Source organism: Lissotriton helveticus, chromosome 9, assembly GCF_964261635.1.
Source record: "Lissotriton helveticus chromosome 9, aLisHel1.1, whole genome shotgun sequence".
NCBI classification, from domain to species: Eukaryota; Metazoa; Chordata; class Amphibia; order Caudata; family Salamandridae; genus Lissotriton; species Lissotriton helveticus.
The window spans coordinates 189,038,442-189,157,883 of NC_136070.1; the positions used below are offsets into that span (position 1 = coordinate 189,038,442).

Sequence of the window (119,442 nt, forward strand, 5' to 3'; positions counted from 1 at the left end):
CACACAGGCCCTGCGCTGGCAGACCTGAGTCACCATTTTAGGGCTACTCATGTGGGTGGCGCAATCTGCGCTGCAGGCCCACTAGTAGCATCTGTCATCACCAGCCCTGGCACACACAGTGCACTTTACTAGGGACTTCATGGTGATACAAATATGCCAATTAGGTATACCCAATCAATATGACAATTTACAGAGGGAGCACTTACACTCTGGCACTGATCAGCAGTGGCAGAGTGCCCAAAACATCTAAACCAGCCATAACGAAATCCAGCACAGCGTAAAAAAATACATGAGTCAGAGGCAAAAAGATGGGGGAAAAACCACGCCAAAGGTGTCAGGTCTAACACGTGTCCCCTCCAGCTGAAAGTGGGGAGAACTACCCAACCTCTTGGGAGTCCTCATCACTAAGGCGGAAGAATCTGGACAGACCATCAGCATTGGTGTGTTCTGAACCCAGGGCGGTGCTCCACCGTAAAGTCCATCCCCTGTAGGGAAATGGACCACCTCAACAGTTTTGAATTCTCACCCCTCATCCGCATTAACCATCTGAGGGGCCTGTGGTCGGTCTGAACACGGAAGTGAGTCCCAAACAGGTAGGGCCTCAGCTTCTTCAGAGCCCAGACCACAGCGAAAGCTTCTCTTTCAATTGCACTCCATTTCTGTTCCCTGGGGATTAGTCTCCTGCTAATGAAAGCCACTGGTTGGTCTCCGCCCTCATCATTGATCTGTGAGAGTACTGCTCCCACGCCTTGCTCTGAAGCGTCAGTTTGCACAATGAACTCACTGGAAAAGTCAGGCGCCTTAAGCACCGGTGCTGTGCACATGGCAGCTTTGAGGGTGTCAAAAGCAGTTTGACAGGCCTCAGTCCAATTCACTTTCCTGGGCTGATTTCTAGATGTCAGCTCTGTCAAAGGGGCCACAATGGTGCCATAACCTTTGACAAACCGTCTGTAATACCCGGTGAGACCTAGAAAGGCTCTCACCTCCGTCTGGGTCTTGGGGGCTCCCAAGCCAGAATGGTATCAATCTTTGCCTGTAGGGGCGCCACCTGGCCGCTCCCCACCTGGTGTCCCAAGTACACCACCGATCCCTGCCCTATCTGGCATTTACTGGCCTTGATAGTGAGGCCTGCCTTCTGCAGAGCCTTCAACACTTCAGAGAGGTGTTGCAGGTGCTCCTCCCAAGTGGAACTGAACACAGCAATGTCATCCAGGTAGGCTGCGCTGAATTGCTCCAGCCCTGCCAGTACCTGGTTGACCAATCTCTGAAATGTGGCAGGGGCATTTTTCAACCCAAAGGGCATGACACGGAACTGGAAGTGCCCCTCTGGCGTTGAAAATGCCGACCTCTCCTTGGCCCCCTCAGTTAAGGCAATCTGCCAGTACCCTGAAGTCAAATCAAAAGTGCTCAGGTACTGGGCAGCTCCCAACCGATCCACCAGCTCATCAGCTCTGGGGATGGGGTGCGCGTCAGTCTTGGTGACCGCATTGAGCCCACGGTAGTCCACGCAGAACCGAAGTTCTGGGGTGCCACCGGGGGTAGCAGCTTTCTTAGGCACTAAGACCACTGGGCTAGCCCAGGGGCTGCTGGAAGACTCAATAACCCCTAGTGCCAACATCTTGGAAACTTCTTCCTTGATGCTAGCTCTGACCTTGTCAGCCACTCTGTAAAACTTCTGTTTCACAGGCAGACTGTCTCCAGTGTCCACATCGTGGACGCACCACGTGGTGACACCTGGGGTCAGGGAGAACAGGGGGGCGAACTGACCCAAGACTTGGCGACAGTCCTTCTGCTGCTCTGGGGTCAGGGTGGGGGAGAGGACCACACCATCCACCGACCCATCTTGCTCCTTGACTGCCAGGAGGTCAGGGAGAGGATCACTATCCTCCTCCCCTCCAGCATCTGTAGCCATGAGCATAGTCACTTCAGACCTCTCAAAGTGGGGCTTGAGGCGGTTCACATGTAGCACTCTCAGGGGCTGCCTGGGAGTCTTCAGGTTAACCAAATAGGTAACCTCGCTCTTGCGCTCCACCACCTCATATGGCCCATACCACTTGTCACGGAGCGCACAATGCTCCACTGGCGCCATCACCCACACTTTCTGACCAGGGTGGAACTCAACCAGAGAAGTGTTCTGGTCATACCACCTCTTCATTTCCTCCTGGCTAGCCTCCAGGTTCTCTTGAGCGAGCTTCCTGAAGCGCTTGGTCTGGTTGCGAATGGCCAGCACATAGCTGAACACATCCTGAGGGGTTTTCCCACGGGATTTCTCCCACCCCTCCTTCACCAGAGTGAGAGGCCCTCTGACAGGGTGGCCATACAGCAACTCAAAGGGACTGAACCCTAAGGATTTCTGAGGCACCTCCCTGTAGGCAAACAACAGGCATGGTAACAAACGTCCCATTTCCGCCTCATGGGCTCTTCCAGGCCCATAATCATGCCCTTCAATGTGCGGTTGAATCTTTCAACCAACCCATTTCCTTGAGGGTGGTAAGGAGTGGTGAATTTGTATGTCACCCCACACTCATCCCACAGGGACTTCATATACCTAGAAATGAAGTTTGTCCCCCTGTCTGAGACCACCTCTCTGGGGAACCCCACACAGGAAAAGATCCCCATCAGGGCACAGCCCACCACTGGGGCTGTGACTGTCCTGAGCGGGATGGCTTCCGGGTACCGAGTGGCATGGTCCACCAAGACCAGGATAAACCTGTTGCCTAGGGCTGTCTTGGGGTCCAGGGGCCCCACGATGTCAATGCCCACCCGCTCAAAAGGGGTGCTCACCACAGGAAAGGGTTGGAGGGGTGCCACGCACTTCCCTCCGCTCTTGCCACTGGCCTGACAAGTTTGGCAAGATTTACAAAAGGCAGAGACGTGCTTCTTCATCTGGGGCCAGTAGAAATGGGTGACAAGCCTGCGATAGGTCTTGTCTTGCCCCAGATGGCCTGCAAGAGGCACGTCATGAGCCAGACCCAGTAGGAAGTTCCTGAAGCGCTCGGGTACTACCAACACACAGGCTGCACCAGGCTCAGCGAACTTAGGCTCACTATAAAGTAAGTCCTCCTCCCAGTAAATCAAATGCTCCCTGGACCCCAGGCCTGCTGCCTGGTCTGCAGCCTGCTGCCGCACACCAATGAGAGAAGGGCACTCCTTCTGAGCCTGGCAGAATTCCTCCCTGGAGAGACCACCCTCTTGCTGCCACTGGGACAGCTCAGGCAATTCCCCAAGTTCGGCCACCTGCTCCCTTGGAGGTTGCAGGGCATCCCCCTCAGGGTCTGCGTCCTCCTGGGCCGTGGGAACAGTGGGGGCTGGTTTCCCGCATCCTCTACCCCTTCCTCTCTTGGCAGGTTCTTGGGCCATTGTTCCAGGCTCCAGTTCTGCTAGACCGCCCTCTCTGGCTGTCATTGCACGGGTGGACACACAGATCCACGCAGGCAAACCCAACATCTCCAAGTGAGTCCTGTGCTCCACCTCTTTCCATGAGAGCTCTCCAGGTCATTACCTAATAGACAATCTACAGGCAAGGCATCACTTACAACAACATCCAAAATACCGGAGACTCCTCCCCATTCAAATGAAACATTTGCCAACTTGTAGTAGCGCACTGAACTGTCAGATGCCACTACCGGCCGGAGTACCTTGGGAACAATTTGCTCTTCAGACACCCACTGACACCTGACAGATGTCACGCTGGCCCCTGTGTCTCTCAGAGCTTCTATCTCTTTTCCATTGATGGTCACCTTCTGCCCGTATTTCTTAGTGTTTTGGGGCAGCAAGGTTTCCTGGGCCATCTTTTGGTCTCCTAAAGAGACAAGGGTCATCACTGCTAACCCTTCCTCCCCACTGGAAATCAAATCCCCTCCCAAAACTACACTGGCTAACGCCGGAGCGGGAGCACCAGTGGGTGCTGAGTTCTTCTTTGGACATTTGGGGGCAATGTGCCCCACCTCCCTACATGCGTAGCAAGTAGGCGGGGACCTGTTGTCCTGCTTGCCCTTATGGGGCCAGGACTTCTTAGGCTTGGGGGGTTGAGACACCTTCTCCTGGGAACCATTTTGGGGCCCTTTAGAAGACTCCTTTTGATTACCCGTGTCCCCCCCACTCTTCTGCTGGGGACCCTGTCCACCTTTGGCTGGGGTACTTACCACCCCCTTGTGGACCCTGGTGCTAGACCAGCGGTCCGCCTCTTTAGCAAGCTCACTGGGATCAGTTAACTTGCTATCTAAAAGATGCTGGCGCAGCTCTGGAACACATAAACTACTTAAGTGCACCCAACTAATCAAGTGACACAACCCCACATAATCAGTAACTTTGCTGCCCTTTATCCAACCTTCCAGTGCACGCGTGTACATACTCACACACTCCAACCAAGTACTTGAATCAAGCTTCTTGAAGTTCCTAAACTTCTGGCGGTACTGTTCTGAAGTGAGCCCATACCTGAGGCACAAAGCCTCCTTCATAGCGGGTAAGGATAAAGTACCTGCTGCTTCTAAGGGTGCCAAAACATCCCTCCCAGAGGCCTCAAAATGCTTCCACAATCCTGCCCCCCAATTCTTCTCAGGCACTTCATTCATCTTTAAGGCAAGTTCATACGCTCTGAACCAGGCATAAATATCCTCACCCCTCTGATAATTCTGTACCAGATCTTTTGGTATGTATACTTTACCCGCCTGTACTGGTTGTGCGCTGCCACCATTAGAACTGGACTCCACCTTTTTGAATTTAATGTCCAGCTCCCTCATGCTCAACTCATGAGCCAATTGGAGGTTCTTCTCCTCCAAAGCGAGAGCATTTCTTCTCTCCTCCGCCTCTTTCTCAGTTTCAAGGCGCAGTCTCCTCTCTTCTGCTTGGGATTTGAGTTTAAAAAGCTCAATCTCATGGGCCCTAGCTCTCTGATTATCCTCCAGCTCCTCTGGAGAAATAATCCTACTGGAGTGGTTGCTGCCAGCCTTAGACGCTGGCTTTCTCACTGGCAACTCACTGGACAAAAAAGCATTCTCCTGTGTGCCTCCCTCTCCAATAACAGCTTCTGGATCACCATGTTTGGCCTCCCACCAGGCCCTCAGAGCTTTCTGTAGCTCTTCCTTGTTTGCACTGCACTTCGCTGGGCATCCAAGCTGTTTGCAGAATTTTTTCAGTTGCTCCTTGCTATAGATGAACAACTCCTGGATTTCAAATTCCACTTCCACTTCTACACTCATGCTTGGCGCTTTCTGAGACATGCTGCTTCCTAACCTTTTCCACTAAAAAGGTTTCACCAAAAAGAAAAATCTTGCCAAACCTGAGCTGCTAAACTAGACTAGTGATGTACAAGAAATCACTGCAGGTCAAGTGCAATTATTAGTTCAGAATCCGCACCGCTGTCCAACAATGTTAGATCTGGGGGTCTCTAGTGGGCAGAGGTAAGTACCTTAGACCAAGTAGGGACCCTTGCTTCTAGTCAGGGTGAAGGAACAACCCTCCGAGATAACCCCTGCTCACCCTCTAGGTAGCTTGGCACGAGCAGTCTAGGCTAACCAGAGGCAATGTGTATAATAATTGCAAGGTATGTATATTTTATAAAAACATATATCTTTATCTAGTTTCAGCAAGGTAAATAAAGCAGTTGCACGATAATCGCTTCTTTAATAACAGGTGGTACTTAATCTTGATGGTTGCAGATAATTTTAGGAAGTTCTTGTTAAATAACGATAGTCTCAGGTCTCTTGTGGGTCAGTACTAAAAACGAATAATACTGACTGTTCTTAAAGTGGGCTCTCAAAACGAGCAGTCAAAGCAATGCCAAACGATAACATTATTCAAGTGGATCAACCCCTGAAGCCAGGGGCCCTTCGCGCTACTAGCGCGCCTCACCGGAATACTTGGGGACCCCTTTCCTGCCGATCGGCACTGCCTTCGTCACTGATGGCCTCAGGTGCCCCGCGCCTACCAGAACGCACTCGCTCCTTGTCCCGCCGGTCCCTTCTGCTCCCCCGCCTGCTCTCGACAATCCAACGAACGGCGGGGAGCTGACCGTGCACTCAGATGCTGGGACGGCAGGCCGGGGACGGAAGACACCCGGGAGACTCCCTCGGCGAGGACAGGTCACTTCTCCGCCTCAAGCGCGGCTTCGGCGTCGCCCAGCGAGGCTTATGGGGGTTAGACCAATGAGGTCGCGGCTCCTCAGACGAGCCCCTACCCTCACCCAGGAGTCAGCCAATGACAGCGCGGCTCCCGGGATACGCCTCAGATGATGCGAAGGCCGGCAGCCAATCAGAGCGCGGCCGCTGCCGATGACGCGGCAGCGCTAGGCCAATCCCAGCGCGGCGTTTGCTGAGGGGGCTCGATCTCCTTAGCCAATGGGAGCGCGGCGGCTTCGATCTCCGTCGCCGCGGTCCCGGCAAGGAACGGCAAACTTCTTGGTGTATTGCTGGCCCCGGGCAGCGGCGATGACAAGGCGGCGAGCACTTTAGGGCAACAGGTCATGTCTAGACCTCCCACAAAGGCCACCAGTTCGCTGGGGATGATTTTCGCCACAGGGTGGTACCACGATCCTCCGGTCACCCTTAAACATGTGCCGATGAGCACATCGATCGTTTCCCCCGGCCAGCAGTTAAACAAACACGCGCTGAGAGTCAAACACAGCGCGATCTTCACGGCAAGTTGGCAAAGCTTTAGGAACCTTTAACCCTGGGTTCCAAACAGGAGGCCAGCTCTTCTCAGGCCCATGGAGATTCAAATTGCAGACACAGCACACAGCAAAGTATTAGCAGTTTCAAGCAGGCAGGGTCACAGCACACAGCAAAGTCCCTTTCTTCTCCTCTCCTTCAGTTGGATAGCAGGATAGGTCAGCCCTTAAAGCACACAGCAAGGCAATCTTCCATCAGCTCCTTCAGCAGTCCTTCTTCGGGCAGAGGTTCCTCTTGATTGTAGAATCTTAGAATCTAAACTTCTGTAGTCAGGGGTCCTTCTCTTATACCCCTAAAAGTCTTTGAAGTCCTTTGAAGTCCTTTGAAGTCTTTGTGCAAGTGGGCCCTGAGCCCGGTCTAAACCAGTTCTGGGGGTTGCTGGAGCACTGGATTGTTTCTGGTTTCCTTCTTCCTGTCAGCATCGGGTCAGTGGTGACAGTTGGCCAGCAGGAGGGGGAGCCAGCATGGTGGCCAGGCAGGCACAGCCCTTCACTATCAGGCGCTTTCTCCTCCCCCTTCCCTGGCAGCAGTTGCTGCCTTTCATCCACGGGCAGACTCCGACCCCCCCCCCCCTCCGGGGGCTCTGCAGCCCCTGTCCCACTCAGACCAGACAGGCAATCCACAAACAGGCCCAGGCACACAGAAAGGTTTAGACAAGAGAACAGCCACTTTCTAAAAGTACTATTCTCAAACACAGAATTTAAAATCAACCTTCACTAAAAGATGTGTTATTAAAGTCTGAGTTCATGGATATCATTCACTTATGTCCCAGCTTGTTCCTATGAGAAGATAGGCTGGTATCCATTGGGACCAGCCTCCCCATGTTATTCTATGGAGCAAGATAGCCTTACAGCAGTGAGCGCACAAAATGGCTGCTGCCCACTACCAGAGCATGTTACCTGCACTAGTACGTGCTCTACCTTATACATACACTGCACCCTGCCCAGGGGGGTACCTTGAGCCTTCCATAGGGGTGACTGATGTGCACAGACAGGGAAGGGTTAGGCCCAGCCAGTGGAGACACTGGCTAGGGGGACAGGGCAGTCCACTGACTACACACAGGCCCTGCGCTGGCAGGCCTGAGTCACCATTTTAGGGCTACTCATGTGGGTGGCGCAATCTGCGCTGCAGGCCCACTAGTAGCATCTGTCATCACCAGCCCTGGCACACACAGTGCACTTTACTAGGGACTTCATGGTGATACAAATATGCCAATTAGGTATACCCAATCAATATGACAATTTACAGAGGGAGCACTTACACGCTGGCACTGATCAGCAGTGGCAGTGCGCCCAAAACATCTAAACCAGCCAAAACGAAATCCAGCACAGCGTCAAAAAATACATGAGTCAGAGGCAAAAAGATGGGGGAAAAACCACGCCAAAGGTGTCAGGTCTAACAACTACTCTTCAAAAATTGATCCTTTTAGATGTCTTCTTAAAAAGAATGCTAGGTTTTGTTGGTCTAATGACATGTCTCATGCTGAACTTCATTGTTAATGCTCTATGTCTTAAAGCATTTGTCTCCGGGATAAGTTGTATTGCTATGGTTGATGCCAGCAACACAGGACTGGGGGGTGTTCTATTACAGAGAGATAATGGTAAGGAAAGGATTGTTGCATATGCATCCAGAGTGTTAAAAGACTCGGAAAATCACTACTCTGTTATAGAGAGAGAGCTTCTAGAGTGTGTATGGGGGCTGAACATTTTAGAACCTTTTTGTGGGGAACAAAATGTACTATCAAGACTGATCATAAACACCTTGTTTTCCTTATGGCTCCAGGAGGAGGACGCTCTATGTCAGCCCACCTGGATAGGTTAGCTTCAAGGTTGCAATCATTCCAGTACAAGATAGAGTACATAGAGGGAAACGCTAACATGCATGCTGATTGCATGTCTAGATTTTATGGCACGACACGGAGGCCATATTATGCAAATCTCCTTTATTACCACAGCTCAGTAGCAACAATAGAATGTAGAACATCAATGAACATTCTGAGTAAGAATAAAGTCCCTTAGAAACCATCTCCCATCCTTCTTTGTTGCTGCTGCTCAGAAAGATAAGTAACTCCTCCTTATTCTCTGACTTATTTTTATTAATTACCTCTTGTTTTATGCTATACTTACAGTATATGGTAACTATTACAACAGGAACTACTTTCCCTGCAATTCAGCACATATTCTATTGATAATTTTACATGTTTCGTGTTTTAAATTTCTTTCCCCGTTTGTGGTGTACCTGTAACCTTTAGCCCTTTCCCTTTGGTGATAGGTCTCATTATAATATTTATACCCCCCTCCGGTTCTATTTCGGACCGGTTTCGTTGCCTATTATCCTTTAAATACACGCGCGCTCGCAAGCGGAATCGCGCTTCAGCTGACTCACCCTTGCGAGTCTCCCCGCCCCGGAACACGCCTAATCCTCACCGGGACTGCACCGTGAAGACGGTGCGTCCCTAAATTTATCGCAATGTTCCGGCCCCCTCGCAGCAATCGCTCGAGAGGGGCCGGATTAGAAAAATTGCCCTTGGCAACGCCCGACGCACACCTAATGCGTGCGTGGCGGCCATTTTAGGCGATTGGGAACTCGGCATTCAAGGCCTACTTAACGGCCATTTTAGGAGGTTGGGATCGATCACTACTTCGATCCAGTGACAGTTTAACCCCACAGACAGCCTCGGCTTTCGAAGATCAACAGCGTTTTTTAATCTAGAGTGCCTCATATATTTTTTCAACAAGCCTTACCTTATTATACCTCGATTCTATACTAAATCGAGATGTAACCCTTAATATATCTTTACTCTACCCCAGATATGTCAGACCCTATCCCTAACATTGAGGGACAACTTGAAAAACTAGTCAACAAGGCCTTTGAAAAGGTCCTTGTCTCCATTGACGAAAATATTAATAAGAAACTTGAGGCATTACAATCCCCCCGCCCTTCTACCAGCGGAAATGAATCAGGAGCAACTAAGGCTCCCAGAAAGCGGGCAATTGGAGGTAAAGAACGCAAAGATTCTAAAAAACCTAAGATATCCTCCGCCCTCTCACGCCCACGGGGTGGTGACAAGAATGGTGCCTCGGGCACCCCATTCGGGCAAGATGAAGGCCCAGAGCCCCCTATTAACATTGATTCCGATGAAAATTCAGACCAAGAAATAGATCTATCCTATTCGTCTGATTTTAATACTGATGAAGATGAAACACAAAATAGGGGAACAGGGAGCTCTGATGGGACACCTAAGGTCCTAGATAAAGTCATAGCCCTAATAGACCCATTTGGAGACCCTATGTTCGACCCACTCTTAATTAAACACCCTCTGTCCCCCGAGTGGGCTCCCTCCCAACATGTGGGAGAATACCTCTCATTCTGGCTACGAAAAGAGATCCCACAGGAGGTCAGGACAAAACTTAGATCGGAATGTCCCAGACCTTCCCTACCTAACAAAATAACAACTACACCCGAACTTGATCCTAAGGTGGTAGCATTCATCTCAAAGACCTCTCGTGACCCTAGAAAAGGACTAGACAAAGGTCTTAGATCCTGCCAAGATCGCCTACTCGACTCAATTGGCCCAATAACAAAAATCTTTGAGATGGCAGAAACAGCATATCTACAGGACCGGCAGGTCGACCCTAAAGAATTGAGAGAGAGTGGGTCCAGAGGGCTATATGTCTAATTGGTAATGCCAATGCTGCTCTTGCCATTGAAAGAAGAAAAGGGATCTTGTTCAAGATCGACCCCAAACTAAATGAGTTAGCAAAAAACGAGGGGGGGCATAATACTCAAGGCTTCCTCTTTGGGGAAGATTTTATTAAAGAAATGGCAAGATATGTCGGAGCATTTAGCTCTATTCAAAAGTCACAAAAAGATATAAAATGAGTTTTCCAAGATTGTGTTTTTACACGGGCCGGGAGAATGCGGGGTCGTTTTCCCGGCCGAGGAAACTCAAATTCAAGACCCTTCATGTCTCGTGGAGGAGGCAGATTTAATACCAATAACTCCAGCAACTTTGGACAATTCTACCCTCAAAGGCAAAGACCCCGTGGCAGAAACTTCAGGGGCGAGAGAAGACAACGCTCCTTCTCTACAGGTAAGACTCTTGTCAGACCCTTCAGATACCCCTCCAAAGGTGGGAGGGAGACTACTCCAGTTTGCTGGGAATTGGAACCTAGTGACCAAAGACCCCTGGGTACTCAATACCGTAAAAGGTTACAAAATAGATTTTATAGACACTCCCTTTCAGACAAAGACACCAAGAGAGATTACCTTCTCTGGCAAAGACAAGGTATTAGTTTCTCAAGAAGTCCAAGAACTCTTGAAAAAAGGCGCAATAATAGAGAGTTTTTCTGTGGGTTTCCTGAGCAACATTTTCCTAGTAGAAAAGAAAAACAAAGAACAAAGACCTGTAATAAACTTGAAAGAACTAAACCAATGGGTGGTTTATCAACACTTCAAAATGGAGGGAATTCACCTCCTAAGAGATGTTCTAAGAAAAGGAGACTGGTTAACAAGACTCGATCTAAAAGACGCATACCTAACGATTCCTATCTGGAAACCCCATCAAAGGTTTCTCCAATTTACATGGGAAGGCCATCTCTATCAGTTTTGCAGCCTTCCTTTCGGCCTCTCCTCCTCCCCCTGGTGCTTCACCCGTCGCGACTTGGTTGAGACAAAGGGGAGTGAGGATTATTATTTATCTAGACGATATCCTCTTAATGGCCCAATCAAAAAAGACTGTCTCACTCCATACGGTTCTTGCAATACGCCTCTTACAACACCTGGGTTTTGTTATAAATCTAAAAAAGTCATGTATAATTCCTTCTTAACAAACCCAATTCCTAGGCTTTTTAGTAGACACTGTGAAAACAGAACTCCGTCTTCCCAGCGACAAAGTGAGGAAAGAATTGAGGAAAACACTTCATATGTAAGTCTTTCCCCTAAGATACCTGGCGAAAATCCTGGGCCTTCTTTCCTCCACAATTCAAGCAATATTTCCAGGATCCCTTCATTATCGGGCATTACAAAGACTCAAGTCAAGACACTTGAGATCCAACGGATCGTATTCCCAACTAATTTCCCTAGACCAAGAATCCAAAGCAGAACTACTTTGGTGGCTCAAAAATCTAGAGGCATGGAATGGAAGAGCCATTTTCGGAGAACTACCAGATTTAATAATAGAATCAGATGCGAGTTTAGAAGGCTGGGGTGCCAGATATGGAAACTCGTCAACAGGGGGCCGTTGGACCCAACAAGAAAAAGAATTGCATATCAACTGCTTAGAGTTACTAGCAGGCTCATTTGCGGTTCGTTGTTTCACTCAAGACTCAATGAAATGTTGTGTAACTCTACGAATGGACAATGTGTCAGCAGTTCGCTATGTCAGCAAACTGGGCGGTCCCCATTCCAAAGATTTGACAGACTTAGCGAAGGGCCTATGGTACTACTGTTTGAACAAAGGTATTTCAGTTGTTGCGGAACATATTCCCGGACTGAACAACGAAGTTGCAGATTGGTACTCCAGGAATTTCATGGACTCCAGCAATTGGAGACTCAACAGAGATGTATTCCTATCCATCCAATCGATCTGGGGCCCATTCACAACAGATCTGTTTGCAGACCGTATAAACACCCATCTGAAAGACTTCTTTAGTTGGAGACCAGACCCTCAGGCCACGAAAGTAGATGCCTTTTTACAAGACTGGACAAACCTAGCACCTTATGCTTTTCCTCCCTTTTCAATGCTCCCTCGACTTCTCCTCCATGCCCGACGTTACAATCAGAGCATGGTCGTGATAGCCCCTCTTTGGAGATCCCAAGCGTGGTTTCCAATTATTCTGGAAATGAGCATAGATTTCCCAATCTTAATTCCTTCTTTCAAGGAAATCCTTCTAGATCCAGAGGGTCATACACACCCCCTTGTAGAGCAGGGCCTTCTAACTCTGACGGCATGGAAGATTTCAGGAGACAGTGGAGAGTCACTTCACTTTCGTCAAATGCTTTCAGACTCATTTCTGAGTCGTGGGCACCTGGAACAAGAAAAGCATATAGACTGGCATGGAACAAATGAGTTCGCTGGTGCATTCAACGGTGTTACGATCCCGTTTCAACTGATCTAGTCAATGTTATCAATTATCTTTCAGACCTCTTTACTTCAGGTCTGTCTTACAGAACTGTTAATGTTTATAGATCGGCGATCTCAGCCGGTCATTCCTTAATTAATGGATTATCAGTTGGACAAAATCTTCTAACTACAAAGATGATGAGAAGCATGAGGGTTCTTAACCCTCCTGGCCCAAAATATACCACACTCTGGGACGTTACTCTTGTTCTTAGGACTTTATCTTCATGGGGAGATAATACTTCTCTTTCACTCAAATGCATCTCTTTTAAAATTACTGTTTTATTATGTCTGGTATCTTTTCGAAGAACTTCAGACGTTAAGGCTTTAGACATTTCAAGTAGGGCTTTTCAACCCGAAGGAGTTTGCTTTTACCTAAAGAAAAGAACTAAGACTCTGTCCTCTACTATTTTCTATCCATTTCTCTCTACGAATGATAGACTCTGCGTGGTTAATTGTTTAAAAGAGTATGAAAAAAGAACGAAACATTTAAGTATGAATGAATCACAACTCTTAATTTCTTATAGATCTCCTCATAAAGGGGTCTCTTCCCCAACCCTTGCTCGATGGGTTAAAAATGTTATGCATGAAAGTGGTATTGATATATCCATCTTTGGTGCTCATTCATGAAGAGGTGCCTCAGCCTCAAAAGCTTTCTGTTTAGGAGGAGGATTACAAGACATCCTTAGAGCTGCAGATTGGTCAAATGATAGTATGTTTAGAGCATGTTATTTCAAACCAATACCTAATGTGATTGATAATGTTCTTAATGCACTTTAAACTTGCATAATATGGCCTCCGTGTCGTGCCATAAAATTTAAATTTTTCACAGTCCGCTGGGCAGAAAATCTGGATTTTATTAAGGACACGGAGGCTAATATTATCCTACCTCTTTATTATACCCTCCCATTTAGAATAAATTTATGATGTTTACTTTTTTCTTTCAGAATAACGTGATTCTGGATTTTAACTGTGGAATTTGGATCTTCACGTTTTTGGATCCTCAAGTTTATCTCACGTTGATCTTTCTTCGCAGTTTTTGAACAAAGAAGGATGGGAGATGGTTTCTAAGGGACTTTATTCTTACTCAGAATGTTCATTGATGTTCTACATTCTATTGTTGCTACTGAGCTGTGGTAATAAAGGAGATTTGCATAATATTAGCCTCCGTGTCCTTAATAAAATCCAGATTTTCGGCCCAGCAGGCTGTGTAAAATCGAAATTGTCTATTGCAATTGAACTAGATATCAATGAGGAAGAATGTGAGGTTGCTTTCACCACGTATGATGTGAATTTACTGTATGGTGAACAAACTAATCTGAGTGAAGATGTTTGGCTTTAGAAATGGAAAAGGATGTAGAATTGAGAAAGATCAGGAGTTACATTATCCAAGGATGGCCAGGACAAAGAAAAGTATCAGGAGATATGATGAGTTATTTTAAGATTCAAGATGAATTGGCTATTGAGAATGGTCTCGTTATGAGAAGTGACAAAGTCATATCCCCCTTTGCTTTAAGAAACAAAATTGTGGGTATTGCACATGAAGGACATTTAGGTATATCAATCACCAAGAGATGCATCAGAGAAACTTTTTGGTGGCCTGGCATTGATTTGTCAGTGGAACATTTTGTGCGCACATGTGACAAATGTTCAAACAGTGACAAATCAGCTGTTGTGATGCGACCTGAATCCCATCCCGTTCCATGGATAAAATTAGGGTTAGACATTATTGGTCCTTTTCATGTTCTACCCAAACATGAAAGTTTCGGTATTGTTTTGATAGACTCGAGTAGTAGTCTATCTAAATGGCCAGAGGTCAAAATGGTCAAGGAAGTTACTTCACAAAGTGTCATAGAATTTCTTGACAATGTTTTTTGTAGGGAAGGCATTCCACAGGAAATTGTTATAGATAATGGACCCCAGTTTGTTAGCACAGAAATGAGCTTGTTTTTTAGAAGTGTGGTATTATCCATAGGAGGATAGCTGTTTTCCACCCTGAGACCAATGGCCAAGTGAAGCGCTTTAACTGTGTTGTCAAGGAGGCCATTCAGTTATCAGTAAAGGGTGGTTTAAATTGGCGTAACGCTCTACAATCTTTGCTATTAGCCTACAGGACTTCACCCAATTCTGTCACCTTAGTTAGTCCCTTTGAACTTTTAAGAGGACGCAGACCAAGCACCAAATTAGCTCCCTGGTGGTTAAAAAAAAACATGGGTGAAAGCCAAAATTTTTCTTGTGTAGATTATGAATTAGTTCGGGACAGAGTTGATGTTTACAAAAGGAGAATGAAAGAAGTCATGGAGAGAAAATTAGGCAGCGTGAGTAAACAAAGAGTAGCAATTGGTGACTTGATATGCATAAAAAAGAGGGAGTTTGTAAGGGCTCTCCCATTTGTTTGGTTCCTAAGAGATTTATTGAAACTTTTAGAAATGCTGTCAGATTTGAGAATGGGAGTGTTTGGAATCTCAACAGAATATCTCTGTTTAAGGGTGCAACAATTACACATGAAGATTCCAATAGCATGTGTTTCTTGATGTTGGGTCCAGTGATGATCTGAGAAACCACAAATCTCCCCTCTCTAACCATGAAATTATTACCACCAGAGTTACATAGCTGCCAAGGTTTCAGATTGCTATGTGTGACATTTTTCAAATGTCCGTGTAATTATGAGTGACAGTTCAATGACTATGAGTGACACTTTCTCCCGATCAAAATCAAGTAATGAAGATGAGGGAAACACATAAATATCAGAACTTACACCCATTTGAGCAACAAGGAACTCTAAGATCTTGAAACTGCTGCACTGCACTAGAAATGGAAGGGCACTAACATAGCATCCAGTAACTCAGAGAGATCCTCATAAACAGTTTTGCAATTTGTATTGTGGAGTGGCGTTCTCTGCTGCAGGGATATTAATCTTCTGCGATAGCACATGCAGGGTGAACTGCCAGTTGACACATTTCCGACCTTTGAACAGATATATTTAATTACAGCAGCCTTAGTTTTTGACTTGCTTACAGAAGTACTGAGCCACAACAATTCTACCTACTGATGCACCTAGCTTGGGAAAAAGTATTTCTGCCGATGTGTTGTTTCTAAAGTGCTTCTGTGAGTCACTGTCACACTGACTGGCTGCAGACTGAGGTGTTGTAGTGTAGATGAGATAATGAGATTAAAGTCTGACGGACACGACGGACAGTGAGAAGAGCTTTGAGAGCAGTTCCGTGTGCCTTTAAAAGACACTGTCAGCACCTGCTTTCGGACTCACTAACCGGACAGAACCTGAACCCACAGCAGCACTTGTCCAGGTCAAATAGTGTTGTCCAATTTAACTGTGCATTACTTGTAATGGGGTAACCCAGTAACCCTCAGAACCTGGGTAGACAATGGTAAACAAAAATTGGTTCTGTCGGAAAGTGAACAATTTCTTAGTTACACAACATATATTCCTATAACTTTTCTTACTTAGTTATACTTGGAAATATTTGAATAGGGAAATCACACACCACACATTTTATCAAAAAAGAGAAAGGTTCTTATTCATCAATCCCTTTACAGAAATTAATTTTCAACACTTAAAAATTGGTTGTCCATACAATAGATTTTCAAAACAAAGTGCACAAGTGAATACATTGTGATCAAGTGATTTACGTGTATAATACAGTGAAACAATTTTTACAGCTAAAATTAAAAGAAGTACAGGTCCAACAATGGTTTCAATTTCCACAGACAGTACAATTATTTCTATTTTTCTGCTGGGATATAGCAAGGACCAATTGGAGAGTTAACGTCTGGAAGCTGCAGATCAGTTAATGTCAATCCTTACTGTCGGCAGTAAGGATTGACTCGCGCGTGACAGACAGACGGCTGCTGTTACTGCTCCTTAAGTGATCGCGGCTGCGGCACTACAGACTCGAAACTTTCACCCGAAGGTGGCGTTTCATATAATAAGATCCAACGTCCTGAAAAACCTCCAAAAGACATTAACTGATCTGCAGCTTCCAGATCCTATTTGTACACCGGATGGTGACAAATCCTTGAGAACCAACGCTAGAACACAAGAATAACGTGTGTAGTGGCAGAAATAGGACGCCAAAACCCCCCCCTAAAATACGAATTTTCAGGTTGTCCCTTCTTCTCTTTCGTCCTGATGAAGACCCGAACTGGTTGCTAATAAGACAGCACCGTACCCCAGGGTCGAAACGTCGACGTTAACTCTCCAATTGGTCCTTGCTATATCCCAGCAGAAAAATAGAAATAATTGTACTGTCTGTGGAAATTGAAACCATTGTTGGACCTGTACTTCTTTTAATTTTAGCTGTAAAAATTGTTTCACTGTATTATACACGTAAATCACTTGATCACAATTTATTCACTTGTGCACTTTGTTTTGAAAATCTATTGTATGGACAACCAATTTTTAAGTGTTGAAAATTAATTTCTGTAAAGGGATTGATGAATAAGAACCTTTCTCTTTTTTGATAAAATGTGTGGTGTGTGATTTCCCTATTCAAATATTTCCAAGTATAACTAAGTAAGAAAAGTTATAGGAATATATGTTGTGTAACTAAGAAATTGTTCACTTTCCGACAGAACCAATTTTTGTTTACCAATTTAACTGTGCAGCAGGGCGGCTGCAACAATTTCCGGGGGCCTGGGCCGGCAAGAAATTAAACTCATCCTGCGCGGCGCGCGTGTAGGGGCCTAGTCCGTCCTCCTTGGTATCTGTTATGTTGGATCATTATTGCCACAATAGGATTATTAATTGTTGACACTCAGAGTGTGTCCAGCCGATCGAATTCAGAGGCACCGGCGCTGGATAAAATAGAAACAACTGCACACAGGTAGTGCCACTGCGCATTCACAATGATTCTACCGCATTCAGAATGCCCAAAGAAACCGTGCTGCCGAAAGGTCACTGGAGTGACACTGGGGGTAGCGCATGAATTGCTGGAAAAACACTCAGCAGCAGGGAAGGTGCCATCCTGGATTTATTTATTTTACTGATGCAAGGAACTACAGGCCACATTACAGACAGCACCCGTGGGGCTGCGGGGCCAACTCAGCTGCTAATCACAACAGTAAGTCAGCTGAGCCCGGCCCGTTTCGGCACCGAGTCCGAGGGGAGCAGGTGACGTCTACTTGCAGGCTGCTAAATTAAATTAACGCTATTAATACTATCAATACATAAATCAAGAACATGTCAGCCATGAATAATACTCACAGACCAGAGAGCAGCCGAGACGAGTCTTGCAGCATGGCACTGTGACTCTGTGAGGCGCCAAACTGTCAGCACATTCAGTGGCGCGCAAAGAAACATAACTGGCACTCGCCCCTCGCTCAGACAGTGACTACTTCCTGTGAGCAAATTACATGGACCCCACTGTACGATTATTGTTGCGCCCATCACGTGGCGCCAACGCGCCCGGCCTGGGCTCAATCTCGCGTCAGTAGTTATGATCAGATAAAGCATTTCAATGCAGCAGGCCAGGCTATTTGATACATTGTAGCAGCACAGACAGTGCACAAGATTACTATACTGAGCCTGACAGTGGCAGCACCCGGGCAGGCAAGTCTGCAGGGATCAGCTAGCAGCTCTGAGCAGAGCCGGCCAGATGCAGGTGTCACTGGAGTGCGCGCCAGCAGCCTGGCATGGCGGCCACACCAGTTATTTGACAGCGCTGGTACAGGAGAGAGACAGTGGCATTAAAATGCGTGACAATGCATTTCAGTGCAGTGATGCGGACCACCACACTGAAATGCGTTAGAGTCACGTCTGATGCGTGATACTTGGCAGGCCTAGAGTTACGCGTGATCATCTCCCTGCCAGATTCAAGGATTTTACCATGAAGTAATGTCTTTCCTTTCTTTGATATTCACATGCACATTTACATTATTATTGTTCTCTTTGTTTTTTTTTATGGGGGGAGGTGTGTTGTGTGCATGGAGCGCGACTGTCACGAGTGCGATCTCCTGTCGCAGCTCGTGACTGTCTCGCTCTGTGTCTAGTGGGATCTCGTTCTTTATTTTGTGGCATCTTTTGAATGTATGGAAGCTTTGGGAGTTATGTGTTGTTGGGCCGTTACGGCATTCTTGTACTATAAATAGGATGGAACCATCGAGGGCGTTAGACATAAGAACGCTAATATTCTTCGTCTTATTGCGATAGAAAATAATCCATTTGTTTAACGCGAGTAAATGAGAAAAACGTAGCTGGCTGTGGTCACTATGGTACTGCGCCCCCTTTTAATGCAAACAAACACTGCCTGAGTAGCTCACCAATAATTCATCCCTACCCGAAAGAAATCAGACAAACCCTTTTTAAATCCAGTCTATCGCGTTAAATTGGCGTCTATCCTAAATGCTGATTGGAGACACCCGAAGGCTATGATTGGGTAGCTCTGTAAAGCAACGTAGTTTACGGATATGGAAATAGAAAATGTACACCGAGTTGAATTGTTCCTTGTTAAACGCATCATGGTTTAGCAGAAATCTGAGGGTCTTATAATAAATATGAGCGTGTCTTTCTACGTTTTAAACTGTCATCCTCGAAATTGGTCCAAATAAAATATATAAAAAAGCTCTGTGCAATTAAAATTGAAACAATGTTATGAATCAAGTCGTTTAGTATTATTCGGAAAATAAATTCAAATCTAAACCAAAACTAGTGATATTGCAAACTAATAAGATTATGAATAAAATGTTAGATATTTAACGCAAAACTGATCATTTTTGCGCCCACTCTCTATTTGAATAAGTAGAGTAGACACCGTTGTAAAATGGCCGCTGTGTTACTAAGCAGTCGGGTTCTTTCGTGTTTGTGTGTCCAAGCTTTCTTTCTATGTAGAGGCACTCAGCCTCCAACGTGTGTCAAACCACCAAGGTCTACGTTGTCAGTGTTTGCGGCCGGTGGTTCCAGTAAACCGGTCGCTTATGTACGACCATGTTTCGCCGAAAGCTCCAGGCTTTGGATTACCACAACCCATCGGGGTTCAACTGCAAAGGTGAGACCGTAGTAGGAGGAAGCGGTGGAAAAGAATCCGGTGTGGTGACATAAAGCAACGGTGGGTGCGGATAGGGTCGATTCTAGCCGTCTACCTCTTGTACACACCACAGTTTGGGCACAGACTCACCTCGGCGCAGTCTGCACGTGGCAGGGATGCATGGACGATCGTCTGTCTACTTTCCATTGACAGCTGTAAATGTCATTGGCACTACTTCAAATCTTTTGTATTGAGTCAGATTACTCTCATAACCAACAGTTAAATAGAACTAAATATGATCAATGTGCAGTACCCGCAATAGCTTCGAATCCGCCAAAAATATGCAGGAATATTCCATTCCCGGCGACCAAACTTCGCATAGGTGGGAATATTTACCCACCAAATCATTGAAACGAATAGGCGTATCCAAAGTCCAGTCGTTTGTAGTTCCTCCGGTTCCAGGTCTTTGCGTAGCATTCTGGTAATTGTATTATTTTCTAAAAACCTGGAATACAAGTCCCAGACTACAAAAAAACCTGGATTAGATAAGCAGAAGGGGCGTACCATGACCATTGAGTGCACTGCTATCTCTTGATGTCTCTTTTAAACGCATAGTCTCTTCAGGTTCATAGCTGCCAAGGTTTCAGATGACTTTGTGACATTTTCATAATTTCAGTATAATTATGAGTGACATTTCAATGACTACGCGTGACACTTCTTCACGAGCAAATGAAACATAGGAAAACGTATACATTTCAGAAATTTCACCCATTTGAGCAACAAAAACACTGTAAGAGGTCACTGTAAACACAACATGATTCATCTAAAATTATGTCATGCATTCATTCACTCTTTGTGGATGTAACAATTATGTATTATGATTAACAATTATGTAACGTTATTAAAAATGACTCATTCACACAACACGCCCCAAACCGGGCGTCAATCCCCGCTCTTAGACGCAGCAAATACCCTCGTCCCCCTCGTCGCCCCTGCAACACCTCACACAACTACACCTCCCCGCCCAACGGGTCCTCCATCCTTCCGTCTAACTCTCTCACTCAACCTTAATCATTTTTATTAACTGTCTGATTCCCACATGTTTAACTTTGTAGCCATTTACGTGTGCCATTTATTTGTACTATTTTGTACATAGGTTGGCTTGTAGCCACCTATTTGTACCATTTATACTATGTGACCTATTGATTTATCTGTCTGACTATGCATCCCCAGGTACTCCTCCTTGTAAAGCGCTCTGATATCCGCAAGGATCTTGTCCGCGCTATATAAAACTTTCAAAATAAAATAAAATAAATAAATAAACAAGTTAACCTACACGCATGACATTTTTGTGCATTTCAAATGAGTGAAATATAAACTAAGAAAACTATGTCTCCGACTCATTTTGGTGTAAACTAATTGGAATTGCGGTCTACTACTGTTAAAATATATGCTAGCAGCGTTCAGAGGGAACTTAAGTACAGAATCAGAGAGACTTAGTGCACGACTCCCCCAGGCTGCCAGCTCACAAGTGCCTGGAGGAGCGAGTCTGCCTGGCAGAGTGCTTCACTGGTGACGTCGCAGTGGTGCTTGTGCTGAGGGCCCGTCTCAGGGCTGCCGTAAATCCACCTGCATGAGAGTCTGCTAGCTGCAGACTTGACGTCGTTGGAGTTGTCCCTAAGATATCTGGCGCTAGGATGCAGCAGGCCGACTGCTCTCTTCACCTGGCCACGGTAGCCTTGAGCACACCAGAAAAGACACTGCTGCTGCCTGCTGCAACGCTAGTGGGCCTTTGGTGAGGGGCTGGAATGTATGCTTCTTTTGCATGCGCCAGAACTCTGGCCCAAGTGAAATAGACGACATAATGCACGTGTCCCCAACCTAGGAAGGAGGCTGTAAGACATAAATACCGGCTGAGAAAGTGCAAGCCCCAAACTAAACGTTAGCTCTAACGTAGTTTAAGTCAGCCCCATTGACCAACAACTATACGCTGTTCTCTGAGTCAGGCACACTTGCTAATCCAGCTCAACAATGGTGCTGAGTTAAAACGTCATCAAAAGGATGAAAGGAACAGCCAGCCCTGCTGAAACCTCAACCCAAACCTGAAAATTGCAGAAAGCGAAGTTATTGAATGAGTCACTGCATCTCTTGAGGCCAGCAAGTCAAAGTTACAGTCGAGGAAGGCAAGCAGCCTGACTACATAATAAGAAACTAAAACAGACTCGGATGGCTAGTGCTACAGTCTGAACAGACTTCAACTTTACCACTGCGCCAATCGAGGAATTGCCGCACACCTCCTGAGTCCTCCACAGACTTGGAGACAAGCAATACAGCGCAGAGCACAAAGTATTTTGGATTAAAAAATATCGTTCTTTATAAATTCTATATTTACACAGATCAGTTTGATTTATTTTAAACTGATAAACTCGGCTTGAAAATATTAGCGGCAACAAAGTAAATCTTTGAGAAAGGAAGACAAAAGTGGCAGTACTAACAGTAACGCTTTTTAAAAAAAAATGATATCTAGGAAGTAAGGGGATATAATTAGCACACATGCTGCCAGTGAATCTGTGAGTGAAAACGGGGAGGAGCGGACTCACCCAGCTGGTCCTGCTGATCTTTATCTTGATGTTTCTCATTCTGTGTGCAGCAGCCTTTTGCGTTGTGTATAAGATAACGCCGGCCGGGGAAAGCAGGTCCCATTGGTTATGCAGAGAGCTTCCAGACAGCTCGAACTCCTAAGAGAATAGCCACGACTCTGCCGATTGCCTGTACCCCCACACTGCAATCGGTCTCTTTAACTCCATGATGTGAAGGTCACTGGCTCGGGCTGCAGCACCCTCACTGGGCCCGGCCAAGCTCCCGGCTCGGAAATAAGTTTTCGATGGAAGCCTGGCCATAAAAGGCGCGGAGGGCTCGGCCGTGCAGCAGCCAGTACGATGATCAGCGGTGTTGCAAGGCAGCCGAGCCCCATGATTCCGGCGCCACAGCAGCGCTAACCATTGTCAGCCGGCCTCACTCCAATTTCATTAAATTTAACTCCCGGCGCGCACCTTGTAAGCCGGACGTAACGTCGCGTCGCCACACGGCGCCACGGCCAAGTTGCCACATAACTTAACTGCGGCGCGCAGGCCCCACCCGCGTCTGAGGCGGCAGGGGAGATCGAATGTAATATTGTAGCACTGAGAGCAGTGCACCAGTCTGATCTTTAACTGTTAAGATACATCTGAGCCTGCTGCAAAGTTAAGTCTGCTGCGGCCCGGCTGGGCGCATCACACAGGTGTCAGAGGCATCAGCGTGCGCACTAGCACCTGGCGTAGGCTAAGGCAGTCAGTTTCAGCGCTGTCAACATGCGTGACAATGCATTTCAGTGCTGTGATGCGGGAACACCACACTGAAATGTGTTAGCGTCACGCCTGATGTGTGACACTTGGCAGGACTGAGGTTCCATGTCATCATTGCTCGAACGGTTATTCTGAAATTATTAGAAGACCACAACCTACACTTAAGTTAGCTATTTTGCCAACATCGGCCCCCTGAACCTGAATCTTTTGAAACAGCCTTAAGTCTCCAAGGGAATCAGTTTAACATGAATCACTCTTATGTGGCCCTGGCTGAGGTGCATCCTTCTCAACGTGCGCTCCCTGCACAGACACGCTGTAGAGATCTGAGACGTCCTTGACACCCTCTCGCCAGACTTCACCTTCTTCACAGAAACTTGTACTAACTCCACCTCCGCCCCTGACATCGCCACTGCCACCGCCTTCCCTGACGTATACAAGATCCAGAGCAAGGACCGCCCAAGATGAGGACTTGCCATTGCACACAAGCTCCCTCTTACTCACCACCTCCAACTCAGATTGTCAGCCTGCCCACCACCAAACAAGTCCACTTCCAGATCCAGACCAGCCCCAGAACGACCCTACGAGGCACCCTCGCCTACAGACCTTCCGGACTTAGAAATGCGTTTACCACTACCATCGTTGGCCTCCTTGTACTACATACTCATCGGAGAACCTCCACTTCCACCTCAGCAACCCCAACACCGCCACCCTCCTGGACAACCTCGCCAACCTCGGACTGAAACAACTTGTCACCACCCTCACTCACAAGACGGAACACACCCTCCACCCCATCTTCGCAGAAGGGAACAACATCCACTTCAGCCACTCCACACAACCCCCCTAGATGGACCACCACTGTGTTCACTTCCACGTCGACAAATCCACCCCCCCCAAACCAGCACCCCACCCGCGAAGGAACTGGAGCAAGGTCACTGAGAAGCATCTCACCTCCTCACTCAACTGTGATGCCCCCTCCACCTCAACCAACGACAACCTCGAGGCCAAATAACGTCGCAGATGGATCACCAACTGCGCAGATGAGCTTGCACTCCTATGTAGCCCCGACAGACAGTGCCCCAGAAAAGCCACCTGGTTCACCCCCCACTTTCAAGAATCCAGACGCACCTGAAAACGTCTCGAGAAGAACTGGAGAAACAGCAAATCCTCTGAAGATCGCATCTCCTACAAGAACGCCATGACAGAATACCACCAATGCATCAAATCCACCAAAAGGACCTTCATCCAGAACAAAATCCGCGTCAACTCCAGCAACTCAAAGGAACTCTTAAGCGTCATCCGGGACTTCACCCCTTCCTCCCCCCCCCAGTGAAACCACGGACATCACCCCCTCCCAGGACCTCGGCAACAAACTTGGATCCTACTTCCATCTGAAAATCAAGGGCCTCTAGGACAACTTCAGCGGCCAGACACCGGACTCTGAAACCACTCCCCCATCCAGCAATGCCAGCCAGCCCACCATCTCCTAGGCCCCAATCACCGCCGAAGACGCCGCAGCGACCATGAAAGACATCCACTCATGGACCCCTGCCCCTCACACATCTTTCACAGAGCGCCGCCATCGCACCGGAACTACGACACACCACCTTTGAAACCGGCACTTTCCCTGATGACTGGAAACGCGCAGAAGTCAAGCCCCTACTCAAGAAGCTCTCAGCAGATCCTTCGGAGCTCAAGAACTACCAACCCATCCACCTCCTCCCCTTCGCGGCCAAATTCACAGAGAAGACTGTCACCGCCCAACTAACAAAATTCATCAAAGAAAACTCTATCCTCGACCCCACCCAATCCAGATTCTGCAGCAACCACAGCACTGAGACCGCTCTACTCGCCACTACAGACAACATCCCAACCAAGGACACCTCCGCACTGTTCCTACTCGACCTCTCTGGAGCCTTCTACACCGTCTCCCACCGTACACTCACTGCCAGTTTCCACAACGCCGGCATAGAGGGAACCACCCTTGGCTGGCTCAGCTCCTTCCTAACCAGCAGAACTCAAAGAATCAGACTTCCACCCTTCCTCTCCAAACCAACAGAGATCTGCGGAGTAACCCAGGATCATCGCCCAGCCCTACGCTCTTCAACATCTACATGACCCTCATCGCCGCTATCGTCGGACAGCACGGACTCAGCGTAGTATCCTACGACGAAGACACCCAGCTCATCCTCTCCCACACCAAGGACCCCATTACCACTAGACTTCAAGAAAGGAATGAAGGATGTCGTATCCTGGATGAGCAGCAGCTGCTTGAAGCTCAATTCGGAGAAGACGGAGGTCCTCGTCCTCAGACAGTCCCCACTGCATGGGACAACCCCTGGCAGCCCCCCAACCCCGACGGACCATGTCCGGAACCTCAGCATTGTACTCCACTCCTCCCTCTTCATGACCTGACAGGTCAACGCAGTTGCCTCCTCATGCTTCAACACCCTCCTCATTCTCCGGAAGACCTTCAAATGGACCCCCCCCCCCCCCGAGTCAAGGAAGACCGTCACCCACACACTCAGAACCAGCAGTCTGGACTAAGGAAACACCCTCTATTCCGGGATTAACAAATCTCTGCTTCGCAAACTACAGACAATACAGAACACAGCAGCCAGACTCGTCCTCCGCATCCCTCGACAGGAATACACCACCCAACACCTGCGAAACCTCCAGTGGCTCCCCATCAAGAAGAGTAACTTTCAAGATACTCCCCCACGCCTACAAATGCCTCCACAACATAGGACCTCAATATCTCAACGATACACTCCTTCCACTTACCCAAGAGAAACCTCTGATCCGCCAACCACGCCCTAGCCAAACCCCCTTGCAGAGCAAGAACGGGTGGAAGAACCTTCTCCTACATCGCGACCAAGACCTGGAACAAGCTCCTGATCGACATCAGACGCTCCCCTACCCTGCATATCTTCAGGAAAACCCCCAAGACCTGGCTCTTCGACTGACCGGAGCTGCTCCCCTCCCTCACCCCAGCGCCTTGAGACCCTCGCGGGTGAGTAGCGTGCTTAAAGTACCAATTGATTGATTGATGTGTCTTTAAAATATAAAAAATAATCAGGTATTTCTTCATGCTTGTCAACTTAACCACATTTGATGAGTGTCACCTGCATTTTACTTCTAGTTACCAACCTGCCAAACAAAATGTGTCATAGATTACTGGAATCACCCGCTTTTGTATCCTATATAACCTTTTTTAAGAGAAGAGGCTTTTTTTTTTTTCCTGTGTTGGGTTTTGCAAATGCGACTCTTGTTCCACCGCGCTCTTTCAAATGTAATTAAGTTTAGTAACTACCTCTTATCACCCAGTTAGAGGGGGTCCATGAAACATCAAGCCTCCAGACCAAATCTCCCATCTCCAACTGTCGATGACTCTGAAGATTCTAAACAAAGAATTCTAGTAACCAGCAGAAGACAAAATACGCGAGCACTACGCTATAGCTTAAATACCTCATAATAGTGTATATAAATACAATATTAAACACACATGCCTACTACAAAACCATCCCCTTTAAATAACCCTAATAAATAAAATATATTACATTTCAATTTCTTTCAGATCAGTTTTTTCACATGACCAACCTGTGTGACAACTCCATTGCATTGATTTACAGTTTTTGTGAACTTAAATCATCACCTACTAGAACTGGTTCAGGGGAAGAAATGGAACCTTCTAGAACTGCATCGACCAAAGGTTGGTCCTGTAGCAGACAAGTTTTCAGAAGAATTTCCTTCGACATCTTAAGAAATATCATTCTATTCATGCAACAAGGTTGAACCTTCTAGGTGGCAATAATTTTACTCTTGACGTTCATCTAGACAATCCACGTCACCAATCACATTTTGCAAAGGTAGACGAAATAAACAATCTGCCCCCATTTGCACTACATGCTAAATACCAAGTTTCAAAATTATACCTTTGCAATTTTGAGAACAAATAAACTAATCTTGAAGAAGCATCACACCACCATTTTCACCTAATATATATGTCAAAAGTTTGTGTTTGGTACATAATATGAATCATGGACCCCACAAATGCGTTTTAAACTTCTCTACTCCCTATGTGCAGGCTAAGGTTACTCTTTCAATAGTGCGGTATCTATTCTCAACATCTTTCAAAACTTGATGCAAAAGCAATAATTTTCTCATTTTGGCCGACTCTGAGATAAAATAACACTTGTACCAATCTCACTAGCATCAACAGTGACGGTGCATTCATATCATGAAATACGTTTGAAGTGCAGGAACATTAGACCTAATATATTTTGTTATTAAAAACATGGTTCTTTTTCAGCCCATAATAGCGTCTCTTTTTTCCCCAAGCATTTTTTAAGAGGTTCCATAGTATCCCTGTTAAAAACAGGAGTGATAATCACTTGAGCCAATCAAAGATTTTAACTGGTCCTTATCCTGAGGGCTAAGAGCTTCATTGAGTGCTTTGATGAAATCATGCTTTGGTCAAATACCTTGTGCAGAAATCCTATGACCCAAGTACTCGACTGAATCTGTTAAAACTTTACTTTGGTTTTTTTCGAAATAATCGTACCATGTTTCAAAATCTACAATATTGTTACTAAGCTTTGGTTGTGTTCAGCAACATTCTATGCAAAAATAAGGATGTAGTCTTGGAAAGCATATGCACAAGATACATCTTGAAATAAACAAAACATTGGCCACAGAGGCTAAGCCAAACCGCACTCACAAATATTTATATGCAGCAAAAGGTTTAATAAATGTAGTCCATGCATGTGACTTTTCTTCTAACGGTAACTGGTGATAAGCAGATCATGTATCAATAGAACTGAAACATTTGGCTCCATCCACTAAAGTGATCAATTCTTGAACTTTAGATAACTGGTAGCAATGTACTAAAACGTTATTTAAGAGACCGGCAGGCAACTAGAATGTCCCCCTTTCTATTTGCTACAACAACTGTGATGACCCATTCAGACAAATTTACTGATGGTATTATGCCATCTGCACAATAATCTACCAAATGTTTCTTTAACTCAAAAGGACTTGCTAGACCTTATGCGCAATAGGAACTGTATTTTCCTTTACAATTATTTTATGTTTGAATCCAGATTCAAACCCATTTTTTCAGACAACACATCCTTGTACTTATCCAAAATTAAGTCAATATCATTATTTATACTTTGGGTTAGCACAACAGGAGTATCTCTGGCAGATCTTAAAATTATTCCCTTGATCCACCCATTCCAAAATGTCACTACCATTTACAGCCACATAAATCTTAGTGAAGGTTTTGTTACCTGAAAAAATTAGAGAATCCTTAAAACACTATCATTCTACCCATTTGCAACAGCGTTAATATGTCTTTCTCAAAATTGTGTGTCACCAAAATTTCTTAAAATTTGATTCAGCCAACATTGTTACGGGAGAACCTGAATCAATCATACTACTTAGATCAATGTTGTCTATAGCTACTGAGTAATAAGTGCCTCTCTGCTTTGCAATGACATCCTTATTATTAACACAAACTGTCAAAAATACATTTTCTTTCTTTTCTAAATTTTAACACTGTCTCCCACTAAGATTACTATTATCCCCCTTTTCACTATGAACACTACTAACTTTAACTGATGGGCATATGTTTCTGCACATGCTCATGAAATGTCCAGTTCTTACATTTTTTACATCTTTTTCCTTGAGCAGGACAACTACTTGTACAATCAATATGTGATATTGATTCACGTCTGTAATAAGATTTATTTAGAAAAAACATTATCTAGGTTTTTAGTATTAATGTCTTTGGTTTTGTTAATTAGACTGTTTTTTTTAAACTTCTTTTTACTAAACATAAAAACAAACTTGTGATAATCATCACATTCACATTTACATTTCAGGATAAGCATTGTTACAAGTATCTCAAAACATGGCAAAACTGTCTCCATTAGTGGCTGTTATCATCCTTACACTCGAGGGGTATGTAGTAACATTGCGTCCAATCACACTAATGGTTTTATGCACCAGATCCGTTACTTCTCTAGCCATTACTTTTACTGACTCAGCTGATCATTCTATGCTCTTAGCAATTGTAATAGTTAACTCAAGTAAAGGATTTGTGCAACCCAAATTATGCTCTTGTACTTTCCTAGATGCACAGTTTAGAACAATTTGATCACGTATATATTGATCAAAACAGTTTACAAATTTATAAGAACTTCCTAATATTCGCAAAGAAGCAACATATTGATCAATGTTCTCACAAGTGGCCTGTTAGGGGAATGAAAATGTAATTGCTCCACCACAACACTTGGTTCATCCACAAAGTGTTTTGCAAGCCTACGTTGCACATCGATATACACAATCCTCATATCCCTCTCATCCTCTGATGACAGTAACTCTGGCGATTGTTCAAAAACTTTTTGCCCCTCAGTACACAGGCAATTAAATAAAAGAGCTAAGTTGTGAGCTTCTTAATATTTTGACGCATCAATCGCCACTAAGTAATTTTCAAAAACCAATGTTTCCATTGTTGCACTAGTCTGGATTTTGCAGAAACTGTGGGTTTTGTGGAGTGTAACTCCCACTTGCCATGTAAAATACAAAAAAAGTCACCTTACTTTAGGTTACTAATTTCAAAGTTTTGTAAAAATACTCTTCGTACTGATACAAAAACACATACAAGTGTGTACCTGTGTTGCCACACCTTCTGTGATATGTCCCAGAGGATCCCCATGGTGAACACTCCTGTGATGAATTCTTTAATATCACCTTTAAAGCAAAGTGGTACCACGATTCATGCATGCAAATTAGCAAAAAAAACCAATCTCCCATTAAATATGCCTGACTAACTCGTCAAAATGGCGACACATATTCTCTAGGCAATGTATTAAGCGCTCCTACCTTAACTGCGCGCCATTTAGGTCTCGCACAAGATCGCTGACTCCATGTCCAGTTCTGCGCAAGCTCCATAGAAATAACACTGTACCGGATTGCGAAGTCTGGACTACCAATATTTATACTCTGTGGTACTAAATTAATGCTGGGTCGTGAATGGAGACTGCAATAAACAGCAACTTTCCACACATTGTGAGCCAAAAACAAACAGGCTCCGGCAAGGTAGCATCTCTCATCCTCCTTGTTGCCAACATGTTTAGGTTCACAAATAAGACTCTTGCTCAACTGCGTTCTTTCAAATGTATGTATGTTTATTAACTGCATATTGGCACACAATTAAATGAGTAGCTCAAACAGCAAGCCTCCAGAATGAATCCCCTATGTCCAAATGCAGAATCCTCTGAATCTCGTAAACAAAGAATGCTAGTTACTAGAGCAAGACAAAATGTGCAAGCACAACACTATAATATAAATACCTTATGATAATCTGAGCAGTGTGTATAAATACAGTATAAAGCAAACTCCTGCATACCACATCTTGACCATCTGCTTTGATATGTGTTGAGCCGGTTTGAGTGGGATGTTCTTTCTTGTGGGTTTCAAGCAGTCGGATGATACTAGCAAGGGTGCTTGGTGAATATTGTGGTTTACCATTGTTTACCTATTGTCACAATAATGTTGCACTCCAGTTTGATAACCAGATTAATCTCTTCGGACTCTTGTCTGTAGGTTGCAAGGCGAGTACTAAAGGCTTTGTTTAGGAGATTTCAGGAAGTATATACACCAATGGCACAGTAAAGAATCTTAACTTCATAGTCCAGGCTTTGCTGTATTTTTCTAGAAACAGATTTGTATTACATGTTGATCAATAGAGAAGTTAAAACTCGAATGAACACCTTAAACCAAATAACCAGGTATAGCATCTTCTGGGGCCTAAACACAACACCAGATTTTTTTCTAACTTCTATGTGCTTCACACTAATTCTCCTATAACATTAGCGAATGGCCAATATTATAACCAAGGGCTGTGCTCATATTGACTCTGGGCTCTTTGTGACTCATCAGGTATCTTGTTGCTTGTTCAGCAGATTTATATACAAGGACTTCCACTCGAATTCTTTTACGAGCCCACTTTTGGGTAGCGTAATGGACACCCCCCTGGTCGTAAGTCTTAGCTGCTGAGGTTTTTGGTATTCATGGGGAAAAATCTGCTGCCACAGTCCCCAAAGCCCAGTAAGTCACCCCAGTCATTAAGAACACAATGCCAATGAGGTCACTGGTGTCATGAAGATCTAGTCAAAAGGTCAATACTGATCAAGGTCCAATCACCAGTTTCTGTTGAGACACAGTCCATAGTCTCTGGCGTTAGGCACCAAATTATTTTAATATGGACAGATTCACTAGTTGACGTGCGCAAACAATGGAGTCCCAATGGTGACTAATAGTTCAGGGCCTGATTTTCAGAATCTGTTAGGTGCATTTGTGATTTTTCCCATGACAAAGGCGACCACTGAGTCATGGCTTCACCAGTTTGCACTGAGACTGTCTCCACTTTAAATGGAAATACCCCTACAACCACCAGAGCTAGGAAGCTGGACATATCAAACAGTTAAGTAGGAGAAAAAAATGTCAAAATTGAAACCGGGATCTAAATAAATGAAATGAATTAAATAAGTCTATGCCCACAACAGAGTGAGAGTGAATGAATACATTGAGATTTATGAGTCACAATCTTAAAAAATGAATTAATAAAGTGAGATTTTTGCAACAGTCGCAATGAATAGCAATGTTGCAATGCAAAGAGTTTGACTACCTCACTGAAGGACAGGTGAAACGTCCGGTAAAAGAATTAAGGAAAACATGAAAACTAAAGATAATGGGCTGTATTGTAGAAGCAATTCATGCAAAGAGGTCTCTCAAATGACAGACTTTTCAAATCTGAGAGATGGGTATTAATCGAACTATGGCAGTCCCTATTAGAGAATTGCATTTGTTTCAACCCCTATGCTTTACTTCACCAGCCATCATCAGGACAGAGTGTCAAGACATTTAGAAAGAGCGACCTACAAAAGAAAATGCACGTCACCAATGGGGCTTACCTAGAGATTTCTGTTGTAGGACACAGAATTAAATATACAGAGATAAGTCCTGGCCACAAGCACCAATGACACCTGTAAGGGTTTAGAAGAGTAAGGAATTGAAAAATAGGCAAGGCGAAAGACACACTCGAATCACACCCAAAAATACAGCCCAGGCGAGAAAAACTACCTGAAGCGAATAAGTGCTACACAGGCCACCATCGGAGACAGAAGGAGTTTCTAAATAAACATCACAATGTAGAGTGCTAGAGTGAAATATAACACAAAGGCGAATTCAACGAGCTAGGACAAAACAGAGACTAGGGAATAAAACACATGGGAAAACTTACTAGCACGGTTGGACAACTGGAGTTAATCAAAAAGATGAAGTTAAACGAAGGCACCAGCCGTTGATCACAATTTATGGGACACTGCATGTCAAAAGATGGAAAATACCTGCCTGTGCAGCCAGCTAGAAAAAAAGAGGGGATCGGGGAAAGAGGAGGAGGAGGGTGGTGGTGGTGGTGGGGGGGGGGGGAGTCAGTAGTCTAACTCTCCTTGCGGGATGTATGTACAGAATGCGCTGCACCTCTGGAAGTAAAGCTAGCCTAGGGGAGCTAAACCTGTTACTGCTTCGAGACCGCACAAAATGCTGAGTTTTGGGAGTGGCCTACATGAATTGTTGCCCCATATGACGCTGTTAATCTGAATAAAGACTGCCACCAAGGAAAAGTGCACTATAGGCAACCCACACAGTTTGCAGAGTAAAAGTCGAAATAGAAAAACAATCAATAAAAACAAAAGTTACAAATATAAATCAAATAAATAATACAAAGAAATGGCTGCATTATTAAGCAAACCAGACAGTGTACTTTTATTTTCACAACAATGTATCCATAAGTGGACCCAAATTAAGACTTTTCCAGATCCACCTAGCGAGACAACATAACAAAGAAATGAAATGCAAGACCTTGTGAGGAAACCTACAATGTCAATATAGGTTGAAAATAGGTACACATGGTCTGGATTGTTTCGTCACTGATATTAAGACCTGCAACAGCAGAGTTCTAACTGTCTATCCATCTACCTTCCAATGTCATGAGGTTCTGAAGTACATTGGTAACTTGGGCTAGGAAGCTTAGTTCAGGTGATGCCGGAATCACTTAACTCTGTGCAGCTAACAGACCTAACCCCCCTCAGTGACATGAAGGGACGTTACTCTAGAGTCTTACGAAATTGTGAAAAGGCATTGCATGCATTCTGTAAGTGTGGGATAGGTTATGCTTGTGTAAGAAAGGTAGTGATGCAGCCCAATGACCCAGATGATGCTTTCTTTTGTCTTCTTTTCCTGGCCACCTGGCAATGGGAATGTCATGGGCCATGTAAGTCTGTCAAGAGTTCTACTCGGCGAATCAACAGTTAACAAGGCTTTTATCAGGTTGAAGCCTCCTTGCTTTGTAGTCCAGTACCTTGTGCATGCAAGCAAGTAAGATTTCTTTGTCACAGAATGGTCCAGGTGATAATGAAAGCTTTGAATGACCACCCCATCTGTTCTACTTGCATAGAGAACTAACGCCACCACAGAAATAGGGTACTTGAGTGGCTTTACTCAGAAAGGGAAATGCCTACACTGAGGAAAATAATTGGTTGCATCCTCCTCCCAAACCCACAATGTAAAAAACACGTTCTGGAGAAGACGTCCTGGTAGCAAAAGCTTTGCAGAAGAAAGATGCTATCTTCTACTGCAGGGAATCCAAATAAACTTCACCATTCACCAAGTGTACCACAAACGGTGCTTAATTTGATCTAGTGGTTTCCGGGACTCAGCACCTGGCATTTAATCATGAACACCAGCGCTTTTCATGAGCACCAGTTAAGGACATATTCCTTTAGTGGGAGATTGAATGATTTGTCCAGAATAACAGGATGTTGAGCCGATGCCAAGAATCGAACCTGATTTCCCAGCTCCGAAGTCTGCAGCACCAGCCTGTAGATCACATTTCCATCCCATTTTCATGGTTAGTAGTTGGTTCTGTTTTAGGCGCCACTAACAGGAGAAGTGGGCTGCTGCTAGCTGCCTCGTGACGAGAGCCCCAGCACTTATGCTTTTTAAAAATTAACCATTGACAACAAGCAATCACCCTTTATACATGTGCCACATATGATGCAAGCAAGGCACCACACTTACAGGGATTTGAACAGTCCTTACCCTAGCAGAGCCAAAAGACAGAGCTTTGAGGCTGGGAAACCGTTCCATTTTTGTTTGTATATTCAAGGTCGGCTTGTCCAGTGTATTTTTCAGTAATAATTTGTGTATATTAATATGAAAAGTAATTGTTACATCATGTTAGTGATATCTTCAGGTAGGTGTGTGTGTAAGAATGCATGCGTAAAGGTCTTAGACCTTTATTTCTGTCCACCTGGTTGTACAGTTGTCCTTTTGTCTTGCCTGAGTAGACTGCTATCTTCAGTGACATTGTAAGGCAAATATGCAGGCTTGATGCAATGTAATCCCCCATGTAACTGTTGTATGTTAAAGCTAACTTTTTTTCATACTGATATGTATGTTGATGTGGAAATAAGGATAAGTCATTGAGGGGCAATTCATAGCAAACAATGTGTTTTTTGCACTTGGTTTTGTGTAGGGCAACTTTTTAATGCCTTTAAGACAGAGGGAGTCATTAGTATTATGGTGTTGTAAATGAATATAGGACCATAGTGTAAATTTTCCCGATTCATGACCTTATATAGGTATAGATTATCCGATCCTTATATAGGCATAGAAATCATTACCATATTTAGACTGAGTCTATGCAGCCCAAATACGGCATTGCTACTTCCACTAAGTTCCAAGAATCAACAACGATTTCTTAGAGAAACCTGCCTTCAGCAGCTAGGGACTTCCCCTTGCCTGAATACTAATTTATCTAGGAAATCATGGAGTTTTCGAAGAACTGAGTCGTTGATGACGTTCAGTCCAATCATACGTCAAACTCGGCACCTTCAAAGTATAAATATGCCTACATTTGCCCAGACAAACACACAGTGGTTTGGAGCAGATCGACTAACTACTTGCCTGACACCCTGCAGCCGCAAGTGCCGAAGGAGCCGACCCTCCAGCTGACTCACTGAGAGACGCTGTCTTTTCTCCTGCCGAGAAATCCAGCTCCAGTGTTTCCAGGCTACCCTTGCGGGTTGCTGGGAAATGGAGTCCTGAGTGAGAAATACAAGACCTCCTTCATTCTAAACCAAGGTACGGAGCTGATTAGACCCATAGAGAATTCTTGGACAGACTCTTGGCAGAGAAATACTAAACTTAAGCTACTCCTCTCTTACTTCTTCCCTTGTACTAGACTTAGGTTAGGTACACCGGGGTAGGCATATTTTAGAAGCACCAGTTGAGTACTTTTAGTCATTATTTTATCATTCCATGTATTTTATGTTTTAAGCAATTTATGGCTTAGAAACCATATCATGCTTTTACAGTACTACTTTATAATACTTATCGTATTATATGCCTTGTACTTTATAACCAGTATTACGATTGTAGCAGTACATTTCTTATGCTTGAGAAAGAAGAATGTTCAATAAATACTTTTTTATTGAAAACGCCCGTCTCTCTATTTTCTTAGCACCTCTGGTGAAACGAAGCATGCACGATTGACTGAGTAAAATAGCTATCTATTGTTTCCGCGACTCTAGAGATTGATTTCTTATTCTTGGGAAACAAAGTTGTCATGTTTATGCGGTTGTCAGAAACGAATCCCTTCTTGTGAATTCGAGAAAGTTTCTAGTGACCTCTGAGCTAGCTGGCACTCGCAATTAAGTCTAATAGATTCGGTAGAGACCCAGTCGACCTCAGTCCTACGTCTAATCTACAGGATTTGTTATTCCAATGCGCAGAGCCTATTGGGAATATAGGAACTACACTACAATGGAGAGGCAGGGATAAGATAATTTCCAAATGTTATGTGAAGTTGGAGGTTCACTGATGGGCAACTACATGGCAAACCTTGGAGCATGACTTGATGCTGAACTTTTCCTTAGCAACGGAAGTACAACAGTGACCACAAAACTGGTGGTATGTTGGTGAGAAGGATCCTTCATTGCAGCAGGCACACAACCATATCGAACTTGTCAGTCCTCTGATGTGATTGATTTACTATAGCATCATCTATGCTAATGACTCAAAGAAGGATATCCTAAAACTGTAAAGCTAAGCAGCACAATTCTCCCTTAACAAAGAAATCATGCCATATTGTTCGGCTATCCTAGACTTGCACTGGCTCAGAACAGCAGAGAGAAAAACGTTTTTCTATGCACTGTCTTTACAGTAACACTGGTGTGGGCCAGAGTACTTAGTCTCTGATCCTAAACTGTCTATGCAGCAGCAATCGGAGATCTAGCAAGGTCAGCCTGTTTGTACTGGACAGATTTAAACCTAAAACAGTAGGGGGCTCTGCCATTATAGGTTAGGGACCAAACAAGCGTATTAACAGGAAGGCTCTGCCATTATAGGTTAGGGACCAAACAAGCTTATTAACGTTCAGGAAAAAAAGAAAAGCCTGTTAATCCACCAGTATTTGGCTCCCATGAGAGCAGTTAAATCCCACCTATGGTAGTATTTGGTAATAATTAGTAAACTGATCTTTTTTTTACATACTGTGTGAATCAACTAGGATGGGGATTGCATTTCCTAAACTCGCCAGCGCTTTGAAGTGGCTGTTGGTCACAAGTTGCTTATTTATAAAGCAAGTAAAATACAAATTTAAACTGTAGTGGATGCATCGAAGATTTATCTTGAGTATTCTGATAGCTTTTGATCTGTCCGGAAGTGCCTTTACCAACCCTTTCACATGAGGAAATTGTACATGAGACCACACTTTGGCACTGGTGATTAAGGCCACATCTTGACTATAGCTCTACTCGATAGCCACATAACTTGATCATGATGTGAAACAGCAAGCATTCTGATGAGCAAGTGCCGAGATTATTACATATCTCCTAAAACGACCATCTCATTCACTAATGTTCCATGTCTTTGAGACAACAGGTTTGACGTTTTGTGGGCTATCACTTTATTAATTATCCAGTGCCATATGACATCATTTTAAACGTGTGAAAGGACTAGCAGAACACACCATTCCAGGTGCCAGTTATGCAACTCTGCATAAGTGCTTGCACTTTTTAAAATGCGTCTGTTTTTGGGGTGAACTTACAAATTTCCAGGCACCAGCAATTTTCTGATGTCCTGCTCGGGCCAGAATAATGGTTTGAAATCCCACTTTTTCTTACAGGAATGTAGGTTTTGTATTGTCTAGTTCGCTCAACACTTCTCAGCAGACATATAGCCCAACAAACAAGGCCTTTTTTAGGAATCCAAATTCCACCCGTTCAGGTTTGTAATTAATAGCTTGCGATTCACAAGATGAAGTAATGTGGCAAGTTTGCATAATGTGTGAACTATCTTGCAGAGTGGGTAAAAAAAGGTTGGTACTGCAAAATCACAAAGGTTTCACATGCTAATGAGTTGGCAAGGGCAAGCATGACAAATTAGGTTGCAGCATTAAAGGAGCAGTTTCAGCTAAGATGTTTATTTAATTACATAACCTAAGCAGGCATTTTGTTCCAGTGTTTTCTGCTGATCCAACATCCTTAGTTGCAACCTAGCATTACTAAAGATTTATTGGGGGAGGGGTTGGGAGGATGATAATTGGCAATCTTCATTACTTGAAGTCTAAGCACCCCTACTCAAATCTCACTAGGTGAGTAGGCCCCACTCCTGAGCTAGGCATCAAGTATTAGCATAGCCACTAGGCCTCGCCTTTGGGATCTTCTAAATGTTTAGCCATGCAGCATATTATCCTGGGTGCTGTGCCACCAGGTATTGAAGAACTATACAATTATTACACAATGGGTCATGCACTTTGATTCAGGAATGCATGCTAGCCATAGGCCACATTTATGGACACATTCCAAGGCTTTTTAATGCACAGACAGAAAGGCAAGTGCATCGATGCAAGTCAACAGTACTACAACATTCTGTGTGGGACTGCATCATTAGAGTATTGAACAGCCTATGAAAAAAAAAACGCAGTGAAGTACTTTCCAATGTCCGAGGCGTCCCATCCCTCCTCCCCCACGCCTCTATTCACCAGGCACCCTTCTCCAGAGTTTAATTGAAAAACCTGCTTGCATCATCCGTGTACCAGATCTACAACAGATTTTGTGCATCATCGTCAACAAACACCAAACATGAAAGGGTGTGCAGTTGTTAGAATATTGTCTGACATCAGTGCTATAGCCCTAAATATTATTTAGAAAAAATGTTCCCATTTAAATCAATAGACCATCTAAACCAGTGGAACTATATTGGTTTCATATTTAATATTTAGGGCACAATATTTAAGTCAGGGAAAGTTTCTGCATAACATTGATATCCAGCTGTGTGTGATTTTAGTGTAGGGGATAACGTATCCAATGGCACGGAGGCACTAAGTCTAAATGGTGCACAACAGATTTACATGCGAAACTGCTGTATGGGAATATTACCAAGGTTACTAGCAGTGATTTACTGTCGCGCACTCACAGATTATCCCCACCCATAGAATTACAAAAAGGACCACTAGGTGGAAGATTACAAGGGCAAGGCCAAACATTCACCATCTACTGCTGCAGGCTAAGACAGCAGATAGAGACTTGTGAGTAACGGCAAGGTCAGTCCAGAGCAACCTTCTGTTCTGGGTTGGGCTCATGGTGTGGCTGTGCAGTCAGTGTGGAAAACTGGCAGAAAAGAGACTCGATGTGGGAAACAACGGGTCAACTGCTGCACATTTGTAATCCCAACACACAGTGCGATTGGCAAGCACAACCCTTGTGCTAACCCCGATTCAAAGCTAGAACTGCAAACACTACTAGCGTTAAACCGTGGCATGCCAGGGTATGAATTACCACCTCAGCCTTTAAAACAATTTTAGAATTTACACTTTTTGTGACAAAATATGGAAAACTAGGAATCTTAATCATAGCCGCTGTTTTGTACTCTGATATTAAAATAGATTATATGATCACCAATAATATAAAAATGTAATTTTTGTGACAAAATATGGAAAACTAGGAATCTTAATCATAGCCGCTGTTTTGTACTCTGATATTAAATTAGATTATATGATCACCAATAATATAAAACTTTAATTACACACAGGTCAAAATCTTATACAATTAACACCTGTATTTGGATGTTTACTGTTGCCAGACAGTTCTCTTTTACATGAAAGGGAGAGTGAAAGAGCGAACGACTCAGTGGCAGACAACCCAGACTGCCTATCATTCATTCTAAATTTGAACGGGGTCTGGTTTCCGCTACAATTTTACAGCAAGGGCTGATTAGGATTATGATGGGGGCGGGGGTGGGGATATATTAACTACTCTCAATAGACCGCAATGCTTCATGTATTTTGTGGAAAAACTCAAAAAGAAAAAAGCTTGCATTTGGAGCTTTTGCTCTGCTTTTTGAAGGGGTCCAACGTCAGTAGGCGGAGATAGGTGAGAGAATGGCTCCAACCGAAGTGTTTTAAAGCTCCTCCTTTTAGGCTTGCTTGGTTAACATGTTCAGTCAAAACAGATCTCGAGCAGACCGGTTGCCGAGCCCTCGAAGTCTTCGCTGCACATACCTTTTCAGCGACAGGCCCAGCACTTACAGGAGCTGCCACACTGCTGAGTGTGTGGCTACTAATTAAGGCAGGTAAGCCCCATGGACTCGGGTGCATGTTGAAAACCAGCGCAGCCGCGAAAGTGAAAGCGACCGCGCTATGTTAAATTAGTTACCTGATCCACGACCAGCTGCCAGCCTGCACGCAGCTGCTTGCTCCCGAGACCCAAAGGCCATGGGAGTGAACGTTTAGAGGAAAGGTGGGACTTGCACCCGTCTTTGGCCATTTTCGTGCTTTCATTATTGAAAGCCACACACCAAGGCCAATGGAATGTGTGGGAGGAGTCCGACCTACACGGAGAAGTCTGGAGTGATTTCGAAAGCACCCTCCACCATCAGTTAGCAATGATGAGGAAAAACAGCGCGGAGCATCCAGCACAGCACAGCCCTCACGTTTCAGATGGGGCCACTGCACTATGCGAAAATCAGCCTCCTTGTGAGGTCTGTCAGCCTGACACGCAGGTCTCACATCTGGGTACTTGCATGCCTTACAGCTGCTAGCCTTCTAAAAAGGAAAAAAAGTCCAAGCATCGTGATTTCTGTTTGGTGTCCTGTGTTTGTATAGTGTTTTATGAAATACATAGCCTCAATTTTTGACAGTTTATGAATATTTTTATATTTTCAGGGAATTACTAAATTTTTGATGTTAATGGTTTTATTTCTGTGGCTGATTGCGAGATCTGGTTAATATTCAGGCTCTGGAAGTGACAGGTGCTATAATTGTCTCCCTGGTAGAGTCAGACAGCTGCACAGAGTAACTCTTTGCCTGAAAGGGCTAATGCGCTCCTAATGAACAATAAATTAATTTTGATCATAAAGTGTCAGGCCAATCACTTCTCCATTCTGCCCCTCAGAGGCCAGCTCTCTGCTCACTCAGTGGGTGCTGCTGAGGGCATCCCTTACTTAAAAGTACACCTACACGTTTGACGTGCCAAAACTAACATAAAACAAACAAAACCTTTTAAAAGTTCCGCTTTTACAGCGAAAGCAAACTAACTTTTTACCTAACCATGTGCCTTCAATATCCTAGGTTTCCCAGTTAAAAAACAAAATACAAGAGAGTGCAATAATGCTGGGAAACTCTTCCCCTGTCTGCGGTATGTTCTGTGTCGTTTATTTATTTTTGCACTTTAATATAGCGCAAACTCGAAGGTACTAAAACGCTTTGCAAAAACATGCTACATTACACATTCATTTTACGGCTCAGGGAGAATCACAGAATGCTTGAGCAGGCACCGAGACTCGAGCATGGATCCCCAGCTTCAAAAAGTCGGCCGCCCTAACCATGAAGCCACACCCTCTGCGCTGCAGAGATCGCTATTTACTTGGCAGGACAGGAAGGAGTAAATTCCAAAGAGGAACAAGCCGGGCAGCGAAAGTGAAAGCAACCACGCTATGTTGTAGTAACCTGATTCACGACCAGCTGCCAGCCTGCGCGCCGCTGCTCGCTCCTGAGACCCAAAGGCCATGGGAGTGAACGTTTAGAGGAAAGGCGGGACATACACCCGTCTTTGGCCATTTGCGTGCTTTCTTTATTGAAAGCCACACGTAAAGGCCAATGGAATGTGTGGGAGGAGTCCGACCCACACAGAGAAGTCTCCAGGAAGTCTGGAGTGATTCAAAGAGGCCCTCTCCTAGACAGCGCATGCGCACTGCGCTAGGCTCAACCTAAAAATGTACTCTGTGTTATTAGGCAGTTTTAGGAATGTCTGCTGTTTTTCTTAATTTTTTTGTACTTCCCTGAAGTTTGCAACATATGTATGAAAACATCTCTCCAGTGTTCTCGTTATTCTTGTTGTGACTAACTTGGTCACCCTTAATAAGAAAATGAAGTCGCTACTCTACTATAATAACGTATTACATTTGAGGTGTGCTGTCATAATGTTGGCTGTCTGACCACAAGACAGGTTAAAGAGCAAAATTAGAACTGCTGTTTGAACAATGTAAAAGAGGAATAGCTTTTCATTTTTGAACATGTATTAGCTAACAGAAAATGTACACAGGAGTGTGATAAGATTGTGCAGTAGTTGACTAAACAGGACTCCCTCTCTCTACATGTAAGCAAATATGTAAAAACTGTTTCTTTTAACGTGCTTTAAATTAAACTGCTTATAATAGGGTTTTGCAGATTACTAACTAAATTTTGTTGTTTTAATATTCTATATACTCCACATTCATTCTACATATCTGCAACCATACTATTGCTTAAATTGGATGGAGCGAAACACCACAGATTTCGTCCTTTTTGGGAAGAGTAATGTGATTATAATGAATTAAGTACTCTCTGCTATACATTAAAAGAATATTGCAAGTCACAGGGGAGTTCCCTGACTTTATAAGTGGAGTCTGCATTAGGCCTTGTATCTCTAGATCAGAGGTCTTAAACTTTTGTCGGCCAAGCTCCCCATCTAAACCTTTTTACACATCGAGCCCCCCCACCGCCACCACCACCTGACATGGTGGTCTGCTGACCTCAGCAGGTCACTATCCTTAGGATAGCTGTCATTCGTAATGGGCAGCAAATTGCAACCTACCTCAATGATATTCTTGAGGTAGGTCAATTCGCGATCTACTAGGAATTGCTCATTTAAAAACAAAACATGAATACATTAAGAACAGCGATTACCAATTGATTCCGCCTGCTCATCAAACTGCTCCAAATGTCATGCTGCCGACGCAGATTTTCTGCCTCTGGCATGGCTGTGCCCCCATGTAGGCAGTTACTGGACTGACCTTTTTGCACACATCTGCCAGATGGTAGATGCGACACTGAACCCTGACCCCTGACCCCCCTGCTAGCATTGCTGGGATACGTGCATGATATCCCAAAGGAAACCTGAACATTTGTTGCGATTACACTCCTACTCACGAAGCACAAGGTCACCATACACTGGAGAGGTACACATCACCCTACCATAACAAACTGGCTCAAGAGTCTTGTCTTTTGTGATACGACCAGCGAACTATATGCCCAAATGCAACCGCCAACATCCCACCCTCAGGACATTTGGCAGGCTTATGTACAAATTTGCCCCATTCCAACAAGACTGACAATGACTGATAATTAAGGGACATAGCTATCCGCATGTTGTGGCAGTCGGTAATGCCACTATTGCACACTCAACTTCATAATACCCCCCTCCCTCTGGGCCCACAGGGTCCGACGCAACCCCCAGATGCCTCTTTAATGCCACACCTAGACCCAACCCACAGGCATCCATCCGCAGAAAAGGACCTGGACCAGGGTTGCATTTTATGATTTTACATCATGTTGTATCAATGCTACTGTTTAATTTTTACTTCAATTGCGACGTGCAAATTGTCAACTTCCGTGATGTGCACAATTTATTGGAAATGATAAATAAAGCCTTAAAATAAAAAAGAATAACAATTACCAAAGAGCGTTAGGGTCAAAGGGCTTCGTCATGTGTGTCATCCGGACCGAGACCGCTTCCCAGGCACACACATAGACCGTTTTGGAGCTGCCAGCTGCACATGAGTACTTCACAGGTCTTTAAAAGAGCATTTACGCGTTAACCAGGCTTTGTTAATTTTTCACCCCTTCTTAGAGCCCCTACATGTCCACTCTTCCTATTGCTGGAAGAATTAGCCCCCTCTCCCAAACTGTTGCGCCTCTGGCCTTTAAAGACCTGTGACTCCAGACACTCTCAGACGAGCTGGAGCTGCAGCAGCCCAGGCTGTGACACACGACTCGCGCCTTGAAGCAACAATAGAAGTTAAAGTGGTGGGGTGAAATGCACGCCCCCCCCTTTTGAAGGGATGCTGCGCCCCCCCCCCCCCAGTTTGAAGACCTATCTTATCTTAAGGGGGATTTCTAAAGCGCTCTGACACCATGAGTTTCGTGGAGCTGAATGAACCTATGCTCTAGATGGTTATGATGGTTATGGAACCCCTCACTGTTTGCATGAACCTTTATAATGTATGATATAAGATAGTTTATTCTATAAAATAAGTAGTTTCTCCCTCTATTCCCATAAAGAGTTTAATCTACATCAGCTGGTTCTGTTATTTCTGCCATTCTGTTACCTTACCTGCCTGCTTCATTACAGGATATTCTAAGCAGTGCCTGTCCAGCAGTAAATCCCAACACACATGGGATGCTGCAGTATCCTTGTGCATTTCATAAAGTGATACAAATATGGCTTACGTCTACAACAGTACACATGTTTACACTCTGAAATCAAGGCTAATTGGGGAATGCCCGTGTCGTTTAATAATTAGTGCTAAACTTTACAGGGAATCTGCTTTACAAATGTCCAAATCACAAAGTATATGTACCTCCAGGAGCCGAAATACCTGTAGGGTATTTCTATAGAATTCGAAATGGAAGCCTGAATGTTTTTAATTTTCTACAGGATAAGGTTACATTTTTCATCTTGTGCAGGATTGGATATTAAACTATTTATTAAAAATAATTAATATTCCTACAGTAGTATGTTACATGAAATGTTGAAGTCTTTCTATCTATCATATGTTAACTCACTCCAAGCCAGGTGTCTCCAATCTTTCTGTATTGAGAGCTACTTCTGATCAGTGAAACTCGCATTGTTGTCAGACACCCACTCCCACAGCTTCATTGAAATTAAACCAAATGTCCATGGAGTCCAATACTATGGTTTGTACAAAATACTGTGATTAGGGGCTACTATGATATGTCTTATTGCATGTGCGTCAGTGAGTGCATAGTCTGTGGGAATGTATGAACATGTGTGTGACTGAAGGAAATATATGTGTATGGGTGACTGAGAGCCTGTGTTGTATTTACTTGTGGCACAGGGCATACCTTTTGTCATACGTAGCACCATTACATGTAAAACACAAAGATACAACCATTTTTTTAAATGGGAAAAATTTGAAGTGCAGAAAAATGGTTGTAATAGGGACAATTTGTCTGCACTTTATGGAACCTTTTTCTGCACTTTAAATTTCTCCCATTTAATAAAAAAAAAGCTATTTTTCAGTTATAATTATGGCAGTGTGTCTACCAGCCACTGGGAGCAAGAGGCCTGCTGTGTGTAATTTATTGACTCTTTGAACTGGGAGAAAATGAAATAGAAGAGTAAACTTAATGATTACGTTAACTTTCCATTTTAATTTTCTCTTAGTGAAAGCATTTTGTCTTCATGCTCCAATATTGAGTTAAGAACAACTTTTATTTAAGAGTTAAATACCTTAGTGCTTCATTTCTGAACCTCTGTGACCCACATGAGTAATATTTCTGATTGGAGAACTGCTCATTATCAGGCTCTGAATTCTGCACCCTGATAATCATGTAAAATAAACATAGCCTTTCCTTACGTTTAAAAAGAAAACGCAACACTTATTTATTGCGGCTGTTAGTTAAAAATGAACTCCAGGCTGGGAGCTACTCTGCAGGTTTCTGCTAGCTAATGGTAGCTTGCGAGCAACTGGTTGGATACACCTGCTCCAACGCATACTCAGCTTCTCAATTGTCCTGCACTGATGTGTATGTACTAATTTTCCCTCAAATATTAACCAATGTATCTTAAGGATGACTGACTAGTACAGTTATTTTCTACATCTTCACTCTATTTAACAGATGAAACTGAATTTAGAAACTTCTTGGTCTGGCTCGAAGATCAGAAAATCAGGCACTACAAGATTGAAGAACGAGGAAATTTGCGAAACATAAACAGTAGTGAATGGCCCAGTCATTATGAAAAGGTACAGTGAGGCATTATTTCTTTAAAATGTAGTGCTTTTATGTTTGAAGTGTTTATGTCTTGGACTCCGTAGATGAAAAAGGCTGGAGGCTGTATTGAATGCATTACCTTTGGTTGTGTGCTATGTAGATCTTGGTGCTGTGCATAGCCCATGTGCGCAACCTTCTTTTGGTTGAATCAGGTCATCTGCAGCAGGTTATGCACACTTGATAACTTTTCTGAGTTGCACATAACTAGAGTTCTTGGGTCAGTGTGTTGTATTCCAAGGGATCAGTATGGGAGTAAAACGTGAAATGTCTCACTGCTTCCCCTTAACTCTTGTGCTTTACACCTTGAGCATTTACAGTGGCAAAACCTGAATTTGCTTTTTAATCAAACAAACTGATCTCATGGCCGTCTCGCCAAGAACCAGTGTCTTCACCAAATTAATTACGCTTTGAATCACCTCTGATGCAACTGCCAATCACAGACTGTTTTACATAGCTACCTAAGGCATAAGGGCGACTAATTGCCCCACGGTAGCATCAAATATGGGCTCATTTTAGAGGTAAGTGGCAAAATTTCACTTTCTTTATGCTGCCATAAATGTTTGCAACAGCCCTGTCAACAAGAGAGGTTAGCATGATCCAGCAAATCCATGAAGAAACACCCGTTGACATGTTTCACAGGCCCCTCCAGTCCAGCACATAGTATCCAAAAGCCCCCACAAATGCATAGTGCTGAATTCAAATACAGCGTTTTGTTTGACAGTGACTTTGCCCATCAATCAGTTTGTAAAGCCTGCTTCTGTAATTCTAAATAATTACTGAGGTTTCCCATTCTCTCCCTGACATTACATGTGACTTTTGAGACTGCATGCCATCAGAATGAGAGGACGCTGAACCAAGAGAGGTTTCTTTTTTACCTTTTATTTTAGAGACCGTTCAATCTCTAGTATTGTTTAGAAAGCCTTTTTGTTTATTTACAATGCCATGTGATGTTTTAACAGCACGTTAAAACTGCTTTCATCCAGGAGTATGTCCCAGTAGTTAGTTATAGGTAGAACCATGTTTCCATAGGTAAAGTGTTTAACTTGCGTATATCTTTGCCACCGTTTGACGAATCCTCACGAAATTTAACAAAACAAGTACCTTAGTGATTCTTGTCCTGCATGGAAAGTTTCGGAGTGATCCGTGTATTGAGGGCTATGAAAAACAGGGGGGGGGGGGGGGGGGGGGGGGGAGTGTGTTTCCTATGTTATTTCCCTAGAGTCTTTAGACACACCTGCAGTCTGAACCGCTGGATGGAATTACACCGAATTTGACTGACTGATCGCATTTGGTTCACAGATCACGCTTTTTAGGTCTCGCCTAGGCAGCTCTAGGAGGGCCTTTAGCCATCGGTCTGCTCCTTTTCCCCACACTCATGCTTGTGCTGGCATACACCTTGCGGGAGCAAGCACTGGCGCGCGTGGTAATTGACAACATATGGCTCTCACGCCGCTGCTGCTCGCTTCCGCAAGGCGGATACCCGTACAAGCACGAGTGCATTTGCCTGCTCTTTAGGGGCCGCGCCACGCTCCCTCATGCTTGTTGTTTTATATTGAAACTGTATGTTCTGCATGACCGTAATGCCTATTATAGCATCTTTGTTCTAAAAGGCTTAGCTTGTCTAAGCTGATTCTCTCTTATATGGTGAATCTAAAAGCATAAAAAACTGTCTTCACAAACTTAATGACCAGCCCAATTCTCAATGATGTTTTTACTTTGTTAGTGGTTCTGAAAAATATCAAACCATGCCCCCTGTTTTCTTTAAGAGTGAGGGAGCACTGGCTCGATGCAGCATGCGTTTCTCTGAGTAGATGCAGCGAGGGGGAGAGTGCATGAAATGGAGCTGACATCAGTCACGTGCGTTAGCGGAGTAACAAACTGTTAATTCACGCTGCGCTACATTTAATCTACAAAAAGAACAGAATTCAGCATTCAGCATTCGCATGAAAAAGCTTCACTTTTCTCTCGCACGAATCGTGGTTTGATTTATTATGTGCAGACTGAACGCTGGAGGGCAGTGCATAGTGCACGATTGTTAAAATAGACGCAGCATGCTGTCCAAACAGACAATTTCACAGTCTCGTTCAGAGAATACATAAAAAGAAAACAGAATTACGGTTTCAGATCAAGAACAAATATACACGATTCCGGTCTGCTGTGTTCACCCTTGGCCTCATACTACAAAAAATCATTTTAAAGAACAATTTCACATTGCAGACCCAGCAAAAGCAGGTGAGATTGGAGGCCATCATTGCAGCTACTTCCCAGGTGGACTAGTTAATGCCCTCAGGACAACCATTTTGTCGTGTTGTAAATTGCAGGCTAAGCAGAACGCTCGCTCTCTGACGGGCGAGTTGACAGCTGATCAGGCAGACTGACATCTATTGGCTATGCCAATGCTTGTTGTTATTTGATGTAAATCTTTCATTTTTGAGATATTAAAAGAAATCCAAATTTGTATATCAAGTCTGATAGTCACTGTGCTACAATCTTTATCTTGGGACTCTCAGCTTCTGCGGAGTCCCAAATAAAAAGATTTTTTTTTTAAAAGAGAAGGGGGTGGGGTAGGAATTTACTGACCGCGTAGCCAAGCGCGGGCTACCATGCAGGTTTTGACAAGAGCCCCCAGGTGGGGCCAGATCCTGGGGACAAAAAAATAAATAGGGGGTACACTGCCCCCCCCCCCCATCCCCCAAGGCTTTATGAGCCACGGAGACCACCACCTCCCTCTGGCTTAATTTTTAGAAAAGAAGGGGAGCTGGGCAGAACCTCACTCCTCCCGGGCATCCTTAAAGCCCCGGGGACCACCACCTCCCCGGGGCAAAATGACTTTAAAAATTGGGAGTGGGCCGTGCTGCCCAACTCTCGGGCTATACACGACCCCGGCCCTGGGGACGCCATCTCCCAGGGCTGCCTCCTGCGAGTTGCCCATAGGGAGATAGCTGTTTGCTTTTACTTGATGGGACCTGACCACTCCTGCCAAGCAAAAGCAAACACTAACTCTGCTTCCAGCAAGCGAGAGCTGTCAAAGTGCTCCTGCTTGCTGGAAGCAGAGTTTTCATCTCTTTCTGTCTGTGGGCAGGCAAAGAGACGAAAGGATTTCTCTTGTACGCAGGGAGCTGCATTGCCAGCTGCTCCCTGTGTGCGAGAGCAGTGCTGGCTGGGACCGTGGTTGCCTTGAGGCTCCCCCCCGTAGTCCCATAGCACTGTGGGTGCCTTGGGTGGGCTCCTGGGCACCCAGTGAGTCGTGGCTGGGCCCCAGGGATAGAGCCACGCAGCCCACCTCCCCATTCATTGGTGCCTGGGCCCTGGGGGTGGGGTTCCTGGTACCGTAATTCCTGTATTCCTTAGTGGTAAGCAAAGGTCTTCCAGCCTTTTCCCACATTGATGAACAGCTTAACAAAAGGAAACCATGCACGTTTCAAGACCATTTTGGTGGCGCGTTTTGATGCAGAGGAATACATGGACATCTCCATCAAATAAAGAAGCACTTACTTCATTTAGTTAAGGAGAAGCACCCCTGTTTGTTGGAGATTCACGTCTTGGTAGTCTTGTAGGGCTTCTCTTTATGAGGATTCATGTTTTCACAGCTTTATGGATGAAGACGCTCAAAGAAAAATCACATTGCTAAAGTTACTTGCACATAAGGTCACTGGAAACATTACTCGTGGTTCTTTACACAGCTGTAGTGCAGAATGTGAACAAGACATTTACCCAACAATGTAGCACTTACTAATTAACCAAATGAAAGTATTCCAGTTGGTTAGATGCTTTCGGCAAAACTGAGGACTCTTCTGATAAAAAAAATTAGGTTCTGTCTGGCCCTGGTGCGCATTTCACAGAAATTAAGCCTAAACGGGAAGCACTTACAAATACAAGCATGGCAGGTGCCCCAGTTAAAGTTCCATGTCAGCAAAGCCAAACGCTCATAACTCCTTGGGCTTGGCAAAGGCATATCAAATGTGTTTCCTCTCATATTCCACATTGAAAAACAATCTGACATTCTTAATGGAGATGAATTCATCGTTGATCTAATGGAGCGCAATCTGATCTGTAGTGACTGTGACAAGTGGTTCCATTCTTGTTGTCTCCTGGTGAGAGCAGAGTCCATAATTCACCCTTTTAAATGCCCTAAGTATGCAAATGCTCAAAATTCATAACTCCACTTACTCACCCACTGACAGACCCATAGCCCCACTTACAAACCCGGCCACAGACCCACACAGGAACTCGCACACCGACTCACAGATCCACATAGCCACTCACAGACCCACTCACAGACACATAGCACCACTCCCACACCCACTCGCAGATCCACACAGCCCCTCACACATCCATTCACAGACCCATAGCGCCACTCATACACCCACTCACTCATCCATTATCAAAGTTTACAGTTGGGAAATAAAATAGCCGAGAAATTAACTAAAAAAAACAAAAAAAGTTACAGGGACGTTATAGTTAGGAAATACAATAAAAAAACTAAAAAGTTAGAAATTCTCTGAAAAACCCAAAGGTTACAGGGACTTTATAGATGGACTCAGATTTCACTCATACAAAACCATAGAAATTTAGTAGTTATGCTTGCCACAGTATTGGAACTTTCATAGATTCCCATGCTTTTGTATCATCCCCCGTCGTCTGAATGGGAGTCTCTGTAACAAAATAACATAGCAGTAGGTACAAAAGAGAGAGAAAAGGGCCTAGGCCTCATTCCCTTTTGTAGCATATCCGCCTCTTTTTGTAAAAGAGACCAAACTTAGGGATCAGCCAATCAAAAGAGCCTCACCCCATAGAACCCTCCTGAAGGAACCTGAGAGCCTCAGATTTTCTACCGCACGTTGTGCTTAGGGAGTCTCTTTTGAGCTCTGCTCAAACTCTTCTCTTCAGAAGTTTTCTTCAGGATTTCTTCTTCAGGATTGTTAGCTGTTCCTTCCAGGATGTCTGAAAAGGAAAAGAAGGCCCTTTTTAAGCCATGTTCCACCTGTGGCAAGAAAAGGCTTTTTGTGGAGGATAAGCATAAGGATTGCATTTATTGCCTCTATCCTGCAAGATCTGCCGCACCTTTTCCACCAAGACCCTCCGGGATCGTGAGGGTAGGCTTCTCACCTGGCTCCAGAAGTTGAAGTCCAGAAAGGACACAGTCTCCAGTGACAGTGAGGACTCTTCATCTGCGTCATCTTCTAGAAGGTTAGTCAAAAAGGGTAGGGTTTCCCCTTCTCTTTCTGTGGAGGCCCCAATAAAGACCCCCAGAGAATCTGAGAGCCAAGGTCCAGGCGAATCTCCTCACCATGGTGAAAAGGAGAGGGTAGGACCATCTACGCCTTCTGTGGGGATGAAGACTGATCAAGCTTTCAAAAAGCCCTATTCCCAGTCTTCTGGAAAATCTGACAGAAGTACCAAGTCGTCGACGATGAAGGCGTCGTCGACTAAGGCCTCGTCGAAGGAATTGAAGCCTGCTCTTAAAATGGTACCGTCGACGGGACAATCGACGAAGGACTCGTCGACGGCAGTGATACCAGTGTCGATGAGGGCGCCGACGGCGGCAGCGACGCCGACGTCGACGACTACCACGTCGACGAGGATGTCGACGACGGCAGTGACGACAAAGGGTTCGTCGATGGTGGTAACGGTGTCATCGTCGAGGGCTTCGACGACAAAATTGATGACGACGGCGGCAGGAGCATCGACGGTCTCATCGTCGATGGCATAGACGACGCCCATCTCGTCGTCGAATTTTCTTTCGTCGGCGACGTTTATTCCGTCGACTACGCCGGCAATATTGACAACTCCATTGTCGACGGGATCGTCGACTATTTTGTCGTCGGAAAAGAGGATTACCATCTCTATGACCAGGATCACGCCGGACATGACATCTCCTAGGAGAATTACCCCCTTGCCTCCAGCTCTGCTTTTAGAGGAGGATGACGATGAGTCAGAAGATGATGAACAGGACTCGTATGGCTATGCGAATAGTCCTTCCCAGCTTCTGGTCAAATGTCAGGAGAAAGATTCTGACGGAGAGTACAGCCAGGAATGTGGTTATCACATCATCGTTCTTCCCAGCCACAACCGTACTCGAAAAGGGACATGGTATCTGTTCCTTAATCATTATTGCAGGACCTTCGCAATATGCTGCAACACTATAAATCAAGATGTTCACAACCTGCTGCTGCTACCGTTCCAACTATGCAGGACTTGTCTGCCCCTGCGGCTCCGCCAATGGCTGCTCCTGAAATGCCATCTCAGGTACCATCTCGGCCACAGACTCCGGTTCCACAAGAGCCTTCGGTTCCATTGGACACCCATGATGATTCATCGGAGGACGATGAAAATGTTCATGAAAGGCCTGGTCAAGGGATGGAATGGGATGAGGATGTCATTCCGGATCCAGCATCTGCGTGTCCGGATACGTTGGACTCCTCACCAGCGTATATAGGGGGGTTTCACAAGCTAATGGAGAGAGCGGCTGGCAGATTCAAACTACCTATGCCTTCTACACCACCCTCAGAGGAACACTCCTCTACAGACCCCCCGGACCCTGAGCTCAATTCAGCGACTCCATTGCCGACCTCGTCGGCACCCACGCACTCGCCTCCACGGACTACATCCTCCTCGGGGACCTGAAGTTCCACCTCGAGAACAACAACGCCAACTCCGCCACCCTGATCGACCACCTCGCCAACCTCTGCCTCAGACAACTCATCACCGCACCCACCCACGCCGCTGGCCACACGCTGGACCCCGTCTTCTCCACAGGCACCCACGTCACCTTCGACCACACCACCGAACTCCACTGGACCGACCACCGCTGCATCCATTTCACCTTCAATAAACCAACCACGCACCACCGCACCCAACAGCTTCCTCGCCGCTACTGGAGCAAAGTCACCGAAGACTAGCTGATCACCACCCTCGCCCAAAACCCACCCACTGACCCCACCAGCCCAGACACAGCAGCCCGCAACCTCAGACAGTGGATTGACGACTGCGCCAACTCCCTCGCCCCACTCAAGAAACCCTCTAACAACCACGCCAGCAAGAGAGCCACCTGTTTCACTGACGAGCTGCAGACCTCCAAACACGCATACCGGAAACTGGAGAAGATATGGCTTCCACGAACGCACTCCGGACAACCACGCAGCCCACAAGGACGCCACCCGCAAACATCACCACCTCATCAGATTAGCCAAGAGATCCTCCTGCAAAGACCGCCTGGATAACAACGCACACAACAGCAAAGAGCTCTTCAGCATCGTAAAGGAACTCACCAACCCCAGCGCCAACGACATACCGCCCTCACAAGAACTGTGCAACTCACTGGCCATGTTCTTCCACCGCAAGATTGCTGACATCCATGACCGCTTCAACACCATGACCGCCCCGACTACGCCAGACCCCACCTCCCCTGTGAACACCACCAGCGCCAACCGCCGGACCTCCTGGTCCAACGTCAACGACGATGAGACACGCAAGGTCATGAACTCCATCCACTCAGGATCTCCGTCAGACCCGTGCCCACACCACGTATTCAACAAAGTAGATGCTGCCATCGCACCCCAACTATGGAAGGTCATCAACATCTCCTTCAAAACAGCGACATTCCCGGAAAGCTGGAAACACGCCGAAATCAACGCCCTCCTCAAGAAGCCCAAGGCGGACCTCAAGAACTTCCGTCCCATCTCCCTGCTCCCGTTCCCGGCGAAGGTCAACAAGAAAATCGTCAACATGCAACTGGCCCGCCATCTGGAAGACAACAACATCTTGGACCCGTCCCAGTCTGGGTTCAGACGAAACCACAGCACCGAGATAGCCGTCATCACCGCCACAGACGACATCAGGCGCCAACTAGACAACGGCGAAACATCAGCCCTCATCCACCTGGACCTGACCTCATCCTCCTGGACCTGACAGCCGCCTTCGACACGGTCTGCCATCTCACTCCAAAGACATGCCTCCTAGAAGCCAGAATCCAAGAGAAGGCCCTTGACTGGACCACGTCCTTCCTCTCCGGCAGAACCCAGCACGTTCGCCTCCTGCCCTTCCGATCCGAGGCCACCGACATCATCTGCGGCGTCCCCCAGGGCTCATCCCGACACTGTTCAACGTCTACATGTCCCCCCTCGCACAAGTGGCCCGCTAAAATGACCTCAACATCATCTCCTACGCTGACGACACCCAGCTCATCCTCTTCCTCACCAAGGATTTGCACACCGCCAAAACCAACCTCCACTAGGGAATGAAGGCCGTCGCCGGCTGGATGAGGAACAGCGTCTGAAGCTGAACTCTGGCAAGACGGATGTACTCGTCCTCGGACCCACCCCCTCGGCCTGGGACGACTCCTGGTGGCCGACCACACTGGGAACAGCACTGACAGCCACCGACCATGCACACAACCTAGGATTCATCCTCGACTCCTCCCTCTCCATGTCTAAACAGGTCAACGCCGTCTCCTCCTCCTCCTCCTCCTGCTACAAGACCCTCCGCATGCTCCACAGGATCTACAAGTGGATGCCAACCGAAACAAGAAGAACGGTGACACAGACGCTAGGGGGAGACTGGACTACGGCAACGCACTCTACGCAGGAATCCCAGCCAAACACCTACGACGACTACAACGCATCCAAAACGCCTCCGCCCAACTGATCTTCAACGTCCATTGCCGCAGACACATCACCCCCCACCTGAGAGACCTACACTGGCTCCCCGTCGACAAGAGGATCACCTTCAAGCTCCTCACCCATGCACACAAAGCACTCCACAACGCTGGACCAGCCTACCTGAACAGCAGACTCGGCTTCTACACCCCCAGCTCCGCTCCGCCAGCCTCGCTGCTCTCCCCGCATCCAATGAACGACCTCCGGCGGCAGATCCTTCTCCTACCTCACCTCCAAGACCTGGAACACCCTCCCTAACCACCTACGGCAGACCCAAGACCTACTCGCCTTCAGAAGACTCCTCAAAACCTGGCTCTTCGAGCAGTAGTGGCACCCCCTCCCCTCAGCGCCTTGAGACCCTCACGGGTAATTAGCGTGCTTTACAAGTACTCTGATTGATTGATACTGTTTAACATGCCACTACGCTGTACAACACGCTGCTCCACTCTGATACTCCACACTGTGATACAACACCACGCTGTAAGAAAGGGGCCCTATTAGACATGGTCACTGTCCACTTTTTGCCTTTTATCTGATGCAGTTTTGACAGAAGTGCACTGGGCTACTGCAAACCAGGTCCCCAGTGCCAGATTGCTTTCCCTAAAACTGTCAGTATGTTCTCTCAATTGGCAACACCTTTTAGCAACCCTGTAAGTCCCATGTAAATGGTACCCCTGGTACCTAAGGCAAGGAGGCTAAAGAAGGTCCCTAAGGGTTGCAGCATGTATTGTGACACCCTAAGAGGCCCCTTAGCACCAGCATGCAAACTGCCATTGTAGGCTGTCTGCTATTGTGCAGGGAAAAGTGAAGACCCAACATGGTACACCTCCTGTGTGCCATGCCTACAGACATTGCATGCAGTATAGGTTAGTCACCCTTACACCCCTAAGGCAGGGTGCACCACTCTACATAGCTGCATGAGCAGATATGCCCCTGTGATGCCTTAATCGATTCTTAGATATTACAAGTGAACAGGGAAGCCATTCGTAGAAAATGTGCTGGATACTGGAGTTTACGAGTTCCCATCTACATGGTGGCTTCACTGAAACCAGGGATAAATAGTGTTAAATATCTTGTATTGATAAACCCTAACTGATACCAGTGATGGATTTATTTACATAAGCCAAGAGGGCACCTTGGAGATGCCCTTTAAAAGCATACCGGCTACTAGTGTGCTGGCTGACTGGTGGTAGACCAGCCTACCACCATAGGCAGGTTTCTGACCCCCTGCGGTTGAGAGCTCATGCTCTCAGAGGGCAGAAACAGTGACTGCTCCGGCTGGAGGTGTTCTCACCTCCTCCTAGCAGGATGGCTAAGTGATCAGCATATCCATGCTAGAGGCTTCAAAAAGGCCTCTGCCTCATTTGATATGCAAACCAAGGTTTCCCCAGACCGGGGAAATGCCGCCCCCTGTCCTGGGCGCATTTGGCACTACTCCGAAGGAGTGTTCCCCTCTCACGTTCCACCCCTAATGTGGGCTACCTGATGTGAACATGAATTTCAGAGATCCACCATCTTAGTTTTGGTGGAATTAGGCTCTCTTAAGTCAGGGACCACAGGAAGTGGTCATATAGAGGGCATAAACACCCTAAAGGTAAGTAGCCCATTGGCTACTACCTGTCACTCCCCTTATCGCCCCTAAATTGAGTATCTAGGTTTCACCCCTGACACCAGGAACTCTGATTCAATGTATCCAGAAGAAAAAAACGAGAACTGAAGATATGCTGTGGACTTTGGCACCAAACCCTGTTTGCACCTCTTTCAACAGTTGTGACCAGTGACTCGTCTTGCAGCTGAACAGCTTCCAAGAACTCGAGAAGACTGCCATCCTTTTGTCAGTAGTCTCCCTTGCAGTAGAGGAGCTACACCCCTGCAGTTTGCAGGCACCGAAAACGCCAAGTCCAGTGTACCGAGGTGCTGCTTCCAGGACAGCCCAATGCAGCAGCCTCCCAGGAAAAGAGCTCTTAAATGTTAGATTTGTCGCCCCCCCTCCAAGTGCGAGGACACCAGGACCAGCCGGATTCACACAGGGTCAATATCTGGACCAAGCAGTCGTCGAGGGACATCTGCACCACAGAGACCTGCCTCGAGTGACCCAACTGTCCTGATTTTGCATCCTCAACCGGGGAGACCGACCATCCCAAAGCCCTAAGACGCATAGAGCCCAGCCGACCTTTTCACTCTGCACCGAGCGCCCTAGCCCAGGTACCAATGAACTGACTGCACCCCCTTGTCCTCAAGACCCTTGTGACCGAGCCCATCTTTGGGAGCTCCCATACTTGTCTTCAAGTCCCTCTCTGCAGCCTGTTTCTAGGTGGCCCCTCTTCTTTCCACTAACGTAGCGTGCACAGCTACCAACCCAACCAGCACCTCTGCACCGAATGCCCCACGGCAGGTAGCGAATAACTGCTGGTGATATTTTGGGCTCTGGCCTCTAAGACCCGAAGTCCTGAAGGAGACCCACAGAAACCGACTGTAAATAACAGTATGCAACATATGCCTTTGCTCCCATGGGGAAGCTCTGCTGCGTAAAGACACATTTAATGAACTGTTTACTTACGGAAATTCTTATTTAATAAAAAAAAGTACTTGCCTGATAACCAAGTTCTTCGACCCAAAATGTATATAAAACCTTGTCATTTTTCTAAATCCATCTTAGATTTATTCTTGGGTGTGTGTCTTCTGCCTCTGTGAGTATAACAAATGCTTAGGACTACCCTCTGATAAGCCTAAACTGCTCGCCCACACTTCCACAAAAGAGCATTTAGTGTTATCATTTTTGCCTCTGTAAACCAATTAGAGTTGCCTAGACTCTTTGCACATTGTACCTCGATTTGGTCCACTATATAAAGAGCCAGCTTCCTACACATGCCACTTCACTTTCCTCCACAGTACGCTATGTTACTCCACTCTACTCGACTCCACTCTCCAATGTTCCACTCTACGACATTAGACTCCGACACTCTTCTTCACTGTACTGATACTCCACTCTGCAATTTGAAACACATTTTTATTAAAAAATAAAAACCATTACCATACAATGAAAAAAACAAAGGTTAAGCATAATTTATAGGTAGAAATACCTTATGTATTCTTTCTATACAAACCAAACTTAAAATCTCCAACATTAAAAATCGTGAAGTTATAATTATATTGATAACTAAAATTCATAATTTGCCCACCACCTTCAAATTACTATAAACCGTGCATGTCTGAACAGTCTTGTCACCACACTCACCACACTACATTAATTACAACTCATTGTTTATACCTTTGCATACTACATCACTTATAACATGTGAAATCATAGCATTCATACAACACTTATAACTTCTCAAATTATATGTCACAATACAGTTCATGGTAGAGTGACAAGTTATAGTTCATGTTGTCTCGTTAGTAGATGAAAAGAGTGTAATGTATAACTAACTTTAAAATTTTGTGTAGCTTAAACTTGGTTTGTATAGGGAAAATAGGTTTTTTCTAATTATAACTAAGCTTTAACCTTTGGGGTGTTAAAGTGTGTGTGTGTGTGTGTGTGTGTGTGTGTGTGTGTGTGTGTGTGTGTATATGTGTGTATATACATATAAGGCTGCTGTGTGAACGGCGGGTTGAGACTGCTCGACGAGACGCCTATGCTTTTACTGGCGTTTCCAACTGGTGCCTGTAAAGTGCTTGATGGTTGAGAGAAGGGGACATATGGAGAGTGAACTTTAATTTTTGCCACTGTTCCCCATAAGCACTGGACGGCGTCATGCAGCATTGTGGGACTGGTAGTCCCCGTAATTGTAGCAGCGTGAGGAAGAGTCCAGTGCAGGTGAGCCTCATCAGACAGAGAAGGTGGGGCTACGCCTTTAAAATCGTCAATGGGAAAGCGTGGCTGAGACTGCTGGCACTCCCGCCACCGCCATTAGCCCCGCCCCTTTTCTCTTCTGTTTCCCTCCCCGCTCCCGCCTCCCAGCTGCTCCGCCCACCCGCGCACTTCGCCTTAAATGGCGACCGTGCGAACGCGCAGCGGGTGCGCCGATTGTGCGCCGAAGGCGCGCCAAAGGTAAGCCCGTCTGCGCCCGTCCGCGCCTGGACCGCGCCCAGTGCCAGGACCCCTGGCCCCCGAGGAGCCCGACCGACCCGCCTGACGTACTCCGCCGCCACCCTCACCGCTCTCAACACCGGCCGACTCCCAGAATGCCATCAAGCCACTCCACGACGTACCCACGGACCTTTCAGCTGCCACGCCTGCAAGTTCTCCTGCATCCGGACCAGCCTCGCACCAGCACCCGCCAAGTCGAACACCAGCAGCACCCACCTCAAGTGCATCCTGCTCAACACCCGCTCCGTCCACAGACACGCCATCGAACTCTGGAACCTCCTAGACGCCACAGCCCCTGACGTTGCCTTCCTCACGGAGACCTGGATGAACGCCTCCTCAGCGCCCGACATCGCCATCGCCATCCCAGAGGGCTACAAGATCGTCCGGAGGGACCGAAACGCCAACCAGATGGGAGGAGGCATCGCCATCATCCACAGGAACACCATCCGTCTCACGACCAGCACCGACAACACCCTGACCAGCGCCGAACACCTGCATTTCCAGATCCACACCAACCCGAACACCACCCTCAGAGGCACCCTGATCTACCGACCCCCTGGACCACGCACACAATTCAGCGAGGACATCGCCGACTTCGTCAGCCCGCATGCCCTCCCCTCCGCTGACTACATCCTCCTGGGAGACCTCAACTTCCATCTGGAGAACAACATCGACCGCAACACCAGCACCCTGCTCGACAACCTCGCCAACCTGGGACTCAAGCAACTGGTGTCCACCCCCACCCACCTCGCCGGACACACACTCGACGCAGTCTTCTCCTCCAGCACAGACATCGACTTCAGCCACGCCACAGAACTTCAATGGACGGACCACAGCTGCGTCCACTTAACCTTCAAGAGAACGACGACCCACCACCACCAACAACAGGCCGCCCGCAGAAGCTGGAACAAGATCACAGCAGACCAGCTCGCCACCTCCCTGAGCCAGCACCCTCCTGCCAGCTCAGCAGACCCCAGCCAGGCCGCCGACAACCTAACGAAGTGGATCAGCAACTGCGCGGACGAACTCGCCCCACTGAGGACCCCGCCCAGCAGACCCGGCAGCAAGAAGGCCCCTTGGTTCACCGACGAACTCAAGAGCTCCAAGAAGAACTGCCGAGCCCTCGAGAAAGTCTGGAGAAGGGATCCGACACCGGACAACAGGACCTCCTTCAAGCTTGCCACCCGGAAACACCACCAGCTGATCCGCGCCGCCAAGAAAACAGCATTCAAGGACAGGCTGGACAACAACGCACACAACAGCAAGGAACTCTTCAACATCGTGAAAGAGCTCTCCAACCCCAGCGCAGGAAACAACGACATCACCCCATCGCAAGACCTCTGCAACTCCCTCGCCTCATACTTCCACAACAAGATCGCGGACATACACAACAGCTTCAACAACCAACCAACGCACACCATGACCGAACAACCACCCCCCACTACCACCCTCCACGCCTGGACCCCGATCAGCACCGAAGACACCATCCGCACGATGAACTCCATCCACTCCGGATCTCCGACCGACCCCTGCCCTCACCACGTCTTCAACAAGGCCGACGCTGTCATCGCACCCCACCTGCGAGACATCATCAACACATCCTTCGACACCACCATCTTCCCTGAGAGCTGGAAACACGCCGAACTCAGCGCTCTACTCAAGAAACCAACAGCGGACCCCACCGACCTCAAGAACTACCGTCCCATCTCGCTCCTCCCGTTTCCAGCCAAAGTCATCGAGAAGACCGTCAACAAGCAGATGGCCGCCTTCCTCGAGACGAACGGATCCCTCGACCCCTCACAGTCCGGCTTCCGAGCCAATCACAGCACCGAGACCGCCCTCATCGCCGCCACCGATGACATCCGAGCCCTGATGGACAATGGAGAAACAGCGGCCCTCATCCTCCTAGACCTCTCCGCGGCATTCGACACGGTCTGCCACCGCACCCTAGTACGGCGCCTCAGCAACATCGGAATCCAGGACAAGGCGCTGGAATGGATCATCTCCTTCCTCGACGGAAGAACACAGAGAGTCCGCCTACCACCGTACAAGTCAGAGGCCTCCGAAGTCATCTGCGGCGTCCCTCAAGGATCATCTCTGAGCCCCACCCTCTTCAACGTCTACATGAGCCCCCTCGCGGCCATCGTACGCAAACACAACCTCAGCATAATCTCCTACGCCGACGACACCCAGCTGATCCTCTCCCTGACCAACGACCCCGCCGCCGCCAGAGCCAACCTGCACGAAGGGATGAAGGAGGTAGCCGAGTGGATGACGACCAGCCGCCTAAAACTGAACTCGGACAAGACGGAGGTCCTCATCCTGGGACCCTCACCCTCCGCCTGGGACGACTCCTGGTGGCCTCCCGCCCTGGGCTCCGCACCCAAACCAACAGACCATGCACGCAACCTGGGCTTCATCCTGGACTCCTCCCTCTCCATGACCAGGCAAGTCAACAACGTCTCCTCGGCGTGCTTCAACACCCTACGCATGCTACGGAAGATCTTCTGGTGGATCCCCACCGAGACCAGGAGGACCGTCACCCAGGCCCTCGTCACCAGCCGACTGGACTACGGCAACGCCCTCTACGCCGGTACCACCGCCAAGCTCCAGAAGAGACTCCAGCGGATCCAGAACGCCTCAGCCAGACTCATCCTCGACATCCCACGAACCAGTCACATCTCCGGACATCTCAGAGACCTTCACTGGCTCCCCGTCAGCAAAAGAATCACCTTCCGCCTCCTCACCCACGCACACAAAGCCCTACACGACCAAGGCCCGAGCTACCTCAACAGCCGAGTCAACTTCTACGCTCCCAAACGCCACCTCCGATCAGCCAACCACGCCCTCGCCGCCGTCCCCCGCATCCGAAGAGCGACTACAGGAGGAAGGTCCTTCTCCTACCTGGCTGCCAAGACCTGGAACTCCCTCCCGACCGACCTGCGCCTGACCCAAGACCACCTCTCCTTCAGGAGGAAGCTGAAGACCTGGCTGTTCGAGCAGTAGCGGCACCCCCCCCCCCCCCCCCCAGCGCCTATGCGGGTATGTAGCGCGCTTTACAAGTGTCATTGATTGATTGATTGATGAAAGCTACGCGCTGAAACCGGTCTGCCGAAATCCTTTAATAAAGCAGCCTTTCTTCACCCCAGTGAAACCCTGCTGTGTCCTTTGTTCTTCTACCGGAGGGTGAGAAGTGTCGGAATTGATATATATATATATATATATATATATATAACAACATTCGCAGGAGTAAAACCATGGAAGGGCATTTATCTAAACCTATGATGGAAAGGACCTCAACCAAGAATTGGTTACCGGCAAAACAGGGTTTTTTTTAAATGTGCAACCTGCCGGGCCTGCAACTTTGGGGTGAATACCTCGAAATACAGCACTCCATTCAGGGAAAATGAAATAGCTATCAGGGGTAACTTTGATTGCCGCACTGAGTATGCTGTGTATGTTCTCACGTGTACTTGTGGGCTCAGATATGTGGGCAGCACTAAGAAACAGGTACACGTGAGAATACTACAGCATATAAGAGCAACCATCAACTGTGATCCAAATTACCCGGTAGCACGGCATTTTAAATCCGTGCACAACAAGGATATTAACTGCTTAAGGTATTTTGTGATTGATCATGTTCCTATACCTAAAAAAGGAGGGAATAGGGAAACTATGTTAAGACAGTTAGAGACCAAATACATTCTGAATCTCAATTGTAAGTTTCCCCAAGGTCTTAACAACACGGAAGATCTACATACATTTCTTTAGATCTACCTGAATATGTCTATTGCTTCCCTCCCTTTATATATATATATATATATATATATATCTCTTTACATATTGTTCCATTTTTCCTCTTGTTAGAAACTTTTAAAGGAGATGACTAGATGGGAACAACAATCTGTAGAAACAGATGCACAGCAAATCAATGCCCTATAATTTGGATGTATGAACTTTACACTTCTGTGCACATGGAGGACTAATACAGGAAGATGACATTATCCACATTAAGACAAGGGGTACAGAAGAGAGACATATTCCCTGGAAGAAACTGATCCGTATATAAGATTGTCTTATACCGTTTAATTGATAGATCATCATTATCATTTATATAGATACCAACAACTCTGCATTTAGCTTCACTGTAAATATCATCACATGATTTTTTGTATTTGCTCATTCTTTTATATAGCACTTAGCACTTTATTTGTATATAAAATCTTGAGTGAGCTCTTTGTGACAACTGGGCTCAGTTGTCATAGGTAAAATATGAATTTATTCAGCGAATTTTATTGCACTTGGAGAAAATAATACCAAATCAATTTTGCATAATAGGTTTAATGGAACTTAAGCATTTATGCTGCTATAATTTGTATTTCAATTTCTAGCAATTTTTTATGTGTATATAGATATTGCAAATAATAGATGATGGTTCTGTGTATATATGTGTGTGTGTATATATATATATATATTTTTTTTTTTTACATTTATATCAGGTGTAAATAATGATTAAATTACTATATAATATATGTAATTATGGGAATTGTATATAATGGAAATATACAGGCCACATCAATTTATTTTTGCGAATTTGCACAAATTCAGTCCATGTTTACCGCATATGCATTTATGCAGTTATATCGTATGCTAACATCTAATGCATCTTTGAATATAAATCTTATTTATCCATATGTGCTGATTAGACAAAAAGGAAAGAGCCACTCGATTTGTATGTTTAAGTATATCTTCACTTTTTATTAATCACGTGGTGTGCTTCGCAAAGAGGATGAAAAAAATGAGTACTTAAAGGTCTCTGTAAACAATGTACCGTTATGTGATCAACGGTAGTCCTTACCCGAAACGCGTCATGCCAGAGGGAGAATCAAGGGGATAATAAACTGACCTGGTGTACTGGATAAGCTGTGTGGCGGTCTTTGTGTCCTGCATGCCGTACCTGGAGAAGCAGGAAGGAGTGAAATATATATATAAAAAAAATTTCATTTTTTTTTTTTTTTTCACCTTATTCCTGTTGTGAGTGATGCGTAGTAATTCAGAACTGAGACAACACTGCTACTGAGATTTTTTTAAGTCCGCTGCAGGTAAAGCACCTGCAAAATTGTATTTTCGAGGAGCTTTATATTCATATTGAATTACAACCACATAGAAAATAGGTTTCAGGTGATTATCTTATCTTGGATTAAAATAATGAGGTAAAGACCTACGCGAAGAGTTGGATTAATTAAAAAAGGGTGGTGGTGTGTGTGTGTATGTATATATATATATATATATATATATATATATATATATATATATATGTATGTATGTATATATATATATATATATATATGTATGTATATATATATATATATATATATATATATGTATGTATTTGTATTAATAAGCCCATACTGATCCCAGTGCTGGATTTATTAATACATACACCCAGAGGGCACCTCAGAGGTGCACCCAGAACACCTACCAACTGCTGGTGAGTGCTCTGACTGACTGGCCTTAGCCAGCCTGCCACCACAGACTAGTTTCTAGCCTCCCCCCCCCGGGATGATGACATTAGCTCTCAGTAGGTCCGAAACACAGCCTGCTCGGGCGGTGTGTGTTTACACCCCCCTCCCACAGGATGACTTGCGAATTAGCATTCCAAGGCAAGGTGGCTTCAAAAAGCCCACCGACTTTAATATACAAATCTGGATTCCTCCACAAGAGAGGATGCCGACCCCCGGAAACCCCTTCCAAGGCCCATTTGGCACCAGGACAGACTGGAAAATTAGTAGTCAGAGAGGTGTGTTCACCTTCAGGATTGTTCCACCTCTAAGGTGAAATGTCAGTCTGCCATCTTTGTGATTGCAGAACTAGGAGACCGGGTTATGCCCACTTCCCAAAGGAAGTGGTCATATAGGAGGCCTAGTGGCCCCAGAGGTCAGTAGCGCATTGTCTACTTCCCTACTCTCCCCTAACGCCCCATAATCTACTTTTTATGGGAAATTAAATGTTGCCGACTCAAAATGACTTAAAAGCCGTGAGAAACAAACTGAGGAAAATTGACTTGGTGCCAACCCTGCCAGCCTGTTCGCCTTTTCCCAACAATTGTGCCAAAATTGACTCGCCTTGCAAGAGCCTGAGAGGACTACCAGCACTTCTACAAAGACCCAGGAACACCTGTGGAGCAGCAGAGCTGTTCCCCTGCACCCTGTAAGTACCAAAGAAAGAACCATGAGAACTCGGGGACCGCATACACTCGACGCAGGCCAGTACGGCTGCACCCGTCGCTCCGAACCTGAGTTGAAGTGAGCCAACTGTGGCAGCAAGGGCCCTCAGCACTCCCGCAAAGAGTCCCACCATCTTTTAGCCAAGAGGGGACTCCTTAATGCCACCTGCAGCCTCTTTGTACAGACACCTGAACGCGAGTGTCTCTGGTGACGAAAACCACACGCCTTAAAGCACCTCTGCACCCTTTCGTCCCTGGCCCGTGGAGAAAAGGGCCAAAGGTGCCCCTTGTCCCTGAGCATCTCAAGACCTGTGCCCCCCTGTTGGTCCAGCCTGACTGGTCTCCCAGTACAAACCTGCAGCCTCTTTCCAACCGGACCAATCCCCATAGGATAACATTTGACACCCAATGCTGAAACGTACCTCTGCAACACCCCGTGCCTCCCAAAGTGAACTGCTGGTGCTGCCCTGGACCTTGCCCCCTACTTGCCTTAAGTCCAGAAGATTGGTCCTGTAAGCTGTTGTAAAGTACCTGTATGCAGCGTGTCTTTCTTCCGTAGGATAACATTACTGTTTCTGAAATTCCTGTTTTTTTTTTTAAACTGTAAATATTAATAGCTCGAAACGTACTTACCCGATTTTAATGATCTTGGTGCCTAAAGTTATATAAAGATGCACGTTATTTTCACAAATTGGTGTGGCTCGCCTTATTGAGTCAGGTGTATCATTTATTGTCTGTGTGTATTGCAGATGTCTAAAACACCTCTTTGATCAGCCTAAGGCTGCTCAAACACACTAGCCCCTAAAAGAGCACCTTGGGATTCCTAGAGCACGCCCCTGTCCACCTTCTAAGGGAACAACTGGACTTCTTTACACAGTTTACCTCTTTTTGATATACTATAAAGAGACCACTTCCTACAGTACATGTGAATCAGACTGCAGTCTGACCTTATGGCAGATTGAGATTAGCTCCCAGAGGGCTGAAAACACTTGTGTTCTAAAACACTGATATTTGGAAAGACAAAATGTTGTATCCCAGAAGACACATGATGAGACTTCCAAATTAGACAAACACACCTAAAGAGGCCAGTCACTTGTGCTGCTGATCTGCTCAATATTTTTTCCTTTGAACTTTCTCTAGAGTTCATTGGGTAGCATTCTCCTCAAACCAAACTCTGTATTCCAAAGCTTGTGAGTAACCCTGATAGATCCCTCTACAGGCAGGATCTTAAGGACAGAAGCTTCTAAACACCCTACGCGGTTTGTGTATGTTTCCATTTACAACTCATTGATTCCTACACACATTATCTACACTCTCAAATGTATTCACTTTCCACACCATTACAGGGGTGTGGAATTATCTACTTTTCCGTGGGGCAGGTTGCTTCCTAAATCTACTTGTCCTGTAACAAAATCCACTTGGCCCCTTGGTATCATGTAGTGGGCCAAACAAATTATGGCTGCAATCTCATTATATAAGAGCTCTGATATAGCCTCTCTGATTATGCCAGGGCTCATACCATAGTAGTGTTTGAATGCTTGCAATCCCCTTATGTTGCCACGTTTCTGCAGATCTACATACTGGGGCTGAAGGTAGTGGTAGGCAATAGTTCCAGGGTTAGAATGCCCTTTTGAGTCTGTGCAAACCTATTAACTTGCATGTTTTAAGGGGTGTCAACAACTCTAATCTAATCTTTTCCCATACTGAAAAGTGTTAGAAATGTTTTCCTGACAATGGCAGGAGTAAACATTCTTCTGGAGTTGGGGAAAAACGTGGTTGGAGGGAAAGTGAACTTGCAAACACTCAGATTTTTCCATGAGCAAATCTACACTAGAAGTACTATTTTTTGTCCTACTTCTGTAAATTCTTTGGAATTCACAAAAGCCATATAGCTGCACTTAATGCAAGAACATATACCATGGGTGCACTTTTGAGACTTTTAATAATTGGGCCCATAATGTGATCTGACGTTGACCATGACCTTTTGCGTTTATTTAAATTCTGTCTCTCTCTCTGGTTTGGCTGGCTTCACTGTTAGTGACAGCCTTCTGCTCTTATACAAAGAGCATATTGGCAGACAAAGTAGTTTTGTTCAGTGCCAGTAACCACTGGCAGTGTGTGCTTTTTGAGACCAACATTGTTTTTTGCTTTTGCCAATGTTTGCTATAATGGTGAGGCCCAGCAACTCCCACACCGATAAAGTTTTACAAAAACCATGCCAAAACAATTCACACATTGACAAAACTAGAAAAACTGACCACCAATTTCAGGCCCACTGGCTTTGCCAATGATTGTTTATTTGTATTTCCCATAATCTTTTTGAAACTGGTTACACTGATTTTCCATTCTGAATATTTTTGGAAAATACTAGCATGCATCAACACGTTACTAAATGATGCTGCAAAGACATGATACTTGAAATTTTACAGTAGTTTAGCTCAGTTTTTTTCTGCTTTCATTTTTTGGGAACATTTTATTTAGAAAGCAAATAATCATGACTCTTGCTTTCAAGCTTCTGCAAATATTTGCATCAAATCGGAGCGCATTCTGGGAATATTATACATAGCCTCATATTGCTAAACTTTGAAAACATGTGTACAGTTTTATACTGGAACCACTGTCCGTAGTGCAGTCCGAGCTTACAACATATACTTGGAGAGCTCACCCTAATAATAAAGGATTTCAATTAATGAACCATAAATACAAGTTTGAACAGCATTAACATATGGACAAAAATATTACCTTAACTGCAGCCAGTGCCCTTCCCTGATCCATAATGTCGTACTGCAGCCAAAGGGTTTGTGCTGCAGGGGTTGGTCCTACTTGTCCCAAGGACAAAATACACATGAAAACATGTTGCCCTTGACCCCAAATAATATGTCCTGTTTGGCTATAGGAATTCCACATCCCTGCATTAGTAAACCCTTTAATTCCATAATAAACTAAAACATCCTCTTCTGTCTATAAGAACCTCGCCAGATGAGCCTTGCATGGTAAATTGCTTTATAATTGACTCCTTCACCAAACCCTTACCTAGAAAAAAAACAATGGCCTATTGTGATCCTCTTGTCATTAATGGCAACAAGGCTGTTATTTTGAAATACCATTGTCCACATCATGTCCTCACAGTGCTCCAGGCCCTGAATCACTTTTTCCCTCTCTCTTTGCTTAATGCTTTACAACATTTTGTATTGTGGGATGTGTGCTTTTTTATTTTTATTAATTAAACTACCAATCTAGATATCTTAAATATACATATGAGTAGCTTTCTATATTACATTTCTACTACATATATTGAAAATATAGGATATAGCATATTGGGTAAGGCCAGCATGGTTTAATGGACCGCTCACTGTAATGTTGCTTGAGTTTAAATCCCATGGCAAAGTTGTCTGCCTTGTCAGAAGCAGTAGCAGGAGAAGACTTAAGTGTATTTGCCCGCGGAACCAGTTTTACCAATGTGGAAAACCCAATCTTGTGATATGACTTTAAATATTTCTAGAATTTACTCAGGTCATCTGAGACAGTCAGAAAGTTTCCACTAGACAAGTTGTAGCATCCTAGATCATTTGGTTTGTACAATGCATGTGGTAGTGTTGTGAAGCAGCTTAGGTAAAACAGTATTGGAAGCAGAATAACAAATGCATGTTAACTCTTATTTGCTTCTTTTACAGTATCTAAAGGATGTGAATTGTCCCTTCAAAGCGGAGGAGCGGCAGGAATCTATTGACTGGCTTCTTGGCTTGGCAGTTAGACTTGAGTATGGTGATAATGGTGAGGGCATTTCTGTTCTGGTTTTTTATTATTTAAGTGGGCATAATATAAGATGATTCGGAGACTGAAAGAACATGTTTGTTGTTTGCCATTTTTGAGACGAATAATACTTAATGATTAAACAGTTTTGATATGGCTTGCAAGTTGTGGGGGAATTTTAGTTGTCACTGGAATAGCTGAGATCTCTTTGAAATATTTTTTTCCAGGCTATAGTCCTTATTACTGCCTGTTAAATGACACAGGGTAAAACTGGATCTTGAAGGTTCTTCTTAGTTTTTTTCATTCTCTGTGCAGATAATTGTTCAGAAGTCTATGACGACAGCTTCTCCTCAGTGTTACATTGCCATGTTGAACATCGTGATATTAACATATCACGATGTTCCTAATTGTGGTGATTAATTGTATGAATGCAGCCGCATGTTACATAACCATCAAGAAGTGTACTAAGCTAGCATTGCTCTACACTTGAGATTGGTGAATAAAATGTTGCTAGCTTTGTTTCTAGGGTTTTTGTTAGCTGCCATAGTACATGAAGGGGAATGTGTAAAATGGAAGAACTTACCCCAAAAGTTATTGGATCTCTTTTGGGTTTAAGATTTAAGAACATTTTAAAGTAGTGGGGGATGTGACGACTGTAGCCAAGGCATTATTCTGGATAAATGAGAATCATAGAGAATGTCACCAATATGTACTGCGGAGTGAGGAAGTCATGCTAATTAAGAAACGCCTTTGATTTATTCCTTTTTATTGTTGTTTTGTTTTCTTTAGCAAATGATCAGCCACTTGCTCAGCAAAGTTTAACAACCATATTATTTGTTTATCAAGTCTACATTGTCTTTGCCTAAGTGTTTATACTTTCGGGTTAGGCACATGTTATTTCTCTTGCTCTTTCATTAAATTGATCTCTACTTGAGTAAGGACAAGAATTTGGGGCCAGATGTATCAAAGGGGTTTGCCCATTCTGTGTCTATGGGGAGATGTGTTGATACATATGGCCCTTGGTATAGAAGTGTGGTGGGGTTCCATTTACCTGTAGAATTTTAAGCTGAGAGGAAAAGAAAATGTAGAAGTTGACTCGACAAATCAGGAAGTGCCTAGATAAGCAGCTAGAATTCAGTTAAAAATTTCCTGCATGACACACAAAGTCTTACACTCCAACACCCCGAGGTACATTGCACAAAAACTGGAGCTATCTGGCAACGCTAGATCAGCAAGACGCACTAAGTCCTTACTATTGAAACCACAGAAATGTAAGAAGAAAACGTACAATCGGGTTTTCTCTGGCATTGCCCCAAGAATATGGAATTTCCTACCTTCTGAAATTCGAGCTATCCCTTTACCGGCGTCTTTCAAAAAACAAGTGAACGTGCTAATGATGAACAAATGCCTGCTCTACCTCACAGGAACTCTACTCCTCGGCAATGACAGTTCACACTGGCTGCACTTGCGATCTGTCTCTTGGTACTATGGCCTGTTATGTTTCATTTTGTGGGACTAGAGGTAGTTCTTCACCCCACCTTGGTAGCACTACTTCCTGTACTACTGTTTTGGCTGTTATTATTACTTATTATCGTCTGTTTTGCTTGTTTTCTCTCACCCTGTTAATTTCTAAAGCACTCTGATACCCCCTTGGGTCACATTCGCACTACATAAAACTAAAGATGAAAAAACAAATATGGATGCTCCCAAAAATTTTCTGGGAAAGTGTTGTTATCCTGCTAGACACGCCTCTCAGTGGCGCCAAACATTATGATGAAAAGGCTGTGTTAGAATGCGTCACGAACAGCCGGGCTACAGTAAAATCCGGTGGTCCAGCTTGTCAGTTCCACTAGCTGTATGCAAGTTCAGAGGATTCTCACAAGGTCCCAACTATCACCAAAGAAAGCCCTCACAATCTGTGCTGCAGCCTGTACAGCCCTTTCGTGGCTCAAGAGGACCTAGTGGTACCAGAGGTTGTGCACCCCTCCAGTCAACCTTCCTCCTCTTCCTCAGTTGCGACCCCTGAACTAAGCCACTCCGATTTCTTCTCCTCTGGTAATGTTGACCAGTAGAGGGAAAGAATTTTATATTTTTCTTATCTGGCCGGCGTGCCATTACATCTGTTCAGTGGACGTTGCCAGTTGTTCGGAGAGGTTATGCCTAATGCTTCACATCCTCACCCCTCGCATCCCACCTGTTTTCGCTCAAACTTCAGCAACCATGTTGCCGGAAATTCAATCACACTTGCCAAGTGGCCATTAGATAGTCCCAGAGTGGAGAAAGACTAGGGATGTTACTCCCACTATTTATTGGTGCCCAAAAAGAAAGAGGTCTAAGTCAATTTTAGATGCATGCATCTGAACGCCTTTCTACTGGATGACAGATTAAAAATGCTGACTAGCTCCGATCATTTCTGCCAAGGATCTGGGGACCTTGACTTGTAGAACTCATGCTTTCATGTATTCCTCCTTCAGTCCCACAGATGTTACCCCCGGTTTGTGATGCCATTAGAGCATTTACAATATGCTGTTTTACCTTTTGGTCTTACCTCTGCTCCGTGGGAGTTTATGAAGGTGATGGTTGCGGCTTGACATCGACCGCGATATACACAAACGAGGAGGCACCAGAACGTTGAAACTGGGACAATTGAAGAATTCCCTGAGGAAAGTACGAAAAGAAATGGAATAACTCTCTAATATGAGGCGGATTAGACTGAAAAATACTCTAAATTAATATTGATGCCAGTATGTATCCCTGAGAACAGAAAGGCATGCCCACAACGCAGAATAAAATTGAAAACTGAATAAGGAAATTGTTTTAACTGAGATCCACCATAATCTATCCAGATAATGAAAATTAAATGTCTGGAATCAGCCTCTCAATAAACAACGGGGCTGAATGGTGAATATACTAAAGAATTGATTTTAATTGTCCTGAGGAAGGTGGTGCGCACAGCAGGATCCACCGAAACGCGTCGACTTGGATTTACTTGATTGTATTTTTAAATGTATTGTACATAGGTATGAGTGTTTTGATAATAGGTATGTATATAATCGAATAACAGTGTCTAGATAATACATATGAACATCCACTAAAAGAGACATATATATCTGTTTTTAATGAAAAACGTATTCTATGCAATTCTGAATTGCTTTTATATAAATAAAATCTTGAAACAATACATACACCTTGGCTACGTAGTATATATAGCTTTAGAATGTAAGTGCTTTTTTTGCGGTTTCATTTGAGACGGGGAGTGCATGAAAAATTGTCATTTAAATTACAGTGAGACTTTCATTGAACTTGTCTGGAGATCTTTAACTAACATTAAAACTCCATAAAATCTAAGGTATAGAAACTCAAGGGAACTGTTTGCGTTTGTTGATGGTTGCGGCCCACCTTCTCAGATCAGAGATTAATGCATTTCCATACCTTGATGACTGACTTCTGAAGAAAGGCTTACCATAGTCTGGCTTGGACCACCAACAGTGACAGTTATGCTGGGGGTTTCCATCATAAAGCCAAAGACCCAGTCTTGCAGGGAGTCTGTAACGTTTATGTTGTCATCCCCATGTTTCAGGCTCAATTAGGATTCTGGCACATTCGAATCAGAGTCTTCTTCCACGCATGTTACTTGCATCCTACTGGTCCCACATGCCCTCTGGCACATGGTAGTATTGCAGTAGAACCTTTGCCTTCCATGGGATTAACACCAGGGTTGCTTCGGGAAGCATCTGCATTTTGAAAGAGACAGACCAGGACCTTCAGTAGTTGCAGGTGGACACCAACCTGTTTGGTTGTAGGTCGTTCTACCTAATACATCCAGAGCTTACTGTGGTCAAACGCACCACCTAAGAGTTGGGTCAACCATCTGGGAGAAGTGGCAACACGGGGTCTTTGGTATCCACTGGAGCATACGCTCTACATGAACCTCTTAGAACTCCAGGCCATTAGGGTGTCTCTAAAGTCTTCTTCCCATCCATCAAGGGGAGCAGTTCAAGTCCTGACACAGTACGACTGCTAAGTGGCACTGCAAAACCCAGGATGGTGTGGGGTAGTGGATCCTGTGTCAGTTGGCTAAGAGTGTCTTCATCTGGCAGGGGCTCAAGGAATCTTCACCCAGTGGGATCTTTTTCACCACTACTTAGGAAATGCAGTGTCATGACTACTGTGGACTGGAGTTTTCATTCTCGAGTCTCCTTGGAGCAGCATTCCTTCAGCAGTTGAGCGTGAGCATTTGCCTTCCTGATCTATACAGCTTTTTGGGAATACCTCCCATCTCAGAAAATTCCACAACCTACACCTCCATACTTCCGTGTGGGCAGATTGAGTGGCGGCAAATGAGTGGCTTCGATTTACCTGCTGAAGTACTAGATGGTCCTGTGCAGATGCACCCTTCTACCAAATCTATATGTTTGTGTCATTGGATGAAGTTGATAGATTGGTCCATCTAGTTAATCCTTATCTGATGATTCGTTGTTTGTGCTATGTCTGACCCAGCGAAGCCTTTCAGTGGGCACTGTTTAAGGTTATTAGCTGGTCCTTTTGGTCTTTTTAAGTTTACCGTCCTTATTCAAGTCATCCGTTGTAATGAACTTTCTAAAATGACCCTTCTTTTTGTTCCCACTGACGACTATCATTATGCCTCAGTTGGTCCTTGCATTCCCCATTTTCTTCATTGAGGGCATAAAGGAGTACAGAATCCATGTCCAGCTTTTTGTGGGGTTTGCCAAAGCCAAGAAGGGAAAGACGATACAGAAACAAACCCAGTCCAGGGGGATTATCCTGTGCAAAAAAGAAATCTGTTCTGTGGCCAAGAAAGCACTCCTGAGTGCCACGGGTTCATTGCACCAGAGCCAATGCTTCAAGGTGCTCATTATTGGACATCTGCCAGGATGCTACATGGGTTTCTGTGCATTCGTTTCCCAAGAGTTGAGTCAAGTTGCTAGTGAGGACCATTACATCTCTCGGTCCCCCATGTCTTCTCGGTCGGAGTCCGCTCCTCAAACTCTTCACCTTTTGGGAGGCACTGCTTTGGTATCTATTCAAAAGGTGAGGACTCCCTAATTAGAAATATCCATCAGAAAAAAAGTTGCTTACCTTGCGGCAGTGCTTATTTTACTGCATATTCCTCAGTGCCCTCCTTCCACATTCTGTTGAGTGGACTCCCGGAATTCTAAAAAGGTCCGATGTTAAATATGGAACTTTATCACCTCCAGTCTGCCACTTCTGATCTGCATGTGAGGGCGCATAAAACTTCATGATAAACTGATGTCAGCAGATAGTTTGTGTCCGTAAGCTGGTACAAAGTCGCTATGAAGTCCGATGGCACCACCTGCTGGTGCGCAGTAGCAATTTCTAAAAACATTCCGGATCCAGTCTGGCACCTTAGGATATCCAAAAGGTGAAGAATCTGAAATTAAAGTATCCCTAGAGATGGTGGTAACTAACTTGTCTTGAAAGAGATTGTGCAGTTGCTTTTCACGGGACATTGCAAAGAAGGGGCTGTGGGGGATGTACCCATAGTTTGCGGGTTAGTGAGGATGCTTGGTAGATTTTATATTATAAAGAAACTAAGTATTCAGGCAGTTTTCAAGTGTACTGGGTAGGTTCTGGTGTTGATCTGGAGATGAGGACTGAAGTTGTGAAGAGATATTTCATAAAGGCATACTAGTTTTGTTTCTTTTTTTTATAAGGGTGCTTTAATGAGTTTCAGTATGCTAAGTAAGCTCTCCATGGAAGGCATTGGAATGTGCGTCTTTTGAGGATTCTGCAATGGATGATGCCACAGGCGGTAATCTTGAGGTTTTAGAGTGAATGCACATTTGGCATAATCGGCGTTGTGCATCTGAGAGTCACCCACGTTTGTGTATTCCTTAATTCTCCTAAACATTCTTAAATATGCTTTATATTATTCTGGATGTATTTTATTTAGACGTTGTGTAATTGACTCTTAAATGCCTAGTATAGTATTTAACATACATTTTCCTATTTCCTGTCTTGAAGGTGGTTATTTTGCTAAAACTTTGGAAAAGTTAAACCCTCTAATCATGTAAGCTTGCTGTATTTCTAATGCAGGATCACTACTAAGGGACGGGCTGTTGCTGTGACAACATTTACTTATAGCGCTCACCCTTATAATAAAGGCTTTGCTTTGATGAACCATAAATACAGGTTTGACCAGCATTAACTCATGGACACAAATATTATCTTAACTGCAGTCAATTCCTTTCCCTGATCCATAATGTGATACTATAAACTAGCAGTGAAAGGGTTTGTGCTCTAGGGGGTTGGGCCTATTTGTCCCAAGGACAAAACAGACATGAAAACGTCTTGCCTTTGAACCCAAACAATGTGTCCCAGGCGTCGGGCTGTAGGAATTCCACATCCCTGTGGGACCCCCATCACTTACTTTCTGTTACTTTTTTTCAGAAATGTTGCTTCAGTTTTCTATTCCTTAACATCAAGTCGTATCTAATTTCATTCCAATGTTATTGTGTTTGATTTTTAGCTGATAAATACAAAAACGCCACACCTGCTAATGCTGACAATTCACCAAAAACTGTGGAGCCCCTTCTAAATCTAGATGGTAAGTATACTGTTGATTTATCCTAGTGATAGCTAATCATTAACGTTTTGACTAAACTCCAATTTCTGCATTGTGATTTGAAGACTATGAAATGATGTGACCTGCTTTTGATACTTTTGATACAGTTTCCTTTCATTTTGCCTTGATTGAATTGATAGTGTTAGCAAGTTAAGTACTTTAATGTAGCTTGTCATTAGCATTTAGGTATCTTTTTCACCTGGATTGTTTCTGTGACCCGAAGAGCCCAAAGGAAAGTTGTAAGCTCTTTATCTTCATAGGTTTTGAGTTGCCTAAGTTATTTTAATTTAACTGTAGCACTTTTATTCAAATGTTTTTTTTAATTACATTAATTCTAACATTAAGTAACAAAGAAGCAAAACATCACAATTACAATTGCCAGACTTGAGAAAGATGTTTCTTAATCTTGCTTTAGGTTGTTGTGGCATAACCGACATTAGGGAGGCAAAAATAAGAAACAAAGAAGTTTAGCTACACTTTCTAGACTGTTTATAGAGCTACACAATACTTAAATAATTGTGGAATGAGCAAACGTTGGATACGTTTAATAAGGCAATGTTTAAGCATCGAAAATAAAGATCTTTCTGGTAGAGCAGTGCCATGTTCCTTGTGTATTCTAAGAAGCTGCCATTATTCAGGAAGAGGAGCATGCCTGCACTATGTACATTCTTGTCACAAGCTATAGGTGCTCTTTACTCTGAAGCCGCTAAGGCACGTTCAGCCGTAATCCGCATGCAATCAACTATACTCTGCATCCCCTCATTAAGGCCATCCACATTTACAACTGGACTCTATTCATCGCACTGTAATACCCTCTGCAGTGGGGAAACATCTCCTTCATAGCATGCAGTGTTTTCCTGTACTGCATGTATTTAGGTAATTATGAAATGCCACATGAGGTGCATATGTCAGTGTTTCCTAAGTGCGACTCGAGTATGCCCAAACGTGAGTGCTGTGCTCTCCTTGCCATAGAGCTCAAGTTTCACCGAAAGTACGAGGCTCTAGCAGGCCTAAACCTTTGTGGGGTTGCTTTTTTTCCACTCAGAGAGTACCATGACTGGCAATTCAGGCAGGACTGTTCATCCCATCATCATAGCTGTGTTCTGATGACTGGGGACAATCAAAATGTACCCTCTTTCTAAGTGAGAGTGGGTACTGCCTCAAATCCAGGTCTTGCAGTGCCTGGCAATGATGGCAGTGTGATTATTGTCCAGGGTGTTTAGGGGTTTCCACTTGTATCCCTCCCATGTAGATTGCCTAATGTCTCTCCCTTTAAAAGGTCCACCTGGTCCACATAACTGGGTTCTATTGCCTTAGTTATGTCCTAGACTTGCATATAGTGTGTCTTTGTGGCGTGGATGTGTACAGGTCCAATATAATGGGGTCCATTTCATTTTTGAGGGTTGGCTGTGCCCATCCCTGGCTTATCAATCTGTATATATATACCTACCCAGTCCCTTGCTCAGAAACATGTGCACCTGATTAGTGCAGGGGATCACCAGCCCATTTTATTTGTTCAAGCAAGCTTTGGCTAGCCTTGTGTGAATCCACCCGTCCTTGTTTCCTGTTGTTGTTTATCCCAAGGCATAGTGCCCTTTGCCTAAGTACATTATATATCACACCTAGGACCAGTTCAAAGTGGTCCTAGATGGTAAGTGACAACCAATTACCAGACTCAAGATTGGAGAAGAGTCACAGCTTGTGAGCGTTGCTGGCATTGCTGTTGGCTCAATATTCCTGCTGCGGCTAATTTCAGTTGCAGGAGCTTCAGCTCAGTGAATTGTCATGTTTTATTCAAGGTTGCTTCAGGGTCTTGGTGGGGTCCAGAGTTCCTGCACTGTTTTGTTGTTTGCTTTAATCCCCTTTTTTGGAAAGATGTGCTTGTAAAATATTTGAGACCCTAGTGTTTACAGCAATCTGTAGGATAAGCTATCTGTGCCCCATGACTAATGTTAAGAGAAATCTGCTGCTAGCGCCTAGGAGCTAAAAAAACATTTTGGTTGTATCTGAGCCGCTTAACCTGATTTGTGTGCTTATTTGATCAAAATGTGTTCTGTTACCCACCTGTATTTATTAAAAGTTATTTTGGTTTTCTTGAAAGGCAAAACACTGATTGGACATTGAATAATATTCCCTATGTCGTACTGAATTTTGATGTCTAACCACCTCCTGCCCTTCGGGGAACAAGTCTTGCGTGAACTCGCTATCCTGAGAGAGCCATGTGCCCAACATAAGTACCTTGATTATCCAGTTCGAAGCGCCTTTGTATTGAACACCAGTGGCAAACAATGGTATCAACACAGGTTATGGCTCTCTTACCTCTCACAATCAAGGTCGCAAAGAACAGACTTTACACACTGTATGGCTTCTGAAATCCAGACAAATGCAATAAGCATTTTGAAGAAAAGATGTAAGATTGAACATGTCCGCTCTGAAATGCATTCCTGTCTTGTAGGACTATATCCAAAACCAAGGAGGAAAGTTAAAGACCACTAGGAGGTACAAATACAGAAACGGGGAATGCTAAAAAGAACAGATTTACCAAAGACTACCAGTCTAAAAAAAAATCACTATCTTCACGGATCGGGAAGGTTCCTCCCAACAGCTAATTCTGGATGCCAAGTATCATAAGCATGCATTGACTGTACGCCCAACCATACCAGAGCTCAGATAGGGCTTCTAGGAACTTGCGGTGAGTGTCGAGGGGAAAGACAGGCAAAGGGACCAACAATGATCGAGAATGCCATATGACGGGCAAAATCGTCCAGATCCTCGTCTGATTTTACAGATATTGCACATGCACATTTAGTCCTGCAAATTGGGCAGGTATCTTCTGGGTAGGGTCCATCTCACAATTCCTTTTCACTTCTAGGCGCAGGTCTTATAGATGGCAGTCTCCAGCTACTCGAAGTGTACTTATCAGAGCTCTGAATCCTTGCTTCATCCTGGACTCTGTAAGATCATAAAAACATTTCGGAACTCCAGTTTACAAAAGTGGTAGATAAGGCACCAGCACAATATGCTTTCATTAAGCTGGCCTGTGTCACCTTTACCATATTCTACACTAACAAAATCTTGGTAAATTTCTTTAAGGATAGCCCAGTGTACACATCTTACTTCTCCTCCACTGAAAAATGGCAGAAGACTGTTGCTTGCCTTAATGAATACATTGTCTTGCACAGATTAGAACAGTAAGGTGCCCCCATGGTTGGAAACATTCCAAACGGTTCCCTAAGATGGCTTGTTTATCTTTGCATTTCATTTTCAACTTCATCCAAAGCACTGCTTTTCGTTTCGTATTATACTGGTCAAATTCACGTAATATTTTCTCATTTAGTTAAAATATGATTTAAAAGCAAACTCTCACCAAAGTAATACCAAAGTCAGTTGTTACTTGGAAAACTGCATATTCATTCTGTGGTTGGTTCGTTTGTGTATGGTTCCACTAGGTATGGCTGAAACTTCTGCATTAAATAATCATTTATCATCATCTGGTAAAGACATCTAGCCGCAAATTCCTCACCTTCGAATTATCCCCAGGTGGCAGACTGGATCAAGAAATATTTCGTGAGCAGTACCCCTACGCATCGGTAGGTGGCATCGTTCGGCTCTGGGTGGCGTCGTCCGCACCAGAAGTGACATCTGCGGTGTCTGTATATGCGCTACCCAGGTGCGTTGATGTATTTTCTTTTCTGTCCGCACCAGAAAGCGCAGATCCGGGAAGAGCTACCCATAGTCATTTTTTTTATTAGGTTTTTTTGACGTTTTGTCAGTCTTTTTGAGGTCTTACCTCCTGTTGTGGCAGAAATGTTATCTAAGAAGGCTGGCTTCAAGCCCTGCGGCTCCTATCGTGACTACTGTCGATGAGAGACCTGCATCTTGTTTGCCTCTGCTGTCTCGAGTGGGTCTATGACCCGAAGTCCTGCCCGACTGCCGCGGCATGCACCTGAAGGCCTTGAAGGACTGATACATCAAGCTTCTGGCGTCTCAACGTGCGACACCGCGTCGATCGAAGTCCCGGTCGAGAGGAAGTTCCTAGGAACAATTGCGAAGCCTAAGGTTGTTGTCGCACTCCAAGCCTTCGAGCCATTCTGGTAAGTCAAAGTCACACCAGAAAAAGAAGAAAAAGCGTGCTTCGACAAGACTAGGGAGCATCCCCACTCGTTGCCTAGCTCTATGGTTGAGCCAGCGCCTAGGCCAACTCCACGCTTTGCCTCCCTGAGCCAGATGCTACCCCTGCCCGACTCAGAGTCCATGCACCTCCAATTTGGGTGGCCTCTTCCTGCAGGTGCGCCTTCCAGGCTTGCGGGTTTGGGATTCATGCCAGTGACTCTGGCACAGTCCAGTCCCTGGGATCCACGGATGGATGTGGACTAGCGCCGCTGTACCATCCCGACCTTCCCCGGCAGTGGCAAGGCTGATGTTTCCGGCAGTCCCATCATCATCACCAACTCAGACATGGAGCTAGAGGGCAGGGGGATATTCCGATACTAGGATTACGAGGGGTTGCTGGACCCTGAGGAATATTGCTTTATTAGGAAGGAAACCTGGACTAGTGTGAGTATCTGGGTGAAGCCAGTGAACTGTACACTTCTCCAGAGACTGATATGCTTTCTCCTCCCCTACCCTGGCTACGGAGGAGGAAGTGTCATTCGCCATGGTCTTTTACCTTAGCCTACCCGCAGTGTTGGTCAAAACGAATGTCTTGATAGAGGTGCTGCAACCGGGAATATCCCCCTCAGAACCGCTATATCCTTTCAACGAAGCCCCCATGGACCTCCTACTTGGGATTTGGGCCAAGCCAACCACAGGGGCTCCTGTAAGTAGGACAATTGCCTGCCGCCACTGCTCTACCTCTGGGCACCCAAACTTCCTCACCCAGCACACTACACTGAGAGCTTGGCTGTCCAAGCCTCAGTGTCCCAAGTAAATCCTGACACATTCTCTACCACACTCCCAAACAGGGATTCTATGAGGCTAGACAATTTGTGCAAGATGTTTTCTTTCGCCAGCCTGGCACTGCGTTGTGGGAACACTGCATGCCTTTTGGACCGCAGTTCCCATGCACTTTGGGATACTGTTGCGTAGGTGCTGCCGACGATTCCATAGAAGGCCTGGCCCGTGCTCTCCCAGGCTGTTGCCGACTGGAGGAGTGCAGATAAATTCACCATTTGCTGTGGACTAAACACCACTGACTCACTAGGTGAAGCAGTTTCGTCAACAGTGGCCCTGCGATGCCACACCTTGTTGAGGACTACTGGATTTTCTTGGGATGTCCAGTCCTCACTCACGGACATGCCCTTTGATGGCTCCTGTCTCTTCAGAGACCAGGCGGAATCAGGCGCTTGAAGGACAGCAAAGCTACGTACAGGTTCTTGGGCCTTTCTATGGCCACTCGTCACTCTCAATCCAGCTTTTGCTACTTTCGTGGCCAAAGAAGGAGTGTACAGCTCCTTCTGTGCCCTCCCAGCAACCGCGGTGCTCAAGCTTTCTAGCCTCTACGTGGACATGGTACCTTTTGGTCAGTCAACTCCCCCAACCCTTCACAAACCTCCCCATACCCCCCTCCCTTAGGAGCTTCAGCCTCCAAAACCCTCCTCGTCTGCCCATTTACCATCATGCGCCGAAGTGGTCACAAGTATTATCCATCACATGCCCTGCTGGCAATCCATTGCATCGGACAGATGGGTTTTGTAGATTGTCCAAAAGGAGTACTCCCGCCCCTTCAAGACTACCCCTACCTCCTTGCCACCTACTTATGACAGGCTGACGGAAGACAACCTTTATCTTCTCCGGCAGGAAGTGATTGCTTGTTTGCCAAATGAGCCATATAGAGAGTGCCGCCACCATTAGTAGTTTGTCGTTGCTATTCCCCCTACTTTCACACACCCAAGAAGGTCGAAGGCCTCTGTCCTATCCTCAACCATTAAATTTCTTCCTCAAGAAGGAGAAATTCAAAATGCTCACTCTTGCTTGGTCCTGTTTGCCCTGGATCCGGCAGACTGGAGGGTATTGTTGCAGGACACATTGCCACGTTCCCGTCCTGCCTGCACAAAGGCGTTGGCTTATGTTTCACAGTGAGCCACAAGCACTTTCCATTTCCTTTGCTCCGCTTGGGCCTCACCAGCACCCCTCAGGTGTTCACCAAGTTCATAGCAGTGGTTGCAGCTCTTCTGCAGAGATTAGAGGTGCTACACCTTCTGCGGAGTTTAGGGTTGCCAGACTTTCCCCTATCTCGGCGACTGGCTATTGAAGGTGGGCTTGCCCCAGGCTGCCGTCTCCCTCCTCCAGACCTCCTGCAGTCGCTGGGGTTCACAAGCAACGTGCCGGAGCCACACCCAACTCCCTCAGATGCTCCCTTTCATTGGAACTGTTCTGGATATGGTGCAGTTTATCCTCCTGAGTGGCAAGTCCAGAATATTCGGGCTATACCGATGTTTTAGTCTCTATCCTGCATTTTGATGGGACTGACTTAGGCTGTTCAGCCTCATGGCCTCCTGCATCCTCCTTGTGACACATGCTCGTTGGCATGTGCAGGCTCTGCAGTGGGACTTGAAGTTACAGCGGGCACAGTATCATGGGAATATCTCCACCATGGTCCATATCTCAGAGGAAACTGCGAAGGACATGCACTGGTGGCTTACGAACGGGCTAGCAGTAGTCCCCTCTCCCTTCCCCTACTAGATCTGACAGCAGTGATAGATGCGTCACTCCTAGGATGGGGCAGACATCTAGGAGTGGGGGAGATCAGAGGACTCTGGTCTCCAGCAGAATTTGAACTCCACATCAACCTGTTGGAGGTCCTAGCTATCCGATAGGCATTGAAAATCTTTCTCTACTCAAGCCAGGAAAAGCTAGTGCAAGTGTTCATGGACCCCCCTGCCCCCGCCATGTGGTGTTGCAACAAGCAGGGCAGGGTGAGGTCATGAACTTTTTGTCAAGAGGCCCTGTCTGTGTCTTGGGACCTGGCTGGAACAGGCTATTTAACAGGTGGCTCAACATCTGACAGGTTCTCTGAACGCAAGAATGTAGTAACTCAGCCGAAGATGCCCTGGTCTTGCTGGCTCTATGGCAGTCTAAGGTTAAAATAGGGTGGCTCAAGGTTTTTCTGGCCATGTCTGTCGTGAACCTGACACCTCCGGTCAAAATTGAAATGGTTTTGGAAGAAAGTCTCTGGCCACTCAAGGCTCTTACTTTTGGAACTTCTTCCCTCTAAATCTTTTTAATATCAGATATTTTTTAAAGCACCTGAAATCACATCTTTCTTTTAGGTCGAGCCTAGCCCAGCATGCATGCGGTGCTCTAGGAAAACGACCTCTTGAAATCACTCGGGACTTTTCACGCGCTCATGCTTTTTTTTTTTTTTTTTTACCATTTGTTTTCTATTGGGAAAAGGCGGGTGCATGTCCCACCTTTCCAAGGGAATGTATCCGCCCACGGGCTACAGCTTGCGGTTACGAGCAGCATCGCGCAGTGTGCCATCTGTTCTGGATCAGATTTCAATGGTCGCTTTTACTTTCGCGGGCGTGCTTGTTTAAATTGCTTTCAGCCCAGCCCGTGTTTTGGAAATGTTTGCTTTGTGCCATTACAGAATAATACAATGCTTCCCTGGCACGCACCAGTATGCCTTTCTTCCAGGGAGCTGGATGTGTGTTCAAATAGTTACGTAGTAACGGAGGGTTGACTGTACAAAAAAAATTTGCATATTTTATATTACATTTTATGAGTGTATAAATCAAATGCTCTGAACCGCCATTTTGAGAGCCAGGCGTCTGAATCTAGAGGGAATTGCGGGATCCGTGCGAGCGGGAGGTGACCTCACCCTGAGCTAAGCTTTTCGGGCCTGGCGGAGAGCGACGTAGCCGTCTACGGTGCCAGACATGCGCCAGGGCTCCCCCGCACTGTGGCCGCGGTTCCCTGCGCTGCCAGTCCCTCACCTCCTGCAGGCAAGTCTCGCCCACCAGGTAGTCGCGCCAGGGAAGCGGCTGTGCGCCGGCCCCCACGTTCGGCGACAAAATTGGGCAAATAATGAGCAAATACGTGCCTGTGTCCCTGTAGCTGACCGCCACAACACCCGCACTGCCCCCTCCACCTGCCCAGCCAGCAGGCAAGCCCGAGGCTTTGCTTCAGGCCATGCAGCCCAGGCCGCTGTCTAGCCCCCACCGCCAGCCTGGGACGCCGAGAGCAGCGCAGGGAGGGGAGGCCGGAGACATGAACCACCACCAGCCTCAGCTGATGCAGCACCCCGGGAACAGCAGCTCAACGTACTAGAGGACATGGAGATGGAAGGTGAGTGTCCTACGAGTAAACAGTACAATTTTAACAAGTAAGGACTCGCACAGAACTCCATGCCTTCCCACTCATAGTCTTCTACCACCCCATACAAATGTTTATATTTTTAATACAACAGGCCTTCCTCACGAGGTTATATTTGCATTGTCCAAACGACGAGGCATGCGTTGGTTTTGAGATTTCACGAGGTATGATTTACTTCCTAGTGATCGATTTAAAACACTGCCATAACATACAGTCACACTCTGTGACCAGTCTGCTTCCTCGTGGTGCAAGCGTTCATGCTGTCCATTATCACAGTACTTCCGCACCACTTGTCTAAACCTGCACTCCCCCACCCTCATTTCAGTATATGCCCCATATTCTATAAAATATGAGCAGTTTAGGCAACTCTACTCAGACTTTTCTCACACTGGCAGTTTCAAACTTCCAGCAGTTGTTAGATTCTTCTCTGAGCCAGCACAGCCGACACTCGTACCCAAAGTCAGACTAGTCACGAATCTTGGATGCCAATTCAGGCTTACAATTCCCTACCTACACCACTGCATTTGAAGTTGGGTTTCAAGACGTTCATGCAACTGAAGCGGACCGGAATAGCCTTAATAACATTGCGAGAATTTAGAAGCCTGGCACTCTAGTTGGAAAAATGTGTTTCTACTTATTGATTCTGGTGATGTGCTTGCACATCCAATGAACTCCACTTATTTGAAGTTTTGTTAAGTGCTACATGTCTCCCTTTTGTTACTGAGTCGACCCATTGAATATATGTATTGATAAGATACACCTCTCCTGGTTACTCTTATTAACAAGACTGAGCTGGTCTTGCCTGGGCGGAGCGCACTGAGTTGGAACCCTGGTTTCTGGCCAGTCAGCATGGGAGCTCCACCATCCAAGTCGCTCTCGGTCAAGAGTCTAGGAATTCACCTCAGTGAAGATCTTTCTCTGAAAAGACAGGTTGGGGCAGTGGTGTCCTCCAGTCTATTTCAGCTGAAGAAAATCAAGAAAATTGCTCGTTTTTTTTCTCTGGAGGCGCTCACACAGATTGTCATCTCCCTGGTCCTGTCCAGATTGGACTTCTCCAACAGCCTGTACCTTGGGCTCCAGGTTGGTGAGTTAAAACGCCTCCAGCTGATTCAGAATCAGGCAGCCAGACTAATTCTTAACCTAACTAAGAGGCAGTCTGTTAGATTAGGCTTAAAACAACTACACTGGCTGCCTGTTGAGCAACGGGTGGCTTTTAAGACCGGGTGTACTTTATTCAAGTCCTTGCATCAAACTGGCCCCCTATTTATTAGAGACCTGTTCAAAAAATACAACCCCTCCCGGAATCTCCGCTCCATGCACAAACACCTTCTGATTGTCCCTTCTTATAAAAGGAAACGTCTTGGAGGTTGCTGCTTTGACCACCTTGCAGCCACCTTCTGGAACTCTCTTCCCCTGCACCTAAAAATGTGTGACAATATTCTTAGTTTCAGACGCTCCCTTAAAACATGGCTCTTTTCTCAGGCGTTCTGAAAAACTCCTCTATGCGTCCTCTGGCTGTTGCGATGTGTTCCTGTCTATAGCGCCATGAAGCCCCCGGGCGAACGAGCGCTCTACAAATACATTTCAATATCAATATCAATTAAGCAGTCCCTCCACCCCCCCTCCCTACACCTACTCTACCCCCGCCCTACACCTCTACTCCCCTCCACTCCCACCCTCCATCTCCACTCCCACCCTCCACTCCCACCCTCCACTTCCCTCCACTCCCACCCTCCACCTCCCTCCACTCCCACCCTCCACCTCCCTCCCTCCACCTCCCTCCACTCCCACCCTCCACCTCCACCTCCACTCCCACCCTCCACCTCCACTCCCACCAACACCTCTGCTCCCACCAACACCTTCACTCCCCCTCCCTCCACCTTTACTCCCACCTCCACTCCCTCCTCACACCTCCTCTCCCCCTGCCTCCACTTCCACTCCCACCTCCACTCCCTCCCCTCTACTCCCTCCACCCCACTCCCCTTTCCCTACCCTCCACCTCCCCTCTCCACCTCCCCTCTCAACCTCCACTACCACCTCCACTCCCCCCTCCCTCCCTACACCTTTGCTCCCACCTCAACCTCCACTCCCTCCTCCCTCCCTGCAGCTCCTCTCCCCCTCCCTCCGCTTCCACTCCCACCTCCCTCCACTCCCTCCAACTCCACTCTCCCACCTTCTCTACACCTTCACCCACTCCTCCCTACACCTCCACTCCCCCATGCCCCATCCCCTCCCTACCTACACTCCAGTCCTCCCCTCCCCACCACACCTCCACTCCCCTATCTCCCCACTGCCCCCTTCCTTGCATAAACAACAAAACTAGAACACATTTTTCGTGTTATATCTAGTTTTTATAAGGATACTTCAGTTGTATGTTTTCTATGTTCTGTATAAAGTGTCAAATGGTTATAACTTTTTTAATTATAACTTATAACATGCTGCACAACATTCACAATACTTTGCAACACATGTTAAAAACGTTAACAAAGCCAATTGCTCTCTTATCACTTATAAGGCCCCAAACGCGAGACCTATTGGCTATGCCATTGCTTGTTCAATGATCGTAACGTATCAGCTGTCTTTCCCCTCTTTTACGCATGTGCTCGTAGCACGCTTTAAAACCAGGAAATAAAATATCAGTAGGAACAGATGTAAAAATGCATAGAGGTATTCTTTTCCGATGATAATGTGTTAGTGTGCACTGTGCAAAGTGTGCGTGCGTGCGTGCGTGTGTGCGTGCGTGTGTGTGTGTGTGTGTGTGTGTGTGTGTGATGGTGCAAAGTTATGGGCAGTGTCGGAACTGGAAGAACTCTATAAGATGACTAGTAAACACCACCTCAGTATCCCCATTGCCGAGTCACTCGAGTTGCATAATAATGCCATCTAGTGGTCAAATCCAAGATTCATCCTAGAAACAGGCAATCCAACAGTTACTGCTGTTTGTTTGAGCTGTTAAAATGCGAATCCTATAATTTAGCAAATGATGAGGTGCATGGAACTCATATAACTAGAACATTTAAACAAATTGTTACCCAGTCTCAGCAAGTTATTTTCTATAAATCTACTCACTCAGCAGCATATCTTGCTATAGAGGAGCTTTTCTTTCAGACTTTTTTTTAACTGAAAGCTATTTTCATCTATACTAAACAGTACTCCCCCAGTCAATGAGACTTGATGTTGCAGAAACCTGAATAGTATCAGAAAAGTGAAATGTTGCGCATTTTGCCAACTTTGATCATGGCCTCAAAGGAGTATCTCTAGACAATAGGACAGACTTTTTTCTACCTGCACCTACATTTTTGTGGCTTTTATTTACCAATTTTCAGTATGTATAGATTTTCCTCGTTAGTGGCTCATTTTGCTTGAGGGTCCATAATATTGCTGTTTTTCCAACATCGTGTTTAATTTTTCTCTTTTCTTTAAATTTTATGCTACAATTAGTTGAAGCACAATAAAAATGTATGTCATTTTTTCCTCTTCTTTAGTCATTTAAAGATTATGACGAACACTTGACTGCTTTTTTTGACATCAGTTATATGATACTTTGAAGTCCTTCTGCTGTAGACCAGCTTGCTTGTTTGATAATCAGTAATCCCAACTCCATGTATACACTGTAGTGATTCGGCTGACTGTACATGGGGAAAATAAGTGTTTCCAAGAATGCACTTTATTGCGTCTTAGATGAACATTACAATGAAGCAAGCATAAAGCTACCCCTCCCCCTCTCATCCTTTTCTCTTTCTATACTTTTACATTTTTGTTCCCTTCATCCCTCATGCCCTCCCTTTCCTACACTGCCTAACGCTACCTCGTTCATTGCCTTCCCCATGCTTTGCCTCACAAGAGATCAGTTCTCTCTTCCATTCTTTTCTAGGCATACACATTCATGTTCAGTTATTTAAGGTGTTCAATATCCTATTCAAATTTGTATTTGGATGATGTAGGTATTTTGGTTATAATCAGATAGTATGTTATTGTATTTTACTTTTTGATCGGCTGCAATGCTTTTTCTTGGCATGCTATGCTGTGAAACCGTGACCTGGCTACAGTTCACAGATGTAGAATTGTACCATCTGATAAATGAGCGTCACTATATAGTTTCTGTGTATTTTAGAGTCTGACGACTAAATATGTATCTCATCATCTCTTACAGTTGCTAATCCTGACTTCAAGGCGGGTGTGATGGCCTTGGCTAATCTCCTGCAGATTCAGCGCCATGATGACTACTTGATAATGTTGAAGGTTGGCATTTTGTGTTACTTTGTTTGATTTGTGGTGCTCAGTGATTACCTGTCTCTCAGAAAAGTACCGACGGCCCACCTCTTCCAACAAACCTTCCATCTTCTGAACACGTGGTCGCCTTTCACTCACACCTCCCAGTAGTGTGCAATGATACATTATTTTAGTTTAAATAACCATATTGTGCATAACATTGCAAATACCTGCCTTGGCTTGGCACTGGGGGATCCCCTTCCCTCTCTCTCATTCCCATTTTTGGTATACACATCTCCCCAACATTTTAGTCCTCCTGGAAAATCCACTTCTCACATGTTACCTTTTCTGCTATCATGCACCAATCTGTGGTGTTGTACCAGTCATTAAACATCTCCTGGGGGAATGGGTTTGGAAATGGAATTAAAACCTCATATTCTCACCACATCTCTATTGGCTGCCGCCAAAACTCACATTATAGAAAGGTTTATCGTACATTGATCAGGCAAGTCTCTCACACATGCCTGACAGCACCATCCTAGGGTCTACTTCTAGGGGTTCATCCTGCATCACTAACTACCCCCTCCCCCCCCCCAAAAAAAACCCTTAGCTAAGGCATCTCCACAGCATATAAAGAAACATACCGTCCTGCCCACACCCCTGAAGACATAAGGGGTTTTCCCCATCGGTTTTCTTGTGTAGTAATCCTAATGCAATGGTTGGCTGTGTCTGATAGGCATAATGAATAGTAGAGACTAAAGGAACTGGTTGAACCAATTCGAATCCAGCCCAAATACCCCTGAATGGGGAAACCTGCATGCCTCTTTCCAGTGTACATCTTCTGTCAACAATCTACTTCCCACTTGTCCTTCAACTTTTATAGATCATCTGGAGCATTGTCTATTATGGTTCTATGCGTTTGTTCTGGAGTCCTAAATAAAGTAACTTATATTTAAGGGGAAAGCTATCCTGTATCTCCAATAGGTCCCTTATATGCTTATTTATTTATTTATTTATTCAAAGTTTTATATAGCGCGAACAGGATCCTTACAGATATCAGAGCGCTTCACAAAGACAGGGTAGGGGTAGTAGGAGTCAACAGAGATAATGGGAACAGTATAATAGTCAATAAAATGGTAATAACAGGGATAATAATAACATACATAAAACCAATCCATATACAATCAGGTAAGGAAGTAATATAGGACAGCACAAGTCATTGATCCCACTACAGAGGTGTTCAGGTACCCCTTGGGTGTGTGTGGACGGCTTATACCAATGTTTTAGTATAGAGCGAAAAATGCATGGGGGCATCGGGAGAGTGGATCAGTAAACCAACGTGTATCATATCTTGGTCGGTAGTAAGAGAGTAGCGTAGTGGTGCCCCCAACAAGTAGAGTATAGTGCCAAGGGATAGGGAGAGCAGTGATACAAAGCAATGCAGAGTCTCTGAACCAACATCTATTTAAAATGTCAACATCTAATTAAAAATCTAGCTTAGAATGGAATATTGTCTAGAGATACAAGAGTGACCCAAATGTCCATGTGAGCATGGGTAAAATGGAATATGAACTGGCAGAATCTAAAATAATTAAGGGTTTCAAGCTTTTTCATACATTTCCTTCCCAGACATCACCCAATTTTGATATTCGTATTATATCCCATTTCATGAACCCTTTCAATCTCCTCCCGCCATTCAGTATTTTGCTATCCCATATGGGAGTTTCATATGTTAAGTGTTGAGTTTCATATCCCCTGAATCTCTCACCCTGCCTTCTTTTCCCCTTGCGTATTTGTGCTTATTGTTTATCTCGACCTTACAAGTAACTATGTTGCCATGCTCTAAGAACTGTGTAACCTTTGTAACGATGTAACCTGTAACTATGATCGGATGCTCATGTAAATCGCTCTGATACCTCCGGGTCTAGCCAGCGCCATATAAACATTTTTTAAATAAAATAAATAAAATACTCCAATGACTGGTGGGCTACCCTCCTGGCTTTCATCACCGCATGCATGGTCTTCGGAAGATCCTCTGTCTTCTTTTTTCCAATAGAGCTTGCTGCACAACAATCTGACCCCCACAACAAATCTAGCAATGTGAATGTATGGTTCCCCTATCTTCGCAAAACCAGTCATTCACCACTATGATCTGAAAGGCCTAATAAAACCTCCTGTAGTCCGGCCGGGGAATGCCCCCATCATACAGTGCACTGTTCAGCTTCCCAAGGGATATCCTGGGGGCTTCCCCCTACCACAGCACGGCACAAAGTTTTGTATCTACTTTACTGAAAACGTCAGACATCCAGAACGCCACATTTTGTTATAAGTACAGGAACCTAAGAAATGCAACCATTTTACATAGTGCTGCTCACCCTTTCAGCAACAAAGTTAGCGTTCTCCAGTTTGACCCATCTTACCGAAGCCTTAGGAGAGCAGCTGTCAAATTCATTTTTTTTTTTTTTTTTTTTTTTTTTTTATACATATAGTCTCATTCCAAGTGACTTATATCGAACAAGGTACCCATCCTTGTGTATTCAGTCATAAAGGAGTTAATTATGGAGTTCGACCAGTTCACTTTGAACTCCGAGTAATCCCCAAACACTATAATAATTTCCATGGCCCTGCCTAGGTGGGTTACCAGATCCGCCAAATACAAAAGTAATTCATCAGCATGTAGATAGTTACAGGCTTCCCCATGCCATCTAAGACCTCCTAGTATTTAATCTCCCCATATCCGGCTTGTCAAAGGTTTAGTAGCCATGGCAAAGAGAATAGGGGTTGGTGCGCACTCCTGCCTGGAACCCGTTGCTGTTGGAAAGATCTTACAACCACCCCGTTTAGCTTGATCCATGCTAATGGGATCTATACTGAGGTTTTACCCATCCACAAATCCTATTTTCTTGAGAATTTTGAATAGGAACAGTTACTCAATGTAATCAAATCTATTTTGGGCATCAAGGGAAGCCTCTATGGCCAGCCCTGCCTTGTCTCCTCCCATTTATACGTTTCAAATTCAAGTTGGGCGATCCATAGCCCATAAAACATGATTGCTCTATAGCTCTGAGGTAGGGTGTCACTCAGTGCAGCCTATTTGCTAATATTTTAGGTATTTTAGCAATGATCTTCACTGCAGAGTTCAATAAAAAACGATTTGTCTATGCGAGGTACAATCGCTGGTGGCTTCCCTTCTTTCTTTCCTTCCTTCCTTATCACAATAACAGCCATAATAAGGTCTGGGAGAAAATGCCTTAGTGTTTAGCTTCTTGGAACATACAGTTAAGAAGCCCAGAAATACTCCCTCAGATCTCCTTATCGAATTCCACTGTAAAGCCATTTGGGCCCAGGGTCTTGCCACTTTTTAAATGTGGGTATTGCCGTGTGAGAGGGTAATATCCTTCTCCAAACAAGCCCTTTAATCTGGAGCACCATTGGAGTCAATTTTGTCCTGTTAAAACCATCCCAGATCTCCTCACCTACATTGAAATGAGTGGAATACAACAACTCAACCTGCCATATTTCCCACTAAAGCCTGTGTGGCAAAGCTAAATAGAGTACCTTTTTATATATTATTCCTGTTTTTATCTATGTTTCTCCCTGTTAACCATTATCTGTCTCCCTTCCTGCTTTTCAGAATCCATCCGTTATCTGTCTAGTTCTACAGATTTCTTGTATTTTCCACTTTCTTCCCCCAGCATTATGGAGATCGCCTGTCCCCCTCAAAACTGTCTTTAGCGTCTCCCACATCTTGACTTCCGATGCTAATATCTGTGTTTTCCTCCAAATAATGGCTCACTGGGCTTGTGAGTGAGGTTGCGAACTCTTTATTTTGTAGGTCCCAAGAATTCAGCCTCCATGCCCATGTTTGTTTGAACTAAAAATCTGAAATTCTACCAAGTCAAATTTAGAATTACCCTGTGTCATAAATTCTCTGTTGAAACCTAGGCACATATCTCACTGCGGTAAAAGGTAATCAAACCTTGAAAAGGTACCATAGGCCCCAGAGTTACCGGAGCACTGTCAGTCATTTCTGTGGGAGCATACCAATGGTGGTTTGTACCGGTCACTTAAACCATCATGTAACCCAAGACTAATCCTATAGATGGTAGAGCACGACACTATTCAGAAGGCATTCCCGCATTTGTACTTATCCAGTATTATGGGTGTCTTTCATAGATTCACATGCCTGAATCATTCCCCGTCGTCGAGATGGGAGCCCCGGTAATAGAAAAGTAATGTCCTATAGACATACATAGAGAAAAGTAGGCCTAAAGGCCTTGCCTTAGTAGCCTATCTATGTCCTTTTGTAAAAAGGACCAAAATCCTGAAGGTAGCCAATCAGCTACCACCTCCCTCTAGAACCTTCCTGCCAGGAGCCTCAGTCTCTCAGATTGTCTACCGCACGTTGTGCTAGGGAGTCCCTACCTGAGCTCTCCTCAGGTTTCTTGAATTTATCTCTTTTTCAACAGAAAACCTCGATTATTTACTTCTACAATGACTGAACAACAGAAGAAAGGACTATTTAGAGCCTGTTCCTCTTGTGGCAAGAAGAGACTGCACATTGATGACAAGCATGAGACTTGCCTCTACTGTCTTTATCCGGATCATTCTGCCAAAGAATGTAGGATTTGTAGAACATTCTCTACTAAGACTCTTAAAGATAGAGAAGGAAGACTGCTCCTCTGGTTAAACAGACTCAAGACCAGAGACGATGATATGCTGTCCTCGGAGGGCAGTGAAATGGCTTCAGTTTCTTCGAAACTGTCCTTGAAGAGGCCAAGGGATGCTTCCCCTAGCCATTCAGACGTCCCTCACAAAAAGACTACTACAAAGTCTTCTGAGGTAAGATCTGACAGGTCTGTGAAGGAGCCTACAACCTTCAAAAAGCCATCGCAGTCATCGTTGACGACTTCGTTGACATTTTCTTCAAGAAAAACCACCTATGTCTCCACGTCGACGACGATGGCGTCGTCAGCCTTTGCTTCAACGACGACGACCACCCAATCGTCGACGATGGGTAAGCCACTGTCGTCAATTGTACTGATTAAAAAGCAGCAGTCGTTTGTCAAAGCTCCGTCGACGTCACCGTCGAAGACGACGACGACGATGAAACAAAAGACGCGACGCCTACACCGTCGACGAGGATTCCGTCGACTTCCGGCACGTCGTCGACGAAGACACCGACGACGGCAGAAGCACCGTCGACGCCAAAGTCACCACCGTCGACGAAAGCACCGTCGACGGCTAAAACATCGTCGACGAGAGGGAGCGGTCGACGCTCGAAAAACGGTCGACATCAATACCGTCGACGAGCTCATCGTCGACGACGACATCATCTGAAAGAAACAGGTTAGTATTAGATTCCTTACCTTAGAATATCCCCAGGCGTCAGTCTGGATCCGGAAACTTTTGCGTAGCAGTACCCCTGCGCGTCGGTAGGCGTCGTCTGCAGGCGTCCCCTGCGGCGCCGCGTCGTCGGCGTCGTGCGCCGTGATGACGTCGCTGGAGTATATAGACGCCGCCTCCGCGCGCTGACGTCAGTTCTTCTTTTTTCTGCGCCAGTTAGCGCACATCCGAAGAGCAGGTAGGATGCCCGGTTTTAAAAGTTGCGACGGGTGCGACCGCATGATGTCGGTCACCGACCACCATCGACTCTGCCTCCGGTGTCTGGGCGCGGACCACGACGTGGAGTCCTGCGTCGACTGCCGGGCCTTGACGAGTAAGGCTAGGCGGGAGCGGTCCCGCAAGCTGCTCGTGCTCCGGGTGTCGGCCCCGCGTCGAGAGCGGTCCCGGTCCGGCCGGAGGTCGAGGGAGCGGTTGAGAGAGCGATCGCGGAGCCGCCATGAGCGCTCCGGGAGTCGTCACCATTCCTCCGGTTCCTCAGGTAAGCGACACAAGAAGTCGGGGCGTCGTCACCGTACCCCCGACTCCCCCCGACGCCCGCGTGATGCGGCCGGGGGTTCGGGTGGCCCCACCCCCGCGGCCCCGCATGGGTCGCCGACGCCGTCTGTCCCATACCCGTCGGTCCCTGGGGAAGGCGCGTCGCGCGAGGAGATTGAGGAGTTCCTCATGGCTATGAGGGCGATGTCTCCTCCGGCGGGGCCTACGGCGCCTGCGGGGCCGTCGGTCCCGTCTGGGGGCCCGAGCGGTTCGGGTGCACCTGCCCCGACGCCGCCGGGTGCTCCGGCCCTGACGCCGCCGGCGGCTCCGGCCCCGGCGGGCCCTTCAGGGTCGTCGCCGGCTGGTCAACCGGCCTCTCCGGCGCCGATTCCATCGGGGCAGCCCGTGGTACCGCCTCCGCGCGGCGCCGTGTCTCCGCCGTCGGTTCCGGCCGGCGTCGGGGCTCCGGCGCCGCGCGGTGCCACCCCCATTCCCTCTCTGACTCCTGACGCGGAGTCGGACCGGCGTCGTCCGACGCCGAGTCCGGCGCCGTTGGGGCCCCTTGGCTCCGAGGAGCCGGTCTATATCGTTGACTCGAACTATGGCGATGAGGACGATTATGGAGAGGGTTGGGAGGGGTCTGAGGACCCTTTGTCACGAGCATGCCAGTACGATGTGGACTGGGTCGGTGATTTAGGTGATGCCAGTGGTCTGGACGAATCGCCTAACCCTGGGTTTGTCTCGCCTCCCACTGTGGCGTCGGAGGCTGGGGCTGCCTATTCGGTGGTACTGATGAGGGCTGCCAAGGCCTTGAGCCTTGAGCTCCCCGTCGCTAAGGTGAAGCCTAACATCCTCACCGAGGTATTCAAACCGCAGTCATGCCCACAGGAGCCTCTGCTGCCGTTTAATGACGCCTTGACGGATGTCCTTTTGGGCACCTGGTCCAGGCCCGCTTCCGGTCCACCTGTTGACCGAAACGTTGCCAGGCGTCACCGTCCGTGTTCGGACGACCCTGCCTTCCTCTCCACCCATCCCTCCCCTGAGAGTCTGGTGATCCAGGCCTCCACTTCCCAGTCCGCATTCCCGACGGCTCCGCCCGATCGGGAATCTAAGCGATATGACCAGTTTGGCAAAAAGGTCTTCTCGTCTCTGAGTGCAGGACTGCGGTCTTGCAATACCGCATGCCTCTTAGGCCGCTACACCCACTCTTTGTGGGATACGGTCGCGGAGTGTCTGCCGCAATGCCCGCAGGAGGTGCGGGACAAGCTCAACCAGGCCTTGGTTGAAGGCCGGGACGCGGCGAGGTACTCCATACGGTGTGGTCTTGACACGACCGACTCGCTGGGAAGGGCGATGTCCACGACGGTGGCGATTCGTCGTCATGCTTGGCTGCGATCCGCCAACTTCTCGCCGGATGTCCAGAATGCCCTGATGGACATGCCATTCGATGGCAGTCGCCTGTTCGGCGACAAAGCGGACAACGCGCTTGAGCGCTTCAAGGACTCCAGGGTCATGGCCAAGTCCTTGGGTCTCTCGACCCAGCGCCAGCAGACGGGTTTGTTTCGCTCCTTTCGTGGCCACGGAAGGGGCGGTCCCACACGTGCTGCCAGCCACGCACCTCAGAACGCTCCTCAGCGCGGTGGCGGCCGTGGATTCCGCCGTGGTGGCGGTCGGGGACAGCGGCGAGGTCAGTCCACACCTCCCCCCGCAGCAGCCTCCAAATCCTCCTAGTCCGAGCTTTCAGGCCCATGTGACGCCAGTGGGTGGCAGGGTTCGCCATCACCACTCCCGCTGGCGCACTATCACATCGGACAGGTGGGTGCTGCAGCTCGTCCGAAGGGGCTACTCCCTCCCCTTCGAGACCTCTCCTCCAGCCATGCCACCGCAGAACCACCGTGTGTCGGGGGACCACTTGACACTTCTGCAGGAGGAAGTTACGGCCCTCTTGGCCAAGGGGGCCATCGAGCGCGTTCCTGGGCCAGAAGTAGGGTGTGGTTGCTACTCCCACTACTTTCTGGTGCCCAAGAAGGACAAAGGGGGCCTACGTCCTATCTTGGACCTACGGAACGTCAACGGCTTCCTCCGGAAGGAGAAGTTCAAGATGTTGACTTTGGCTCAGGTCTTGGCTGCTCTAGACCCGCAAGACTGGATGGTAGCGTTGGACTTGCAGGATGCGTATTTTCACATCCCCGTCCTGCCGGCCCACCGGCGTTACCTGCGGTTCACGGTAGGCCACGAGCACTTTCAGTTTATCGTGCTCCCATTCGGCCTTACCAGCGCCCCACGGGTGTTCACGAAGGTGATGGCGGTGGTCGCAGCTCATCTGCGCCGGTTAGGGGTTTCAGTCTTCCCCTACCTCGACGACTGGTTGTTGAAGGCGGGCTCGCCCCACACAGTCGTCCACCACCTCCAGATGACGGCAGACCTCCTCCACGAGCTGGGGTTTTCCATCAATGTGCCGAAATCACACCTGTGTCCCTCTCAAAAGCTCCTTTTCATCGGAGCGGTTCTCGACTCGGCGCAGTTTCGGGTTTATCCTCCGGAACGGCGGGTCCGGGATATCCAGGCCTTGATTCCCATCTTTCAGCCGTTATCCCGGGTTTCGGTCAGGTTGACGCTGCGGCTTCTGGGGCTGATGGCCTCCTGCATCCTTCTGGTGCATCACGCCAGATGGCGGATGCGGGCTCTGCAGTGGGACCTGAGGTTTCAGTGGGCCCAGCATCAGGGCAACCTTTCCGACCATGTCCTGATCTCGGAGGGCACTGCGAGACAGTTGCAGTGGTGGCTTACGGACCGCGATTGGGTCAGAGGCAGATCCCTCTCCCTTCCCCAACCGGAGCACGTGGTTGTGACGGACGCGTCCCTCCAGGGCTGGGGTGGCCATTTGGGAGAGGCGGAGATCAGAGGCATCTGGTCTCCGGCGGAGTCCCGGCTCCATATCAACATGTTGGAGCTGCGGGCGATTCGCCTAGCACTGAAGGCATTCCTCCCCTTTGTCAACGGGAGTGTAGTGCAGGTGTTCACGGACAACACCACCGCCATGTGGTACTGCAACAAACAGGGCGGTGTGGGGTCGTGGACCCTTTGCCAGGAGGCCCTGCGTCTCTGGCAATGGCTGGAACGTCAGGGCGTGACTCTGACGGTTCAACACCTGGCGGGTTCTCTGAACGCCAGGGCGGACGAACTCAGCCGTCGGTGCTCGGTGGATCACGAATGGCGTCTGAAGTCGGACGTGGCGAGAGGCCTCTTTCTGCAATGGGGAGAGCCTTGGTTAGATCTATTCGCCACAGAAGAGAACGCGCAATGTCATCAGTTCTGCGCGTTGGAGTTTCCAAGACGGCACTCGCTCGGCGACACCTTTTGGCGCGAGTGGAGTTGCGGTCTGTTGTACGCCTTTCCGCCTATACCACTTCTGCCCAGAGTGCTGAAGAAGATCAGGCGCGACCGGGCCCAAGTTATCCTTGTGGCTCCGGACTGGGCTCGAAGGTACGGGTATCCCGAGCTACTCAGCATGTCAGTCGGTCCTTCGATCCGCCTGCCCCTTCAGGAGGACCTTCTGTCGCAGCAGCAGGGGACGGTCCTCCACCCGAACCTGTCCAGTCTCCACCTCCATGCGTGGAGATTGAGCGGCGACAGTTGAGGCCATTTGACTTGCCTCGTGAAGTCTGTGATGTGATTCTGTCAGCCAGGCGTCCCTCCACAAAGTCGGTATACGCCTGCCGGTGGAACAGATTTGTGGCATGGTGCACAGCAAAGGCTGTGGATCCCCTTTCTGCCCCTCTTTCCGAGGTTCTCCTCTTCCTTCTTTCCCTTGCCCAGCAGGGCTCTGCTCTGGGCACTATCAAGGGCTATCTTTCTGCCCTTTCCGCCTTCTTAAGGCTATCTGATCAGCCATCTTTATTCAAGTCCCCTATTGTACTGAGATTCTTGAAAGGCATCACGCACATGTATCCACCTGCTCCGTTCGTGATGCCTCAGTGGGACTTGAACCTGGTTCTGACATTCTTGATGTGTGCTCCCTTTGAGCCGCTTCATTCCTGTCCTCTCCGTCTTCTCACTTTAAAGACGGCCTTCCTGGTTGCCATCACCTCTGCCAGGAGAGTGAGTGAGCTCCAGGCTCTTTCTGTTAAACCTCCTTTCTTGTCCGTTCATCCTGACAAGGTGGTTCTTAGGACTAGACCTTCTTTCCTGCCCAAAGTGGTTTCTGCTTTTCACATTGGGCAGTCCATCACCTTACCCTCCTTCTTCCCGCCTCCGCATCCTTCAAAAGATGAAGAGCGGCTCCATCGTCTGGACCCAAAACGTGCGCTTTCATTTTATATGGATCGCACACGCCAGTTCCGGGTGGATGACCAACTGTTTGTTGGCTACGTGGGTGAGAAGAAGGGAAGGGCGGTACAGAAACGAACCATCTCTCGGTGGGTCGTCCTGTGCATCAAAGCATGCTACTCTTTGGCTCGGAAGGAGCCTCCTGTTGGGCTGAGGGCCCATTCCACTCGGGCCACGGCGGCTACTACTGCCCTGGGCCGGGGAGTCCCTTTGCAGGACATTTGCCAGGCGGCTACGTGGGCCTCGCTGCACACCTTTGCGAGGCATTACTGCCTGGACAGTCAAGTCCGGAGGGACGCCTTCTTTGGCCGTTCGGTCCTCCAGGATTTTCTGGTGTAGGATTGTATTGGTTCGCAGACCCACCACCGGGGTTGGTATTGCTGGGGTATCTATTCTAAGGTAAGGAATCTAATACTAACCTGTTTCTTTCAGATGAACAAGTTACTTACCTTCGGTAACGATATATCTGTAAGAAACAGTAGTTAGTATTAGATTCCTTACCGCCCCGCCCATCCTCCCCGTTCTGCGAACTGATACCTAGGGTTAAGGACATTCCTTTCAGGGCCCTAGTTTCACATGGCACCAGTGTTGGTTCTCACATGGCTCTGCGTGTTCTGGCGCGGAAAAGCTGTGTGCAAAGAACTGACGTCAGCGCGCGGAGGCGGCGTCTATATACTCCGCCGACGTCATCACGGCGCCGACGACGCGGAGCCGCAGGGGACGCCTGCAGACGACGCCTACCGACGCGCAGGGGTACTGCTACGCAAAAGTTTCCGGATCCAGACTGACGCCTGGGGATATTCTAAGGTAAGGAATCTAATACTAACTACTGTTTCTTACAGATATATCGTTACCGAAGGTAAGTAACTTGTTCGTCGACACCATGGAAAAAAGCGGAGTTGATTCCATCAAAAAAGATCGCCAAACTCCCTATTACACCAGATTTAACATCGCCCAGTAGGGTTCAAAAACTGCCCCCATCTTGCCTGTTGCAAGATGATGAATCAGACGACGACCAATTCGAACAGGCCACTAGTCCGTCTGATCTCAATGTCAAATGCCAGAGTACTGACGATGACGGAGATGATGTCATTTTTACAGAAGAAACTGTGCAGACTCAAGAACATACTCGAGTTACTCCGATGATATGCCTGCCGGCTGAAATAGTCACTGATTTACAATTCTTGATCACAGACTACAAAAAACGATTCCCAGAATCGCCAGCGGCCTCTTCTAAAGAGAAACCTCATGAGTCATCCAGACAATCCCCAAAGGCAAGACCAACACCTTTGGTTATTCCGCAAGAAAGTGAAGCGGTGCATAACATACACTCTTCTGAGGAAGAAGAAGATGTTCCTGAGGAAGGAGAGGTTCGAGACGACCTTTCACATAACAGAGACGATGAGGATTACGTCGCTCATTCTCCAGCCACGCCGGAACCCAACACTTCAGACTCTCCACCAGTGGATATCGGCGGATTCCACAATTTGATAGATAGAGCGGCCGTAAGATTCCACATGACCATGGAATCAAAGGAAACGGATTGTTTCTTATATGACTTTAAAGATCCTAAAAAAAGTCAGCGAGGTCAATTCCCATAATAGACCACATCTGGGAACAAGGTCAGCAACTCATTCAAACACCTGCATCGGTTTCAATAGTGGTGCCTAGACTGGATAAAAAGTATAAGGCACCGTCCTCTGCACCTACTTGCCTTAACTCACATCCCAAGCCGGATTCAGTAGTCACCCAAGCCGCTCAAAAGAATTCCAGAAATCCATCCTCGCCACTGTCAGCACCACCAGACGAGGAGGGCAGGAAATTGGATGGCATCGGCAAACGCTTCTCCACAACGTCTGCTATGACGGTAAAAGTGGCCAACGCCATTGCTCTGCTAGGCAGATACAATAGACAATTATGGGAAGATATCGTTCCATATTTAGCGGATGTACCCGAAGACTTGAAGGATGAAGTCCAGTCACTCCTTAAAGAAGGACAGATGTCCGCATCGGAGATCATTGATTCAGCTGTGGATGTCGCCATGACGGGCTTCAGACAGCTGGCAGGCGCAGCAGTTTTGCGCAGGCAAGGATGGCTCAAAGCGACATCCTTCAGACAAGAGGTCCAAACCAAAGTTTTGGACATGCCCTATGACGGACAACATCTATTTGGGGCAAAAATAGATTAAGCCTTGCAGACGATCAAGAAAGACACTGACACTGCAAGAGCTCTCGGGACTTTACAATTCAAAAATCAGTCCTTTCGAGGGCACAGAGGACGAGGTCAACCCACATACAGAGGATCATATCAGGGAAAATGCTCCTACTCCTACAATCAAAATCGCTCACAATATCAGCAGCGACAGCAACAACAAGGTCGTCAGACCTCCTACGGGAGATCAAACTTCAGGGGCAAATCCCAGAGGAAAACGACCGGCTGACGACAATGACCATTTCCCGCAGCCACTCCCCCCACCGTCATGTCCACTCAAGATTGGAGGAAAATTGACGCATTTCCTCCACAACTGGAGATCGATAACGACGGATCGGTGGGTTCTCCAATTAATCCAGCACGGTCACACATTGGAATTCGACTCAATCCCACCGTTAATTCCTCCTCGCAAACTTCCACACAGGCACCTTCGTTTGCTTCTACAAGAAATCTCTTCAATGCTGAAGAAGGGAGCAATAGAACGAGTCCCATCCGCCCAGAAAGGGAATGGATTTTATTCCCGCTTCTTTTTAATTCAACAGAAGAAGAAGAAATGGAGGCCCATTCTGGATCTCAGGGCACTGAATGCCTTCCTAAAGAACCAATCGTTTTGAATGGGGACGATCCAGGAAATCCTAGGATCCCTAGAGGAAGGAGACTTTATGACGTCTTTGGACCTGCAAGACGCATATTACCATATCCCAATACACAATCGCCACAAAAAATTTCTCCGCTTCGAAGTGGCAGGTCAACACTACCAATTCTGTGTCCTACCATTCGGCCTCAAATCAGCGCCACGCATTTTTACGAAATGCCTGGCTCAAGTGGCAGCTTTCCTGAGACAGCAAAATCACCAGGTCTTCCCCTACCTAGACGACTGGCTGGTGAAAGCACCATCTCTCACAGACGCGCAACTGTCTTCCAACGCCTGTCTCAATATTTTCCAGCACCTAGGTTTGACTCTTAACTACGAGAAATCAACCTTACAACCCACCAGAATTATAACATTCCTGGGGGCAACGCTAAACACCATTTCTTCCAAAGCCTTCCCATCTCAAGAAAGAAAACACAAACTGATGGCTCTGGCTACCGCAGTGTCTTCAAAACGCTCCATCAAGGTCCGAACTTTCAAATCCCTTCTAGGGATGATGTCTTCTTGCATACTACTCATCCCTCACTGTCGGCTCAGAATGCGCCCCCTCCAGGAGGCTCTGACCAAACAGTGGACCCAATGTACAGACTCTTTCGAGGATCACATAGTCATCACTCGACAAATAACCAAGGCTTTGCTTTGGTGGACAACGAACAAGAACTTATCCAAAGGTCTCACGTTCTTGATACCAGCAACTCCACACGTCATAACGACAGACGCTTCTCTGGAAGGATGGGGTGCAGTCCTTCAGGATTTGCAAATCAGTGGCAAATGGACGGAAAGAGAGAGGACTCTACATATCAACCTCCTAGAACTAAGAGCAGTTCTACACTCTCTACAGGCATTCCTCCCTCGCATCAAAAACTCAGCAGTGCTTGTGCAAACGGACAACACAACCACAATGCACTATTTGAACAAGCAAGGAGGGACACGTTCACTGACACTGTCTCGCGAATCGCAAAAAATCTGGAACTGGCTACTGCTCAACAACATCAAATTAACAGCAGAGTATGTCCCAGGAAAAGACAACGTAATAGCGGAGCTCTCAGCAGACCGAGGTCACTGTCCCACGAATGGGAACTGGACCAGCACGTTCTCAACGACATCTTCTCGGCATGGGGGAAACCGCACATAGACCTCTTTGCCACCAGGGAGAACGCCAAATGCCACAGCTTCGAAAGCTGGCATCCCCAACCGAGGTCACTAGGAAATGCATTTTCCATCGCATGGCGCAACGTGTTTGCGTACGCATTTCCGCCATTTCCCCTGATAACCAGTCATTCGGAAAATGAAAATGGAACACTGCACCTTGATTCTCATTGCCCCATACTGGCCGAGACAGCATTGGTTCACGGACCTTCGTCGCCTTTCAGTTCGACCATCAATCCAACTACTTCAACATCCCTCTCTTCTCTCAATGTCCAAAGGCCAAGTACTCCACCCGAACCTGAAATCTCTCAGATTATCGGCATGGCTCCTGAGTACCGAGAGTTCCGTCACCTAAACATCCCGCAGGAGTGCAAGGAAGTCCTAGCTAAGGCAAGAGCAGTCAGTACGAACAAAACTTATTCCTTGAAATGGAAACGCTTTTGTGTTTGGTGTACAGACAACAATATCCATCCTTTCAGGATCACTCCAGAGCAACTACTACCTTATTTACTACATCTGGCACAAACAGGACTTGCACATGCCTCCATTAGAGTACATCTGGCAGCAATCTCCAGCTTTACAAGGACTTCAAGAGGTCCCTCACTATGGTCCAACAGACTTATAAAGCAATTCCTTAAAGGGCTCTATAGATCTTTTCCAAGGCCAAGACGTATACCACCAACGTGGCACCTTAATGTCGTACTCAACCAATTGATGAAGCATCCATTTGAGCCCATCCATAGGGCTGATATCAAATACATCTCGTGGAAAACTGCACTTCTTTTGGCTTTAACATCAGCAAGAAGAGTCGGTGAGTTACAAGCGCTTTCAATACAAGATCCTTTCATGCAATTCAGAGAGGACAGAGTGATTTTAAGAACTAATCCTCGCTTCATTCCTAAAGTCCCCTCGGACTTCCATCTAAATGAACCGCTTGTACTTCGCTCATTCTTCCCGAACCCCTGTACTGTGGCGGAAAGATCTCTTCACTCCTTGGACCTCAAGAGATGTCTAAAATTTTATCTGGACAAAACGAAACATTTCAGAAAAACAAATCAACTTTTCATTGCCTTCAGCAGACCTAGAAAAGGCATGCCACTCTCTAAACAAAGCATTTCCAGATGGATATCAGCGGCAATTGCTTTTTGCCATGACAAAGCCGGACGTCTATTACATTCCACAGTCCGAGCGCATTCCACAAGGGCTGTGTCCACATCGGCAGCACTATTCGCTGGAGTTCCGATTCTGGACATCTGCAGAGCAGCGACCTGGAAATCGCCGCATACATGTACCAGGCACTACTGCCTGGATACGGAACTGATGCAGGATGCAGCTGTGGGCCAGGCTGTACTTCGCCATCTATTCCAGTAAGATGAGCCTTCCTTCTTCCCACCGTCCTGCAATGGTATGCACATTTATCTACTTTATTACTTGTATTACTGATGGTATCTAGTCGCATGATATGTTTTATCTCAGACTAATTGTTATGTTCCATCGCAAATGTGCATAATGTATTGCTTGCTATTCTGATTCAGGCATGTGAATCTATGAAAGACACCATAATACTGGATAAGGAATGCGTTACTTACCTGTAACAGCAGTTATCCAGTATTGGTGTCTTTCATAGATTCACATGCAACCCTCCCACCTCCCCAGGAAGGACTCATCTCTCACTCCAGAACATATGTTATGTCTACCTAGCTTGGTGCGTATGAAAATCTGAGAGACTGAGGCTCCTGGCAGGAAGGTTCTAGAGGGAGGTGGTAGCTGATTGGCTACCTTCAGGATTTTGGTCCTTTTTACAAAAGGACATAGATAGGCTACTAAGGCAAGGCCTTTAGGCCTACTTTTCTCTATGTATGTCTATAGGACATTACTTTTCTATTACCGGGGCTCCCATCTCGACGACGGGGAATGATTCAGGCATGTGAATCTATGAAAGACACCAATACTGGATAACTGCTGTTACAGGTAAGTAACGCATTCCTTTTCATCCTGGCCGCCTTTGCCTACCCTAAAGAATGCCACTCCTGTCAACATGGAGGGAGCACACATATGCACCCCAGTTTGTCCTCCCATTGGAATACTATTTTGCAGGTTGCCCCAGTCTACTCCTAAAATACTACAGTCAGTGGGTAATGGTCAATAAAAATAGCACAGCTAAAACGTCATTCCCCTACTAAATTGGTACTATGGCTTCATCTTTCAGTCCCTTTCCAGGTGATCAGATGTGTCTTACATTACCACACCAGGTCACCAAGATCCTATGTCCAGATGAAGCGTTTCGACTGTTCTGTGCCTTGCACAGGTTGTCTGTGATCACCATACTCGGTTATGCACGGCTCCAGGGAAGCCACAGCAGAATCAGCCCCTCTCCATACTTTCCCTCATCTCCACCATCGGCCATCTCTGCATGGTCCTTCCTCCCTTGCACCACTGTTCCGCCTTTAAGCCATTACCACACCTCATTGGAGAAAGAAAATGCAGCATGTTCCTCCCTGTTATCACTCTCGGGCATGGCAGGGGGAGCATTATGCATCTAATTTCCCTTTCCCAAAGTTCACGCTACACTACTTTAAATACTGTGGGACTGCTTTTGGACATCCTAAATAAAGTCAACATCATGATCTTGTTCCCTGTTATTACCAGCTGCCCACTTTTCCTGTTCTTCAGAAGCTTGCGTCCCGGTCTCTGAAGTTGAAGCTAGAGGCAGTGATAGCTCTTGGGAGCACCACAGGTCTGGGTGGCCGTACCCGAGCTCTATGCACTTTGTCAACAGAGAACAATGCCAATAGCCCTTCAGCTTCAGGATCGAGTCTTCAACAAAGCGGTCTAGGTCTTTACGCTCCCCTCCCTCAGGCTCTGGGATTCCTACTACATGGATATTATTGTGCCGCCATGAGTGCCCCTCCTCTCCACGATCCCCTGCATCTGCCACCTTCACTGCAGACAGGCATGTCGGAGACTTTAGGCTTTAAATAGTGCTCCTAAGGGTTTTCACTTTATCTGTATTACTCTGGAACCACTTGTTCTGACATTTTATGAGTCTCCCCTCAAGAGCATTAGGCCAGAGGTTACTGTATCACTTTTCTGCTCTAGGGCTGTTCTGGTTTCTCTCACAGTTGACCAGAATAGGCCCGAGCCTGTGTTTCAGCCTTTGATCAGTTACAGACTCTTGCCTGACTTGGCCTCTTACTGTGCAACTGTGTTTTGGATGCTTTGTCTCACTCCACCTTTACTGGAGAGCCTCGACGCAGAAATGCACCTGTCAAGGTGAAAAGACCAAAATCCACGCACCTCTGCCCTCTAGGGCCACCCATGCTGTCTCTTCTCGAGATTCCCGGTCTGGGTTTGTAGAACCCCATGTACTGGGTTGCACTCATACCACTGTCGGGTCATGTCCAACAAAAGGGTTGCCTGCACCTGATGGGCTTTTATGTGCCTTTCAGTGTCTTTTGGAGGTCTTTCATATGCTTGCTCCGCGATCCCTTGCTGGCCTGCCCAAATCTTTTACATCCTCTCTACTGGAGTCCCCCCTCGGTGGGGGCGCAGCTTTCCCATGGGGACGTTTGACATTTTCAATAGTTGGTGATCCAGTCTCGCCGGCCCTTGGACAGCGCTCTTCACTTTTCGCGGTGCACCGTGTTGAACAGCAACCAGGGCCTCAGACACCACAATAGGCAGGACTACGGCAGACTACCGCCTGCCAAATAACCCTCCCAAGCCACCTTGGAGGCCTCCGCAGCATGTTAGCAACGCAGCCTGCCACCCCCACTCACCGGGACCGCAGTCGACATCTCTTCGGTCACTCTTTAGTATTTCTTGGCAGCTCACCTGCCGACTGTGCTTCTGCCCCAGGCTCCCAGGCAAGCCTCTGCCTCTCTGGTCCAACTTGGGTAAGTCTCTTGCAGCTGCATCTTGTCCAGTCGTCTGCGAATTACCAGCTCCTTGAGGGTGTCTCAGGGGGTGCCGAGTGCCCCTCTTCAATGGGCAGCACTACCTGGTGCTTCTTTTATGTGGGCAGTGACCACACCATGTGCATCCCCGGTGTGCTGGTTGTGCAGGGAGTCTGCTTAGCCCCTTTCCCGTCAGGATTATGCAGCATAATAATGAAGGCGTAGGCTCTGGCTGTTGGGATTCTACTTGACGGCCATCTTCAGCATGCAGTGTTCTTGAAAAAGAAGTACAATTCCCCATAGCACTCTTACTAAACTCATCTGATAGTGCGCCTCAACACCCTACAAGAGGGTAGGAAGCTCTACATAAAGGGTGCAATGCAATACTGTGCACATTCAGTTGCCTCCTTAGTTTCAGATGGGCACTGCTGCTGCTATGGTGAACCCAGCCTTGAAGGGTAGCCTGGCAGAAGGAGGGGGACTGTAATAACAGTGCCACATCCAAGGGGTAATCCGGCTCAAAACACTGCCAACGCCCTCCACCAGAAGAGAAGGGATTCCTATATTTGTCCTCACCTGAAAGTGGGCCTTCAAGTACTAGTTAGCAATTTGATTATCTGCTCTGCATGGAACGTACAATACCCCAAAATGTATTGCATCTCAAATTGCTATGAACCCTATGGTATTTTCCTTCCTGGCAGAGTTTTCTCTTAGACATTCCCTCGATTGCACAGTGGTCTGCATACATGCGTAGGTTCCGGAGTGGCATTTCCTCGTTGTTCATTCATTTGATGGGTGGTCACCTGGTATTAACATTTGCACCTTGATGCTATGATGGTGGGTTATTTGACACAAATTCAATGCGTCATCTTGTGAATGCAGGAACTGAGGTAAAGTGTTAGCATGTCGTATGTCAGGAGTAAGGAGAGAATGTGGGCACATGGTCATATGCTTTTTTTTCTCCTGAGAGAACCCACACACGTGTATGTGACATAACCTGGGTGCACGAATACAGGGTGCTTGAATGCAAGCTGTCAACAGTGAGTTTCAGGCACTTTTCGAACGTCAACAGGAGATAGTGTTTTGGGCATCATATCTCATGTTTTGGACATCATATTGCTTGAAAAACAGACATAGAACTAGGGGTCTATGTTGAAAGAATTAGGTGCAATAAATCCTAATCCAATTGCAAACGTTGTCAATTCAATAATGGGTAACAGATCACAATATGATCTGTAAAAATCAGGGGTACATACTTATGCAGCCAAAACAAGATCACAAGTGGTTGTCAGTGAGACTCACAAGAGTCGTAGTCATGGATTCCCATCAAAAGTCTCTTGTTGATCTATATTCTTATCTGGTCATCCAAACCAACTTGGGTGGTCTGTCCATCGATCATTGGGACTATGTCCACACCCAATCGCTAGAAAATTCTCAGTGAGTCAAACCCACACACACTATGTTGACCATGAGTTAGATGACAAAGTATGGGAATATGTGCAGTGCAAAAAATGTGATCATGTGGTGAGATAAAATAGAGTGGTGAAAGCAAAGGTCAAAGCATTTTATTTAAATGGTTGTTTCACCCTCTAATTAAAACCAAGAACAGTGCAAATGACGAGACAGTCTTAAACAAATATCGACTGTCTCGAAAAAAGGGCCAACATGTTTCAGCCACTAGGAAAAAGAGGTTCCACAGGCTTTCTTCAGGGCCTCTGTTCTTACAGATTTGCTACCGCAAAGTGAATCAGAAAAGGATATGAATGGACTTATTAGTCCATAATCAACTTGCTCCGTGTCAAAACTGGAGTGGTCTCACACCTAGAGAAATGGAGGACAAACATAAGGATCTCAGCTTAGAATACATAGTATTAGTACCCCTCTGTTTCAAAAAGGATTTCAATGATTTATCACTCACCCAGATTGTCCAGGGGTTAAGCCTCACCTCTCCTGGACCCTGCTCAGGATAACGGAGGCCCCTCTCTATGGGAGAGAAGTATTAAGTGTCTTGAATGAAACCCAAAGCTCCTCGAGCAATAAGTGTTCCTGCCAAAAACACCTTAAAAAGTAACTCCTCTCTCAACAGTGCTCATCGGCTGGCATCCCAGCTCACTATACACCTAGTCACGCAAGTACTGTCAACATGCAGAATAGATAGCCATAGCAGGGGGCTAAGCTGGTTTGAAGAAGACCTACTGCTACGGTCTGTGCAGACTAGACTAGACTAGACATACCACTGAAATTGACATTGGCACCGAACGTCTCTGGGAGCAGCGACACTTCACGAACTGCAATAGTTCACATGTAATTTATTTACTGACATGCCCATGTGCTATGAAGTATGTTGGCATGACAACGCGGAAGTTCCGCCTCAGGATGCTCGAACACAAGAGTGCTTTCAGATGCAGAAAGACCTTAACGAAACTTACAAGACATTTTGTTGAACTGAAGCATACAGAAGAGGACTTCTCCTGGACAGTCCTGGAAAAGCCCTTTATACCAGCACATACTGGGGAGGTTCCTAAGTTTCTGTTTACTGAAGAACAACTTTGGATATACAAACTTTCCACAGACTCCCTAGGACTAAATGATGATATTCCATGGGCTAGTCTTAGTCTTTAAGGGGAACATGTTCTGTTACATATATGTGCCTATCGTTTCTACACTGCCCCTTGATCTGCTTCATTACATTTGGAATAGAAGGGATGCGCATTCCAAACTACAATGTGTCATCTTCTGACGTCATTCTGTAGTCCGGTATAATCCCGCAAGACTCAGGTCGGGTACTTCGGACTAAACATCTTGTATTGAATTTGTTTGGAAAGGTTCAGAACCCAATCCACCACAATATTGATACTGACATGCCTGTCAAGAATCTTTTGGTTAGAAACATTTTTTCTTGATAATCATGGTGGGATAGACGATCTGAAACGAGAGATTTCGGAAGTAGGCGAGCTCCGGATAACGGGACTCCGCCTCCAACAAAGATGGTGTTGAAATACTTCCCATTCCAGCAGGCGGATGCCTCCCCCCTGACTCAGTGCCTACACACGAGGCAACGACGGACAGGTCAGTTTACTAGCTACTAAGATCTGATGCTTGTAACCCTGTTACCAGGTTGGACTGTATTATACACCCTAATCGTAGACACTAGTTAGAACCTGTGGCAGTTGATTTTTAAAGTGGTCAATAATTTAATTTCATTTTGGTCGTCTGAATAATCGGTGGGCCCCCTTTAATCACGCATAGGAGAATCCGAGCCGATTTTGTTTAAAATAGGATTACACACGTCTCTTTGAACAAGAGCACAGTCCGTAACAGTAGGTCTTCTTCAAACCAGCTTAGCCCCCTGCTACGGCTATCTATTCTGCATGTTGACAGTACTTGCGTGACTAGGTGTATAGTGAGCTGGGATGCCAGCCGATGAGCCCTGTTGAGAGAGGAGTTACTTTTTAAGGTGTTTTTGGCAGGAACACTTATTGCTCGAGGAGCTTTGGGTTTTATTTTAGACACTTTATACTTCTCTCCCATAGAGCGGGGCCTCCGTTATCCTGAGCAGGGTCCAGGAGAGGTGAGGCTTAACCCCTGGACAATCTGGGTGAGTGATAAATCATTGAAATCCTTTTTGAAACAGAGGGGTACTAATACTATGTATTCTAAGCTGAGATCCTTATGTTTGTCCTCCATTTCTCTAGGTGTGAGACCACTCCAGTTTTGACACGGAGCAAGTTGATTATGGACTAATAAGTCCATTCATATCCTTTTCTGATTCACTTTATATTATGTATATTCACTTTGCGGTAGCAAATCTTTAAGAACAGAGGCCCTGAAGAAAGCCGGTGGAACCTCTTTTTCCTAGTGGCTGAAACATGTTGGCCCTTTTTTCGAGTCAGTCGATATTTGTTTAAGACTGTCTCGTCATTTGCACTGTTCTTGGTTTTAATTAGAGGGTGAAACAACCATTTAAATAAAATACATTGACCTTTCACCACTCTATTTTGTGTCACCACATTATCACATTTTGTGCACTGCACATATTCCCATAATTTATCTAACTCATGGTCAACATAGTGTGTGTGGGTTTGACTCACTGAGAATTTTCTAGCGATTGGGTGTGGACATGGTCCCAATGATCGAGGGACAGACCACCCCAGTTGGTTTGGATGACCAGATGAGAATATAGATCAACAAGAGACTTTTGATGGGAATCCATGACTACGACTCTTGTGAGTCTCACTAACAACCACTTGTGATCTTGTTTTGGCTGCATAAGTATGTACCCCTGATTTGTACAGATCATATTGTGATCTGTTACCCATTATTGAATTGACAATGTTTGCAATTGGATTAGGATTTATTGCACCTAAGTCTTTCAACATAGACCCCTAGTCCTCTGTCTGTTGTTTAACGTATTGTGTGGGGGATGTGAACTATGGCAGGTCTTTAAAATATCCCTCGGACCCTTCTTTTCCTCGTGGTATTTTTTTTTTTTTTTTCATCATGTTGCTTGTCCTACAACATTTTCCGTTTGAAGTAATTGTAGAAACAATCTATATAACCCATTCCCTGGTTCCCTAAATGCCCCTTTATCAGAAATGTAATTTCCTTAGAGTTCCATCGGCGAAGGTTAAATCTGCTGGTAAACTACATATCTGTAATTCGTGGAATTGGAATTATAAATCTTGTTGAAGTAAAGCTTACATTGGCTGCTGTTATGGCAGTGTCCTTATCCCGTGACCCAATAACACCTATACATCTTACCATTTTCGTTTTTAGCATCGTTGGATAGGACTATGATAAGACTTCAATGTATTTTGTCACATTTGTAGTGGTTATAGTGATATGCGGCAAGTAGCTCGGTGGCCGATCAGTAATTCAGTCTTCTGTGTTTTTTCTGAGATGTGCTGCAGTCATTCTGTTTCAGACTTTTTTTTCTCCGAATGGTTTATGAAGAATGCTTTTAGCCCATGTGGAAAAATATGTAGGCTCTGGCTCTGCTGAGTAAACTGTACCGGGGTCTCAGAAGAGTTGTCAAATTGGGTTATGTTGTAAGTGGAAACATTGGGATAACAGATATATTAGTTTCACAAACTGAAATAGCATAAACAAGACACTGCAGGGATCTAAAATTGACTGCTTTTTCTTTATTTTATTAACAAAAAATATTTAATTTTGAAAATCTCATTTTCAGGAAGCTAAAAAAGTGTAAATCTTTCTTTTTTTTGTTGGGTATCCTTTTCAGACAGTCGCCTCCTCTCGAACTTGTTGTATCTAATCTAATGGATTTGTACAGTTCATGGCTACCTGAAGACTTCCTAGCACTAACCCTAACCATCAGAACTTAGAACTGACCCCCCTGAGTGCTGACGAGAGAGAACTATTTGACAAATAGCCTCGTCTTTAAAGACTTCCTGAAGGCAAATTCGGATTCTATTATTCGGATTCTATTTGACGCAGTTCGAGTGGCAGAGAATTTCATAGTTTAGGCGCTAGGTACTTAAAGGAGTAGCCACCCCATATGGATCTGTGGATTTTTGATGTTGTTGCAAAGAGGGAAGTAGGGGATCTTCCAGACCTTCTGGGATTGTATGGTTCAATGAGAGCGCTTAGTTTTTGGGGTCCATTGCTGTGGGAGGACCTATGAGTGATGTAAAGAGCTTTAAACTGCACCCGCTGCTCTGTTGGGAGCCAGTGATGGTCAGCCAAGGCCCTCCTTGTGGACAGGTGCCTGGAATTTTTTAGAAGGTTGTGGGCGGGTGCATTTTGGAAGGTCTGGTGCGGCCTTTTAACCTAGTGTGGGGACCCTAGGTATAGGGAGTTCCCTTAGTCCAGCTGGTAGATGATCAGAGCCTGTACGACGAGTCTAGGTGACTTGGGTTTTCAACATTTTATATATTTTTGATATTGGTCCTGGTTCCTACCACAGGGAATACCAAAAGTGTTCCTCAAACCAGCCCCATGAAACGAGGCTTTAATGTGAACGTTTGCATTACAAAAAGAAAAACAGGCATAAATAAATGCAGGGGTATTCGTTCCAATAGTTCATGGCTTGAGCACCAACAGTTTAGCACCTATTGGGTTTCTTTAGGTTGACAGTGTTTTTCTTTTTAGTACTACAGATAGTTGCTTACCCTTTTGCATTTCTCTTCAGGCAATTCGAATCCTTGTACACGAACGTCTGAGTCAGGAAGCTGTGGCAAAGGCAAATCAGTCCAAAGAGGTAGGTTTTCTTGTTAATCCTTGATTTAACCTGTTTACTAATGCTGAAGTTAGGGTGTCTGAATAATTGAGCTAATCACTTATGCATTCTACACTAAATAATCACAGTAATCTATAGCAGCTCCACATAATAAATGAACCCATAATCAAATGTGCTAAGTGACTTGCTTCCCCATGTGTAAACTGGGCAGGACTGGGCGGAGTAGTCATCTCTCTCTATCACAGGTCTTTTGGGTATCTGATGTGAAGGAGGTTGAGCTTGAATGTGTGGGTGCAGAATGGGCACGTCGCATGGTCAGTCCTTTTTTTGGTGTTACCTGAGACCTTGCATGCGTGACGCTTCAGAGACATTCTGTTCGCTTACACAGAGCTTAGGGCCTTCCCATTTCTTACCATTTGTTAACTTCATTGTCACTCTAATTTGCTTGCTTCTAATTTGTTAACCTGTGTGTTGCCTATCGCCCTCTATCCGTGTTGCCTCCAGCCCCTTCCCCTATCCCCTCCCATCCCTTCCTCTATTCATGTTGCATCCCTCCCCCTTCTTCAATGTTGCATTCCGCCCCCTCTCTATCCGTGTTGCCATTTATCAGTGTTGTCTTTCGCCCCCTCCCTCTATCTGTTACCTCCTGTCCCCTCCCTCTATCTGTGTAGCCTCCTGCCCTTCCCTCTTGCTGTGTTGCCTCCTGCCCCTATCCTTGTTCCCTCCCGTCCTTCTACTCTTTCCATGTTGCCTCCCACTCCCCCAATTCATGTTGCCTCCCACTCCCCCAATTCACTTTGCCTCACTCTATCCGTGTTGCCATGTATCAGTGTTGTCTTTCGCCCCCTCCCTCTGTTACCTCCTGTCCCCTCCCACTATCTGTTGCCTCCTGCCCCTCCCTCTTGCTGTGTTGCCTACTGCCGATATCCTTGTTGCCTCCCGTCCTTCTACTCTTTCCATGTTGCCCCCAATACATGTTGCCTCCCACTCCCCCTATTCATTTTGCCTCCCTCTATCCGTGTTGCAGCTCAACCGATGTGTGTTGCTCCCACCCCCAAAACCCCTGTTATGCATCCCGCCTCCCCCCTTTATTCCTGTTTCCTCTTGAACCCTCGCTCTCTATAGGTTATGCTTTCTGCCCCCACCCTTTGGTGTTTCCTCCCACTGCACCTCACCCTGCAATACAAAAAGAACAGTATGACTCGCCCAACGCTGGCTGCGTCTTCACACTTTAAATAAAAAAAAACACTTTTTGTCCATGGTGTCTTCCCACATACCTTACCTTTGTGTTGCCTCCTGCCCTAAATCCCAGCAATTAGAAGGGGGCAAAAAACACTGACGCAGCCAGCACTGACCGCAACATATTCCTTTAAATTGTTTTTCTCTAGTTCCTTGTTTATGACTGAAGGATCTCTAGGAGTATTACAGTTGATATACGTATACATTTATCTAATCTGCATATAACTCGTAATATCTTTTCAAACCTTTGCATTTAAAAATGTTTATGTAAATGCTCAACTAGACGTTCCTTTGAAATAGATCAGTCTTGTCTGAGATGCAGGTTAAGCCCTCCATTGGAAGGGTTCTTTGGAAAACCTTTGCAGTCAGAGGTGTCATCAGAAGGTTTTAGGCTGTCTCGAATAACAGGAAAGAAATGTGTTTAGCAGATCTCCATTTTATGCAACAGTGTTTTTTTTTTCTTCTTGTTTTCGTTTCCTGCAAAGCATGTATGAATCTATTCACACCACTCATGGAAAATGAGCTTTTTGAATTCTACCAATAGAGAGAGGCATTTCGTAGTAAGTTGCCTGCAACGTTAGTCTGCCCCTTATGTTATTTCTGTTAAGCAACTGAGGGCGCTAAACCAAGTGTAAGTTTATTCTTCATGTAAGCTTCGAATTGAGACTGGAATATTATATAAGCCACATTTCTGGTAACAGATATCGCTTTCATGCTGCAATGAGTTTCACAAATGTAAAAAAAGAAAAGCTTTTGAAGGTTATTTAAGTGACACCATATTTTAGGTTGATAATGTTTCCATACTGTAATATTCTTCTTTCTTTAAGGGCATGCCTATTGCATTAGAAAAGCATGTTCTTGGCTTTGATACAGGAGGTAAGAGATTTCGTTCGTACCTGCATACGTTTTTTTTAAGTTGCATTCGAAATCATTTTTACTTTTCTTAACTCCGTATACTATCACTTGATGTAAATTGTATGGATTTTGGTAATGTCCTGATCTAAGCTAAGTATGTGATTATTGTATAGCCCCTGTAGAAAGTCTTAATCGTTCAGGTTTATTCCCACATATTTCAAGGAAAATCTTTTGTTACATTGCTGAATATCCGTCTGATAGATTTACTCTGCATCCGTGATATGTCCCCAAACAGGTTTTCTTTCAAATCTACTCAAACTATTGGTCAAACTCTGACTCAGTCCATTTTGTTGAATCTCTAGGCCTGTAGGTTGAGCCTATTTCCTTCAAGATACTAGTAGTCACTTCTATGTTCGCTACTCCTCTACTGTTTTCCAGCATCTGTTAAGTCCGTATTTGACTATATTTTAATCCAAAAGACCAAACTATTTATTTGAAAAGTAAGTTGGCCTTTTTTTTTTTTTTATCTTGGCAAACGTCTTGTCCAAAAATACATTAGTCGCTTACCAAACATGGAAGTAACCAAGTACAGAGACAGCAATGTTACAACAATCATGGTTATTCATGCCTGGTCAAAGCCAGTCCTCGTTTATTCGTATTTTATTATACACCTTGTGTAGTCTTCCCTTCAAGGTAAATCAATGTCTGTTCCTCTGCATTTCTAGCTGCTATTGTCCAATAATTCAGGGAAAGGAAGATGTTTAAAATGAATGGAAATGTGGAATTAGGAGCGTTTTTCTTAAACCATTCCTCAAGGTTTGGAAATACCGTGCATCTGAAAAACAGGGAGTAATGGAGAGAGTTCAGAAGGCCTAGAGCATTCTTTCTGGCCTTGCCGCTCCTCCTCAGTCTGAAACTTGTTTGCCAGAGCTGCCTCCCTATTTTGCCCTCGACACAGTGTGTCTATAGTTGGCTCTATGCTTGCTGAGTTCTAGATTGGTAGTTGTGGAGTCTGGAAAAGCCAGCAAAGGAAGTTCATTCACTGCTGTTCCTTCCTAGATGAAATAGAAGGAGCAGGACATGTCACATGGATGTTGAAACGTGTATTTGGCCACAACTAGACTTACTTGAATAAAAATTATAAATGGTCTATTCTCTTAATCATCTGACTAGCAGGATTCTGTCTGCACGAACCCCTGAATACATCTATGGTACATTACCCTATCATTTGACATTGCTGGAGCTTGGCCATGGTTTGACCTTTTTCATTGTGCAGTGACTATTCTCGGAGGGCAATCTTGAACCAAGGATGTGAAACTATCCTTTGTTTCCTACCATTGTCCACTGAACTTGTTTGAGGTGTGTGAGGTCTGCAACTGAAGAATTGACCAAAGAAAGTTGAGTTGTTGACTGCTCTGATCTCCCTTCTGTTTAAAGAAAAATTGTGGCTCAACAACAGAAATTGCATTATAATCAAAGTTATCAACAGAAACCTATTTAAACACAACGTTAATCTTCATACATTCATCTATAAGATATCTCCATAAAAAAACATGCAAATAACTGCAGACATGTGAGTAGTAGATATTTGTCACTTCTATTTTATGACACAGTAGAATATAATGAGGTCAAAGGCAGCGAGCTAAATGGATGCTAGACTTGAAGGAATGATGGTGCACTGCTCTTGTGGTATACTACATGTAGGGTTAGGGCCTTATTATGAGTTTGGCGGTGCGGGAGCGGGACCGTCTTGCTCCCACACTGCCAAACCTGTGTAGGAACCGAACCGCCCCCAGATTGGGAGATTTCTTCTGGTCTTGGGGGTTTTACCAAATGCGGTGCCTATGGTACAGGCACTGCAATGGGAACGTCAAAGGCAGTACCAGCACGGCATGGACTGCTGCAGTACATGCCCTGCAGTTACTGTTGTGCATGCACACCGGAGCGCTCATGTTGTGACATACCCCCCGCCCCGTTTGCATCCACATGGCGTGAGGCACCAGGGGGACCTGTAGGACCCCTTTGTTTCCTCACTACCACACTGTTCATGGCAGTCGCACCGCCATGCAAAGTGTGGCTGTGAGAAAACTTGTAATATCCTTGATGGGGCTACAGCGTCCCCCTCAAGCATATTGCAGCGTGAAGACCATTGCACCACTGCTATGGATCTCTGGTGGTTGCAGTGGTCCCAGGGCTGCCTGACCGCCCTGGTCCTAAGAGGGCAGTCAGACCACAGTTCCTCACAGACCGCCAGACTCTTAATAAGCCCCTTAGCAAAAATCGCAGTAGCTAGTAACGCACTATTCAAAACATAAAATGCGATGACTGTATATGCTCTAAACAACGACAAGCTACTGTCTAGTTATTTAGACATGTTCCTAACCTACACTGGTCTGGAAAAACAATCCAAAGTCTATAATCAACATTTCGGCCACAGCTTATTTATAGGGATGGTGCCCCCCAGTTATTCTACCATTGTGCTACCATTTTAAACATCTGCACAAGCCACTGGTGTAGGTTTGCAAAGTTTGTGTTTTTTAGGCAGGTTTGCTCATCCTGCATGAGTTCTTAAACACCTTTTCCTTCAGATGCTTGTTGACATTTTTAGCCATGTATGGGAGCGTTGCGTCCAAAGGAGTTGCTTAATCATGCCTTGAGGAAGACACCATCTAAGTTTTCTTTTTTTTCTTTCTTTTTTTGTAAGTGGTTGCAACATAAACTATAACGATTTTGGACCTCCACAGCAGTTAAGATGCGTGCAGCACACTACATTCTGAAACAATTATAACCTAATACATAAAACAGTAGAGAAAAACACTAACCATATGGGGCCTTGTGCGCTTCAAGTCTAAATCGGTTTCACTGTGCATATGACCAATAATTGTTGTTCTTGAAAGTATTTTGCTAAGCCACTAGATAACAGGATGATGCCCACCATGTATATTATCATATGGCAACCTATTGTTAAAGGTAGATAACCTTTCCCTTTCTGGTTATGTGATCCTAGGCATGCACTGCATGATATGGAAATGTCTTTATCTAAATAAATCTTAGTTGAATACTGATGCTGTGTTTTTATTTAATGTCAATCTAGATGCTGTTCTTAATGAAGCTGCTCAAATTCTTCGATTACTCCACATTGAAGAGCTTCGAGATCTCCAGACAAAAATTAATGAAGCGATTGTAGCTGTTCAAGCAGTAATTGCAGACCCCAAAACAGATTACAGACTCGGCAAAGTCGGAAGATGAAAAGTTAATTACTTTTGCCCATTCATCATTGTGTGTACTCAATGCAATTTAGGACCTGTGTACAACTCTGGCATATTGTTGAATCGATATTTGAATCAGTATTTGTGTTTGTTTTCAAATACCAACATCTTGTGTACTGCGGATTAAAACTGCATTCTAGCATCAAAATATTTCTCTAATAAAGTTGGTAAAATTATCCACAGTAGTAATGTTTGTCACATGAAGTGCTAAGCAACCAAGTTAAAGTGTTTGCAGTAGGATGTGTTTCTGTGAGGCTTATGAATTCATAAACTGCTCTGCTGATAAGTGGGTAAAAAGATTGGACACATAAATGAGAATCCTTAAAAATAACTGATTTCGTCCACGTCTACGTAGAGCTGACTGAATCGGAATAGATTTTTGGTTTACCAGAAAATAAGTCGTTTCAAAGAACTCGTGCTAGTGCAATGCTACAGTTTTCTAATATTTGGTTCTAGCAATGATTTGGTGGTAGTTCAGGATTCAATGTTCGTTTCTAATCCGCACAATAATTCTTGTTCTTTTTAATTTCATTTCACTGAGAAAAGCCGTGAAGCAATGGATCTAAATTCTTGAATTTGTCACACCCACTGATACATATCTGCTCTTGCAGCGGGGACGAGGCCTATTGGCCATAGTGAGAAAAATAAAAAGATGGACTGAAATGTGATGTGGAGTCACTGAGATTATTTGAAGCATTCTACCATTCAGTTTTTATTGTTCATCCCAGTGAGACACCCTAAGTGCAATGAGTATGTTCAAGCATGAGGTCCCGTAGCTGGCTGTACTATAGAACTCCAGCTGTACCCCACAGATGAGTCCAAACAAGGCTGCTTGTGTTGCCTTGCAGATGGGCATGGCCTACCACTCTGAGCTGAGATGTCACTTATGTGGGAGGCTGAGGCAGATGTTTCATATGGCTGGCCTATGTCTGTGGTTGCAAAAAAAGTACTGAAATGCGGCCGATAATAATCCTTGGGGGCTAAGAATATTTCAAGCATACAATCTAGCAACTTTTTTTCAGCTGTTTCTCTAAATAATGATCTTGGAACATGCTACACACAGACGAGTGTTGTGTTTTTTTTTTTAAATACTGTCTGCGTATTTCGGCTCGTCTGTCTTCTGTCATGTCACTGAACTGGAGTGGCTTATTCAGCACTTGGGCAAATCACTGGAATCCACGTTTCTCTGCTTGCCGTACAGATACAGACTCAATTATACAAAGTAAGCAAATCCTCAATTTGTTTACTAGTAGATACCATGTTACAAATTGAAATCGGGTGGAACAACTATGGATTCTGACATCCCATGTTACAGGTCCAGTAGTTCATAAATTCAGTTTGAAATGAAGATATCCTTGCAGACAGTAAATAACAAAGGTCAATATTGATTTGGAGGCTGTTGGGCTTCGAATAATTGCTACGTTTTCAGAGGATGTTTTCTTGGATTGTCATTATGTGAGCTTTGAGCGGTTTACAACACATCTTTTTTTTTTTTTTTTTACTCAATTGCTTTTGCCACCCAGATATTTTTTTATACAAAATGGTAAGTGCAGATAACACTGTGAGTGAGATGTCTTGCTCTGACTGATCACCCAATCACATTTCAGACATTATAGTTATATTGTTCAATAAAGTCAAAGTTTCTGGGTTTGCCCCCTTAAGAGTGCCTTTATCATATTACTGATACCTTGAGTTACTCTAAAAAAAAAAATCATGTGCGGTCCCATTAGCAGACTTCTTAGAGATGCCCAGCTGGTCAGGTAATTGAGACTGCGGATGGCAGGTGAGAGTGGCTGACCCCACTTTAGTTTTACTATTACAAAATGTATTTAAGAAGCAAACATCCAAGGACCGATTAGAGTCACAAGTCAAACATTAAACTTTTACTTTTCGCAGTGTGTGCCAGGTTTATTCATAGTCCTTCAAGTTTGTGGCCAGCTTGAGTGTGTGCCATTTGCAAATGAAAGCCCTCATCTTCGAACTTTGTGAGCGGAGTGTGGGAGTGGGTGAGGTAGTTGTGAGTTTAGTGAAGGAATGCAGAGAATGAGTCAGGTTAGTCTTTTCTCCTGAGAAAGGGACCTTTTGATTTCAGATCCCCCTGAGCATCTCTAGGTCCTTCATATGGGCTCGGAGTTCTACCTAGGTACCAACAACACCAGTGATGTTTTTAGCATGTTTACCTAAGTTGCAGTTACAGTAAAGTGCTTTGTGGAAAACCTTTTGGTTATGAATATGCTTTTACGGTTTTTAATACGGCTGCGATCTGGGGAGGGTTGCAGGGGCATTGGTTTGCATCTCCAAGCATCCGGCTCCTGTTCTGAGAACAAAATGTTTGTGGCCATGTGTGGAAAGTTGCTACCACCTAGGGTCGTGTGTTCTCGGTC

At 45.8% G+C, this 119,442-nt stretch overlaps 1 protein-coding gene across 1 annotated transcript; it reads left to right on the plus strand.

Moving 5' to 3' along the window:
* The first annotated feature begins 19,563 nt into the window (after positions 1-19,563).
* Positions 19,564-117,234, plus strand: RTRAF (RNA transcription, translation and transport factor). Its single transcript, XM_078659742.1, has 8 exons — positions 19,564-19,793; positions 45,366-45,490; positions 68,166-68,265; positions 74,756-74,833; positions 87,321-87,409; positions 111,648-111,716; positions 113,762-113,810; positions 116,884-117,234. Exons 1-8 carry the CDS (start codon positions 19,733-19,735, stop codon positions 117,036-117,038), a joined length of 726 nt encoding a protein of 241 aa, XP_078515868.1. The 5' UTR covers positions 19,564-19,732; the 3' UTR covers positions 117,039-117,234.
* Positions 117,235-119,442: the final 2,208 nt, after the last annotated feature.

Excerpts from the sequence above, each read along its gene's own strand:
- RTRAF (XM_078659742.1), top strand. The coding sequence starts at position 19,733 with ATGTTTCGCCGAAAGCTCCAGGCTTTGGATTACCACAACCCATCGGGG. Across the intron at positions 68,266-74,755 it reads ACTTGAGTATGGTGATAATG|CTGATAAATACAAAAACGCC; the intron begins GTGAGGGCATTT and ends TTTGATTTTTAG. Across the intron at positions 87,410-111,647 it reads ACTACTTGATAATGTTGAAG|GCAATTCGAATCCTTGTACA; the intron begins GTTGGCATTTTG and ends ATTTCTCTTCAG.